The following is a 144,179-nucleotide window of genomic DNA, read 5'->3' on the forward strand; positions in this document are numbered from 1 at the left end:
GAGCAGGCAAAGGGTTGGAAAGCCAGAGAGTCAGTCTAGCTAAGTGCAGTCTAGCTAAGAGTGGGCAATTGTCCCATCTCACAGGGTGGTTGTGAAGAGAAATTGGGGAGAGGGATTCACCGAGGCTTGAACCCTGGTCTCCCAGGTCGTTCGAACCGAGTCTGCACCGCGGTGTAGCCTGCGATTTGGGGCTACATTTTGGCCAAGGGCGGCGGCATCTGAGCCAGCCATTCATTTTATACATCTTTTTTGTGTGTGACACAGTGAGAAAGGAAACTTATGTTGGGGGGGGAAGGGGGCACCTGGCCGGGGAGGACAACCAGCCGGGCGCGCGTGTGAGGCGTTGTTTTGAGGGGCGGCGGGAAAGGCAGGCGGGGAAAGAGGCGGCGACGGCGGCGGCTGTTTCGAGGGGTGGAGGCGGGCAAGCTGAGGCACCTGAGCGGCATCCGCCTCCTCTTCCTCCTCCCTCTCTCCGCCCTCTCAGTGGTTTCGTCTTTCTTTCTTTCCTCCGCCCGGAAACTCACAGGCGAAGCAGCCACGTTGCCTCAGCCCGACCGACCTGGGCCGGGTTCGGCGGCGGCGGCGGCGGCGGGTCCCCTGAGGAGAGCTGGGAGCCCGCGCTTTTCCTTGGCGCCTTTCCCGCCCTCCCGCGAGTCTGAGGAGCCCTCTCCCCCGCGCCTTACCTTCACCAGGTGAGTCCGCCTCTCTCCTTCTCCCTCCTCCTCCTTCTCCCGAGCTGCCGTGGGATTGAGACCGCGTCAAGCGCGGAGGGGGAGACGCACCCAACATCGTTAATTCTCACCACAACACAAACAAAACACCCCGCACTTTAGAGTTTTAAAGTTTCGGGGTTTGGATGGGAAGTGTAAGTTGTGAAGGAAGGCAGGAACTCTTGGCTGCGGCTCCTTTCAGAGAGGATCGCCGAGTTCTCTCACTCCTTTGACCACCTCAGGATGACTTCCGTGCCCTGAGAGGGGCGTGGAACCAATAATAATACTAACAACAGCAGCAGCAGCAGCAGCAGCAAAAAGGCATAAAAAATGACTCATGTCGAAAGGGAGAGAGCTTCAAAATGTTACTTGGGTTATGGTGAAGATGAGTTCAGTTCTGTGTTGTTGTTGTTTTAACTATTCGCTGACTTCTGTTTTGAGAAAAATCAACCAGGCGATTTGCAAAACTCCTCGGATTAAAAATTTGGATTAGTGGGGGACTTTAATTTGAGTAGGGGGTTATGTTTGGGGGGATTATTATTTCCCTACTCTCGCCCCGCAATAATTTCCTTCATAATACTTGTGTTAATAATTGTATAGGTGAATTTCTAGTTCAGAGCTCTGTGACGTGTTTGTCGCCCTCAGGGTCTTTAGGTCTAGCTAAGAGGGCAATTGTCCCATCTCACAGGGTGGTTGTGAAGAGAAATTGGGGAGAGGGGTTCCATCGCTTATGTGGTCCTGATCCCCATGGAGGTAGGGCAAGATAAAAATGCAAGTAGTCACAATTGTGCAACAGGGTTTAGAAACTGTCCATGGTTCATGGACAGACATGAATGGGAAGGGTGGAACTCAGTAGAGCATCAGGTGCTTTTATAATACAAATGCATTATACTATTAATATTAATCTTATTGGAATGGTTGTGATCAAAACAGAAACCAAACCGTGTTTTGAACCACCCAGCAACAGTGCAAGAGCAATTATTATGGATTATTGTCTTCTTAATAAGTTTTAGGTGCTCTTTTTGCCGTGTGACGTAAGAAGTGGGTTTATTCCATCGTTCGATGCAGTAGCAATAGTTTAGATTGTACAGAGCAAGTCTGCCACAGGTGTAACAACTTGTGATCTCTCAAAACTGCAAGCAAACCCACCAGTCACTGGGGAGTTATTCTCTGTTTTTTCTTACCTGCCTATTAAAAACTGGGTGATGGGGATGGGTTTGTCAGGCTAAAATAAATACATACAGGCTGGTATGGTCATATTTGATGTCTCACAGTTTGTGCAGCCTAACCCATGGCTATCACAAATACTTATGCATGTGTTTAGTATATTTCTATCCAGCTTTTTAAGACAAGCACTCACAAACATGGTAAAAAAAATAGATTTAGAGCTAATTAGGCTTAACTAAGTGTTAGTCCCATTGAACTCAGTAGGGCTACTTCTGAGTAGGTATGCTGTTGTTATAGAACTAGGAGACAGCAGTTTTTAGTTGTGCGGTGAGCGTTTCCTGAGAAGCAAATCACATCAAGGTCATTGGGATTTGTTTACCTTCTACTAAGTGTTTAGTCTTGCATCCTATTTAGGAGTCATATGCAAACCTACTCAGTAGTTTTTCCTGTTTAAAGAAATGTGTATAATATTGCAATCTAAATCCTGATTAGTTGTGATGTTATGTATTAAAATCTAACAGTTGCTTCTGAAAATGCAGTGATCACAACACACCCACCCCATGTGCTCTTCTGACTAACTCTACATGGTATAGTTACAAGTGGATACCTGTGTTGGTCTGACGTAGTCGGGGGGGAAAAAACATGGTATATTTACTCCTGCCTAATTTACCATTTTTCCTTTTTTGTAGTGCCAAAAAAAGAAACCTAATTGCAAAAAAAGAAACCTAATTGCAAAGCAAATGTAGAATAAACAGTATTCTGAAATAATGTTGTGATTCACAGTTGCCCTTTTCTATGTGAATCTTAGTTTGGACTTTGCTCTTTTTGATTAGGTAATCTTGTTTGCCTTCAGTTTCGTGAAACAGGTAATAATTGAATTGGCTCTCTTTTGTGGAGTTCTTTGGAGCCTCTGCACAAAACCTATTGCTACGTAAGCATTACTTCACTCCAGGTACAATCCAAAACCTGGCTGCTACCCAATGGGATTTTTGAAGTGGCCTCTCCCTGCACCTCAAAATGCCATGTTTCAGGGCTTTTCACTGCAAGCAGGCAGAAGAGACAATTCTGTGCCAGGAGAGTGATGTTGGTGTCATTCCACAAGTGCAGGAGAACAGGACTGCACCTCCACTCAATCTAGCCCTCTTCTAGCCTGGCAGAAAGGGAATTTGGTGGCTTGTACAGTTTGTCTTGATTTTTAAATGATCAATTACACATTTGTGCAATAAACACAGTGATCCAATTCAGACATCATGGTAAACCATAATTGATGATTTGCTCTGAATGCTCCTCACTAGTGCTGGGGGGAAACAAACAAACATCTCTGGCTCTGCATTGTATCTGAACCAGGGATCATGATTTGCTTACTCTGTGCCCTCTTAGGCATGAGCATGGTAAGTCATTAACCATTATGTGATGTTCAAATGGGGCCAATTTCAATGGCCTTTGTTTTTGAAATACGCAAGTGAGAAAATAAATAGTGGCACAATAACAAAAAAAACCCACCACACAATGTGTTCTGGCACCTTAATGACACACACATTTATTATGGCATTAGCTTTTGTATAATACAGTCATTTAATCAGATGTATGAGGTGTTATCCTGAGTTGCAGGTATATATATACCCATGGGGTGGTATGTTGGAATTATAAACAGTCAGATCAAGAGTTCAGGATAAAACTTCATGCATCTGATGAATTGTATTGTGGACCATGACAGCTTATGCCACAATAAATCTGTTAGTCATTAAAGTGTCACAGGACTCGTTTTGTTGTTTTTGCTGCAACAGACGAACATGGTTATTTCTCTGGACAATGAATAACAAAGTGAAAGATGCATGAAAAATGTAAATACAAGGAAGAAGAAATGTTTTTCTGATGCTCTTTTACTAGGGTGGAACTAATGAGAGACATCCAGTCTCTTAAGTGTCATGTATTGCTTCCTTTCTTATGAACAGTTCATCAGTTTATTTTTCTGTGAGCTGCTTGAAGTTGTGATGAATATGATCTCTCCTGTCCAAAGTCTACTTTTGTAACTCATAGTCAAAAGATGAGAGACATAAATATAAGATTCTCTCATTTCAGCTTCCAGCTAGTGATAAATGAAAGAGAAGGATTGTAGAGCTCTACATATATTGCAGATACGTAAAGATGGCTTTGTGCTTTCAAAAACCTCATCTTCCAAAAGCCCAAGTCTTACAGAGGAAATTGCTGGTTAAACCCCTGACTTTGCCTTTCAAGGAAATATAATAATTATGTTTCTTCACTGAAAAGGATGGTTGAAGAAGAAAATTAAATAGAGCTTTACCTATATATTATGTGGATTAACCACAGAGAAATATAGAATCACGGAAGAATTGTAGAGTTGGAAGGTACCACAGGGGTCATCTAGTCCAGTCCCCAGCACTATAGGAATCTTTTTGCCAAATGTGGGACTTGAACCCATGACCCTGAGATTAAGAGTCTTGTGCTGTACTGACTGAGCTATCCTGTGGGCAGCGCAGGAGCAGAATACTGTACATAATATTTTTAGTCACTTGGAAGGTGTCTTCTTGATGGTAACAAAGACTACTTTATATACTATCCATAGCATTTTTATTGAAATGTTAGCATGAGAGTTCTGTAAAGATAATGTTAAGGGGAGCATGCTTGCTTTTCTAACTGTATAATTCTTGGTGCTCTTTGTGTATCCTAGAACAAATAAGGGAGTGCCTAATAATCCATTGTTTGTAGAGAGAAAAGGTGAATTCTGATGTATGGGATACCAAAGTCTGGTTTGTTTGTTTGAATGTCATGCCAAGCAACAGTTTGCCCAAAGCCTCATTTAAAGTTTGGTTTAACAGCTGCTCTCAGCCCATTGTTTGTCAGATGTTGTCTGTTTGGTCAAGGTTGGCTCGGTGAACAATGTCAGGACCATCTCAGTATATGGAACTATGGTGGAGTATGGAGTGATCCAACATAGAACTTGAAAACTGTTGGGAGTATTACTACCTAGAAGCCTCAATATGTAGTCGCTTACACCTATGACGTAGCCAAGTTTAAAAGATAAAGGTGCCCCTAACCATTCGGTCTAGTCGCGGACGACTCTGGGGTTGCGGTGCTCATCTCGCTCTACAGGCTGAGGGAGCCGGCGTTTGTCCGCAGACAGCTTCCGGATCATGTGGCCAGCACAACTAAGCCATTTCTGGTGAACCAGAGCAGTGCACGGAAACGCTGTTTACCTTCCCGCCGGAGCAGTACCTATTTAACTACTTGCACTTGACATGCTTTCAGACTGCTAGGTGGGCAGGATCTGGGACCGAACAACGGGAGCTCACCCCATCGCGGGGATTCGAACTGCCAACCTTCCAATCAGCAAGCCCTAGGCTCTGTGGTTTAGACCACAGCACCACCCGCGTCCCAAGTTTAGGACTGAAATTGCGGTGATTGCTGATTTTTTTTATTTTTTCTCCTTAGATGATGCCATGGCCTTTGGCTAGTGTAATGAAAGTTTACTGATTACTGAAATTGTATGAATCCAGTAATTTTTAATACCTCGGCTTAAACCTTAGACTGGGCCTTAGGAATTCTCTAGAAATTGCTGTGGCTGTTGCAATCCACATAGTTCACCTATACTATGGACATTAGTTCCATAAGATGTAGTGATGATACCCTGTTTCTCATATTTTAAGACATACCCATAAAATAAGCCATAGCAGGATTTTTAAGCATTCAAGGAATATAAGACATACCCCGAAAATAAGACATAGTGATAGGTGCAGCAGCAATGCCGGCCGCGGCAGGAGGAGAAGGAAAAAAATAAGACATCCCTTGAAAATAAGCCATATTGTGTTTTTTTGAGGAAAAAATAAATATAAGACATGTCTTATAATATGAGAAACACGGTAGTACCAACTTAGATGGTGTCAAAAGAGAGTAAGACAGATTGATGGTTATTAGACATGTTAGCAATATGCTACTTTCTGGAAGAGTACTTTCGCCTCCATGTCTGGCTGTTGACTTCTCATAAGAATCTGATTGGCTGCTGTGAGAAACAATAACTGGACTAGATAGGCCAGTGGACTGATCCAGCAGGGTGGCCCTTATGTAAATGTGTAAGAACAAAATTATGGGTTGAAATACTTTTTAAAATGGTTACCGTCTATAGCAATGTGTAGATTCTGTGCCGAAAACATCTGCATTAAAGAAAATGTGTTTTCTGTCCATAATAAATTATGCTGAATAAATGTGTTTATTTGTTTCAGTTACCAAAAGCTGTTTTACTGTTTTTCAAGGGTTGAAGGTGTTTTTGACAAAGGTCAGAAAAGGAGCATCAGAAGAACATGATGGTTGTGGCTAGATGATAAAGTAGTGGAATGAAGACTGATAACAGTGATTGTGTGAGCAGTGTATGGAATTGTGCATGATACTATAGATGTGTATGGAGTTGTGTGGGGTGTTGAGACCTTGCCCAATTAACATGGAATTTGAGAAACTGTAAGGGGGAAGCAGAAAATTTACAGTATCATTCACAGTGTTATTTCTTCTCATTGTTCTGTTCCTGGCATGCACTATCTATTTCTGCTTTGTTACGTTAATGACTGTCTGGCTAGACATTTTGATTAACATTTCCAAATTATATTAGATAAGGAACATTTCTTACTGTGCTGTCTTGAAGAATGATAGGTGAGGGAAGTGTACAATTATCACTGTTTGGCTAGACATTCTGATTAACATTTTCAAATTGTGTTAGATAAGAAATATCTCTTACTAGGCAGTCTTCATGAATGACTAAATGTGATAGGTGACAAAAAGTGTGTGCCTGTGATCTGTTTCTATGGACAGTTTCCCAGTGTTGTTGGAAGTACTGTACACGTCTGAGGCTGCTGGCGTTATCTAGTGTAGCATGATTGGACAGGAGTGAAAGAACATGCTAGATATGTGGCTGTAGGCATTATAATTTGCTAAAGCTTCATAGGGTAAGGTAATTACTTAGCATTATCTCTCTTAAAATTAAGTAAAGTGGAATTTTCTGATAAACATATAGGATGATATGTGTTTTGAAGTGGGCTTTTCAAAGAAATTAGGTAGTAGACATACGGTCTCCATTTATTAACACTTTACCACATCCTTGGAAGGTAACCATTTTGTTGGCAACTCTTTTAGCTGCAGTTACTTGGATAAATCCTAGGTTTTAACTTTTGCTCTTAGTTTGGATTTTGTATGTTAATTGCAGGAGACATTATTTGTTCAGTCTTGAGCCTTAAGTTTGGGTGATTTCTTTGTGAAGTCACTATTATCAATAAAAAGAATGAAGAGTCTTGGCGACACTTAATGAAGTATGATATATCAAAACAGCTTGTTAGTTCAAAGCGCATTTGGCAATGGAGGACAATATATTTCAAAAGGAAAAGTTGTTTAGTTTGGAAGACAGACAGAAACATTATTTAGCTGCTGATCGTGAAGTTTAATAGGGTCATTTTCTAATATATTCAAGTTTCATTGAACATAGCTGTATACCTCACTCCTTAGTCTGAAGACATTCTGAGTAGTTTACAAAATTCTTAAAAACACCATAAACAACAACATCTTTAACATTACAAAACCCAACAGTACAGTAAACTCAGCATAAAAGCCTAGAAGACTAAAAATCTGAAAGACTTGGGCAAATAAATAGTTCTTACCATGTATGCAAAAAATAAATCAGTGCTGGAAGCCTTCCCACAGTAAGTGTTCAATGTCTTGGGTACCTCTTCAGAAAAGGTCCACTCATTGGCCATTGGCCACCTTACTTTTGGAGGTGTAGGGACCCAGAGAATGGTCCTTGAGGACACTCAGACAGGTTTGTGCAGGAGAAGATTGTCCTTCACATATCTGGGTCCTAGCCTGGTAAGATGATAACTAACAATTTGAATTGCTCCTGGAAATGGACTGGGAATTGGTGCCAATATTTCACTGCTGCTGAGATGTGCTTCATATGCTAATCACAAATCTAGTTTGTTTTGTACCAACTGAGGTTTCCATGTTGTCTTAAAAGGCAGCTCTTGTACAATGCATTATATCTGGAGAAGTGTGCATGCACACGAAAGCTCAGACCAATGACAAACTTAGTTGGTCTTTAAAGTGCTACTGGAAGGATTTTTATTTTTTGTTTCGACTATGTCAGACCAACACAGCTACCTACCTGTAATGCATTATATAGTACTCTTAAGTGAGATTTTATCAGAGCATGTGTAAGCTAGTCACACTATCTCTTTCTGGGCATGTTTAGTACCATCATTAGTTAGTCAAATGTTCTTTATTATACAGCAGGGGTAGCCAACTCCCAAGAGACTGCAGTCTACTCAGAGAGTTAAAAACTGGCAGTGATCTACCCCCTTTTGGGGGGTTCAGGTCAAAGTTGTTGAGCTTTTTTTAGGAAGGAGGAAGGCCATTTTGGGGGCGTCCGGGTCAAAGTTGTTGAGTTTTTTTCAGGGAGGAGGTAAAACGTTGAACTTTTTTTAGGGGAGCCACAGTTGTTAAGCTTCTTTGGGGGGAGCCAATGATCTACCAGTGATCTACTGCAGATGTCCAGTGATCTACCGGTAGATCACAATCTACCTGTTGGACATGCCTGTTATACAGAAACTACTTGGGTTTCTAAATTTAAGGCTGGGTATAAGGGCAGCTCAACGTCTGGTTCTGATTCATTAGGGAGAAAGCAGTATACTGTATCCAGAAAGGGATCAGGGCTGGCTCTAGGTAGAGTCCCGGTGGCGCGGGGCGCCAGGGCACCGGGCCGGTAGGTGGGGCGCTGCGCCGCGCGGAAGCTATGCTGCGCCCTGCAAGGGTGGGGGCGCCGGACTGATCTCCGCCCCTCAGCGCCAGGGCGCCCAACCTGCTCGAGACTGCCCTGAAATGGATCCACCTCTGAAGCCAGATGAACCACTCATCAGAACTTCCTCCATCTTAATCCAACTTCAGTTTATTGGTCCTCATGCAGTCCATTACCAACTCAGGGAGCAGTTCAGCACTTTCACAGTTCGATATAAGAAAAAGCAGAATAGAGTTGTACATCTGCATATTGTTGACATCTCGCCTCAGATATCTAGATGACCTTGTTCACTTCAGTGGTTTCACATACAGGAGTTCAGAGATGGAGAACCTATTGCCCTCCAGATATTACTGGATTACAAATCCCATCAGTCCCAACCAACATGGTCAGAGGTAGGGATCATGGGAATTGTTGCCTAATTACAATTGTAGGGCCACAGGATCGATCCTCACCCCCAGTGCAGATATTAAATAGCCTAGGCAACAGTATCAGAATTTGCATGTTATATAGGAAGAATGGGAATTATAAGAAGCACATGCAAAATAAAGTTCTTAATAAGGGTGAACTCATAAAGAATATGAGAGACAATTTGACCTTCAGGGAACCATTTCTCCATAGACTCATCTTCTGAGGAAACCCTTAAACATTTCAGAGCACTCTAGGTCATGATTCAGGGTAGACAGTGAATTCACAGGTAAGTTTCCGGGGTGTCCTCATTGTCCTGTGTGACGTGTGCATGCTAGAACATGCACACAGCTCGACACAAATATTAGTAATAGTGGGCAAGCTGTCTCTCAAGAGAGCTTGTGCATTATTACTTCACACTGAGGAACTCCTCATAGACTTCCAAGGTTTTCTTGGAACAATTCCCCCCCCCCCATTATTAATTGCATTTTTATTAACAATATTATACAGCAACTATAGTATACATCCTCTTTGACTAAACATGATTATACATCTTATAAACAGAGCAACAATCGTATACAAGTACTGTAATACTCCATTTGTTAACAAACAATAAACTTTTTTTATACTTCGACTACAGTGGTACCGCAGTTTACAATCACAATTGGTTCTGGAAGTCTGTACTTAACCTGAAGCGTACTTAACCTGAAGCGAACTTTCCCATCGAAAGTAATGGAAAGTGGATTAATCTGTTCCAGACGATGAAAAACACCCCCTAAAACAGCAATTTAACATGAATTTTACTATCTAACGAGGCATAAAATGAAGGCAATAATCAATATACTGTACTATAAAATAAATCAAGACAGTATTTTAGGTGAAAAAAAACCCCATTTACAGTATTCCCCCCTATGTCCACTGATGATAGTCAGTTTGGATGGGGAGGGGGGCTTTTATCCATTTCTGCAGCCACACAATCAACCAGTAGCTGAACTGGGTTCCACACAGTCACAAAAACAAGTCACAAAAATGAAGTCACAAGCCACAGTCACAAAAGCAAAAAACAAAACCTCAAAATATAACTTCTGTGTTGCGTGGGTGCTCGGGACTCAACAGCTAGCAGACTCAACAGGAAGCCTCTGATTAGCAGCCAGGGGTCTCAACAAACGAAACACATTCAACAGGAACCATCTTTAGCATATTTTCTTTATGTTACCGGTATACGGTAACATGAAGTGAACTTCATAGTTGTTTTCCAAAGATTTTCCCATTTGCTCAGCAATATAGGGCGACCAATATCTTAGCCCACCTAATCCTCCTTGACTTTCCATTCAAGGAGGATTTGGTACATTTTGGATATTATCTTAATTTTATTATTTATTAATTCCTTTTCGAATTTGGAGGGCTCTTTAGAAAATCCATTATTATTTTTTGTCTTGTTTAAATGTTTCGTGGAGTTGATGATATTCCAGCCAACCTGCTGGCTGATCTTTGATCTAATTCTCATAGAGTCAAAGGTTTTCTTGTAACAAATGTGCAAATCACCAGTATATGAGCAATTGTGTGCCATCTTCAGGGTGATGGCCATAGCTTGGATGTAGAGCAGATGCAAAAAGTCCCAGGCATCTCCAGATGGGTGAATAAAACTTCCTGTCTGAAACCTTAATCAGGGTAGACAACTCTTAACGTAGGACAAATGGTCTGACTTTATAAGGCAGCTTCCATTGTGGATAGCTACTATTCTTCCTAAATTATTCTGCTTATTATCTGTTGGCTTTTTATACGCTTCCACCCACAATATGCTAGATAAGCACATGCTGAACTGCTTTAGTTCTTCCCTTTGACCTCTTTCTAAACTTATGCCATGACTACATTCCTGTGTAACCTGACTCACAAAATTCCTGTTTAGATCTTTAGGGTAGATAAATTTAGGTGGCTAGGCAGAAATTTATTTATAGGCATTAATAACTGGGAAGGGAGAAAAGCCACAATAATCCACAATAACTTTAATTTATCCCTATGTTGGGAAAAGTGGACAGAGAGACTGGGCCTATTGTTTAACTGGTTAGTAGACCATTAAAGGTTACATGATTGTGTTGTTGTGTCCTCCTATATGTGTGGTAACAAAATGTGGGTGTTTAAAACCACCTCATTTCTCAATTTGAAGCTGCACATACCTGAACAGTATTTGTCGGTACTGAGATCTATTTGACCATGATTGTGCAGAACAGCATTACAGTATCTTGTTGAATCTTTCTTACTTCGAGGAAAAGGCTTCTGTAGAAATGGAGAGGCAACAAGGTACAAGAGGAACACTTGCATTACTAGCATTAAAGTGAATTTCCAGTGTTCAGAGTGCCCTGTGAGAGGCTGCTCAGCTCCCTCAGAATGTAGAGCAGGCATCCCCAGACTTCAGCCCTCCAGATGTTTTGGACTACAATTCCCAACTTCCCCAACCACTGGTCCTGTTAGCTAGGGATCATGGGAGTTGTAGGCCAAAACATCTGGAGGGCCGCAGTTTGAGGATGCCTGATGTAGAGACTGAAGCAGCTTGGTTCAAGCTAGGCAAGAGGGGAGCCAGAAGGTTGGTAAGCTGCCACTTGACTACCCCTTTAATAAATCAGGTAGCCAACATGGTGACCTCCAGATGTTGTTGACCATTACCCCTGCCATTAGCTATTATGGCTGGTTGGTTATTCCTTCCATGAGGTGTGCTGGACCCTTGCAGTTTGAGACTTTGAAGATAAATGCCAAGAAAATGATAATATGTGAAGCTGAAAAAATACAACTCTTTTATGCACCCTACAATCAATAACAGACAGGAGGCAAGCATTCATATCTCTAAAAAATTATTTCCAATATCTAATCTTGCTATTATTTCTCCTCTTAGCTTATAATTTTTACCAACAATGATTCACAATTTATAATATTACAACTTCTCTCATAATACCTTTAAACAAACTAAAAACAATCCCCCCCCCTCTCCTGGATCTAGATTTTCCAGGTGGCTCAGCGAATTCCGTAATTCATTCCAGTATCGGACCTTTCCAATCAATCCATCCTAACATTAAGCATTTAAATATTTTTACCCACTCCCACCCTTTCCCGAAATCTGACTTTTTAAAGACAGCTTTGCTGTGTCTTTGCTTTTCCACCTGTTTCCCAACATCCTCCATCTACCTTCCCACTTTCCCAGAGTGTACATTGCCCTCCCTCTCTCACTAGGAGAGCAACAATATCCTCTGGTTCTCCATCGAGGAGCCCTTGGTCCACTTCTAAATCCTGTTCCACATCTCCCACTTGTGGAGCATTCCAATCTTCTTCTTCCTCCTCTTCTTTGCAACACTTAGGTTCTTTATTATTTGTGGCATTGTCTGAAGTTGGTAGTTGCTCTTCTTGTTCCTCTGCATAATCCAATACTGTCTCTTCTCCAAATTCAATATCCAAGCAGTTCCTTTCACTTTCTTCACTTAGTTGTTTATTAACTTCACACAGCTGCTTGTTATTCCTGGCCAGTTCCTGTTTCATGTCCAAAAGTTCCAAAATAATCTTTTGCCACAAATCTTGTGATGATGTTGAGTCTAGAGTCATTTTTGCTTTTTCAAATTCCATGGGAGAACAGCAGATAACAAAGCCGGAAATGACAGGAGTCATATTACCAAACCTCAAGTGCCATTTTAAAGTCCACTCTGGATATCTTTTCCCTTTTTAAATCTTGTGTTTATAACTCAAAATCTTAGTCCATAATCATATACACATCTTCAAATTCACTTTAAATTTAACAGATCCGAGTTCAATAAAATAGGTAAAGGGTAAAGGGACCCCTGACCATTAGGTCCAGTCGTGACCGACTCTGGGGTTGCGCGCTCATCTCGCATTATTGGCCGAGGGAGCCGGCGTATAGCTTCCAGGTCATGTGGCCAGCATGACAAAGCCGCTTCTGGCAAACCAGAACAGCACATGGAAACGCCGTTTACCTTCCCGCTGTAGCGGTTCCTATTTATCTACTTGCATTTTGACGTGCTTTCAAACTGTTAGGTTGGCAGGAGCTGGGACCAAGCAACGGGAGCTCACCTCGTCACAGGGATTGGAACCGGCAACCTTCTGATCAGCAAGCCCTAGGCTCAGTGGTTTAACCACAGCGCCACCTGGGTCCCTCCTCCAATAAAATAATCCACTCTTTATTAAATCAGTATTGTAAGTCCATTCACTGATCCCTCCACGCACCCAGATCCAGCTTCCTGGGGAACTTTCCTTAGATTTTTTTCTTGAAGATTTACAGGCACTTTAAAGCAATTCACACCTCTCCCCCTGACCTGCTCCAGGAGAGAGTTTAAAGAGTCAAATTCTTGGTAAATTGATTGTTTCCTTTCACCCTGTCAGCCAGGGGTCAAATTACTGCATCTCGTTTCACACAATGGAGGAGTCTGACTTCCTTTTAAAGCCTCCTGCCATGACCCAATATTTTACTTGTAAAATGAAGCTTTTTAAATCTCTTTACTCACGGTGCCCAATGTAACCCGATCTTCTAATTGGAAAAATCCACTGCTCTCTGCCGCCGGCATGAAGCTTCACTTTGCGAGGGTGACAGTGACGCTCGAAAATGGCTCCCGAGACTACCACCCCACTCTCTCCGGGGCTCCTAATGGAGCTTGCCGGGGAGTAGAGGAGTCGCCTTTTGGAGCTCTGCCGAGCACTTTGCCCCCAGAATGCTCAATCTGGGGCTCTTTCGGGGGCCGCGTCACTCTCACAGCTCCCTCCCCCCCCCTGCAAAGCCAGGTTCCCTCGGAGCTCGAGGGAAACCTCACCGGACAGGCTCTGGTGATGAACCGGAAGCCCTGCCATTGATTCCCTTTTAAAGCTGGCTAGGTTTATGCTGGCAAATTCAAAACTATCTGCTGTGTGAATAAGTGTTTCATTTTGTCTTTCCTGACTCGTCCAACATTATGCTTCCTTGGATGACCCTGGGTTCTAGTATTATGATAGTGGGCAGCAAAGCCTCTCTTCATCCACACCATGGATATTTTTATGCACTGGTGTTTTATCCAGAGAAAGGTTGAGCAAGACTTATTTTTCTTTTTACTTGATAAATTTATTATTCCCTTGAACAGATGTTAAGATAACTGGCCTGTAATTTCTTGGATCCTCTCTGAATGCCTTTTTAAGAGCTGATGTTACACTGACAACTTTCTCGTTCTTGGGTATAGAGGCTGATCTTATGGATACTTTGCATAGTTTTGTTAGAAGATCTGCACTTTCACATTTGAGTTCTTTAAGAACTCTTGGGTAGAGTTAGGAAAGTGCTGGCCTAAGGGATCTCCTGTCATTATGCTTTGCCCTGGCTTCCAAGACTCTTTAGGACTTCCAGATAAGTTAGATCAGGGGTCTCCAAACTTACCGCACTTCGGGCCGGTGCCTGCAGCGCCGATTGCACAGTGGGCCAGAGGGTGCGGGAGCGCGGACCCATATGTGTGCACAAACGCTATTTCCGGTCACTTCTGGCATGCACACAGGCCTCCTCCGACCTGGAAGTGTGCCAAAAATGACACTTGCACATGCGCGCAAGCTATTTCCGGTGCTCCTGCGACCTGGAAGTGGGCAGCCACGCCGCACAGGTAAGAGCGGGCGGCAGGGGTTACCGTGAGCCAGATAACTTCGTCATATCTGGCCCGTGGACTGTAGTCTGGGGATGCCTGAGTTAATCTGCCCTACATCTTCCACAGTGAAGAGAAAAACAAATATTTCAGCTTCTTGCCAATCTCCTTTTATTATTTTAACATTTTAAGTCCCTTCTATACCAAAGGTTCAACCACCTCCTTAGTTGGTTTCCTACTCCTAGTACAGTGGAACCTCGGTTTATGAACACCTCGGTTTATGAATTTTCGGTTTATGAATGCCGCGGACCCATCTGGAACGGATTAATTCATTTTCCATTACTTTCAATGGGAAAGTTTGCTTCAGTTTATGAACGCTTCAGTTTATGAACAGACTTCCAGAACCAATTACACCCATGCTTCAGTTTATGAACGCTTCAGTTTAAGTACTCCGTGGACCCGTCTGGAACGGATTAATCCACTTTCCATTACTTTCAATGGGAAAGTTCGCTTCAGTTTATGAACGCTTACTCCGCAGACCGTCTGGAACGGATTAATTCACTTTCCATTACTTTCAATGGGAAAGTTCGCTTCAGTTTATGAACGCTTCAGTTTATGAACAGACTTCCGGAACCAATTGTGTTCATAAACCGAGGTACCACTGTATATTTAAAGAATTGGTGGTGGTGGTGTTAATTGTGGGCTTTGTGAAGGCATGCATATGGAAGACTGGCATCCACAGGGAAATCGGCTGCTGTAGGAGGCTATATTGAAGACTGCTTCATATGTTGCTGTAACACCTGAAACAGTGCTTCATGAATGTAGTTAGACCAGGAAACTGCTTTGAAGAGTTCTGGAAAACTCTTGGGAGAAGTTGATTTATCAGCTTGTAACATAATTTAATATTGAAAACAATCCAGCAAGAGAGCAGTTGACAGGAAATGTCCCTTCTTGTACCTTCATAGGACCACTTGTTTATTATGTCCTTTCACAATGTAGCTATTCTGCGATAGCTAAAGATGTGGTCTGTGTCCTATTTTGTTTCCAAAAGAAGAGTCTAAGAACCAGAGTACTATACTGCTTCTGTTGAGGCAGGCTGGATGACAAATTCCTAGTTGTTAGTCTTTTCTTGCCCCACCCCCACCCCACCCCATCGTGTTCCTGGTGAGCACCTACATTTCAGGAGAGAACTGAATAGTTATTACTCTGGTATTGATTCATCTCTTAATCCACCAAAAAAAGAGCAGAGAAATATGATTGAGTTGGGGATGGGAAATAGAGTTTCTGGGAGCTAAACTCTCAGAACTGGTCACACAAGTATTGTGGCTGAGAAACAAATTTGATTGCTGGCGGGCAAGGTTTTGCTACCCAGGAGCAAGGTAGCAGAGATGTTGTATCAAATGGTTTTGACACCACTTAGTGTTTTAAGGCTGTGAAATGGGGCAAATATCTTATGCTTTCTCCAAATTTCATGGGTATTAAAAGACTCTTGGAGAGTGTCTTTTTTAAATGACAGTGATCAAGAAAATAGCATCTTTCCTCCACATTAACACTCCATATAAAATCTCCTTTGTCCTTGACCTAAGGGCCTCAGCCTCAAAAAGTGTTTGGCTGGGGGGAGACTAGAGGTTGGGACGAGTCAGCTGCACACATATGAACCATAGCTGCTGCATTCCCTCGATCATTTTGGTTACCCTTTTCTGAACATTTTCAGTTTGGAGAAGTCCTTTTGGAGCTCTTCACAATTTTGGGCAAAAGATTCCTACATTGCAGGAGGCTTGACTAGATAATCCTTGTGGTCCCTTCCAACTCTACAGTTCTATAATTCCATGATTCTTTTTGTTTTAATGACTCTGAACACCATCAGCAAACCTGAATTTTGACTACAACTAACCAAGCTGACGTAAATAGTGACAGTGACAGTCTTGGCCTTTTGTCTGACTGTCAAAGATATGAGTTGGCAGGTTGGCTGGAAGACATTTTTTATTAGTTAGTAATATCTGTAGGGGCATGATCATGGATAGGAAAAAATGATGGCAGAATAGTGCAGCGGTTTATTCTTTTGGGATGATACTGATTGCATTATATGCATACTTCCACTGGTTTTTCTAGTTCCCGTAGGACACTGGGTTTGTTGCACATAAATTCTGTTGCCATGTCTAATCTGTTTGTCAATATTTTTGCCACCTGGGCTGTGAAAAGGCTCAAGACATATGACCTTCTCATTTTCTTATCAACTAGTTAACCCTTAACACTGGGCTTATCTTTTGATCTAGTGTACTCACAAAAGCACACAAGGACTGCTTCACTTGTTTATTTGCTAGGCAAGGAACTGGAATGTTGCATATCCTGTCTTCTAGGATGAGGTCCATGCTGCTTATGCAATGCACTGTTCTATTATACAGTTGACTTAATTGAGGAATTAACTATGTGCAAATTTTGAAAGTTTTAGCATTTGGTGAAATTTTAGCAGGATTAACTAAAATTCATTTATTGAATGAGTGTTTTAGTTAATTTCAAAAGTGCATGTCAATTAGTCTAATATATGTTCAGAGTTTTTCTTACCCAATTCCTGTATTGGCAACAGCATAAAAAGGAATAAATTCCAGGCTCTAAAAATGAGTCTGTTGAAATTCATCTTGTTAGTATTTGTCCAGTTCTCCAATCTGTTATAAAGTCATTTCGAATCCTGTTTTCTGCAGTATTAGCTACCCCTCCCAGTTTTGTGCCATCTGAAGATTTGTTGAGTATACCCTCTGTTCCTTCATCCACGTCATTCAGAATCTTATGACACTCCACCGGGAGGTTTTTTTCCGGGAGGTGATTCTTAGTGAGCCATCTTGGGTTTGGTCAGTCAACCAGCTACAAATTCACCTAAGTTACATTGTTAGTTCCATGGTTCCCTAAGCATTTACGCAAGTACGTATAAAAAAAATGAGCTGCTGATTATACATGTTCCTACTAAACAGGCTTGGGGATGCGGGTGGCGCTGTGGGTTAAACCACAGAGCCTAGGGTTTGCTGATCAGAAGGTCGGCGGTTCGAATCCCCGCAATGGGGTGAGCTCCCGTTGTTTGGTCCCAGCTCCTGCCAACCTAGCAGTTCAAAAGCATGAAGTGCAAGTAGATAAATAGGTACTGCTCCGACAGGAAGGTAAACAGTGTTTACGTGTGCTGCTCTGGTTTGCCAGAAGCAGCTTAGTCATGCTGGCCACATGACCCGGAAGCTGTACGCCGCTCCCTCAGCCAATAAAGCGAGATGAGTGCTGCAACCCCAGAGTTGTCTGCGACTGGACCTAATGATCAGGGGTCCCTTTACCTTTACCTTTACTAAACCTTTATTCTGCTTTGTAGCAGCCTAGTACTAACACCTCCCATCTTGAAATTTCTAGTGTTTTTTTTTTACTGCCTGAGGCTAGGATTCTATTTTACTTTTCCTTGAGATATATTATTTTGTTTAATAGGAAGAACAGAATATGATGTTGCCTGTAGGATCTTAATAGCTAGGTGTTTTGCAGTTGAGCCAGCAAAAGTTGAAGAACACTGCTTTAGTCAGCATTTCATTCCTTGGATTTCTTCCTAGATTTGAAGATTAAATAAAATGCAAAATGAACTGAAAGACTCATCATTGTCTTTATATTTGGCATAACTAAGTTATTAGTATTCTATAATGCCATGGATGTGTAAATACAAAAAGAATATGTGTGATTCAGCAAATGGTGACAGCACTGTAATTTAACATGATTAGAGGCAAGAGCAGACAACTTGCTACTATTGTAGGGAATAATTTTAAATTAGCAAGACTATAAAGCATAATGGGTGCCTCATTTGGCTTTTTATAGCTAGAAACCAGCAGCATGCAATTGTTCTTTTATTTCAAGCATCAGGGGTTATTAGAACAGTGGTAATGATAATGCAATTGAGTGGGGAGAGAACCCTGCTGCTTGAATGTAACAATGTGGCTAAGGGCTGAGAGGGTAAAAATGCCTGGAGTCAGCACACGACACTCTCCACCACTGATGCATGCTCAGGGACATCCTTTAATTCCCACCACCACCCTTAGGCTCTGACTGTTGTTGGTCAGGGCTCACTGTTTAAATTTATTACAATGCTGTGAAACTCTACTACATCAAGGTTATTGTGGAAAGTGATGGTTCCCAACTGCCCAGCACTCATCATGGCACTTCTGCCTGCCAGACAGCCTTTGCAACCACCACCAGGTAAGCACTTTATGGAAAATCCATATAGGAATAGCCCCAATAGACAGCTGAGGAATCCTGCAAGCCTTTAACTGGTCAGGTTGGCTTCTGTAGCAGCCTTCGTATAGCCACTGTTTCATGCTACTTAAAAATGTAAAAAATTATCTTTGCTTTTGATGTTATAGCACAGCATGGGCAGGTTTTCAAAGGTTCTTCCTTCAGGAATCCATTCCATATTGACTGGGAATCCTCAAGTGTCTGCTATGGAATTCATGATACTGAAACAAATCCGAGGGTGTAGGTAGCTCACATGGAAAATGGCCAGTCCTGTTGGGTCTCATCACTGTATCCTAGGATGCATTCAACACACTCTAGCTGCTGCACATTGCTTGGGAAGAACAAGTAGTGGACAAGCTTTTAGAGGAATTTCCCCCTTGTTACCGATATTGTTACCAAACACTCATAAGCTTGCATAGAATGTCAAGCTCTCTTGGAACACAGCTTGAAAACCAGTGAGCTGAATAAAGCCTCATTTCCTCTTATCAGTAATCAGGGAACTTTTAAAAGCTGAGTTTAAACTTTAGAGTAGGGTTTCCCAAACCAGTTGTTGGGACTACAACTTCCATCATCCCTAGCTAGCAGGACCAGTGGTCAAGTATGATGGGAATTTTAGTCCAAAAACAACTGGAGACCCAAGTTTGGGAAACCCTAGTTTAGAGTAATGAAATACTGCAAATACTTAAATTCTAGCCTGATAACTGTAGGATATATAATTTATATAGTTCTTCACATTTTTAAAAGAAACACTTAAGCAGTTCACAGATATTACAAGCAAAGTACAAAAAAATGCTAGAGATAAAAATCAAAAATTATAAATACATTGCAGAACTTCCATCATTTAAAATACATTAACACAGCCAGTAACAGAACAGTTTAACCTTCCTAAACATCAAAGAAGACCATGTGTGAAACATTAAGTAGATGGGGCTTCAGAATCTTTTTTAAGAGGTTGCTCCAGAGGCTTGTTGCAGCAGCTTTAAAAGCTTGCCATGGAATTTCATGCACACTGGCGAAGGAGGGACAGGGTGCTGCATCTCTCTTCTGTGCCCAGCATCTCACTTCTGTAGAAACCAGAACAAGATGCTTTTTATTGATTATCAGCTTAATGCAACTGCATAGGAAAATGAAAGTAACCACAAGAACACTAACGGGTGGAGTCTTGGCTCCAACCTATAATACCTGGAGACAATGTTTAACTTGTATCATTACCCATTACTACAGAAACCAGTTGGGCTGCCAGAGGAGGCAAAGCCCTTCCTCATTTGTCATAGAAATGCAGGTAACTGCTACAGAACTCTTTTTAGCCTAAGAAGCATTTTTGTGGGGCAGTAACTTTTATGGGTTCATTTACAAGGCTGAAATAATGCCCACTTTTACACATATGGTAGTGAAGAACCAATTCAGAAACTCTTATTGAATAACACCACATGGAACATCTGCTTTCTGATTCAGTCACTGAGGACTCAACAGACTAGTTCCAGCTTGCCATGCTCAGGAGGGTTTTTCACTTTACCATCATGCAGACAGGTGTGGATTGTCTTTCATTGCTAAGGTCAGGTCTGAGTTTTTAACAGTCTGAGCAGCTTCCTTTTATGGACTTAAGAGAAGTAATGAGGTACGTTCAACACTTTCTTGGATGTTAGAAATCTGAGCCTCGGTGATTAAGAGCTACTTTGATTTGATCTCCAAGAATTTTGGTGTAAAACTTGGGCAGTAATGGAGTAAAACATCAGTATTTGAAAGAAAGTTTATTTTACTCTGTTTATGTTTATTCTGTCAAGACTTCAAGGTGTCTGACAACAACGAAGAATTAAAACAGAAGCTGAAATTGTATGTTGGGCAACTTACGGTCCTTCCCCCTTTCCCCCTGTACATTATGATGAACCAGGATAACTTTTACCCCATTGAATGCAGCAGAGGCGTAGCAAGCCCAGGTGCTACCCGGTGCATTTTTTTTGTCACCCCCCCCATTTACAGCTCGGGGTAATAATAATAATAATAATAATAATAATAATAATAATAATTTATTGTTTATACCCTGCCCTTCCCATTTCAGAAACCCGGGCTCAGGGCAGCTAACAACAAATTTAAAACACTTAATTGTAATACAACATAAAAGCAGCATAAAATACAGTATAAAAGCATGAATAACAATAAAATTAAAAGTTCAAAAATCAATTTGGGAGAAATCCATCCAATAAACATTAGATAGTCACCAGGGCTAGCTGGCTAAATTAGTCCTACTTGGGCCAGTGAGGAGGCCAGGGGAGAATTAGGGGTCCCAGAGCAGGTAATCTTCATAAAAAGGGGAGGGGGGGAAGAAGGGAAATAAAAGATCAGGCTGAGTTCAAATTAAAGGCTAGGTGGAATAGCTCTGTCTTACAGGCCCTGTGGAAGGAGGTTATATCCTGTAGGGCCCTAGTCCCATGGGACAGAGCATTCCACCAGGTTGGAGCCATCACTGAAAAGGCCCTGGCCCTGGTGGAGGATAGTTTGATTTCCTTAGGGCCCGGGACCTCTAGAATCATAGAATCATAAGAGTTGGAAGAGACCACAAGGGCCATCCAGTCCAACCCCCTGTCAAGCAGGAAGCACCATCAAAGCATTCCTGACAGATGGCTGTCAAGCCTCCACTTAAAGACCTCCAAAGAAGGAGACTCCACCACACTCCTTGGCAGCAAATCACACTGTCGAACAGCTCTTACTGTCAAGAAGTTCTTCTTAATGTTTAGGTGGAATCTTCTTTCTTGTAGCTTGAATCCATTGCTCCGTGTCCGCTTCTCTGGAGCAGCAGAAAACAACCTTTCACCCTCTTCTGTATGACATCCTTTTATATATTTGAACATGGCTATCATATTACCCCTTAACCTTCTCCTCTCCAGGCTAAACATACCCAGCTCCCTAAGCCGTTCCTCATAAGGCATTGTTTCCAGGCCTTTGACCATTTTGGTTGCCCTCCTCTGGACACGTTCCAGCTTGTCAGTATCCTTCTTGAACTGTGGTGCCCAGAACTGGACACAGTATTCCAGGTGAGATCTGACCAGAGCGGAATACAGTGGTACTATTACTTCCCTTGATCTAGATCAGGCATCCCCAAACTTCGGCCCTCCAGATGTTTTGGACTACAATTCCCATCTTCTCTGACCACTGGTCCTGCTAGCTAGGGATCATTGGAGTTGTAGGTCAAAACATCTGGAGGGCCGGAGTTTAGGGATGCCTGATCTAGATGCTAAACTACTATTGATGCATCACACTGTTGACTCATGTCAAGTTTGTGGTCTACCAAGACTCCTAGATCCTTTTCACATGTACTGCTCTCAAGCCATGTGTCACCCATCCTGTATTTGTGCCTTTCATTTTTTTTATTTTTTTTGCCCAAGTGTAGTACTTTACATTTCTCCCTGTTAAAATTCATCTTGTTTGCTTTGGCCCAGTTGTCTAATCTGTTAAGGTCAATTTGAAGTGTGATCCTGTCCTCTGGGGTATCAGCCACTCCTCCCAATTTGGTGTCATCTGCAAACTTGCTCAGGATGCCCTCAAGCCCATAATCCAAGTCATTGATAAAGATGTTGAATAAGACTGGGCCCAAGACAGAACCCTGTGGCACCCCACTAGTCACTTCTCTCCAGGATGAAGAGGAGCCATTAATGAACACCCTTTGGTTATTCATGGACCTTAAGGTCCTCTGCGGGGCATACCAGGAGAGGTGGTCCCATAAATACAAGGGCCCACAGCCACATAGGGCTTTAAAGAGGTAGGCTTGGGAGTCGCGGGCGGGTGCCAAATGTCACCCCCTCAGTGTTGACACCTGGGGTGGTCTGCCTCTTCCTATGCCTCTGCACCCCCACCCCGCGCCTCCCAAGTACCCCGAGCTGTCAGGGGAGGGGGGGAACTATGCAGCTTTGCCGGGGCACTGGCAAAGCTGTGCAGCTCGTCCTCTCGGGAGCCATGGCTCCCGTCTGTCCCCCTCCCTCCCTGGCTACTTTACAGCTAGTTAGGGAGGGAGGGAGGGGGAGCCATGGCTCCCATCTGCCCCTCCCTGGCTCACTGTAAAGCGGCAAAGCAGGAGCCGCTCACAGTGAGCCGGGGAAGGAGTGGGGCTGGGAGGGGGCGGATCCTGCTGGCGGCAGAGGGATCCCACTGCCGTCCACACGGCGCTCCAGTGGCGCCAGTGGCAAACCGCTATGTACAGTGCATGTGCAGTGTTGCTACTCACAGTGCATGCGTGCAACACCGCACATGCCAGATTACAACTCCCTTTGTGCCTGACCCATTGATTAACACTGATGGGAGCTGGAGTAGTATAACAACATATGGAGAACCTTAGGCTCTACATCCCTGGCACAGAGACTGGCCTTCCATCACTCTGATATTTCATTTTGTTGTGTTGGGGAAATACTGGAGTTCCAGACCGATACCCTGGGCTGCCCGGAACAGCCAATAGAATTCAAACACTAATTATCAGTCAAACAGGAGGTCATTATTTAGCATTGCAAGGGACACTAATTAGGCCGAAAGAAAAGTGCTGCATTGGGTAGAAGATACAGCAGTATTTATACTTTAAGCATTCCTAAACAACAGCTATGTGTCTGGCTAAGTCATGTGGCATATCAACTGCCTTCTGACATAGCAACAGACTTCAGCCTTACCTCCTTCCAGCAGTTTCTCCTGCAAACACAGTATTCACATTCATTTCCTTGTCCCTTCTCTCACACATTTCAATTTTCATTCTATAATGTCAATTTCTCCCACAACATATTTTTAGTCCTTTTTCATTGCATTTCTGCCCTGTTGACCAGTCTCTTTCCTCATAATTTGTTATGAATCTCTATCATAACAAATATTAAGAACAGATGTAAACTATATCTTTATTATGTGATTATGAAATGGGCTAGGTTGGAAATGTAAAATAAAGTTACATAAATACAACTAGTTAGATATTTTACTGAGGGTTTGTACTGTGTTTATAATTACCATCTGCAAGGGTCACAATGAATATTTGCTGAATATGACTTTCGTTACTTAATGAAGGGTGTTAACTGCTTGCAAAACTAATAATCTTCTTGAATGTGTATTATAATATGCTTGGGTGATAACAAAAATATTCTCTTCTAATTTTGTATTAGAAATTGTCTAAGGAAATGACACAGATATCTGTATCTGTTTATAGTTGCAAAACTGCTCAGCTTAAAAGCATCTCTTCTCAGACAGATTTGTCAATGTCAAGCAATAAATCTGTCAGCAGACTGAAAATGAGTTTTGAATTGGATGACATGTTGCAAAAGTAGCATAAATGTACCCAATGACATCAGTCTTAACTGGGTGGGTGGAGAGTGGATCAATTGCAGGTCATTTTAAATGACCTTACAAACAAATGTCTTCAGTTATCTAAAGTACATTACTTATATATAAATATTGTATCTTTTACTACATGAAATTTGTATACATTGGAGAGTAAAGTAGTGATCTCATTTTTTAATTAAAAATTGATTTGATGGTTTGAAATATTACCTAATTTTAAAAATTTTCTTTCTACCTTATCAAGTAGGAAGGGGCATAATTCATTCTGTAAAGAGCCATTGTAACACCTCCCGGTGTTGTATTTGGAAATATTGGGATAATTTGTTGACTTAACACATTTCACAGAACTCCTGCCACTGTTATTGAACAGTGGTTCATAGTTCTTATTCACATCAGTAAAGGTTTACCAACCCAAGCCACAAGGCAGAGAATGTAAAGCCAGAGTAATTAATGACCTCACATGAAGCGCACATTGCAGGGGAAGATCTCTAACCATAGAAAAACACTTTCGTTTGCCCTCAATAATTTTCTTATAGAGGCTGCCCTGGTGAGAATTTCATGGATAAAATCTGAAAGATACTGCCTACCACTTTTTTTGTTAAACATATTGGCCCTTATATTATCAAAGATAAACTTTTTAAAGTGTTCTTAAACAAAATAGGCAAGGAGAAGAGTGACATGTGACAAAACAGCTTTCCCCCAGAAGACCTGACTTGGATCAGTTTGCTGGTGTAACATTCTGATAAGCATTTGTTTTTTCATTTTAGGTATCTTCTCTTCACTACCGCCAAAAGGCCTGCCTTGCCCCTGATTGTAAACACGCTAGATGTTGGGTGCCATGGCTGAGACTGCAGGAGAAGAACCGGTCTTCAAAGTTGGAGAACTGTGCCATGAGTGTGGGCAGCTCCACTTGTTGCTAGACAATCATCTTTATAACTTCCAGGATGAAGTGGATGATGAGCTCACTTGCCATATTTGCCTTCAGCCTTTGCTGCAGCCTATGGACACACCTTGTGGACATACATACTGTTTTAAGTGCCTTGAGAACTTCATGCAGGAGTATGACTTCTGCCCTATGGATCGGAAAAAACTGTCCTTCCAGCAGTGCCGGAAGTCTTCCCTTTTAGTGCGGAATTTGCTTGATAAGCTCATTGTCCTCTGCCCCTTTCAAGAAGATTGTAAGCACACTATGCAACGGTGTGAGTTAGAGGCTCACTTACAAAACAGGTGTGTATATGGTTCAGTAGTGCCATTAACTGTACTTGCATCTTATCCTTTCTGGCTCCTTCACCTTTATTAGTACCTTATAATTTTTGTTTAATTTTGGCCTGCATATTGCATATATTAACAATAGAAGGCAACTGAGCAGCATTCTTGGTTAAGAAATAGATCGCTTAACCGCTAAAATATGTTAATGGGCTATTTCCCATTTTTCAAATGTGTGTATTCATGTGGAAGTTTTCTGTTTCTTTCTTTTTATAATAATATTGATTAATTTTTTTATTTTAACAATCCAATAAAAACCACATTAATAACATTCCAAATTATACAATAATGTATTAATCTTAGGAAGAAACTGAAACCCAACAGAAGCAGCAGGGAAGGGGGTGGGCTATATGGAAACTTTTGAGTTGAGGAATGTGGATGCTGAGTCAAATACAAAGCTACACTGGAGATATAGTAGTTCACGTCTAGCTTATGATTTTTTTTTAAATTTAGAAAATGAGGTGCTTCCTAGTTAATATTTGCCCTAATTGTGAGAACTTAAATACACACTAATGATAATGCTTGGCAGCATCACTGACAAACCAAAGAAAAAAGGGGGGATCCTTATTAACATAAATGCAAACTTAGTGCCAACAAGTCCTCATCTTGACTCATCAATGTGCACCCTGCCCCCCCCCAAATACCCCTAAGCTCTAATGCATCTGGGAGTCTAAATTTGCTGTCTTGCTCATTCCTTGACAGCCCTAGACAGAGCTTAACAGTTGGAAAAATTTATTTGAGCTAAGCAAACTTAAATAAATGAATCACTGTAACCTGTTATATAATTGACTTGACAGAAATCATTAGAAAATATATGGGATGTACAAAGCACCTCTTGAAAACTAAAGTCGTGGACTATCAATATGCTTAACTCACAGCAATTCTTTTGCTCTTATTGAGTCCCAAATATTTGCTTAAGCATTAAAAGTTGCATATATTGTAAATAATATACAGTGCTTGATTAGCAAACAGGGAAGCAAATGAGAGTTACTCCATAGCAAATGAAAGTAATGCCTTTATCTCCTCTCTGATTTCTTAAACTTACTGATTTTTTAAGCTGACAATGGCATATGCATATTGAATAGGAAAACTATGTGAAAACAGCCACCCCACCCATCCTGTTGGTGGAAACTGTGTGGTTGTCAGAACTTGTGTTGCTTTGTGAAGGCCCTATCATAATGGTGTGTAATGAGAGATACATCTCCTTTCATAGATTTTTTCCATCTCGTGCAGGTGTCCTGGGTTCAAGAAGTTCAAAGCTCATCTTGAAAGGAAAAAGAATCCTCGCTTCAGGTTGAAGGGAGATTCTGTTTCCAGACAGGAAGCGAGTACTGTAAAGGAGCCTGAGATATTGAACGTAGTGTCGTCCCTTGTTTCTGGAAGTTCAATAGCTGCAGTGGTTTCCCTGGAGACACCGGAACCTGGATTGATTAATCCAGCCTTTGATGGGAGTGAAGAAGGTATGCATTCATCTCTCAGAATGAATTCTATGGTCAGAGAAAGAAAGTCTGCCTTCGCAAAATTTATTTTGAGTTTTCATTCCATCTGATTAGGTTACAAAAATTCATTAGTTTGTGGTAAAAGAGTTGAAAGCCACAGTTTTATAAGCAAGGCTGCTCAAATTGTGGTACATTCAGACCTCAGTTGTCAAACGTAATCCATTCCGGAAGCCCATTTGGCTTCCGAAATGTTCGACAACCCAGGCGTGGGTTGCGATTGGTTGCAGGAGCTTCCTGCACTCACCCGGAAGCTGTGTTGGACATTCGGCTTCCAAAAAACATTCAAAAACCGAAACATTTACTTCTGGGTTTTCAGCATTCAGGAGCCGAAAGTTCCAAAAAGGAGGCATTCGGGAGCCGAGGTTTTACTGTACTGGGGGCAGAACCCAATTTTCTAAGAATCTTGACTTTATTTTTTTATTTTTTTAAAGGTAAGTTGCAAAGATACATGTTTGAAAGAAATAGTCAGATCTACCCATTTGCATTGTTTATATAGATTGCATAGTTCAGATTTTCTTAGTGCAGAAGTTGAGTTCCATTGGAGCAGAATTTAAGTTCTTAAGAAGTGTAGAATACATAGCCCTGTTTATATAAGTTTCTATTTAAGTTTATTTATTTCTGTCCATAATAAGCACAGGTGCTGATGATTGTACTGTATTTGTACAATACATATCCACAGGTGAACCAAGGAGAGGAGACAAAAGTGTGCTTTTGGAAACATCCTGTATACTTCACTTTTCTTTCTGTTTTGCTAGGAATAAAGGAAAATTAAGTCTTAGGAAATGGAAAGTTATATTTATTTTGCATACTGGGTTGTTCAGAATCAGTGAAATAGGTGGCCAGTATTTAAAATTTCTAGATTTGATCTGCAAGTGTGTCTCCTTTGTCTTCCCACTCCCATCTCTGCTTCTCACTTTCAGATTTACCCCAAAGAGCCAGTCTTTTAGCAGAGACAAGCACAATTGAAATTCACCGAGAAGACCCTGAGGAAGAACTTGGGATCCGGATAGTTGGGGGTAAAGACACCCCACTAGGCAACATTGTTGTCCAAGAAGTTCTTCGGGATTCAGTTGTTGCTGCAGATGGAAAAATAGCACCCGGAGACCATATCCTGGAAGTAGGTTTGATATAATTAAAAGGCGTCAGAATAAAATTACAAATCAGTTCCAGGACATTAAAATGCAAAATCATGTTTGAAAATTAGTTTGCAAGGGGAGGAGATATATGGGAGCATTTTGAAAATATTTAAACTGGTGTAAAGATTTGGAATAAAAGAGTATCCACTATAATGAGAATATATTCCTTTAAATGGATATCAAACTATCCTTAAAATGACAAGTGGCAAAACACTAGGATTGGATTGATTCCCCATTGAATGGTATAAGACATATATAGATATATTGGCACCAAAACTTCATCAATTATATGATGAGATACTTCATGGAGGTATATTGTCAACAATAATTAATCAAGCTTACATTACAGTTATTCCCAAACCAGATAAAGACCATACACAATGCACAAACTGTTGCTCTATATCAGGAGTCAGCATTCAGCAACCTTTTTCAGCCATGGGCCAGTCAACCGTCTCTCAGACCATGTGGTGGGCCGGACTAGATTTTTGAAAAAAATATGAACGAATTCCTATGCCCCACAAATAACCCAGAGATGCATTTTAAATAAAAGCACACATTCTACTCATGTAAAAGCACCAGGCAGGCCCCACAAATAACCCAGAAATGCATTTTAAATAAAAGGACACATTCTACTTATGTAAAAACACACTGATTCCCAAAGCATCCATGGGAAGGCAATTGGGCTGCATCTGGCCCATGGGCCTTAGGTTGCCTACCCCTGCTCTATATGCTTGATCAATGTTGATACAAAGATCCTAACAGGGATTCTAGAAAATAGAATTCAGCAGGTAATAGCAGCGATTATCAAGAGTGACCACACTGGCTTTATGAAAACAAGATAAGCTGCAGATGATATTAGATTAGTGGTGGATTTGGTAGCTCTAAATAAAAATAAAGACCATTCGTAATCACATCGCTAGTTGCTGAAAAGGCTTTCGACAAAATCTATAAACAGTATATGGAAGTAGCTTTACTTAAATTTGGATTTCTATTGGATTTCATAAAATGAATTAAAGTAACATATGAAGTACCTGCATCAAGAGTCAAAGTGAATGGTATTATGTCTGCCACTTTTCCTCAGGCCCAATGTACCAGACAAGGATGTCCACTCTCACCCTTGCTTTTTTACAACAGCAGCAGCACAAATGGTATATGCTCTAAAGTGGAAAGAAGATAAAATACTAACAAAGGAAGAATGGCAGATGAAGTTAATAGAGTATATAGATACGGCAAGATTGACAAACAGAATAAGAGACCAGGATGAAAAAGTATTTAGAGAAGAATGGAAATGTTTTGTAGACTGTCAGGGGACCTTCCTACAGGGAACCTCCCCCCCCCTCCTGCTGACCAGCACTCCACCCAGTGAGAGCAGCAGCAGCGGGTCAGGTGGGGGGAATGAGGAAGTTAGTGGGATGGAGGAGGCAAGGCTCAGTGATGTGGGAGAGCCCTTGCAATGCTTTGACCAACAGGTGGAGGGGAACAGGCAGCCCCTTCCGGCCCCCGAATTAAGGCGCGCCACCAAACGTAAGGTCAGGAGGAGGCGTTTCAGGGTGCCCAAGCTCTTATGCTGGCCACGCAACAGGAAACGTCCACTCCCAGATTCTGCGAGTGACTAGGAGGTCATGTTCTCTGCTATCTCTGCACTGTAAATATTATGCACAATAAAACCTTTAAAGACAAGCACGGACTTGGGTGTCTTTACTCGAGAGTAGCCGCAACAACACCAGCACATAGATTATTTGAAAAATTAATGTAAACATATTAAAAAGTTATCAATAAAAGAGTAAATTCAGCACTAAAAATTATTGAGATATAAAAATTGAGAAAAAGAACATATTGGGAAAATTAGAATATGTAATGGAAATGAACCATGGAAGGGGGGGAAGGGAAGTTGAAAATAATTGTGTGTTTTTATTTGGATTATTCTTATTGCTTCAGTTGTAAAAAGGAAAATGATTTTTAAAAAATTGAATGAAAGAACTTCTTGAGGAAATGAACTGCTCCTGTGAAAGGCCATCTATCTCCCTGCATTGCTTTTATTCTCTTTTTTTTCCTGGAAGAAGGGAGGGACAGAGTATCATAGTATAAGGCTCTGTACCAAGTAGTATAGTGAGCAACTCTTTGTTTTTTTGTTTTTTTCTAAGGTGAATGGCGTCAACATTAGCAGCGTGACCCATACTCAAGCTATCTCCTTACTGCGTCAGCGCTGTGCTATGTTTCACTTCATAGTACTGCAAGAGAAAGGGTTTACCACCAGAACTGGGCAACTGGATTCCAGCCGTTCAGTAAACCAGGAAGTGATCCATGTTACCCTTGTAAAGAGAGACCGATCTGAACCTCTTGGCATCAAATTGATCAGAAAAACAGATGAGCCTGGGATTTTCATTCTGGACCTTCTAGATGGAGGCTTGGCAGCCAAAAATGGGAAACTTAGTCAGAATGATAAAGTTCTCTCTATAAATGGCCAGGATCTAAGACAGGGAACTCCTGAAGCAGCTGCACAGATAATTCAGGTAACGAAGTCACAGGTGGGGAATTTTGGGCCTGTGGTTGAATTTGGCTCTCCAGATTGCTTTACAAAGATAAGTGTTGTATTTGTTGCCATGGACACTTCTTGCCTTTGGCCCCCAGAATGTTAGCCATGAGGGAATTCAGCACTCTGGCTGAAAAAGGTTCCCCACCACTTGCTTTAAGGAGTGCCACAGTCAACACTCTAATAACTTATTTGAATTTTCAAATGTTGCAAGAAGGAAGCCTTGGTAATATGAAGATATCTCTTTCCCAGACCTGCAAGTGGGATCTTTTTATTGATGATAATTGAACCTGGTTTATTTACTACAGGGGTCCCCAGACTTACCGGGCTTTGGGCCGGTGCCCGCCGCACCGACCGCGCGTCGGGCCGGAGGGCAGGGGAGTGCGCGCCCATGCGCACACGCACACGGTTGGAAAAAAATCGCCGAAAATCGCTTGTGCGCATGCGTATGGGCCTCCCCCGACCCGGAAGTGCATCGGAAATGACCTCTTCTGGGTCGGGAGAGGCCCATACGCATGCGCACAAAGGATTTTTGGCGATTTTTTGCCGATTTTGAAGATCGCCGCCGCGCCCGGGGGCCGTAGTTTGGGGACCCCTGATTTACTATGTATTTATTTTTAACTCACATAACAAAGTAGTGAACTGTCTCTTTTGTAAACTTTTGGAAGTTCAGTCTTCAGCTTGTTGTCTTTGCATATACAGTGGTACCTCGCTAGACGAACGCCTCTCGGCACAAAAAAATCACAAGACAAAAACGTTTTGCAATTTTTTGGCAGACTCGCAAGACAAAGTTTTCTATGGCCGTGCCATAGAAAACTTCGCAAGACGAAGCAGGGCGTCGCAAGGAGGTGACTTTAATCCACCGAAACGGCCGCCGGCAGCCAAGCAACAGCCGGATCCCCCTCACTCTCACTTTAAGCCGCCTGCGTGCGAACGGGAGAGCTGTCTGGTTGGGCGCGAGGGTCTGGCTGCTGGGGAAGGAGGGAGGGCCCTCCTCCTGCTTCCCCCTCCCCAGAGCCTTAAAACTTCTGGAGCAGCCGTCTGGTTGGGCGCGCAAACGACTGCTGGGGAAGGAGGGAGGGAGCATGGCTGCGATGTTGGTGCCGAGCAGAAGTCGTGGGGCTTCCGGAGCGGCGTGAACGCGAACAGCTGCTGGGGAAGGAGGGAGGGAGCCTCTCCCTGGCCCTCCTCCTGCTTCCTCCTCCCCTTAAAATATGAAAAATGTCTGGCCGTGGCGGGTGAGTCGGCGCCTTTTTTGTGCTTCCCTCCCCCCATAGGAATGCATTAATTAAATTTCAATGCATTTGTATGGGAAACCGCGCTTCACAAGACGGAATTATCGCAACACAAAACGACTCGTGGAATGAATTAATTTCGTCTTGCGAGATACCACTGTACTATATGTATAGACACAAATAAAAATAAATTGATTTCACAGTTTGGCCCTCTCATTTCTGTTTTAATACAAAATACTTGTAAGCTATACAAATGAAGAGTTTAAATTAGTGTTTTCTGTTGAATATTTAAATCAATCCATTCTGTTTGCCCACTTTGCTGTAGTGCTGTCCTGTGCTTGATATGTCATGTTTTAGGATTAGATAGGCAGATTCAAATATGTGTAAGCAAGGGTTGTCTCCTGGTTTGTAAACCCTAATTTGGAGGGAGGCAGTCTTGTATCTGCACTAGAACTTTAAAAGAACCTGGCAGCCAAGTGCTGAACTAACTTCAGCATTCATATTATAATTATATCATGATATTGTTGGCATCTTTCTCAAGAGACAATGGAAGTGTGTGCCATCGGGGGTAAAGTCAAACTGTTGGAGAGTTACAGCTCCTGTTGTGGCTATAGAGACCAGCATGGAAGAGACATGTTTTATTGCAGCTGGGGCAGATCAAGGTGTCTGGTTTTGCTGGGGCAGATACACCATGATGTTTCTTTTCTCTGCGCTCCTGCCAGCAGTCATTTCTCCTTTGGTTTTTGCTGTCTTGTCTCCAGGCACTGCTGTCATCTGCAAGGGATTCCCATATAGTTGGATTAATGTTTCCATCACATCATGTTTGCAGACATCTTTATAACACAGTTGGTCTGCCAGTAGCCCTGGTACCTGAGGCCAGCTTCCTGTAAAACATAGCCAGTGCTTCCCGCCCCCGGAGGGGCACTCAAGGGTACACAGTACCAGCACTTCTATTTTTGTTGTTAAAAAGTGTGGTGCATGAAATTACTTCATGATGAGTACCAGCACCTCTTTTTTTGGGGGGGGGGAGTGTTAAAAAGTGTGACACTTAGAGTAACAGTTTCATGGTGAGTACCGGCAACTGGTTTTCTAGAGAAAAAGCACTGAGCATACCATTGCAGATCCTGCCATCTTCCATTCTATGTAGATGACCAAGCCAGTGTAGATCTGGGAATGTGGGCTTAGAAAAGCACATATTTGTTTGAGACTCTGTCTCAATATATATAATGTAATATAATATGTACATTATAATATACAAATTACCTATTATAATTTTTCTAGTGACACACTGGAGAGATCTTGCAAATTTGCATGCTTGAACATTATCATTTTAAGCTTCTTTCCTTTTTGGCTTTCTTGACAGACTTGTGAAGCGAGAGTAAACTTTGTTGTTCTCCGTCAGTCTGGTGTGCAACTCCCAGAAACTGTTGAAGATGGCAGCACATCAAACACCAGCAGCAGTAGCAGTGGGGGAAGCCCAGTGCACCATCGCAGAAGACCTGAACAGAATCATTATCGATGGAAATCCAATTATCAGAAGGTATTGGTGATTTTAAGTTTTGGTTTTGGGTGGAGATTGGCTTGATTCCTTTCCTCCTTGAGCACTGGGTATTATGCAAATAGCACCACCAGATATGAGAAAAGGCAAGACAGTGAGTGATAAAATATGGGTTTATATTAAAAACAACATTCATGATCTCCTGAGCAAATGATGTAGATTTTGCTTACAGGTCGAATATTTTTTACGGGAAGAGAAACTGTCTTCTGAACAGGGTCCCCCCCCAAGCTTTCTACACTCAAGAAATCCTTTAAACAACAACAACAACAACAACAACAACAACAACAACAACCCATAGACTCATTTATTGATGAAACCCCTGTGTGTTTGCCATGGCATCTCAGTGTTCCATTGCAGAAAATTCCAGAGCATATTCTAGAGGACATGCTTGGTTCATGAAGGTCACATTGCCTGTTGGGCCATGCTGCTGTCTAGCTTTAACTGAGAGTATGGTCTTCAACAATAGTAAAATGGATCAATAAAATTTTATCAGGGTTCCTGATCAATACAGAAAGGTTATGTGTAAATCACCTTGAGATGGTGGTTTAGAAGGTGATTAATAAATTAATTGTTGTTGTTGTAGTAGGAATGGGATGTTGGGGGTGGGTCTGGCACATGTGCCCCTACCTCTTCCCCAGCTGAATAGGAGTATAATTTGGCTTGAAAGTTGTTTTTTGCTTGAGGAGGATTGAGAGTGTTTAGATTTGGTTTGATACAACAGTCAGGGGGAGTGTGAAGGCATCCCCAAACTTGGCCGTCCAGCTGTTTTGGAACTACAAGTCCCATCATCCCTGACCACTGGTTCTGTTAGCTAGGGATGATGGGAGTTGTAGTCCCAAAACAGCTGGAGGGCCGAGTTTGGGGGTGCCTGTTCTTTACCAAAATGAAGTTTCTGCATCTGGATTTATTTGGAGCAAATGAAGAATCTTCTTCAGTTAGAAGCTAGTGGAAGGTGTCTGGAATTGGTGAAGGTAGGGGAGAGAAGAGATCCTGATGGGAAAATGGCTTCTTCCTCTAAAGTAGCCTATGTAGGTAGTAAGTTTTGTAATAATAAGTGAGAATAGGTTTCAATAGCATAAGTAGGAGTAGTGTTTATTATCACTTGTTTAATATCATATAGCTGTTGGCCTCAATAGCTTCATTAATTTTGGAGTGTGTAAAAAAGATCTATTACATTTACTGTTTTTGTTGTTGGTGGTTAACTGTTGTAAATACCCACAATATAAATTGGTAAACACCTGATTATTCAATCTTTTAAATGTGGAAATCCAAGTTGTAAAAAACCTCTAATGCTATTCCACATTGCTAAAATACATTCTAAGAAGGATTTTCAAGATGTTTTAGTTGTTCCAAAGAGCAAAGTACATTTCTAAAAGGAAATACAGTGGTACCTCTTGTTGCGAACGGGATCTGTTCCGGAGGCCCGTTCGCAACATGAAAAGGACGCATCCTGAAGCGCCACATCTGTGAACGCGCATGACGCAATGTGGTGATTCTGCGCACGCGCAAAGCGCAATTTAGCGCTTTGCGCATGCACGCAGGTTACGGACACACCAAACCTGGAAGTAACCCGTTCTGGGACTTCCAGGTTTGGCGCACCCGTAACCTGAAAAGACGCAACATGAAGCGGACGTATCATGAGGTATGACTGTAATGCTAAATTCCATTGCTCCCTATTAGTTTCAGGCTCCCCACACCACAAGAATTGTGCTTTGTGATTATGCTTTGAGCGTAAAAGATTAATACATTAATCTTGAAACCTGCCACCTTTATAGAAACATAACCAGATGCTCTCCCCTCCTCTTGTAAGGGGAACTTGAACAGAGTATCATTCTGATGCCGGTCCCTTGCAGATTGTTCTTTGTTTAAACTGCCTTATGTGTGAAAAAAATCTCTTGAACTGGTTGAGAACCTTTCATGTGGTGTTTTAATTTTTCAGTCAAGTGCTTTATATTTTGATGCTGTCATAAAGCTGTTTATGCAAGAACTTTATCTCTCCTATATTCATTTTATTTCGTTCCTTCCTCATGGCCTGACAGGATGCCTGGACTTTTTACAACAGACTTTTTACAACTGAGTTTTATAGGGTGATGTTGGTTAATTTGGGGTTAGAGGTAAGATTTTCAATAGTGCTCCATACTGACCTGCCCTCACATTGGTTATAACGATCATTACCATTAGCACCATTGTATGTTGAGAAAAATCCTACCCTAAATGTGAACTGAAAATGTTAATTGGAACTTGGTAGTAATTGGATTTGTTCACACAGCAGTAGTTTAGTGCTATGTGCACAAGCTGGAACAAAACCATGAAAAGCCTTGAGTTCATAGTAGCATTTAGTTTCATTTTCACAGAATCCCAATTAATGAACCAAAGATTTTAAAACAAGCTGGTCAGCTTCTTAACAAGCCAACATCAAAGCATGGCTAAATGCCAGCTAAGTGCTTTCCACTGCATGGGAGAGTAAATGGGAGGGCTTCACTGTTAAGCAGAAAGGCACTAATTGGTTTTGTCCTGTAATTATTAGTAGGACTCTACAGACTTCCCTGTAGAATGTGATCCAAAAGCAGTTGCAGTTTAATCACTATGTGATTGATATAGTGGTCATATTCTATTGCTTTTCCTATCTATATCATCTATCTATCTATCTATCTACCGTATCAATTTCCCAAATTTTGATTATGATTATTGTTCATTCATGTTGGATCCACCCTGCCTGACTGCTAAAACTCTTAACATCCATTAAATAACACCACAAAAATCATATGCACGCTGCAGAAATGCTATAGCCAGTTACTACTCCATGCTGTGCACACAAGGGCAAATATGATCTCGTCATTCAGTGCATTAAAATATTGAGTAGCCATATGTAGTATCATCTGGGTCACATGGGGCCCTTTTGCAATTCAAACAAGCCTGGTTTCTATGAAAGAGTAGTGCTAAAGGTGGAAAAAAAGTGTGCATCCCCAATAGTTTCTTCCCATCCATTTCCCATTCTCTTTAGTCATTTCTAAATAGATGATCATCACACAGCCCTTAAGGGCGGGAGGGGGAGAGCAGAAATAGCTAAAAGTGGTTGATTCCTTATCCTAAAACAGTCCCCAAACTTACCTCGCCAAGGGCCAGTGCCGCCAGCACTGATCGCGCTGCGGGCCGGAGCGCACCCCCATGCATGTGCACACACACGATTTCCGGCACACGTCTGGGTCGCCGGAACACCAGAAATAGCTTGTGCAAATGTGCATGGACCTTCTCCGACCTGGAAGTCCGCCAGAAATGACGCTTGTGCATGTGCACAAGCTATTTCCAACACTCCGGCGACCCAGAAGTGGGCAGCTGTACCATGCTGTGCCGTTAAGAGCAGGCGGTGGTCGCCGTGGGCCACATAAAAGAGCTTCAATAGACGTGTTGAAACTAAACTTAGAATGGTGGGCCATCACCCTTGTCCTGCTTTTCAATTCTATTTATTGCTCAGGGCTTGTACCCAAATCATGGAATAACTCAATAGTGGTTCCGATCTTTAAAAAAGGCGATAGGAATTCCCAAGAGAATACAGCCATGTATAAGTAAAATCTACGCCAAATCCCTCCTTATTAAATTGGATCAATGGATGTTAACTAAAGGTCTGCCTGGCAGGAACAAGTTGGATTTAAGGCAGGCTCTTCAACCCTCAACCATTGCTTAGTCTTAAGCCATCTAGTAGATAAATACATCATGAGAAATAAGCGAAGACTCTTTGTGGCATTTGTAGACTTAAAAAGTGCTTTTGACTCGATCGACCGTAACAAACTGTGGACTAAAATGAAACACCTTGGCATAGACCAGAATCTACTTGCCCTGATTCAAAGTTTACGTTCTAATAACCAAATATATGTTAAAGTCTCAAAAGACGGTAGAACGCACATATCTCTGTGGCAATAGCCAAGGCCAAAGGGACAGCCCACCATATCAAATCTCATTTTTCTCCCCTGAAGGAAATAGATATATTCCAGCGGCACTGCAAGTAATTGACATGAAACTCTGCCCGCAACTTTTATATGGCGCCCCACTATGGATTTCAGGCGACCTCAAGAAGCTGGACAAATTCCATGCATCCCTCCTGAGGTCATTATTTGGACTTACAAACTCTGTAAAATATGAGTCAGTATGCTGCGAGCTAGGAATACTACCTTTATCAATAAGAGCATGGCTGAGGACTTTGAAATACTGGATCTTCCTTCATAATAGAGCCCTATCCCCTAACTCTCTCCTTTACGACCTTCTAAGTGATAATACAAGCAATAACCTATCACTGACTTGTAGGAGAAAATTGAACTCAATAGGACTAAAGATAACTGATTTTGAAAACACTGATCCCAAAGACGTCTGGAAAATTATTAGAAAGACTCTTATAGGGAAAAGCACTCTCTACTTACTTGAGGTGGCGGGGCGCAGCACCTGCTCCCTTTATATCTGAACCTCCCTATGTGTAGAGACTTTAAAGGGGGATATATGGCAAACTTGAAGAGTCAGGAAGGGTGCAGGCTCTTCATGTTGGCTAGATTCAATGTGTTCCCCTCTATGGAGATAAAAGGAAGATACCTAGCTTTCCCCAAAGCCAAATGTTTATGTAAATGCAGGAAGAATGAACCAGATACATTGGATCACATTTTCTTTTCCTGCAATTATGGTATTAATGCAAGAAGGCGATTGCTGGGTGCTTTGCAGGTGGATGCATCAATCGCTGCATTGCCAACTATTCAGGGGTTACTGTCGGATAATAATGATGGAGTTACTTTAGTGGTGGCTGAGTTTTTGTGCTCGGTTTATGCTGAGAGATTGGGCCACTGGAGAGGACCAGGGGATGCTAATTGAAAATTGATATATCATTTTAAAATAATAATTTAAAATATGTATTTTATTTCATGAAGTCTATAACATGAATGTTTTATCCATAATTTTGTTCTGAAGCTCTTGAATTTGTCATGCCTAATAAAGGTTATTGATTTGATTGATAAAAGAGCTTCGTGGGCCGCATCCGACCTGCGGGCCTTAGTTTGGGGAAGCCTGTCCTAAAATATCAGGGTTTTAAAACACTAGCTTCATGGAGTTATTTCCCCCCACATCCAGTTTCTTGCTATCCTGTTAATATGCCTGCAGTTATTTCTCTCTGTTCCCCTCTTTCAGGCACTCCCTCAAGGTTACCTCAGCCAGGAGAAGGTAGTTAACATAAAGAAGGAGCCGAAAGACTCTCTGGGAATAACCATTGGAGGTGGAAGAGACAGTAAAAATAAACTCCCTATTTATGTAACTAGCGTACAGCCTGTTGGATGCCTCTTCAGAGATGGTAGAATTAAGAGAGGTAAGATGCTTTGGAGCACCTGCTTTTTAAATTTAGTACATGGGCTAGCATGAAGAGAACAAAGTACCATGTCATTTTGTACTAAGGAACTAAGTGTTGCACTAAGGTTTAAATAGCTATACAAAGAAATGATGTTTTTATATATATTTATATATATCCCCCGCGGGGTGAGCTCCCGTTGCTCTGTCCCAGCTTCTGCCAATCTAGCAGTTCAAAAGCACACCAGTGCAAGTAGATAAATTGGTGCCACTGCGGTGGGAAGGTAAACGGCATTTCCGTGTCTCTGGTTTCTGTCATGGTGTTCCATTGCACCAGAAGCAGTTTAGTCATCCTGGCCACATGACCCGGAAAGCTGTCTGTGGACAAACGCTGTCTCCCTCGGCCTAAAGCTAGATGAGCACCACAACCCCATAGTCGCCTTTGACTGGACTTAACTGTCCAGGGGTCCTTTACCTTTTTACCCATAAATGTAATGTTATATATTATAACTTGTCCTTTTTTTATTTACTTAACAGGAGATGTACTGTTGAGTATAAACAATGTTGATCTGACTCATCTTAACTACAGTGAAGCAGTCTCTGCACTGAAATCAAATGCAGCACTGCACACAGTGACATTGAAAGCCTTGGAAATTGTGATAACGGAAAATACATCTGAATTTACTGAGGCACCAGATACCAGGGAAAATGGGTTTAGTTGGGCTAGCTGGGCTCCTCTCTGGATCATGTGGCTTGGATTGCCTAGGTAAGTTTTTCTGCTTGATGTCACTGTGGGAAATTTCCCCAATAATGGTATGCCAGTTACATTTTGAGTTGATCTATTTTGGTTAAAATATTGTAAACGAAAGTATCACTTGCTTTGATCAAATGTTGTTGTTTAGTTGTGTCCGACTCTTCGTGATCAATTAGTCTTGCCTAAAGCACATAAGAAAACCAAAGCTTTACTAAGGAAAGTGATGCTTGAAAGTATTTTTTAAAAGAAAGGAATTCTAAAATGTACTCAGAAATCAGTGACTAAGAGATTGAACCAAAAGTAGCTTAACTATGGTTTGGCCTGATGTCTGAATTAACAAACCATGGTAAGGGTCATTGCCCTGCTTTTTCCCCCAGAAACTGCAGGTGAGAGTAAATTTATAAAATTTATAGCACAGAATGCAAAAGAAGACAAACAAGTCAGCCCATCCCCCAGTTAAGGAATTCAACTGATGTAAAGCAAACCACCTCCCTTTGCTCATTTAAATGGGCCTTAAATACCCATTTTCTTACCATGGCTTTGGGAGGTTAATTTGTGTTGCCAAGTTTTTTAATGCGCTAAATGGGCTATTTTGTTGGTACACTGACTTGCCTATTCGTGGGATGGAATTGGATATTACTTTTAACTGGTTTAATAATTGAAGTTTAGGGTTTTATATTTGTATTTTGGGTGGCATCTTTGCTTTAAAAATGGTCTAAAAGCCTTTTAAATATGTCTTTTTAAAAAGTTCTTAACATAAACCATATTTTCCTACCTCTCAAATGTTTTGAAACCATGGTTTGAGTTCTAACCTATATTTACCAGTGATTAGAAACCATAGCTTGATTGAACTGAGCCACTATGTCTTAGAAGGCAGAATCAACATCAAGTTGATGTGGCCTTTGTGGCTTTAGGCTATAAAATATACTCCAGGAAGATGCTGACAGATGCGAAGACAAAAGTGAGTTTCCCATCAAAGACTCCTGCATCAGGTTCTCTTTGCTTTGTCCATAATATGTGATGCCACTCCATTGTAGAGTGGGGCTTCGAAAATACACAGTGTAGTTGCAGCAGAAGAGCTAGTGGAGGCATGATTGACAGAAGGGGAATGGAGTGGAGTGTTGGATGGCATTAGAGCAAGTGACTGTAGAGAGTGTTGATTTGGAAACAATAGCTAGCCTCTCTTTGACTGTTGATTTCAGGACTGTTTATGCCTTTTCTATCTTAGAAGGCATAAACAACAAGCAAGTTGTTCATATGGTGTGGGGGCAAGGCTTTCAGCCCATTTTGAAGGAATCACCAATAATTATGTTTTGGTAGTTCCAAAATGTTTAGAAAAAATGCTCTCTCCTTTTGGGTTGGCCCAAACTTTTTTACAATATTTTTGAAAATCTTACCGGTATATGGAGAAAAGAGTGGACAAGTTCTTTCCAACCAAGGTCACAATTAAGCATTTTACAGGCATACGGTAGCACTGCATAACATAGTTTTCAAAGCTAGAGCAGGCTTCCTGGATGTTTGTTCCTTTCTCGCCTCCTTTTTAGCTATTAACCATAGCCTCATGTAACATGGGCACTGACACAAACTATAGTGCTCTTATAAACCAATGACTGTAGCTGTTGTTTGAGATGTGTTTGCAAACCATTACACTCAGGCATCACTTTCCAAACACAATGTGATGCCAGTCAATTGTTTGTTATGTGAACATTCACACAGCAAGCTGACTATTTCCATTATTCCCTATGGGAACATTTCTAATCCATGATTTGTCTGTTCTGCCTCCCCTCCTCCCTGGTTTCTGCATGAAATGGCTGCACAATTAAGGAAGTGGACAAACTCCAACTTTTTGGATATCTGAATCCGCTGTTTGTATAGTGAGGTTTGGGTATAATTCTTTGTGTTCAGATACCAGATGAGCATTCTGATAGTGGGACCTGCATGTACAGTGGTGCCTCGCTTAATGAATGCCCTGCTTAACGAAATTTCCGCTTAACGAAAGGATTTTTCGAGCGGAGGTTGCCTCGCTAGACGAATTCGTTTTGTGAAAAATTCATCTAGCGAATCGCGGTTTCCCATAGGAATGCATTGAAATCCAATTAATGCGTTCCTATGGGCAAAAAAAAATTCAAAAAAATTCAATGCATTCCTATGGGAGTCGCTAGACGAATTTTTCGTTATAAGAAAAGACCCGTGGAACGAATTAAATTCGTCTAGCGAGGCACCACTGTATTATGATGGAACTAAGGTATGGGGAAATCACTTCAAAAGAGGGGAGGAGGGAGCATTTGTTTAGAAAGCAGAGTTTGTAGGTCAGTGTTACATCTTCACCTGTCACAGTATATTGTGATGGTGAAAGGGATCCAAAATTTATTCTCAAATACTGGGAATTTTGTAACTTTGGAGGGCATTTTAATTCTGAAAATCTACCCCAGCCCGTATTGTTACACATATACTATATATATTTAAAGTCAATACAAAACTCCATTTCAAAGAAAGGTCCTGATTTGGGTGTTTGATCAAGATGGCCTTTTCCAACATCGTATTTGCTTTCGATCAAAGAACCGGCATGCTGAATGCAGTCTTTGTTTCTGGTGCATGATCCACCAGAAACCAGATATTGATTCTCAAACAGCAGTGCTGCTACTGACAATGATCTCATAATTGTATTGATTTCAAGGAATGCTCAAATGTAGCACAGACTTGGCATTTCCTGCTTAGCTTCCTATAACACAAGATGGGGTGAAGCCAGGAATGCCATAAAGTTAATACAGTCTCCACATAAAAACGAAAGTGGGAATTCTATATGGAAGCCAAAGTGTGCTCTGTTTTCTATTTCAGTCACCTCCATTGCTGTCAAGATATTATCTTGCATAAAAGCAACTCTGAGAGCTGGGGATTCAGCATAGTTGGTGGGTTTGAAGAAAACAAAGGGAACCAGCCGTTCTTCATTAAAACCATTGTGCCCGGAACACCTGCTTTCTGGGACAGAAGACTGAAGTATGTACATACACTGTTGTTTCTATTACTTTTGCATTCTTTATGAAATCTCTGATGTTGCAATGTAATTACTCTTTTTGATAAAAACTACTGCCCTGGTTAATCAGATTGAGATGGGTTTTTCATAAGAGTGACTGGTGAGGGCATTTTATCCCATAACACCTGTTGCAGAAACACAGAAATTACCAATTTTTAGCAGAAGTATACAAAGTCAGAGAAATAAATCTCTCTGAGGGATGGTAACTGTGTTGTGTTCCTGTACTGCATTGACTTATCTAATTTCTCCCTAATTACTTGCCTGTAATGAAGGCTGCTTAGAGGTATGGACAGATTTCTGAATTATGCAGTGGGACAGCCACCTCACAATGGGCAAGTTCTTTGGGCTCATGGGCATTTCTATTTATTTAGAAAGGTTAACTAGCAAGTCTGTCATTTTTTGCTTGATGTACTTGATGTTTTAACACAATCAGTGCAGACCAATTGCTGCTGTAGCAATAGGGACATATATTAAAAGCATTACTAACAGTACTTTTGTCTTTTTCTTTGACTAGATGTGGAGATGAAATTGTGGCTGTAAATGGAGTGTCTGCCATGGGAATGAGCAATGCTGAATTGATTCCCATGCTGAAGGAACAACGGAATAAAGTAACTCTTACTGTGGTGTCCTGGCCTGGAAGCCTTGTGTAAGACATAAACTCGGTATAATTTTGGGACTACTTTGGTGCCAGATTTCAAGATTTTGAGTGATGAACCAACCAAAGAAACAGTGAACTGATTTAAGATGGCTTTTCTCAAGGTTGTCACCTGGAATCCTATTCCTATGCCAAAGGCAAACTGCTTATTTTATTTTTTTTACCCAGCTTCCTGGCAGACAGAAGCCATGCTTCAGTGATCAATTAAAAATTTTGTTATGTAACTATTGGACGTTGAACATATGAAATCTAAGCTTCAGCCTGTTTCTCCTCAACTCACATTTTAAACCTCTGATAAACTGCTTTGGAGTTTGTTTTTACAATCAAGGGGTATATAAATTTTATGAAATAAAAATAATATATATATGAGTAAAAGAGAAACCTATAAAAAACTTATGGCTCCTGGTAAATTCAATAAACATTGGCTAATATTTAACTCTGGTAGCTTTAAAGATATTGATAAATAAATCCTGCAAGTCATCATTAAGGTCTGCCTTACCAAAACTATCGTCCCCTTTTCATGCTTGGTGGAAAGGATATGTGAATGCCATCTTTTGGGTAAGAATCACAAGATGTTCTTTCTCCTTTTTTCTGCTCTGCTGTGCCTTGTTGAACTTGAGACCATTTGCAATGTAAAGCTTGTCTCTGAGCATTTGTGTTTTCTGTGTAAGGATGTGATGCACTAGTGTGATGCCTGATGCCTACTGCACCAGCCTTCTTCTGCTTGAAGACGGGATCTTTATTGCTGATGAAAACGAGCTGAAGGACCAATGGAATAATGTTCCTGCTGATGCATTAGCTAGTAGAGATCTCTCAACATTTATTTGTGTTACCGCTGCTTGTTGCAATTCAGGCGCTGGGTGGCAAGTTGCATCTCATTCCCACTGTCTCTCTGAAAGAGTTGGGGATTGGCATCTAAAGCCACTGATGGGAAAATTCTGCAACTTGAAGAAAGTTGAATGGATGGCACCTGTGCCAAGAACAGAGACTGTGTGCAAATATTGAATGTAAGAGAAGTCTGAGAGGACTTTCAGTGAACAAATCTTAGAACCAAAATAAATATAATGGCAGCAGACCCATGTGCAGAATTGTATGTAAAACTGTAAAATATTGTATGTTAACTGTAAAATATTGTATGTGTAAATTTAAACCACAACCACCCCTTCTCACAACATACTTTTTCCAAAAAAAATGGCCATGCTTATACTTACGATCACATAACTAGCAGGGTCAAAATGGCTTTAAAATAATAATACAGCGGTACCTCGGGTTAAGAACTTAATTCGTTCCAGAGGTCCATTCTTAACCTGAAACTGTTCTTAATCTGAGGTACCACTTTAGCTAATGGGGCCTGCTGCTGCCGCTGCACGATTTCTGTTCTCATCCTGAAGCAAAGTTCTTAACCCGAGGTACTATTTCTGGGTTAGTGGAGTCTGTAACTTGAAGCGTCTGTAACCCGAGGTACCACTGTAATATGGTGGGGAATGTATGGTTGCTGGAAAGCATGCAGATCCATCCAGAAATGCTGTGTTTTAAATTGTCTCCTCTGCATTCCCCACTCCCAACTTTGTAAGGGATCCTGTCACTGTACTATCTAGTTGTGCCCTTGTGGAAGGGGAGACAAATAGCTGTTATGGCAATTCTGTGTAGCTTGGGGGGCAAACCCCATCAAAGCCTATCCATTCTGCTATTGTCCTTTTCCCACCCCACAATGTGATGATTTTTTAAATGGCATTACTCCTTTCAGTATCGGGGCTCTCCTGCTTCAATGTTTCTTAGTGTTTAAGTTCTTTAGTGTTTAAGATCCAAGTAGGAAGGGACATTGGAAGCAGCATTCTACCAACTCAGAACATTGGTCCATCTGGCTTATTATTGTCTACACTGACTGGCAGCAGTTCTCCACGGTTTCAGGGAAGAGTCGCTCCCAAACATGAAATGCGGGGATTGAACTTGGAGCCTTCTGTCTGCAAGGCAGATGCTCTAGCACTAAGCCGTGGCCCTTCCCTGCAATTAGGTATAATATTCCTTTTTTGCCAGAGGCCTGCTGTTAATAGTTGGATGGCATGTAGAAATTGCTGGGCCAGACAGTTGATACAGAAGTGTGGCACCTGCAGGTAAAATTCAACTACGCAGTTACCAAGTACACCTTGCGGGGTGGGTGGGAATGGAACCCCTAATGTTGACAGGACTGTGGATTTCAATCTTAGTAAAAAAGATACACTCTTCTTCCCTAGGCAACCACAGTTCCAAGCTGGTCTCCAAGTGTAGGCTCATTTGCAGTATCTATTTCTTGATTCTACTAGCTTGATTGTAGACTAGAGACGGTAAGTTTGAGGAAAATTCTATAAGGATGGCAGTGTGGGATGCTCCTTTGTTGTTCTAAGATTGTGGTTTGCTTAATGTGAGTCTCCGCCCTTGTGAAAACTGCTTGCTTTACCTGCATACTATAGGGCAAGTATAATGCTTAAAATAACTTTTGGTCCAGCATTTCTGTATACTAGTACTCTATGTAACTTGTATAAAATGCAGGTTGAAATCAGACTAACAGCTATGTGTGAAATATGAGTTCAGTGGTCAACTTTCAGGAGCAGTCCATCAAATCTACATGTTTTAAAAATCCAAAAGGATCCGAGGAATGATTCAAATTGCCATCTCTAATTTAAATGTCTTCACTGCCTGATTTGGGTGTTGCAAGCTGTTGCTATTGCCACGTGTGAGAGGACATTGATCTAACGGGGCATGTGGTTTTCATGTGGGTGAGGTGTCCCTGCAAGTCACAGCATCAATACTGAGTGTTAATGCTTTCATGTAAATGTGGTTTTAAAAGGAATCACCATTTACATCTCCTTGCAAGGGGTGATTACAGAATTCACAAGACCCAAGGTGGAAGCCTGGAGTAATATTTGCCTCTTGCGATGACTGTAGAGAGGAAAATGTATGCTTTTTCCAAATGAAGGGTATGGGCTGCCTCAGCAGCACTATTTCACTATGTTGTCTTATTTCAAGGTGCCTTTAACAATCACCAGTAAATCTACAATGTTTTGCACCAAAGAGATTATGGTACATTGTTAACAACTCTGTTATTATTTTGATGCATTTATAAATTATTCTGAAGTTATTGAAGCTGTTTTGATGTGATTATTCTGATCATATTGGCTCTCCTAGCATGCAGCATCCCTACAACTAGCTTCTAGCTTTTAGAAGCCAGACTCTAAGCTAGCTGTCAGCTAGCTTATTATGTTAATTTAGTCATAATACTTTACTTTTTTGGACAAAGCTTCATGTGGCTGTTACTGTTCTAAAAAATAAAAGAAGTCAATGATTTGCCAAGTATTGTCCTATATTCTAAATGCATTAGTTTGCACGGAAGCTATCTCCTATAAGAAGCTATGGGATCTCACATGTAGGTAAATAACTGCTTTTTTTGCTGCCAGTTTTCTCTCTCCAAAAATCCTTTGAATGTTGTCTTCTTTCACAAAGAGGAAGCTTGTGCCCATGTTTGGTTGCTAATCATTTCAGCCATTTAATTTCTCAGAGAGAAAAAGGTTGCTACAGACAATCTGGCTGTAAAAGTGTCACTATTGTTTTTGGACCACAGATTTGCTCCTTCATGGAATCCTGTCCATTTCTCTCCGGTACACCTACCTCATGCCTTCTCTTTCTTGTTGTGCTTGTTCTTTTTGTGCTTGTGACGCCTATGGCTTTCACCTTCTTTGCTCTCATGCTGCTTACTAGGATTGGATAAAAATACAAGAAGAATTAATGCTTTGCTCCTTATCATAGAAATACAACTGAATCCTTGGTGGCTTTTAAACAAAACTATAAACTTATCTGTCAGATTTTCTAATACTGTACTGCCAATCCAACATCTCAATGCAAGAGAGAATATTATAGTGAAAAAGTAGTACAGAGTTAAAAAATGGAGAGGCAGATGATTGGATGCAAAGCAATGTTATACATCAGCTCTGGACTACAGCCATCCTTCTTGTACAGAAAAACTGGTCTTAGAGCTCTAACAGCAAGAGACCTTTTCCACATGCTGGCGAAATGTCCCAATAGGAACCTGAAACACATGGTATTTCAAGAAAATCAATCCAGAAGAGACTGATCAGTGAAATTCTACCTTAAGGGGGAAACTGATGGGAATGCAACACACACATACCCAAGTCACTCTTATCACAGCTGTGGGGCTCTCACAACCATTGATGCAGTTGCAGTCAGGTATGCTCCACATCTTTGTATTCCCAAGGCTAGGCTACAGTTAACAACCTCTATGGGAATGTCCTCTAGTGCTGAAAATTTCAGCTAGTGCAGGAAGGAGACTGAATATATATATATATATATCAGTATGAATCAGACTGGAACACAGTTTAACCCTACATAATTTAATGTTCCTTGGCCTTATCCCAGCTAGAGGCTCCAACCTGCCAATGGGAAACGCCTTACCACCATGATTTGTGTTTGACTGCTTCCTCTTTGTCTCTGTCCCTTTGCTCCCTATGATGGTCTTGCTCTCTACTGTGATGTAAAGGTAAAGGGACCCCTACTGTGATAGTCCCACACAAAATCATAACTACATTCTTGGCTATAGTAATGATTCCTTTCATCATCACTGAAAGGAAAGAATGAGGAATAGTGACTTAGAGAAGAGACTTATTCCAACAAGAAAAAGGTTTCAAACACTATTATCTCTTCAGTTTCATAAATAGGTCACAATATTTACCTACTAGAACCTCATCATAAACTTAGTTTCAAGAAATGTAAACACTTGGAAAGTTGATCACAAATCATGTGGAAACCTCAGAACCCAACTTTTAAAAAACTGCTTATTGTTTTAACAGTTATGGGCAATTACAGTGATAGGGTTTACAAAAGAGCTCCTGCCCCAAACTTCCCCTCCCCTCCCCACAAAATGGATGGACACTGACACAGAAAAAAAACAAGTGGTGAAATGGCTAAACCAAAACAAACCCAAGTCAGAAAGGTGAAGCCAATAAATTCTTCCAGAAATGTTTGTGTGAGCCTGGCAGGCAAAACCCACAGTCCTTCACAGCAGCATGGTCAATAAATCTTGCCTGAGTAGTATAGTTGTAGTAGTTCCTGCCTAGGGTGAAACTGTCGCTGAGGGAGCTGGGGTGGTTTTGCCAGTGCAACCCCTCTAGCTAATCCAGAAGGATACCATGGTCAATGGTACTGAAAGCCTCAGAGATCCAGCAGAACTAGGAAACAGCTTTTACCTTTGTCCCTAGCCCACCGGAGATCATCGACCAGCGCAACCAAGGCAGTTTCAGTCCCATAATGAGCCTTGGACCTCCACAACATCCATAATGGAACTTGCAACAAACTCTCCACATAGATATAGCCAAGAGAAAGTCCTTGCTTGCTTGCTTGCTTTCTATCTCTTGAAAGAGAGAATTAGGCACAACTGTGTAAGCTATCCAAGTCATATCTATTGCAGAAGTGCTTCAGTGGAGTAGCTGATGAAGAATGCTGATTGGAAACTCTCAGGAACTGCTTCCCTAACCCTAAGGAAACTAGTTATAGGTAGAGGTAAGAAACTGGAAGATTTTAAGAATCCACCCTTCAAGCTTACTCAATAAGTGCTAAAAGCAATGGACTGTACAGAAGTACAGTTCCAGAAAAAAGGCACTCATCTGTCACAACCCTTTTAAAAGAGGTACATTTTGTGTTTTGTGGCCCAATGGTGGTAAAAGGCCTGCTCCATGTTCCAGAAGTCTATGCCCCTTATGAAGTGGACACACAGAGCAGAAAATAAAAGCATGGCTGGGCTAATAGATTATATCTAAGGAATAGGGGAGGGACCGACAACGCAAAGCACTTTAAAATCTAGAACCAGTGTGGCCGATGGTTGGGAATGATGGGAATTGTAGCCCAAAACATTGGGTGGACTCCACCTATTTGACTGAAATGAACACAGTCTCCTTTCTCATCAGATCAGCATTGCCCAGCCTCCTACACAACTCTTACCTCCATGTTAGCTCAGAGCAAGTATCAGTATCTTCCATTTGTTAAAATCAAGGCTTGCATTTGAAACAAAGTGAGTGATTCAAGTACAGTAGCATCAAAATGTGGCTAACATGAAACTGTTATATGGGTACAGAGGGAAGAGTAACACAGTGAAATCTGCAACCAAGTGTTTGCACCCTGTTTGGCTTTGCAAATAAGGCCATTGCCTTATTTGGGTGTGTGGTGTGGAAGAGCTCAGAAAATTATTCAGATGTAGATACAGAGCAGTATTAATATGCAGTTCCTCAGCAGCAGATACAGAACTGTGCTTAAGCCATCCACTTCCTACAAGGTAAGGAGAGAAGCAAGCATTATGTCTTCAGGGAGGATGGCAGGTACTTTGGTATGTTCCTGGGAAACATACCTGGAAGCAGCAACTGGTTAATAAAATTAAGCATGGGCAACATGTTAAAAGGGTGGTTACACTGGCTGGTGCTGGTATTTTTCCATGTGGAAACATTTGTGATGGTGTGGGGGAAAGTGCACGTATGTGCAAGTGAATTTGGGAACATGTTAAGGCCAGGAAGATTAGGCAGGGATATGCAGGAGAGAAATCGTAGAAATATTGTAACATTCATATGACATTCCCCCCCCCCCACTCCAGGTGTTAGCAGTTGGTGGGAGAATGAACAAGGCAAATGCTGCAACACAGGAAGGGGAAGCTCAAACATGGCTAGCATAGAAGACGCATCATGGTGCATAGTGGCACTCCAGCTCTTCTACACCTGCCAGTTTGCAGAGGTTAACATTTAGTGGCAGCTTATATCCAAGAATAGACAACCTGTTGGCAGACATAGAAGATGAACCTGCCTGGGCTCAGACCCCGCCACCCTCATAGGCATGCTTGTTTTATATTTTATATTTTAATTCTACTAATGTAAAATTGATTTTTTAAAAACAGGTTTCTTTTTTATATATGTTTTTAGCTACTTCCATTTTAGTTGTAAGCTGCCTTGAGTCCTGCCAGGGACACGTGGGCTATAAATACTGTATTGGCCTGAATACAAGTCACACCCGAATATAAGCTGCACCTTTGAAATTGGAGGGGGGAATAAAAAAAGAAAAAAAATACCCCAAAATAAGCCGCTCCATTCCTCGCTGCTTCTGGCTGCATACCGGGGGGGGGGGGGGAAGCCACACTGCGTTGCTGGCAGCCTTTCCCCTTCCTCACTCTCTCCCTTCCTGGCCTTGGGGGAGACGACGGGGAACTACACACGGGGCGGCCGCTGCTTTGCCGCACTCCTGGTGCTGTTTGCCCCACACTCCTGCCTGTAGAGTCATGAATATAAGCCACACTTTAACTTTTCACGGTCAGAATTTGGGGAAAAGGTGAGGCTTATATTCAGGCCAATGCAGTAAATATAACAATAATTAAATAGAATGGTCTAAGGTTCCCCAACAAGAAGTGAGCTGGGAAATCCACATAACCCAAAATGGGTAGCACAGGACACTAATTGATTTCAGGCAGCATGTCTGAGGGGCTCACCTGTGGAGTTGTAGCCAAATGGAGGTGGTTGACTGTTGTTGTAGCTGGCAGACTGGCTTTGAGAGAGGGAAAGAAGGAGAGAGAGGGAGAGCACAACAACAACTGGTTAGTAATATCTAGCTCCCCTGTCACCCATTCAGAAGGAGAAAAATTAAAATCAGCTGCTATAAAACACAGCATCATTGTCCCAACTCCCTTAAAGAGTTTCTCTCTTGTTGACCATAAGCTTCATCAAAGGTGCTGATTCTTTCCTAGTCCTGCCATGCCATCTCTCCTAGCTACCACAGCTTTCTTGTCTATCCACTAGGAGCACAACCGAGGAGTGTTGAGTATGCAGAGAGCTAGACACAAGTATACTGAAGAGCCCTGCTGGATGAGACCACCTAGCCCAGCATACAGCTTTCCACTTTGAACACCAAGATGCCTCTGGGAACCCTACAAGCCAGGCATGCTATCACCCTCTCCTGCAGTTCCCTCCTCCCCAAGTGACATTCTGCCTCCATAAATATGGACGTCCATTTGATTATCATGGCTGATGCCCACTGAAATCTGTAAAGTTCCCTGTAAATTTGTCTAATCCAGCCTTTCCCAACCTGACACCCCTCCAAATGTTTTGGACTCTCAGCATCTGTGGCCATTACTATGCTGACTGATGCAGATGGGAATTTAGACTAATACATCTGAAGGTTGCACCAGGGTGGGGAAGATATAATCCCATTGTAAAGCCATCTCCACATTTTGCCACAATGAGCTCCATAAATTGACAATGTGGGGAATGTGTAAAAGTTCTTAATCAAAGCTCCCCATCTTTTCTTTGTACAAACATTTTTGCTCATGAAAAACCTTCCCCCCAAAGGCCATTGGCAGTGCATTAAAACCAATGAAACCAGTATACACAAAATAAAATCCAAATATCTAAAACCCAGGAAAACAGAAAAGCTAAATCCTTAAATCTCATAATTAAACACCAGCAAAATTCAGGGGGGGGGAATGCTTGCCTAAAAGCTGTTAGGGGCAGGCCAGTCTAACTTATTGTGGAAGGGGATTCCATATCTTTTGGGAGGGGGGCTGCCACAGAAAAGGCCCAATCTGCCTTCCTACCAAACTAATCTCTTTGGCTGATGGGACACAAATCAGGACATCACAAGATGACAGTAACCTATAGTGAGATGAGGCTGTGTTTCAGATATTCCTGGACAGGTAACAACCAGCATCTAGAACTGGGACCAGGAAAGCAGAGTGGGACAAAGAGAGAACCAGAACCCAACGAAATTGATATAAGACTAGTGTAATGTGGCTGGGAAAGTGCTCACCATGAAACATTGTGGCTGCTGTATTTTTCTGCTGTTTCAAGGGCATCACCACATTCTCTACACACCATTGGAAAGAGCCACAAATCATCCCAAGGGTTCTGCTCTTAGCAACTCACGAACTGGCAGTCTGTATGCCACTGCTCAGCAGTAGCTGGAGGTAGAAACTGCAGGGAGATAAGGCACACTGAATAGGCATGAGCAGCTCAGTTGATAGTTGCTGACCTCTATGAAAGCTTTCAGGTCAGATTGGCTCACATGGTCTGAGCAATCTGGAATCTACCACCAGAGAAGCTACAGATCAGCTGCCTCCCTCCATCTGCTTTTGCCTCCCACCATTGCCCTCAGCTACGGCTTGATCTGGTAATCTACAAAACTGGGACTACAACCTTCCAGGTGGAATGGAGAAGGCAAATAAAAAGGGGGGGGACACACCAAACAGCCCTAGCCCTATCTCCAGGAACCCTCACTAATATGATAATTTACAAGTAGCGCAGTCACAGTGGATCAATAAACTGACAAAAGACAACGGTGACCAGTCTCAGCCTAAGGTTAAAAAATGTGTTGGTGTGCATTTGAATGGTGCTTCTGCTAATGCCTTCAATCAGATTCAAAGAGCTCTTTCCCAACCACAAAGTAATGCAAAACCACAACCACAATTCTGCTAGCCTCTTGCAGCCTACAGATGAGACAATATTAAGAGGGATGTCAGTGTGGCATAGTGGTTAGAGTGTCAGACTAGTACCTGGGAGACCAGTGTTCAACTCCCCACTCAGCTGCGAAGCTCAGTTGGTGACCCTCGGACAGTCACTGGTCTCTCAGCCTAACATACCTCACAGGGTTGTTGTGGGGATTAACTGAGGAAGGGGAGATCCACGTGTGCCACCTTGAGCTAAAAAAAGGTAGGATATAAATGCAACAAATAGAGTGTTAGTGAGTTAAACCCATTTAATTCTCACTTACCCATCACATGTTGGAATTGAAAGGGGTGGCGGTGAAACATGAGGTGGAGGAAACAGACCGGTAGACAAAGTCATACTAGTTTAAATGTGTGGAGAAGAGGAAGGGAAGCTCCCAGCTCCCTTGCAAACGCTGCTACAATGCATGGCAGAACATCATACCAAAGTGGAGGCCACCCTGGCCTCATTTCTCAGATGAAGAAGCAGCAGCACTTTCAATGAGATCACTTGCTGCCTCTAAAGGAAGACCCTTCAACTACCACCAAAGCCTTCTCTTTTCTCACTGGTGTTTTTGCTTCAGAAGCAGATGGTGTTGTTTCTTTGGCCACAGGATGGGGACAGAGCATGTCCCTTGAGCTCCCTCTTGTGCTCAGATCCTGCTTGTGATTTTCTTGTGTTTCCACTGTGAGAACAGGATGCCAGACAAGATGGGCTACTGGTCTGATCCAGCAGGCTCTTCCTAGAACTTCACAATGCCAATTAAAACCCTGGTACCATCTCCAGTCCCCCCACCCTGCATCCTACAGTAATGTGTCACAAAGCACACACCTGTCTCTGAACTTCTTCATGTTTCATCTCCCTGCACCCCAACCAGCTGCTGTCAATAATGCAAGGCAGGGAACACACAATGTGATAATATCAGCATATATTCACTACATATTAGTGAAGGGAGAGAGACTGGACTCAACAACGGACTCGTGTCCTACCCATAATGTGCAATTCTGCACACCTGGGGTGTTGGTTATCCCACCTGGAGTTGCCAGGTAGCTTTCCTTCCAGGTGTCTACCACATCTACTTCTGTCTCAGGAACTTAGAACAGACACTTTCAGACCTCAGCCTTGCCTATTCCATTATTCTTTAATGTGTTTCCCCACCCCATAACCATTACACTTCAGAGAAGTTAAAAATTTCATAGGTTGGTGCCCAATGAAATCTATAACTTCTCTGATGTATAACGGTTACAGGACAGTCCCCTCTAGATGTTTCATGATTCCAGCTCCTATCATCCCGACCTAGAATGGCTAATGGTCAGAGATGACAGAAGACTTAGTCAAGCAACATGTGGACAAGACCATGTTTGATTGGCCTCCAACTGGTGATTAGCTACATGTGTTCATCCAATTAAATGCTACCCAGATTTCTATTCAAAGGCTTTAATTTGAAGTGCTCCATTCTCTAGTAGGCCAGATTGCATTTGCTACCCTTATGCTTAAACAGAAGTACTTGCCTGGAACAGGAGCTGGGGGTGGCATACCTAGTCAATAACAGAATACTTTCAAGCAGGTTTACAAATATGGTTTAGAGCAGGGGTGGAGAACCTGTGGCCCTGTTGTTGGACCCATCAACTCCCATCAACCCCAGCAAATGCCACCAGCAGTCAGGAGTGATGGGAATTGTAACCTATGGAGGGCCACGTATTCCTTAGTCCCACTGTAGCTAATGTGAAGAATAGAACAGAAAGCACTGTAAGTATCTACACCACCAAATAACAATTGGGCATAGCTCTGTACATGCTGCAGAACAAGGCGAGATTGAAGTGGTATAATCCTGAGATGATCAGAAGCTTTATAATCTTTAAAGCTTTATAAATCTTTATAAATCTTTAAAGAAAGGATCCTGGAATTCTGAACCTCTCCTTACTTTGCTTTTGAGCATGTGGACTGAATTTACCATATTATCCCGTCCATAAGACACCCCCATGTATTTGGAGAGACTCAGATATAAGAACATGGGAGGAGATGGCCCATGTATAATATGCCCCCTAATTTTTGACATTATTTTTTAGGGGGGAAACCTAACCTTATACATGGGAAAATACGGTAATAAAAAAGGGTATGCAATCAGCCTTGAAGGAGGCTCCTTTAGACAAAGGGTGTGATATAAATTTGAGAAGTAGTGTGGTGGAGTGGTTGGACTAGGACCTGGGAGAGACCAGGGTTCAAAGCCTCCCACTTGGCCACGAAGCTTTCACTAGATGATCGTGGGGGCCAGTCACTGCCTCTCAGCCCCACCTACCTCACAGAGCCATTGTGGGGATTAAATGAGGAAGAACACACCACCTTGGAGAAAAAGGTGGGATATAAATGCAATAAATATATAAACAAACTAATCCGCTTGTACTCAAAAGTGAGTTAGATAAGAAAGCAAAGTTCATGGAGTCTGGACATATTTCTTACCTGAATTAAGTTTTACTCTGGGCCATTCTTATCACGGCACCTTCCTTCCACTCTCCTAATAGTGCCTGGCTCTCCACCTATCACATCGATGGTCCCACTTAGCTTCCTGATTAGAAAAGGGAAAGAAGCAACATCTTCTCAGATTCAGCAAAAGGAGGTGACAGGCAGATGGTCTAGTTGCACACTTGCACTCTCCCCCTCATTCAGCTATGCAAATGGGGAAGAGATGGAAAGCTTTGAGATTTGCCAACACGTAGGTCATATACTGCACCAAACTCCTCTGTATATAGACCCTTGGCCCCTAGATCTTCCACAGGAAGGAGTTGGGCATTCTTACCCAGTCTGAATGAATAAACAAACAAACAGACGAATGAATGAAAGAATGAATGAATTCAAGTGCATAGTAAGATTCAAGCAGAGAGCATGGCATCCCTAGAAGCCAATTAGGGTGGCCCAAAGACTGCAAAGCATTCACTGGCTCAGACACACGAGTACCTCGTCTAATAACAAGTGTTGAGGTTTTTCCACACCTAAAGCTTTCGCTGGATGTTGTAGGGTTTTTACTGCCTTCTCTTGGGGTCTCCAGGGGAAAGAATAACACTTTAAGACACAGGGTCAGGAACAAGGAGACAGGCATTTCCTGCTTGGCTTGGGAACTTTTGTTATTTTACTACTGTATGTCCCCCACAACTACATCCACTTGGCTCCACCCAGAGGCAAAAGGCATGCTGTGTTTTGGTGCAGTACGTGCCAATTAGGCTACATTCCTTTCCCAGGAATGGGCAAATTCATGGAGGATAAGGCTATCAATAGCTACTTGCCATGATGGCTATGTTCTTATCCTCCCCCATCCTTAACTCAGGGGCTCCACCCCTTCATTTCCAGGCTGGAGATTGTGCAACTCAGATTAACCCTCAGGAACCCTGGTGACTTGAGGGGTTGGGGTTTGCTAAATCCTCCTCTAGATGCTTTCTTTTCCTCCCCCTCATCTGAATATCACTCTTCTCTTCATGCCCTGCCCTGCCCCAAGCATAAAGAGCTCACAGTGATGCCTGGCCTCTGCTCCTTCTCTTCTTCTTCTTTGGCGATCACTCGTCGCCGAGTAAGATTGTCTTCCATAAACACAATTTTAACAATGGGTCCGTAAGTGACTGGAGGCCAATTCTGGATCCACACATCCTTCCACAGTGGGGACATTGAGTATGCAGAGTCTTAATGCTGGAGGTGTAAAGAGGCTGAAGGGACTTTTTATCATATGTGGTGGGATTGTAAAAGTGCTAAGGTATACTGGAAAAATTATCTATAATGAATTATAAAAAAATGTTTAAAATAACGTTTGTTAAACAAGCAGAAGCCTTCCTGTTGGATATTTTAGGGCAAGACCTGCCAAAAGAGAAAAGGACACTATTTATGTATGCAATGGCGGCGGTGAGAATACTACTAGCACAGAACTGGAAGACTGGAGAAATTCCAACCAAGGAACAATGGGAAGAAAAACTGATGAGCTATCTGGAGTTGGCAAAGCTGACACACAGGGATTTTGAAAAAGGGATTTTGAAAAAGAGTGGGAACCTTTTATATTATATTTGCAGAAACAAAGAAAGAACATTGATCTGATGGTGGACTTACATATTCACAACTTTATGGATAGGGAATAAATAATGTAATAAAAGGGAAAATATGATATTTGTAGAAAATAGCAGAATATATATTGAGGTTAATAAAACAGAAATGGAAGCCGAGGGAAGTTCAAAAGGGGGGGGTGGGGTTATGTAAGCTGTATGTTATACATGTATATGTAATGAGAGGAAAGAAATTAATTTTTTAAAAAATTAAAAATCACACAACCTAAATCAACAAAATGATTCAGACTGTGTCACAGAAAGACTGGGGTGGGGGTAGGAATCTGGGCAGTAACTATCCACCTTCATCTGATCTCAGAGGAGTGTTAAATCTTCACTTGGCAAGTATGCCACACTTCTGATTTGCTGGGAACTGCCTGCCAAATGGGGGTCTTGAGCCCCTTATAAATGGACTGTGCTATGTAGCCTTTGTCCTCTCACATCAGGATCCATCCCACACCCATCAGATAATCCTGCAACTGACCATCCTTGTTACTTACCTGATCCTAAGTAGAAAGTTTAGGATGAGATAAATTAGAACCACAGATGTTCGTTTTAGTTTTCCTTATTCTGCTGGGTTCTGTTGACATCTCCCTTTCCCTATCTGACATTTAGAAGACATCTGTGTAATCCCCACGTAAGTGTTTGAGTGAGGCTCCCAAGAGTCCCTCCTGACTTGTGTTATGGATAAAGGGTGGCCGCAAAAACCAGACAGCTGAGCCATAACTGGCCTACTCTACAGGACAGTTGTGCAAGGAAGGGTAGAAACCATCTTTCCTGAGTCTCTTGCTTCCATTACAGCTTTTTCATTCTCTGGTCTAGTAACACCTCCTTTGGAGGTCTTTAAGCAGAGGCTTGACAGGAATGCTTTGATGGTGTTTCCTGCTTGGCAGGGGGTTGGACTGGATGGCCCTTGTGGTCTCTTCCAACTCTATGATTCTATGAACACACCAGAACCAAAACAGTCTCTATAAGGAAATATGAACGTCCTTAAAAGTTCCACTGATTAAAACTGGCTTCCCCCCCATTAGTCAACTAAAGGTTTAGCTGATTTGATGTAATGATTAGAGCTTGGACGCCTAATCAATTATCCAGTTATAACACTGCTGCTGCAATGTTTTCTGCAACACACGTCAGCGAAACATTCTCCTCAGGAGCAAATATTCCCAAGGGTCTTTTGATTTAGTCAAGACTTCCATAAATTAAAGTAACTGGAAGCTTTAAAAATGTGTTCAAGCTACTTCAAGATCATATCTGATACCACTACACTTTGGCAGATGAATTTCACCAGTTACACTGTCTACCAAATTTAACCCTTTCACCAGCCTCCCAAGGTTAATTAATTTGCTCAGATCCCTGGTCTGCACCCTTCACAATTAAATCCAATGAAGAGAGCAGCTTCAGTTTATTTTACAATGCTGCCATTCTAGTTCTGGGATTGTAATGATTCAGCCAGCCAAATTTCCTACCCAGCAATTGTCCAAGAGGCTCATCTTTAACTTTTCACTTAAAAAATCCAATTTCACAACCATCTGATAGAATTCCCCCACTCTCTTTTTCCTTATGCCTGCTATCCTCTGCAAAATGTTTCACTTATTTGAATCTACACCAGGCAAAGGCAGCTTTGAGAGAGATTCACAGGAGAAAAGACCACTTTCTGTTGTCTCTCTCAACGGTCTTGCCAGGGCTAGGAAACTACTTCCTGAAAGTTTGTCCCAAGCACATGAGTATATTTAATTAGTAAATTGGGAGCACTTCAACAACCAATATGCTTGTGACAATTTAATTTATTTATTGCATTTATATCCCACATCCCCCCCCCAAGGAGCTCAAAGTGTGTTGTACATGGTGTTGGGAAATAACTAGGGAATAACAGTTAATCCTGAACTCCCAACAGCTGACTACCTAAATTCAAAAAAAGCGTAGGACTTGACTCACTGTCTAGCCAAAAGAGCCCCCAGTAGAGTTTAAAACTAAAATATATGTGCAGTGTTTGCAAAACATGGGCAATATAGGCTGTTAGACCTTTAAATATACCAGTATTAAGCACTGACAATTGTGCTCCCCCACCTCTAGGAGTGAATAGACCACAACCTTAAGTAAGTTTAAATGTTTTACTTACAGTAATCAGAGGTCTTGGGACACGGGTGGCACTGTGGGTTAAACCACAGAGCCTAGGGCTTGCCGATCAGCAGGTTGGCGGTTCGAATTCCCATAACGGGTGAGCTCCCGTTGCTCAGTCCCTGCTCCTGCCAACCTAGCAGTTCGAAAGCATGTCAAAGTGCAAGTAGATAAATACGTACCGCTCCAAGCGGGAAGGTAAATGGCATTTTTGTGTGCTGCTCTGGTTCACCAGAAGCAGCTTTGTCCTGCTGGCCACATGACCTGGAAGCTGTACGCCGGCTCCCTCAACCAATAACACGAGATGAGCGCTGCAACCCCAGAGTCGGTCACAACTGGACCTAATGGTCAGGGGTCCCTTTACCTTTACGTTTAATCAGAGGTCTCACTCATGCATCGTTCAATGTTACAGCAGAAACAACACAGGTAATGTATTCTTGGTTACAAAATACAGAAGTTGACTTCAAACACACAGTCTGATTCTGGAGCCTCGGTCTCAGATGTCTGCTCAGTTACATGGTTCAAAGAGAAGACACACAGAGAGAAGAACAGGAAATAACCCTTGCATCCTCCCTCCCCGATGGTGAGGGGTCATGAGCAATCTGAGTCTTCTCTAGCAATTAAGAAGTTTGTGATCCTTAACCCCTTTCTTACTGGTAATTTATGGTGCACACCCCGGGTGCCGCTCTGGCATAGCTGCCAAGTTTTCCCTTTTCTCGCGAGGAAGCCTATTCAGCATAAGGCAAAATCCCTTTAAAAAAGGGATAACTTGGCAGCTATGCGCTCTGGGTGCCCAAGGGGCTTCCTCCACCACTGCTTCCCAACCATTCTGGGTCTCCTCTTCTTCTGTTAAGTTTGGCAAAGAGCTAAACCATTCTTCTAAGCCAGCCATCTCCAACCTGGTGCCTTCCAGATGTTTCGGACTCCAAGTCCCATCAGCCCTGACTAGCACACCTGTATGTTGCTGGCTGGGGCTGATGGGAGTTGGGAGATCTAAACATCAGAGGAGCACTAGGGTAGAGATCTCAGATTGATTATACTGTACTGCTTACTTGCTGTAACAATTTTCGTTCTTCATCACTGACAGTCTTTTTCTCCTTGGGAATGCCTTTTAAAGGATGAGGTCCTGTGTCCCTGATAAACACAGAACACACAGAGATTAGAATCCATGTTGGCTCCTTCTCAAAACACATCTGAGTCACAATGATCAGCAAGTCTGTCAAGGTGACAGAGCAGTGATTGGTAACCACAATCAGTAAAAGAGACCAAATAAGTAAATAAATAAATAAATAAATAAATAAATAAATAAATACTGTTTTCCATTTTCCATTCTCTCCCCCCCCCCGCTGTGTGTTAGTTAGCAAAAGACAATAGCAATGTTGAGAGGGGGAGGTTGGAGGTTGCCAGGGTTACAGGGGATGTGATGTCCATACAGGGGTGTGTGGTGTCCTTTTAAACAGAGGTTTTTGAGCAAGGTTTTGGGGAAGAAGTATGGAGGGGCAGAACTCCATGTGGTGTTGACTGGAGGAGGCTGAACCATACCTGGCTTCTGCTCTGGACCAAAGCTTTCTGAAGCTATGAGATGAGCAACAAGATACACTATTGGGGTGTAATTTTCTGCATTCCCTCCACCTAAACTCAGGTGTAAATATGTATAAATAAACCAAATTTCTAAAAGGTACTACAGTCTCCAATGTATCTCATTCCAAAGGGGTGGCTGGTAACAGTATGTAAGCCATCCTGGCAAATGTACTGCAACTGCCCCCCCTCCCCCCCCGCCAATGCATTTGACTCCGCATTACAAAAATAAAATAAAATTTACCGAGGAATAGGTCCATCTTCTTGATTACCGATGCCGCCTGCAAATACATCAAGAGGAAGAAAATTTTATGAAAGCTTCAGAAACTTTGAGAGATAGAACATACCGCTACATTTGCATACATTCCTCCCTAACAAAACATGCAAGATGCTTATATCACTTTTCCCCTTTGAAAAATTCAGTACAAAAAATAATAATTGCCGCTGTAGTATGCTAATGAGACACCCTGCCCAATGGAGGGGAGATGTGTCCGGGAACACAAAGAAGCAGCACTAACTCTGGATCCGCTTCATGTTTGCCTCACTTTCATTTCCCAGGGCTGTCCCTCGCTCTAGGGCACACGCAACCTCCTGTCATCCCTTTTGCTTTCTTTTATCTTCACTTTGGCCAGCACAGCACCTGTTGCATCCCATTTAAGGCTTCCAGTTGGTCCTTGCTGCCTTCTGTTAGTCATATAGAAATCCTGCTGTCTAACTTTTTCCTCCCCCATCAATGATGCCTAAACCTGCAGGCATACAGAGCCAGTGGGAAGCTGGCTGCCCTTACTAAACCTCCAGCCAAAACGTTCACCTATTGCCTTCTCTTAGGAAACATCCCCTGTACATGACGTTTACCTTCTACGAGAAATAGATACCTGTACTCGTATTCAATGCTGTGCAAAGTAAGTGTCCTGCTGATGCAAGGATTCCTGCCTGCACAGCATATCTCACTCTCACATCTATTTAGTGGTGGAATCCTTGCACTGACAGCATGCAGTGCATTGGATACAAGGGAAAGACTGTCCAACTCCTTGGCTATTAATATGAAGCAGGGGCTGTCAGTACTTTGCTTCAGACCCTTCTGCTTATACAGGCCTTTTCTGATGTATAGCTCAATTAATCTGTTATTGTGTATCTTAAAGATGAAATACTGAAGGCACAAATGCAGACAATCCCAACAAGAAGAAAAAAAGTGGGAGGCATTTAAAGAAACCGGCATAGAGATGAGCGGAGATTTAAGAAGGAAAAGTATAAGAAATGAAGAAAAGGGAAAACCACAAGTGAGGAATATACACGAGTAGTCAACAGTTGCAGGGAGACGGTCAGGCAGGCCAAAGCCCAGAAGGAAAGAGGTTAAAAATAACTTTAAAAGATTTATTCTGCTTTGTTCAAAGCAAGAAGCAGAACAAGCAACTAGTATGCCCCCTGGTGGAGATTATGGAGAAATACTATTGAATGACAGAGAAGGTGGAACTGCTCAACACCTGCTTTGCCCGTTTTTACCCAAAAGGAAAGCAATACTCAACATGGGCATAGCTAGGATTTTTGTTGGGGGGCAGGCCTTTTGCTGGGGGGCTATCCCTCCCTGCCCCCCCACCTACGTCCATGATACACAACCTGGTGATAACATAAAAATGATGCAAGGAGGGAGCTGCAGCCCAAAGTAGGAAATGAGGTGGTAAGGGAACACCTAGCTACTTTAAATGAATTCAAATCTTCAGGGCCTGTTGAGCTGCATCCAAGGGTACTAAAGGAGCTTGTGGGTGTAATATCATAACATTTGTCTATACAGTGGTACCTCTAGTTACGAACTTAATTTGTTCCAGAGGTCCGTTCTTAACCTGAAACTGTTCTTAACTAGAGGCGTGCTTTCGCTAATGGGGCCTCTTGCTGCTGTTGTGCCGCCAACACACGATTTCCGTTCTCATCCTGGGGCAAAGTTCTCAACTTGAGGTAACTCTTCCAGGTTAGCTGAGTTTGTAACCTGAAGTGTTTGTAACCTGAGGCATTTGTAACTAGAGGTACCACTGTAATCTTTGAAAATTCTTGGAGGTGAGGTCCCTGCAGACTGGAGGCAGGCAAATGTTGTCCCCATTTTCAAAAAGACCCATGTAACTACCAACCAGTGAGCTTGACATCAATGCCAGGAAAGATCCTAGAATAGATAATTAAACAGTCTGTGAGCACTTGGAAAAGAAACCCAGCATGAGCTACTCGAAAACAAGTCACGTCTGATGAAACTTTTTTTTAATGGAAAAGATCCAGCAAGCTTGTAACTCTATAACTCTACAATTCTAAGATTCTACCAAGATCATAAGCAGTGCCTGCTGGATGAGGCCAATGGCTCATCTAGTCCAGCATCCTGCTCTCACTATGGCTACCCAGATGCCCCAGAGGGAAACCCTCAAGCAGGATTCGAACACAGGTCTCATCTCCTGCAGCTTCTGCCTTCTTAATCTAATTTAACCCACCCTGCTGCTTTCAGGGGTAACTTCCCATGCCCAGTTTAAAGTGCGAGGTCTAACCTTTAAAACCCTGAACAACTTGGGACCAAGTTAATTTTAAAAAAACTGGGCCTTGTAAATCAATGTGGTCTGGATCTATCAGTTTTTAAACCTATGTTTTAACTTTGGGGTGCAGTGAATTTGAGGGTTGTGTGTGTTTATGTTGCTTTTTATTTTAAAGTTTTAGGACATATTTGGTATTTAAACTGGTTACTTACTTGTCAATTGTAATACACCCAGAAAACTCTGCATTGTGGGGAAGAATACAAAAACCATTACAGCTCCTGTTATTTTAAAGCCTTACTAGTTTGCTATTTTGGTTTGCAAGGTGCTGCAAGAGCTTTGGCTGAAAACTGCTAACTTTAAAAGAATGAAGTTGCAACCCCTGTACTCAGCCTTACCTGGGAATCTAAGTCCCACTGAACTCAGCCGGGCTTACTTCCAGGATCGCCCTGTAACAAATGTGCAAGCAGCTCCTCAGAGAACGAGACCTTTATTGTTGTTGTTGTTGTTGTTGTTGTTTGTTGTTGTTGTCACCATTGCTTGAGACGCTCTGGAGTACCCTGAGGATGGAACGCAGGCAATAAATAGCCACAGTGTCACACTACAAGGCAGGAGGCTACCTACCACTCCATGAGCGAACCGCATAGCGAGGGAAAGATGCTCTCCTTCCGAGTTGAAGTCCAAAGCGACCCTAGGCAGACGCCCCCACCTCCTCCTCCTCCTTTTCCTCACCTTCCCCAGAGCAGGCAGGGCAGCGGCGTCGGGAGCCTGCGGTGGGTTTTGCCACGCGCTGCATCCCGGCGGTAGCGCAGCGGCTCTACTCTCCGGACAGCTGCCCCAGATCTCCGGCCAAAAGGGGCGGTGTGGGAGGGGCCGGCGGAGAATTGAACGCGGCGCGGCGGGTTGAAGTTTGCAAAGGCTCCGCTAAGTTGGCATGGCATCCTCCCTCCTTCCACCCCACCGATCTTTCCCACCCTCCAGAGCAGCGAGAAACAGAAAGAAAAAAGGGGTTAGGGATGGGATCGGGGCAGCCGCCGCCTACCAGCCTGCCTGCCTCCGTAGTAGAGCCATTGCTCCTCGTCCTCCGTCTGCATGGCACTGCTTCCCAAATACGTGGCCATGGCGAAGGCACTTTGGCTGCGGAGCCCAGGAAGGGAAGCGGGCCGGGAAGAGGTTGCACAAGAAGGGAAGGAAGGGATCCAGCGAGCGAGGCCTCTCAGCAAGCGCAGCAGAAGGCTCCGGGGAGGATTCAGAGAGATTCAGAGAGGGAGGTGCGCCTCAACCGGCTCTACCCTCCGCGCGGAGCTATTGGAGCAGTACCCCCCCCCAACCGGGGCCGCTGGGCCAAAGTGCCGCCATCGCCCTTTCTTGGGCTTTTAACCCCGGAAGGAGAGGGGGTGGGAAAAAGTGGGGGACGGGACCTTTCAACGTCGGAGCAGTGGAGGCAGAGAGGTGGTTGCGGCTGCTGTTGCCGGAGGAGCGGCCGGGTCCTAGCGCCCAGCCAGGAATATCTCTGCTTGGCTTCGGGCCAGTATTTCAAACGAAATTAAAATTTAAGATAAATAGTGAGTGAGGCTAGTGAGTCTGATCACGAGCGCGTTTCCTCCCAAGAAGGCTGGTTGATGGGTAGGTGGATTTGCATGAGGAAAAATGGTCCCGGTAAAGGAAAAGCAGCGTGACAGGCTCATAGCTGCCAAGTTTTCCCTTTTCTCGCGAGGAAGCCTATTCAGCATAATGGAAAATCCCTTTAAAAAGGGATAACTTGGCAGCTATGGACAGGCTGCTGCTCTCTTAAGTCAGAGCTTTCCAAACTTTTCAAGCTGGTGACACACTTTTTAGACATGAATCGTTTCATGGCACAGCAAATTCAGTTTACTAGCAAAACGCGTTATAACAGCGCGTATATAACCCGTTATAAGAACGCGGGGAGCGTTCGCGCGTCTTGCAGATATGCACCGCCACAAGGGCACGCTGAAGCGAAGTATAGCCTATGCGTGCGCGGACCCATGGATCTTTTAATCTTTAGAATTTATATGGGGCTTTTTGAACCAGTCAATGATCAAGGTGCTTCTCATACAACAGCCCCAGGAAGGTTATGCAGTGTCGGCCCCACTTTTGCAGTTGAGAAGGCAGAGAGTGAAAAAGAAATAACTGACACTCAAACCGCGTTTGCAAGTAAATGCCCAAAACTCAGCCTTGACGATTGATTCCAAACTAGTGCACTGGTTTGGTGCTATAATTTGGTGCTATAATGCCAAAAAAATCCAACCTTGTCTAATTGTCTCCAAACAGGTGCCAGTTTTGTGCCGCAAACCCCACATTTTGTGCTGCCTCCCAAGCTGAGTAATTGACACTCAAACTGGGGGCCGTAGGCACACCCCAAAACCCAACCTGTTATCTGACTGCAAACTAATGCCAAAGTTGTGCAAACGGTTTAGCACTAAACCTTGGCATCGGATTGGAGGGGGAGCTGAAATTTCGGGCTCACACATTACAAAGCTCACTGACTCTGTAACTGACTGGGTGTCAGCTGGGAAACACAGAGCTAATCTGGCTGCCCAGCTGCATGTGCCCATCTAGTTTACTACTTATCTTGTGTGAGTTTTGAATACTTCTATATGTAAAACAAACACGCAAACATTGCAAGAAGAAAATCTGCACAGTTAGGAGACTTCTGTTTTTTACTTGCATTGCTGGTTTGGGGCTAGTGTGTGCGTGCGTTTGTGTGTTTCATTTTGAAACCATAGGGGAACATTCAACATTGGTATGCCTCCTGCTGGCTGAAGTGGCACAGCCTGCCCACCGTCCCCTGCCTCATTCTACTGCATTGGTATGCCTTGTCTTTGTCTCTTCCCGTTTATATACAGTACATGAATAGTTGTATACGTTATTGGAAAGAAGTGGGTACCCTTCTCTTTAAAAGACAAAACAGGCACAGATAAGCAGCACTTGAATGCAAGTTCATTATTGCAGGGGTAAAACTAGGCTCCTATCCATTCTGAAGGAAACCAGCCCCGAGTGCTCACTGGAAGGACAGATCCTGAAGCTGAGCCTCCAATACTTTGGCCACCTCATGAGAAGAGAAGACTCCCTGGAAAAGACCCTGATGTTGGGAAAGATGGAGGGCACAAGGAGCAGGGGATGACAGAGGATGAGATGGTTGGACAGTGTTATCGAAGCTATGAACATGAGTTTGACCAAACTGCGGGAGGCAGTGCAAGACAGGAGTGCCTGGCATGCTCTGGTCCATGGGGTCACAAAGAGTTGGACACGACTAAACGATTAAACAACAAAAAAACCTAGACTCATTTTCGCCTAGGTCAAAGACCCAGTTTGGCACACACACACACCCCATGCACCTTTGCTTACACACACACACACACACACACACACACACACACACACACACAGGCTAGGAGTCTCAGTGGTGCCCTTCTGGAGGCTTCACACTGTGGAAGATCACCAGCATTGCAAACCAAAGGTCCCAGGTTGAGGTTCAATCCTTGGCATCTCCAGCTAGGAAAGCCTCCTACCTGAAATCCAGGAGAGCCAGAATGAGTCAATGTAGGCAGTATTAAACCAGGCCAGAATCAGGCCTTCAGTGGGGGTGGGGGGTATTTTTGGAACCCACTCCCTTTAAATATCAGAAAGAGAAATTATTTGTTCTTTCCACACCTGTTGAAGATGTTCCTTTCTTAACAGTCCCTTCTAAATGAATATTGGAATTGGTATTGGATTTGAATTGTTTTTTTTATGTGTGTGTGTGTATGTAATTGTTGTTGCAGTTGTTTTATGTGCAATTCAATTATGTTTTTATTGCATTGTAAATTACTTTGCGATGTTCCTTAGGAAATGATTCATAAATGAAATAAATGTTATCCAGCCTGCTAGGCTCACAGCCAGAGGGAAGGCAGCTATCTTGGCAAGGGCCACACAAAAGTTTGGAGCCAGCCTTGCATCGGTGACAAGGCAGAAGCCCCCCTGCTCCGGGCAAGGAGATATAGATTAATAATGTACTGTATGTACAGTAAAGTTGAACTTAAGCACACTCAGTATGGCATCAGCCTGTGACTGCAGCCACCAAGCAACCAAATCACGTAACTCCCAACGCTTGTGCACTGTGCAGTATCTCCTTTGATATCCCTGTCTGCCACAAGTAGAGTGAGCAAGCTTTGTAACTTCTGTCCAGCCTTATCTGTCTAGGGCTGTTTTGTGCCCTCATTATATGCTGATCTTTCAGGTGCGGAAATAAAAATACTCAGCATTTTCCTAAAAGGGGAAGAGTTTTCAGTATAACTTATCCTTACCCTGCATAGTAAACCTGCCCTTCTCATTACATGCCAGCCTGATATTGCACACACAAATACAGCATTATCATCCCATCAAGAATTAAACAGGAGCATAATGCCTGAAAAGATCATGAATGGCCAGCTACTGGGAACATGCAGTTCCAAGATTAGTATTGTGCAATCTATGCCAATGGTGCAGATTTGACTGGTCATTATACCAAGGGCTTTTACAGTCTAAAATATTATCATTGGAAAAACAGGCAGGTGGTGTAGAAATGTTTTAAATATCATATTTTCCCATGTATAAGACAACCTCTATTTTTTTTGAACCCCAAATCATTATTTTTGGGTTGCCAAAGTTGTTGATTGCCCATGTACGAGACGACCACCCATTAAGAAAATGTCTTATACACAAAAAAATACAGTAATTGTGGGAAACCCTTTCGATTTAGTATCAGTAGAATCACAAGCACTTGCTTGATACCAGTGTGTTTTATAGAGGTTCTGTCAGGCTAGGATAGGAGAAGATTCAAGGACCCACTTGGCCATGAACCTTCAGCCCATCAGTATCAGCCTAACCTACCTCACAGGGTTGCTGTACATGATAGAACACCATATTTGTTACCTTACGCCAGGACAGAAATGAAGGAAACTACATTGCAGAAACTGTGTTCCAAATTAAAATAGGCTAAAGTAGTTTTATACAGCAACAGTTGTTGTTGGCATCAATCTCAAGACAGTGGAGTGTGCTCCCAGGGGTGAAGTCAAAACACGATGTTAGCACCTAAGTGACCTCTCCAGGGCACAAGCCTGGGCAGTGTGTGGAGGTCCTGGGTTGCCCAGATGACAAGGCCACCCTCTGGGCCTCACTGATGTAGTCCAAAGAAAAGCAGAGCAATATGTTTGGCACCAGCTTTGTTGGAGGAGTTGCTGGAAGGTGGTGTTGTACAAGGCACCATCCAACCACCTTAGGGACAGGTTTGAGTAGGGTTTTACTGCTTAGCCTTTTCTTCTCCCAAAGATGTCCTGTATTATTTGTGCTCCAGGAAAGGTTGACTGTTAGGTTAATTTGGCCTTTGGTCTGACTTGACTAAGCACAGCCATTTTTAGGTCTTCAATGTCAAAGTTAAAGCAAGCATTCAGAAATGATTGAGATGCAAGCAAAGTCACACAGGAGCTGTCCCTGATTATTAGGAGCAGACACCATCTATTTTCAAGGGCCTCTGTATTCTCCAAGCACTAGTCTGGAGGCCAGAACAATCCCAACACCTCACCTTGTGGCTGGTCAGACTTGATAGTGCTGGTTGGCAACCCTGAAAAATAAGGTTATCACTTGTATGGATCAATGAATGATCTCAATATCATTGACTGAAAGACTGAAGCATTTTATTCAAGAGGTAGATTAGGGCATGTCCTGAAGGGACATGAAGCTACCACTCCAGGAGATCCGGGCCTGGTCAACACTTGAATGGGAGACTGCCTAGGAACTACATGTGCACTGAGCTTTCATGATGGAAGATAGGCAGAATAGAAATGTACAAAAATAAACAGTCTGACCACCAGGGGGCAGCTAAAGTTGCTTCAGGGCTACATTAAGACTGCAAGTTGACTGTCCTCTTAGTGCATATTAAGTACTGTGTACATGGATGCAGCACTTGTGAATACAGCCTGTTTACGAAATGTTGTCTGGTTGGAACTTATAAGGAAACCAAAGTAACAGAAAAGCTCTCATTGCAAAAAAAATGGTTCAACAGTAAACTATTTCCAAAAGCAATTCACAGTGGAAATACCTAGCACCCACATGTTGGATAAAGGAGACATAGGGCAATGCAGGAAGTCACAGACACAAAGCTTAATTAGTTTTTTATTTTAAAAACTTCAAGGCATAAGATCCTATTTAAAAAGTGGCTGTTAATTTGTAAACTGAATAGAAGTATTGAGGACTTAATTAAAATGCATACAGTTCAACAAGTTTCATGAGTTACAAATAATTATAAACGAAAAATTCACAAAATTGCAGAATGTGAACATATTTTAATGCAATGCTGTTTACTAAAATGGTTAAATTATTTACACCGTGTATCAACCCACTGATCCCTCTCCCCTTATTGCTCTATGCTAGTGTTTTCAGGTGGAAGTGATCAGTCATTGTCAGGACACTAAAATGCAATATTCACAGTTGAGCATGTAGAGTTTTGAATCTTAATCAGGACGAGAAAATGGATTTTTGAATTTATCAGTTAGTCATATTCAGGAACAGACCCACTGAAATAAATGGGTTTTTCAATGGGTCGGCTTCAAGTGTGACTTAACATTGGATATCTATCACACATTCCATAGTCTGGGGTGCAATACTGATGCAAAATGAACAACCAGTACACATATTATATACAAAAAAGGTGGTACACTTTTGGACTGTACCAGATGTCTGCAGGTGTGCAGTATCCAAAATGCTCTCCCAAATTAAAAGCACCCGTACACATAGTCAAATAGTGCATCAAGGAGAAAGTTTAGTGTGGCCCACCCCTTGTGGTTCTAGTTTAGTACATGCGGAAAGCTTTGTTACTTATAATTTGGAACAGCTTTCATATGTAGGACACTCCTCACCTATGGAATTCTACCACCTCTCCTATACCAAACAAAATGGCTTAAACCTTGTAGGGAACAACAGCATAAAATCAGTGATGGCGTTTGGCTTGGGTTTTCCAGTTTGCCAATGAAATTTCATAGCTTTATGTATATAGCTCTGTACATCTGAAATGTTCAAGGCACTTCCTCTTCCACTACTTGGGCATGTTACTATAGATCAGAGATGGGTAAACCTGCAGCCTTCCATGTTACTGGGACCACAGCTCCTGTCATTGGCCATGCTGGCTGGGACTAATGGTGTTGGGAGTCCAACTTCTGAAGGTCTACAAGTTTCCCGTCTCTGCTGTAGATCTACTTGACCGTTACAGGTTATGAAAAAGAAAAGAGGAACTTCTGTCTTGGGGATGGCCCAACTGCATAAAAAATCAGCTGAAGAGGCAGCATGGAAGGAGCAACCAGTTCAAGATGTAAACCACTCGAAACAGCACTAGGGAATGCTGAAAACACAGTAGGGAATGTGAAAACCAAGGAGATGCTCCACAGAATCATTTGTAAAGCCACTAAGTGTACTGGGATGCACCTCTTGGGTGGTGTATACATTAACTCAGAATAGCAGAACTTGAGCAGAACTTGGGTTTTTACAGAATTAGACTCCAGGGGTGGTATTCTGTCCTCACAATCCTACTCAAAGTAGACCCACTGAAATTAATGAACCCATTAGTCATATCCCTTAATTTCACTGGGTCTACTCTGAGTACGGCTGCAGTTGAATACTACCCCAAATATAATTTACTTTCAGACTGAAGGCTACGTGGTTCTATCTTACAAATATTTGGATATTAAGAAAAAGATGAGCCAAGTAAACTCTTCCACACTCATGGGTATTGAATTCAATGTTCTCAAGTGTTAGAAGGGAGAGGTGGACAGTAATAAGGATGGGGGTGGGGAAATTTATCCACAGACTGCATCTTGGCTCCCTATGTGGAACCCTCAATCCCAGAGCAATCTGAAGGTGAAGAGGAAGTAAGGTTTGGGGAAGTCTTTGTAGCTTTACACATAGCTCCTGCAGCTTACTGAAAACTGAAAGGGCTGACATCCCCATTCCTCATAACATTTCATTGCTATTGAATCAGTATGAGGACAAGAGGAAGGGGGGAGGCTCACACTGTGTAAACATGCCTCAAATACTACCCCAAACAGGATGAATTGGGTAGTATTTTACATCTGTAAAAAAGCAATACTTATTTGAATCAACAAAATTCTGCATGCTACTATTAGTAGCAACACTGCTGGACCATGTTTTTTCATTAGAAATTGAATTAACAAACATTTCGCTCTTGTACACCTAACGGGTAACACGTATGGACCCTTTGTCAGACAAACTTTAGAATTCAACTGAGCTTTTAAACTGTCTGAGACTTGGAAGATTTGTAACCTAATCCTACAAAGGGGGAAAAGAGAGGTTAATTAGAAACAAGTCACATTAGTGTCTATGGAATTAGCTGCTACATAATATGATCAGAATGGGAAGGTGGAGGTGTTTTTGTAAAAGTCTTAATTTAAGACATACTGTACTACCAAAATGAAAAAGCTCCAAGCTTGGCACAGTGTTATGATTAGTTGAAGCAAGAATGGGGTGGGGCGATAATCCCACTGTAACCACTGAGCAAAGAAATGACATACATCTAAAAAGACACATGGATAGTATTCAGAATTCATTACAAAGAGTGTCAAACACAAACTCAAATCTTCTCAGTGCTAAGAAACTATCCAAAGAAAAACTCACAGGGGGAGGGGAATCATAGTAAGATTTGTGGGGTTTGGGCTATTTTGTGATATTCGAATGTGACAGTTGGTGCACTGTAGCATAAGAAGCTTCAGTTACATCAGGCAAGAAACAATATTTAGAGTTACTATTTTTGGCAATACTGTACATAACTCTCAGCACCCTTTATAATGAATGGAAAAACACTATACTGCATTTCACACTGTACCACATTATTTGGCTATTCAAATATTCATTCTGCTTTCCAATACTCCTCTGTTCAATACCATGAACATTTTAACAGAATGTGAAATACCTACACTGAGTAATAAAAAGGTCTAAGTAGCAAGCGGCACCTCAAAAGTTCTATTTAACTGATATTCCATTTTTAATACTCAATGTTCCATTTTAAAATCCAACCGGATAGCTCTTGCCATCAGGAATTTCCTCCTGGAGCCAGAAGCCTGGGCACCACTAAATATTTCAAGGTTCACGTTATACCACATACCTTAGAATACTTTGCTTTTGCAGCTGCGCAGTGTAAAGCATACTAAGGAGCACCCCGTTCAAGTCCATGATATTAAGGATTCCACAGGCACTCTGGTGCATGCATAGAGCTCCAAGTAAGCAATGGCTCCACCATTCTACTAAATGTTATGGGCCACCCTAAACATGCAAGTGGTATATGCATACATAGATGCATGCAAGTTCTTCATGAAACAGGAGCTCTGGTCTGCACAAGAAGCTGCAATGCAAGGCTCATGATGGTGGTAGCTTGCTTTCTTCATCACCGCTGTTAAGCAGTGCCACAAGCAAGCAACATAAAATTGCAGGCACCTTCCCACCCCATTTTAGTCACAATTATAGCAACGTAATGGGGGTAAAACTGGAATATGTATTGTGAAAATACATATAAACCAAACATTCCAGAGTCAAAGCTAACATATTAATCAAAGAAATATTTCTGATGAGTTTTTGGCTTCCCAATTCTTGAATCCTACCCTGCACTCATAAGAGGCTTTTCAGGTATAAGTGGCCTTTGTGCTCAATATTATTCAGTCCACTGGACAGAGAGATATTCATAGAATCATAGATGATCCTCACCTCCAAAATCAATCTGTCAACGAAGACCAAGCAAAACAAGAGCCACCAAGCTGAGTGCATGTCTTGACATATAATTATTCAAAAAGTAAGTTATTGAAATAGATGAACCTGGTGGCTTCCAGATCTCCTATGCTATTTCAGTAGTACAGTTTACCCAGATTCTTTAAACTTTTTAGAGGGATAGTTTTCATAGAAGGAAGAATAATGTTATGTTCAACAAAATAATATTATAAGAGAATACCCAAGTATAACTCTGCTAAAAATTTATTTTCTTTACTGTATTTCAGTTCTGCCACAGTCCTTAAAACATAATGTAGATTACAATCCTAACCATGTCTACTCAGAGATAAGTCCCATGAATCCAATGAGGTTTCAATGGTAAGTGGAGTTAGGATTGCAACTTTAGAGCAGAACATATTAAGGGGGATTTTTGATGTTCTCTCCATGAAAGCAGACACTCACCCCAGTGCCATACCGTATCATAAAATGCATTTGAAAGTTTCCCCAGTTTCAATGGAAGCTAAGAGGCATGCTGTGGAAGAAATTCAAGCCAATAATCCCATTGGGTTTGTGACTCCTTGAAGATATATAGGTGTTGCAATAACACCTTTAGAAATGTGATACGTTTTCACATTCATTTACTAAGTGCACCTAAATGGGACTTTTGGTATGCACAAACCCATTATTGGCTTCATAGTATGGCACACTAATGGGTCATACAATCAGAAGAATGCTTACAGACATAATTCATAATAAATCTATGTAGAACAAATGTAAAACAATAGGAATTATATTACAATTTGTAAACCTTCATGTAGTATCACACTTGACATTATACAATGAGGCAATATTTACAGACCCATTGTCTGTATTGCAAATGAACCCCCAACCCGCTCCCACAGTGTAAAATGAGCAACTTTGCAAGTGCAGGACAAAACCAGTGCTGTTGTTCATTGCAAGTCTTATACAACTGAATTATCAAAACTGTATTAATAGTTTTTGAAAACTAACCTTGGTTGTTTCTGTCAAGAATTTAAGGTAGTGTGAAATTGATGTACCGCATCAGAAGGATGTATGTTTGGAAAACAGATGGATTTCAAAATTCATAAGGCAGCATGCTAAAAAAAAGGCTACAAGCAGCACTGATTCTATATCAATATTAGATCTGTAGTACCCAACTCTGCATCATTAAAGAAGTTTAAAATAATAATTCAGGATACACACAGGAGCCTCATTATTTAACATTAAAAATGTGCAAATTGTTTTCTTCTTAAAACAAAAGAAAGTAACATAGCAACGAAGTTACTCTACTAAAGAACACCTTTGTGTTTAAAAATCACAGAAAAGTAGACCATCTTCTCTCCAACATCCCCTACAAGGCACTACAGGTAGGAAATGACAGATAACATGAAAGGTAATACTGCTCCTCAGTCGGGTCGAAATATGGGATATTTTGGTAAGAATTCTATTAGTATTACCTATAGAGGGGGAAAAAACACAAACATATATTAAACAATACTTTCAGCTCATTGGCATACAGAATATTAAGTAAGCTACAAGTAATTAAACATGTTGGGTAAAATCACAGACGGTACTTTATACCAAATCAATCACTGGCCCATTTAATTCAACTCTTCTATACTGACTGTGTTAAGGCTGTTGGGTGCTAAGGCCCACGGTGAAGTGTACCCAATTGACAATAATTCAGACCTTGCTCCCCCTAGTGGATCCTGAAGGTGCTTTTTCACTGAATCTAACTTGGCAGTTTTCATCTTCTGAGTTATAGCTGCTTTCTGGTTGTTTATTCCACAAGTGGCACCACCAACACAGGGCAGAGTTATCAGCAATTTTGTTGCCTTATACAGCACTTGAATGTGGAAAATGAAGCTTCTGAGACACTGTGGCAAGTCCTTAAAAAGGGAAGATTGAAACTTCCCTGTTCACAAATTTAGCAGCCACTGTGGCACCGTGCACAACCTCCTCTCTTCCCACTGCTCATGCATGTCACCAGTGAGCAAGTACAGGGCTGGTTACAACAGATGACTGCCAATCTGAAACCTTTCCTGAACAAGTTATGCCCCCAAACTAATTACACATGGAGAGGCCATAGCTGCCAAGTTCTCCCCCTTTTTAAGGGAAATTCCCTTATGCTGAATAGGCTTCCTCGCGAGAAAAGGGAAAACTTGGCAGCTATGGGAGAGGCCCTAAGTAATCTAGGAGGAGGTGAATAATTCAGCACTAACGGCTATGAGAATCTGAGCTAAAGGTCTGCACATATATGCATGTAACTGAAAATTCCCCGAGTGCCACAGGACTCTCAGTCTCATATGTTCAGAAATTCCAGTATGGTTCTGTAAAATTCAAAAGGTATAGACCATGTAATGAAAGGTAGATGGCTAACACCTTGTTGCTATAACCAGCTTGCTTAAGAGCCACAGCTGAAATCTGTGATTTTAAAAAGGTCTGATGGGCCAATCTGCATCACCTCGGGGCCTAAGATGACCACATTTACTTAAATATATATATCTGAATCAGAATGGTTAAGGATGGGGGGGGGGGAGAGAGAGACGGGGACGACAAAGGTAAACGTAGATTCATGATATCCACAGGACAAACAGACAACTTCAGAAGAAAAATCAATCTGCAGCATAAGCAACTTGAGGACCCAGTGCCAAATATGCGGAAGTCCAATACAGTATGTAACAAATGAGGCCAACATGTATGGTATGAACAGAAAGGAAAGGGGATGGGGGTAGGGTGGGAGAGGAGAGGAGAGGGACAGCTCTTTCCCACCTATCTAAATTGCACCACATGAGTACCTGGGGGAAAGGAACTGGACCAAAACTACAGCTTGGAAGCACAATATCATATTAACCCAATGCTACCAACTTTCTCTAAATGTTGAAATAAGGCAGACTTTTTAGGAAAGAGAGTTCCCCAGTGAATTACACAGACGGATACATAACCAATCCTATCCAGGTTTACTTAGAAGGATTTCCTACAGATTTCAGTGGGGCTTATTCCCAAATTAGTATGTAAAGAACAGAAGAGCCAAGAGTGTTTTGTTCAAAGTAAGAGCAATTAATTGACAAATCAGTCAGAAAAATAGGGAAACACATTTGTAACCAACAATCTGTTAACAGAGAAGTATTACATACTTACATACTCCATCATATTGCTAGTTTCACATTTCCTTTTACTCAACTTCCAGTGCAAACCAAGCTAGGAAAGTAATATAATGTTTAGCATTACCTTAATGGGAGCATAATATTTAGCATAATGTAACATGACTATATGTATGTGTGGTTATTTTATCTGTCCATTTGGCATATTAGCATTTGTAAGGCTACAACTGGGGCACATAAGCAATACAGAAGCAGCTTTAATCCAGCAATGTGTCTTTCTTAATTACATACTACTTGCTTATATTATATGTATTCACATTAAAACTGAAAAAACCCTGAAACACTCCACCATGATTAAAACAGCCACTTCCCTTCTTACCTTGTGATATAGCCTGTTATTTTCCCATTCTAACAACTTCTGAATTGATCTTCTAGTCTAGGAAAGATGACCAAAATAGCGTTAGAATACGGATTCAATCATTTCCCTTAAATATGGCCCATAAAACTGGCCCATGTGTCTGTGGCAATTGACAGGGACTTCTGCAAAGGATCTCTCTCATTTCTTTGGCTCTACACAAATAAGATAGGACGAAGGAGAACACAACAGAATGAGAGATATACAGTCTTCTCCAGTTTAGATATAATCCACATTGAGCACCGTTTGCTGTGAAGCACAAGTGTGGAGAGTGCTGTTGTGCTCATACCCTTGTTTGTGGGCTTCCTAAAGGCACTGTGAGAAAGACTAGATTGGCCTTTGGTCTCATCCAGCAAGGCAAGGCCATTCTTATATACGTATTTTGTTCTGTGAACCATCCTGAGACCTCTCAGTATAGGGAGGTATATAAATTCAATCAATCAATCAATCAATGAAAAATAATATAAAATAAAATATATGGCCAGACTGCTTGCAGTATTTACAGAAGTTGCACAGGGGTCAGGAATTTTGATGATCATTAGTGTCTAGCCCCAAAGTAAAAAGCAAATCTGGACTGTTCCAGACTGTTTCCCAGCACGGCGGGCGGGCAGAGCTGCATGGCCGGGCCGGTGGGTGGGCGGGCGCAGCTCTGTGGCGGGTGGGCGGGCACAGCTGCGCAGCGCCCCCAGGCAGGCGGGCGGCCTGCGTCACCCAGCCTGGCCGTAGGGCCAGCCCTACAAATTCAGGCATCTATAATTATTGATTGGATTTCCACAGAAATAACTTATAAAGAATAACTTATAAAAAATAAAGAATTTAAGGCCATGAGTCACACAGGACTGTTTAGAAAATAAAATAATTTATGAATCAATCAATTAATTAAAAGAATAAATTCCGCAGATCATTGTGTTGTAACGAATTTTCATCATTTGGATATAAATCAGAAAAACAGAGGTTTTGTTGTTTGAAAAAATAATGAGAAAAATGCTGACAGAAAAGGACTGATGTACTAGGGTCAGTGCAAGAAAGATGTGAATTATTTTGATATAAATTCAAGAACAAGGTTTGTGCAATTAATGATCTAAAAGCAATAAAGAAATTAAGAGGTCAAGCAACTGCAGGTAGCTGCTGGTAAAACTAGTAGCCTAATATGTGTACTTACTCTTTTGTTCAGACAGACGGCAGGCCACAGACTGCAGCCAAGTGTGCAGCAGCAGCACAAACACCCACAGAGAAGCCATTTTACACTGATAGGGAGATTCTTCTTTAAACACACATTTACACGACTGATACTTATCTTGAATTCTTCTGGAGCAACCTGGAAAAAACAAGAGATAAACCTATACTGAGAACCATATATATATATATATATATATATATATATATATATATATGAGAGAAAAAGAAAATATATTTCTGGGATTTATTTATTTCATAAAATGTATATACTGCTTGATTGTAAAAGAATATTGTAAAGGCTGTCAGGAATTAGAACTCTACTGCCGGTTTGTGTGTGCAAAAATGCAGTAATCACTATGGATGAAATTTTTGTTTAATTTGTTTTAGTTACTCTACAGACACTTTTGGTATTCTTAATTGTGTTTCTTGCCTGCATAAATAATTTAAACACTTCAACCTTATACCAAATCAGTTATTCTTATTATCATCATCATAATCAATGTTAAACACAGTAAAATGTGAGGTCTCTCTCTTCCTCTTCCTCTCCCTCTCCCTCTGCAAATATAGTTTTAGCAGGCTACGGTAAGCCCCACAGTCCTTAGGATAATGTTGCATGTGTGAATTATGGAATCCTTTTCAAACACCCTTTCACACAAAGGTCACAAGGTATGGAAACGTGATGGTCCTCAAGGAGCAAGTGACCAGAACAGTGGTCCTCAGTAAAACAGTGTTTTAGGAACTTTAGAAATTTTCTGGAGGAAAAACAACCCAAGCATCCGGAAACCATTCTAAGAGAGATTCCTTTTCAGCCCAGTACACCATAAAAGGGAATAAAGGTGGAGGGAAGGGTCATAATACTTTACAACAGGATACAAGAGAGGAAAGGAGCAATGACCAGCAGGCTCACTCTCCCTTCTCCGGCCATCATAATCACTGCCCAATCAATCACACCTTGTGCCAAATTACAATACGAAGGGTATGTTTTATGACTAACACTTCCTTGCACTGGACACCAATTTCCCCACAGAAGTCCTTGTTGTTTTAAGATCAGGACAGGAAACTGGACTTTCCCCCTAAAGGATTATTGATTGATCCAGGTGACAAGGAAATGGCAGATTTAAGGCCATATCACAAACCAACATTTTCTTCCATCAACTAACTTAACTTTTTAAAAAAGGGACAAGAGTTCGGGGAGAACTCAAAGATTTACCAAGGAAAAAGAATGATTGTAAAGCTGAAGAGGAGGGAAATAAAATTGATTTTGAGACTCACCCCCCTTCTGCATCTTGCCTTTTTAAAGCTCATCATAGGCTTCCTACTTAAAAACTTCATTTTGTACAAATTAAAACAAAATCTCAATCCAGCTATCTCAATTCAAAAAATAATTACACAAAACATGTTCAAATTTTTTATTTATGAAGTTATTTCGTATTATCAACATGTATTATCAATAATATAAGAATTCAAATATTAAAAAACAATCCAGCAATCTGAAATGTGGCATTTAAACATAATTGTTCTGTTGCATCTTAATCCTACAAATATCCTTTTTTAAATATAAAGGTAAAAGTACAGGATTAAATATACTGTATAAGGAACAAAACACACTCAACAGAATATCTTCACAATACTTGCTATAACTCAGCAATATCTTACTATTGCTAAAATTAGTATGTATTGGTATTGTTATGATTCAGAATTCCATGATATTAAAAGTGTTGCATGGTAATTGGTACTGACTTTAACTTAAGTATTTTAAATTATGCCCGTGTTGAAAATGAAATGGATGGTAGTTACAGAACCAAAGATAATATGTGTTCCAGATAGCATCATCATTTATAATTTGTTAGTGCTTAAAATGTACAAGGCACTGTACATTTAAAAGTGTACAGATCTCTACTACACAAGGTATTAGTTCTGTGCCCGGACATTAGAAAGGTGAAGCAAGATTTGGGGAAATTATGAATGCAAGAGAGAAGCAATAAAACAAAATGAGGATTCTGGGAAGAGCTAAATGAACCTTGAATCCAATCAGATGAAGTGACTAAGATGTCAACAAACCCTACACCTGGGTACTCTGCTCCACAGCACATTAACTTGAATGTAAATTCCATGAAAATCAGTGGCTGGATCTCAAAATATAGGAGTACAGGTCAGGATCATCAGATCTTACACTTCTTTCAACATTTAAGAAATTCAACCGACTGAAAGAAAAGCATTTTTGCAATTTTCAGGGGGTACACATGCTGACTTACCTTCCCTGTCAGAACAGAGGGAAATTCGGTGTCAAACTTGTTGGTCAAGCCAAACCTTAAAAAACAAAAGAGAAAAAGTATTTCCACCTAACCTGTTTCTAATGCCATAAGTTATATATCGCTGCTACTTTCCACATCAGCTTTCAAGTGTTCATAGTACATTTTAAAGTGCAACTGAAAATGTGCAAGGAACATAGCTCCTTTTATTAACACTTAATTTAAAAACCACAGCCAAAGGCATGCACTTTCCTCCCTCTTTCGTGGTTAGAGAGTAGACTATTAGGGCAATTGATGTTTCTATTTGTATTAAGTAGTGAATATAAAGTTCATCCATTTCTTGCTTATGCCTACAGCCTGATGAACTGTAAAGAGTACTTTGCTGAGATTATTGCAGAAACTGAAAACTAAAGGAGGCATTCAACATAGCGCTTGACAATTGTTTCAGACAGAATGATCTGCCCTCTTCTCTCCCTATATCCTGTTCCAAAGCTTCTCGTGACCCCCATAGAGGCAATTTGTGGGGGGCATGTGGGGGAAGGGGGTTAAAGCTGTGCAGTCCTTTCTTGGGATTCTGCTAGTGAGACTCATCAGCTGAATATGACTCTAGGAATTAGGGGCATAATCCTTTCAACAAAACTGACACAAAAATTATTGTACTTTGAACACACACACTCCACTTTACTGTTGAGCTCCCTTTGGATGACAAAATGATGCAACATCTTAACAGTAATCCCAGTGGGTCCCTCAAAGGATGGAATCACAGCAGTGTCATTTTGGCTTTGCTACCTGCTTTGCATACACCAGGGCTGGGCGATGCCTGGTTTCCAACATCAGGTTAGATATCACCAGCTAAACTTCACAATAAAACAATGTATCACAATGTCTGAAATAAGGATGAAATTATGTGGCAACGAGATAACCTCCTTAAAAAAAAAAGGCAACAACCTTTATTTTTAATACGGAGGGAAGCTATTTATGGGGCACCAAAAATGTAAACTCCAGAAAATGAAAACACTTATCTCCTTTTTCACCAGTGAGTGTGGGCCAGAGGGAACAAAAAGGAAGATAAGGAAGCATAGGGGGTGTGGGAGGGGAATGTGTGAGAAAGCAAAGGGGCAGGGGAAAATTGGGGAGAGTGTGTTGGACGCGGATGGCGCTATGGGTTAAACCACAGAGCCTAGTGCTTGCCGATCAGAAGGTCAGCGGTTCGAATCCCCACAACAGGGTGAGATCCCGTTGCTCGGTCCCTGCTCCTGCCAACCTAGCAGTTTGAAAGCATGTCAAAGTGCAAGTAGATAGATAGATAGATATCGCTACAGCGGGAAGGTAAACAGCATTACCGTGCGCTGCTCTGGTTCGCCAGAAGCGGCTTAGTCATGCAGGCCACATGATCTGGAAGCTGTACGCCGGCTCCCTCAGCTAGTAAAGTGAGATGATTGCCACAACCCCAGAGTTGTCCTCGAATGGACCTAATGGTCAGGGGTCCCTTTACCTTTATCTCTAATGGTAAGACTGATTACCCCTTCATGGATCAATGCCTTGTCATGGCGAAGGGGCTTGAATAACTCAGAGAAGCTATGAGCTAGGCCATGCAGGGCCACCCAAGATGGACAGGTCATAGTGGAGAGTTTGGACTAAATGTGATCCACCTGGCGAAGGGACTGGCAAGCCACTCCAGTATCTCTGCCAAGAAAACTCCATGGACAAAGACAACAGGCATATAAAAGTTATGACGCTGGAAGATGAGTCCCTCAGGTCAGAAGGCGTCCAACATGCTACTGAGGAAGAGCGAAGGACAAGTACAAGTAGATTCAGAGCTGATGAAGCGGCTGGGCCAAAGCTGAAAGGTCGCTCAGTTGCGGATATGCCTGGAAGCGAAAGGAAAGTCTGATGCTGTAAAGAAAAATATTGCATAGGAACCTGGAATGTAAGAACCATGGATAATGGTACGCTGGATGTGGATATACAGGAGGCAGCAACGAAAACCATCCCAAGGAAAAGGAAATGCAAGAAAGCAAAATGCCTGTCCAATGAGGCCTTACAAATAGCGGAGGAGAGGAGGCAAGCAAAATGCAAGTGAGATAGGAAACTGAAACTGGAAACTGATACAGGAAACTGAATGCAGATTTCCAAAAAATAGCAAGGAGAGACAAAAGGGTCTTCTTAAATGAGCAATGCAAAGAAATAGAGGAAAACAATGAAATGGGGAAAACCAGAGATCTGTTCAAGAAAATTGGAGATATGAAAGGAACATTTTGTACAAAGATTACCATAATAAAGGACAAAAGTGGTAAGGACCTAACAGAAGCAGAAGACATCAAGAAGAGGTGGCAAGAATACACAGAGGAATTATACCAGAAAGATATGGAGGTCTCATACACCCCAAGTAGTGTGGTTGCTGACCTTGAGCCAGACATCTTGGAGAGTGAGACTCTTGAGAGTCCCATGGACTGCAAGAAGATCAAACCTATCCATTCTTAAGGAAATCAGCCCTGAGTGCTCACTGGAAGGACAGATCATGAAGCTGAGGCTCCAATACTTTGGCCACCTCATGAGAAGAGAAGAATCCTTGGAAAAGACCCTGATGTTGGGAAAGATGGAGGGCACTAGGAGAAGGGGACGACAGAGGACGAGATGCCTAGACAGTGTTCTCGAAGCTACAAACATGAGTTTGACCAAACTGCGGGAGGCAGTGCAAGATAGGAGTGCCTGGCGTGCTATGGTCCATGGGGTCACGAAGAGTCGGACACGACTAAATGACTAAACGACTAAACGTCAACAACAAATAATGGTAAGGAGGAGAAAAGAGGGGGAGACACATACATGTGTGCACACACACAGAAGCGGAGAAGAGAGGAAGGGGACAAAAACATGGATACACAGGCACACATTATTGCAAATATTTTGGTTCTTCTCAAGCCACCATGGCTTGGCCCCCATTGCAGGAAAACTTTGCAGGGAAATAACAGCAACCTTTCATAAAGTTGGACTGTGCACAAGGCGCCTCCAAGTGGATCTTCTCAATTTTGCACCACCTCAGATTTTTGGATGCATGAAATTAACTATGTAAAAACGAGAACAGAAATAGTGGACTACAAACAGTGTTAAGTACCCCAAGGAAGAAAAAAATCTGTTAGAAAAGCAGGTCCTACATTTATCATATGATAAATGATGCTCCGCTCCTTGAAAACGCATAGAGACTGATAAACTAAAATGAGCACCCTACATCAATATAGGTCAGGCTGTAACTAGGGCTGGACGATATCTGGTTTTAAAAATAGTCATATATCACCAGCTAAACATCACAGTATACCAATGTGGGTGAAATAAGGATGGAACTATGAAGAGTTGAATGGGGTAATGTCCTGGCAACTGCTACTACTTAGGGATCTGAAACTTAAGCCCCCCCCCATGCTTTTAACATATTGTTACCACTATTATTTTAAAATACAAATAATTTTTAAATTAGGACACTTTCTCTGAAATTAAAGCTGTAGAAGTAACTACGTAGTAGTGTATGGATATGAAAGGAAAGGTGAGAGGAGGTTCCCTTACAGACACAAGGGAGACACACACAGAAGCGCAGAGAGAGAAAGAGAGAGAGAGAGAGAGAGAGAAGCGGAGAAGGTGCGAGAAGCTTCAACAGAGCAAGGTTTAATAATAATAATAATAATAAACTCAGAAGTAAATAGCCCCCATTTATTTTTCTATGGAACAAGTGATGGCTTCCAAGCCATTCCCGGCTGAGGCTAGCGGCAGTTCAAAGGCAGCACTGGACAGCTCAGCTCTTTAGAAACAAGGCAAAAAAGACTTTCAAGTTTCAGGAGCTGCAGAGCATTGGAGAGTGAAGGAAACCCTCTCTCTTTATTTACTCCAACACAGAGAAACATCAGAACAAAGGCATAAGGTTTTCCCGGCTTTCCGAGATTGGTAACAGGGCCCTCCCAGAGCCCTCACGCCACTCTCCAAAAGTAAAACAAAATGGATTTTCTCAAGTTTGTGCCACCTGCACAGTTCTCTCCCCTGGAGAACTGCCTTTGTTCTGTTGTTCTGCCGGCACTGCTCTGGCTCTGGGAAGGAAGGGTTCTGGTACAGCCCTGAAGCCCTTCCCTCCTTACCAAAGATGGGCAAGCACTTACTATCCTTCCGATGGGGAGGGGCAGTGCCAGGGGTCTGGAAGCATCTCAGATCCCTCCCAAAGCCAGACAAAATGGAGGCAGTTTGTAATCTTTCACAAAATGGAGCCTTTGCGATGCTAATGTTTGGTGCCCCCAAGTGGATCTTCTCAATTCTGAACCATCTAGGACGTTTGGATTAATTAAATAGTATAGCACTGTGTAAAAATAAGAATGACAATAATAGACTGGAAACGTTAAGAACTCCCCCCAAAGCAGATCCTACATGGAGTATATTATATGATAAATGAGGGTCTGCTCCTCGAAAAGGCATGGAGTTTGACAGATGGGCTGGACGATGTCTGGTTTTCAACATCGTGATATGTCATCAGCTAAACATCGTGATATTACTACTATAACACAATGTCTGAAATGAGGATGGAACTATGGGGTTATGTCCTGTCAACTGCTATTCCTTAAGGCTCTAAAACGTAAGTATCTGCTTACATATTGTTACAACTATTCTGTAGAACAAATAATTTTAAAATTATTACACTTTCTCTAAAATTAAAGCTGTAGAAGTAATACGTGGCATAGATATGAAATAAAAGGTGAGAGCAGGTTCCCTAACAGACACAGAAATAGGAACGCAAGAGAGAGGAAGAAAGATTAAACAACAGGACAATGTTTATTGTTCTTATTTTTTATTCAGATGTAAAATAACCCTAGTCTATCAGGAGCTGCAGAACAGAGTAAATTGATAAATGGAGAACAAATGAAACCCTCATTTGCTTTCATTCCCACCCACAGAGACATCTGAGCAAAACTGTGATCCCTAAGGTTTTCTGGGTTTAGGGAGGGTATCCCAGAGCCCTTGTCCCACCCTCCCAAAGATGGATAAGATAGATTGACTATGGACTATCTACTGAAAGATACAACTGGAAAGATATAACTGTGGAGAAAAACCTTGGGCACAGCTCTGGCTCGGGGAAGGAAGATCCAGGGTTCTTGCAGGGTCCTAGAGCCCTTCGCTTCTTCCAGAAAATGGGCAAGCACTTATTATGCTTCCGTCATTGGGGAGGTTGTGACAGGGCTCTGGCAGCATCCCAGAGCCCTTGCGCCACCCTCCAAAAGCCACACAAAATGGAGGCACTCTATGATCTTTTATAAAATGGTGGCTTGTGAGTCCACTATTTGGCACCCCAAGTGGATCATCATAATATTGCACCACTTAGGATTTTTGGATGAATAAAATACCGGTAGTTGTGTAAAAATGAGAACAGCAATAATGGACTGCAAACAGCATTAAGCACTTGAGGGATTAAAAATCCCTACAAGAAAAGCAGGTCCTATATGCAATGTATCATCTAATATATGAGGTTCTGCTCCTTGAAAAGGCATGGAGTTTGACAGACTGAAATAGCGTCCTACAGAAAGGAAAATGGCTGCAGCTAGGGCTGGACGATGTCTGGTTTTCAACATTGTGATATGTCACCAGCTAAACATCGTGATATACCAGCATAACACAATGTCTGAAATAAGGATGTAATCAACTGCTACTACTTAGGCATCTGAAACTTATAAATACAGTGGTACCTCAGCTTAAGAACTTAATTCATTCTGGAGGTCCGTTCTTAACCTGAAACTGTTCTTAACCCGAGGTACTACTTTAGTTAATGGGGCCTCCTGCTGCTGCCACACCGTCGGAGCAAAATTTCTGTTCTCATCCTGAAGCAAAGTGAAGCTGTAGATGTAATTGGTAGCATAGATATCAAAGGAAAAGTGGGAGGATGTTCCCTGATAGACATGAGGGAGACAAAGACACACAAGCATGCTGACAGATACAGAAGGGGAGAAGGGAGAAACAAGGCTTAAGCAACTGACGGCAGCAGTTATTCAAAGCAGCACTGGACAGCAACATTCACATCTCTTGCCATGTGAGACAGAAAGGGTTTACAAGTCTCTGGAACTAGAGAGAGAAATAAATAGATAAATGGAGAGCCAATGAAACTGTCTATCCATTTATTTATTCCCTGTGCACAGAGACATATGCACAAAGGCATAAGGTTTCCGGACTTTGCGAGGGCAGTACCCCAGAGCCCTCCAGCCACCATCCCAAAGTCAGATAAAATGGACCTGCTGTGGTCCTAGAGCCCTTCTCTCCTTCCCAAAGATGGGCAAGCACTTCCTGAGCTTCCGGCTTAGGGGAGGCTGTGCCAGGGTGTTGCCAGAGTCCTTGCGCCTCCCTCTCTGATGGCCAGACAAAATGGAGGCACCTCTGTAATTGTTTACAAAATGGCATCCTGTGTGAAGCTAATATTTGGCGCCACCAAGTGGATCTTCTCAATTTAGCTCCACCTAGGACTTTTGGACGAATGAAACAGCATAGCACTGTTTAAAAATGGGAACAGCAATAATGGACCAGAAACAGTGTTAAGTACCTCAGGGAGGAACCCCTGCCCCCAACCAAAAATGTAGGTCCTACCTGCAATGTATATTTTGATAAATGAAAATGCATGGAAATTGACACACTGAAATGGCATCCTACAGAAAAGAAAATGGCTGCAGCTAAGTCTGGACGATGTCTGGTTTTCAACATCGTGATATGTCACCAGTTAAACATCGCGATATACCAATACAAGACAATGTCTGAAATAAGGATAAAATTATGAAGAGACAAACAGAGTAATGTCCTGGAAACTGCTGCTACTTAGAGACCTGTATATTACCTTTAACAAATTGTTCCAACTGTTGTTTTATGGTATAGATAATTTTTAAATTCGGATACTGCCACTGTCCTGTGCAGGAAATCTTTGGCACTGCTCTGACTCTGGGAAGGAAGATTCAGGGCTCTGGCATGGTCCTAGAGCCCTTCCCTCCTTCCCAAAGATGGGCAAGCACTTCATAGGCTTCCGTCACTGGGAAGGCAGTGCCAGGACTATGGCAGCATCCCAGAGCCCTTGTGCCACCCTCCAAAAGCCAGACAAAATGGAGGCATCTTGTAATCTTTCACAAAATGGCGCCCTGTGTGAAGCTAATATTTGGCACCCCCAAGTGGATCTTCATAATATTGCACCATGTAGGACTTTTGGATGAGTGAAATAACACTGCACTGTTTAAAAATGAGAACAGCAATAATGGGGTTAAAAACAGTGTTAAGCACCTCAGGGGAGAGGAAAAAAAACCCTACAAGAAAAGCAGGTCCTGTATTCAATGTATCATATCATAAATGAGGTTCTGCTCCTTGAAAACGCATAGAGATTGAGAGATTAAGATGCCATCCTATAGCTGCAGTTAGGTCTGGACGATGTCTGGTTTTCAACATCGTGATATGTCACCAGCTAAACATCGCGGTATACCAATATAACACGATGTCTGAAATAAGGATGGAACTATGTAGAGATGAATGGGGCAATGTCCTGGCAACTGCTGCTACTCAAAGTTCTGGAACTTATATTTACTTAGCTTTAACTTATTGTTACCACTGTTATTTTATTGTACAGATAAATTTTAAATCAGCACACTTTTTCTAATATTAAATCTGTATAAGTAATTAGTAGCACAGGTATGAAAGGCAAGGTGACAGAAGGTTCCATTATAGACACAAAGGAGACACACACACTGGAGCATGCACAGAGAGAAAAGGGGAGAAGGGAGGAAGGAGGCTTAAACAATAGAGCAAGCTTTATTATTATTATTATTATTATTATTATTATTATTATTATTATTATTAACTCAGATGTAAATAACCAGAAGCGATCCCTAGTTGAAGGCAGTAGCAATTCAAAAGGCAGTGCTGGACAGCTTTTGGGAGGCAAGGCAGAAAGGGCACAGGCACCTGTACAAAGCTGTGATTGCATAAGATCTTTCCAAGGGTGTGCCATCTCCCTCTAGCTCTGGGAAAGAAGATTCGGGGCTCTGGCATGGTCCTAGAGCCCTTCTCTTCTTCCAGAAAATGGGCAAGCACTTACTATGCTTCCGTCATTGGGAAGCCGGTGCCAGGGCTCTGACAGAGCCCTTGCACCACCCTCCAAAAGCCACACAAAATGGAGGCACTCTATGATCTTTTATTAAATGGTGGCTAGTGATTCCGCTATTTGGCACCCCCAAGTGGATCTTCATAATATTGCACGACTTAGGACTTTTGTATGAATAAAATAGCATAGTGCTGTGTAAAAATGAGAACAGCAATAATGGACTGCAAACAGCATTAAGCACTTGAGGAATGAAAAATCCCCACAAGAAAAGCAGGTCCTATATGCAATGTATCATATGAAAGATGAGGTTCTGCTCCTTGAAAAGGCACGGAGACTGATAGATTGAAATGAGTACCGTGTTTCCCCTTTTTTAATACGTAGTCAGAAAGTAAGCCATGGCAGGGTTTTTAACCATTTGAGAGCTATAAGACATACCCCGAAAATAAGCCATACTTCCGCACCAGCTAGCAGGACCCAGCATGCCGGCCGCGACAGGAGGAGGAAGCCTGCCGGGTCGGGTCAGTGCCCGGAAGCGGCGGTGGCTGCTTTAGTGCCAATAAAGCGTGCAGCAGTGCCGCACGGAGCACCAGCCAGCAGGACCCAGCTCCTGCAATGCCGGCCGCGGCAGGAGGAGGAAGCCTGCGGGGTCGGGTGGGTGCCCAGAAGCGGTGGCGGCTGCAGCGCTGACAAAGCGTGAAGCAGCGCCGCACGAAGCACCAAGGGCACGAGCGGCAGGAGGAAAGAGAGAGAGGCTCGTTACTTGCGGCACTTTAAGAGAAGCAGCCAGAACCGATCTCCATATTCCGAGCCTCCCTTTTGCGCGTGCGGGCATGTTAAAGCCCCGATCACTTCACTCCCCACTTCTTCCTCGCCATCCCTCCCTTTCACGCATTGCCTTGACCCCGCAGCCCCCCTCCCTGGCCATCTTCCCCTAAGTGCAGCGCTGCTTCGTGAGCGCTGCAGCCGCACGCTCTCTGTGTGTGCTGCAGCCGCACGCTCTCTGTGTGTGCGCGTGTCTCTTTCTTTCTCTCCCTGTGCGTCCGTCTCTGTGTGTGTGTGTGTGTGTGTGTGTGTGTGCGCGCGTCTCTCTCTCTCCCCCCCGTGCGTCTCTCTGTGTGTGTGTTTGTGCGCGTCTCTTTCTTTCTCTCCCCGTGCATCCGTCTCTCTCTGTGTGTGTGTTTGTGCGCGTCTCTTTCTTTCTCTCCCCGTGCATCCGTCTCTCTCTGTGTGTGTGTTTGTGCGCGTCTCTTTCTTTCTCTCCCCGTGCATCCGTCTCTCTCTGTGTGTGTGTTTGTGCGCGTCTCTTTCTTTCTCTCCCCCGTGCGTCCGTCTCTCTCTGTGTGTGTGTTTGTGCGCGTCTCTTTCTTTCTCTCCCCGTGCATCCGTCTCTCTCTGTGTGTGTGTTTGTGCGCGTCTCTTTCTTTCTCTCCCCGTGCATCCGTCTCTCTCTGTGTGTGTGTTTGTGCGCGTCTCTTTCTTTCTCTCCCCCGTGCGTCCGTCTCTCTGTGTGTGTGTGTGTGCGCGCGTCTCTTTCTCTCTCTCCCCCGTGCGTCTCTGTGTGTGTGTGTGTGTGTGTGTGCGCGCGTCTCTTTCTTTCTCTCCCTGTGCGTGTCTCTCTCTCAGTGTGTGTGTGTGTGTGTGTGTGTGTGTGTGTGTGTGTGTTTGCGCGCGCGCGCGTCTCCCCCCCCCACAGAGAAAAGGTTCCGCTTCGGCTCGTCATTCAGCCGCGCGCGCGCGCCAGGGGCATGGGCCCAAGCCTCGTCCCCCTCGCGCTTCCCTCACAAGCATCTCAGAGCGGGACGGGTCACGGCCTCCCTCCTCATTCCTCGGCCGGCGTGAGAGAGCCCGGGGAGCAGAAGGATCCCAGGTTTAACCCCCAGGTACCCCCAAGTTTGAAATTCTGGAGAGCTGCTGCCAGCCTGGTTGACAGCAAAACCTGGATAGCACAGTAGGCTAGAGTGTGGTGTTTATAATGTGCGCGGAAGAGAGCACCGAGTGTCCTGAGCCAGTGGGACCCAGTTGTACCAGCACTTAAAAAAAAAGACACCCCCTGAAAATAAGCCACCGTGTGTTTTTTTGAGGAAAAAAAGTTATAAGACGGTGTCTTAAAAAAGGGGAAACACGGTATCCAACATCTAGTCTGGTTTTAAACATTGTGGTATACCAGTAGGTGAACATCATGATATACTATTGTATACCATCGTATACAGCCAGGCCCTACGTTACAACCGCATCTGTTCCAACTCTACAGACAGAGAATCTCACCTAAGAGATCTACAGCAAACCTTTTTAGAACTAAAATATCCACCTGATGAAGTTAAACAACAGAGCCAGACTGATACCTAGAGAGAACCTGCTGCAAGACAGACCCCAAAAAGAAAATAACAGAACACCACTAGTTATCACATACAGCTCCCAAGTTAAAACAGTACAACACATCATCAGAGATCTACAACCTCTCCTGGACAATGACAGCTCTCTTTCTCAAGCTCTGGGAGGAAGACCTTTCATTGCCTACAGACAGCCACCCATGTTAAACAACTCCTCACCCACAATAATACAACCACCAGACTTAACATGGACACTGGTACTGAAGGGAGAGATTTGCCAATTGTGTTATTGAGCTAAGTCTGATCGTATAGTCTGCATTGTATAATTCTGAGTGCATGACCGCTAGACCAATTGCAGTCATTAACAGTCGTTAACAGTCATCAACAGGTTTACCACTCCTATCAGCCCATCACCCATTCCCATCACCCCCCACCCCCACCCTCTGAATATACATAAGGGTCTGACTGCTTCTGTTTCAGTGTATCTGAAGAAGTGTGCATGCACACGAAAGCTCATACCAAAATAAAAACTTAGTTGGTCTTTAGGGTGCTACTGAAGGATTTTTTTTATTTTGTTTCGACTCAGACCAACACGGCTACCTACCTGTATCATGATATACTGATATAGCACGGTGTCTGAAATAAGGATGGAACTATGTAGAGGCAAACAGACTCATGTCCTGGCTACTGCTACTATTTAGAGGTCTGAAACATAACTATTTACTTACCTTTAACATATTGTTATAACTGTTATTTTATGGTACAGATAACTTTTAAATGAACACACTTTCTCGAAAATTAAAGCTGTAGAAGTAATTACGGTAGTAGTACAGATATGAAAGGAATGGTGAGAGAAGGTTCCCTTACAGGTACAAAGGAGACACACACACAGAGAGAAGGGAAGAAGGTACAAACTAGGCTTCAACAACAGAACAAGGTTTATTATTATTATAATTAACTCAGTAGTAAATAACCTGTCTATTTTTTCATGTGACAAGTGGCAGCTTGTAATCCAGCCTAGTTGAGGGCAGCAACCGTTCAAAGGCAGCGTTTGACTGCAACATATGTGCCTTTCAGAAGGTGTAACACAAAAGATCAGGAGCTGCAGAGGGAATCAAATACTAAATGGAGAGTGAAGGACACCCACTCTCCATTTATTAATTCCCACGCATAGGGACACCTGCACAAATTGGGATCACATAAGGTTTCTGCTGGCTTTAGGAGGGTGGTGCCAAACTCTGGCAGCATTGCAGAGCCCTCGTGTTCTTTTACCAAAGAGGATAAAACTGATAGACTTCAATGCCCATATTTGTCACCCACAAATAGTTCTTCCCAATTATGGATCTTGTCAACATTGTGCCATCTCCACGTCAAACTGTGCACGAAAACTGCCAGCAGTACTCTGGCTGGGGCAGCAGCCCATTTTTACACAGTTCTATGCTATTTCATTCATCCAAAATTCCTGGATGGTGCAAAATTGAGAAGATCCAATTGGGGTACCAAATATTAGCTTCGCATAGGGCGCAAGAGGGCCTCCATTTTGTCTGGCTTTGGGAAGGTGGTGCCAGGGCTCTGGCAGCCTCTGCCCTCCTAAAGCCAGAAGATATGGAGGCACTTTGTAATCTTTCATAAAATGGACCCCTGCAAGAAGCTAATATCGGGCGCCCCCACCCCCCAATGTATCTTCTCAAATGTGCATCACCCCAGCTTTTGGATGACTGAAATAACATAACACTATGTAAAAATGAGAACAGCAATAATGGCCTGGAAACAGTGTTAAGTACCACAGGGAGGAAAAATCCATACAAGAAAAGCATGTCCTGCATGCAGGGTATGATATCACATATGAGGTTCTGCTCCTTACAAAGGTTTGGAGATACACAGACTGAAATGAGCATCCTGCATACGGTAAACCCAGAAAGGAAAAGGACTGCAACTAGGCCTGGACACTGTCTGGTTTTCAACATTGTGTTATCTCACCAGCTAAACATCTGATGTAACACAATGTCTAAATACATACAAGTGTGCACACATTCATACACAGCAGGGAGGAAGGGAGGAAGGGGGCTAAAGGAACAGGGCAAGGAACAGCTCAGTCTCCGCTTGCTGGGGGGCGGCGGGCGGGAACACAGCTGTAACAAAAACACATCAAATAAATAAAGCAAAGTGGCTACTGGTACTTAAGCAGTTAAGACAATGGAGCAGAATACCCCTTCAGACAAGACTTGATATCTTACCACTTCACCCTATTGTTTTTCAGTGGGAGTTGTTAATGAGCATTCAGGGATCGCATTAAGAGTTCTATTGGCGATTTAATGAGGGTGCAGAGGATACAATTTGACTAAAGTGGCTCTGCAAGGCTAAAAGGAAGTGAATAAGAAAGGGGGGGTTGGCTTTGATAGTGATGTTTATAAAAAGCAGTGGTGTTCCAGTCTGCCCCTCCTCCTGCATCTGTATACTGTAAATCAGGGGTGGCCACCTCCCAAGAGACTCTGATCTACTCACAGAGTTAAAAACTGGGAGTGATCTACCCCATTTTGGGGGGGGGGGTTCAGGTCAAAGCTGTTGAGTTTTTTTAAGGAAGGGAAGCCCTGTTTTTATACGCAGGAATATACTGTAGATGAAAAGTTAGCAAACCCACCAGCCTTGAGAGGTTGATTCTATTTTGCAGTCATTCAGAAAAAAAACACAGGATAGTAAGTTATGATAGTAAGTAAGTTATGATAGTAAGTTATTGATCCCTTCATGGATCAATGCCTTGTCGTGGCGAAGGGGCTTGAATAACTCAGAGAAGCTATGAGCTATGCCATGCAGGGCCACCCAAGATGGACAGGTCATAGTGGAGAGTTTTGACTAAACGTGATCCACCTGGAGAAGGAACTGGCAAGCCACTCCAGTATCCCTGCCAAGAAAACTCCATGGACAAAGACAACAGGCATATAAAAGTTATGACGCTGGAAGATGAGCCCCTCAGGTCGGAAGGCGTCCAACATGCTACTGAGTAAGAGCGGAGGACAAGTACAAGTAGATTCAGAGCTGATGAAACGGCTGGGCCAAAGCCGAAAGGTCGCTCAGTTTCGGATATGTCTGGAAGCGAAAGGAAAGTCCGATGCTGTAAAGAAAAATATTGCATAGGAACCTGGAATGTAAGAACCATGGATGGAGGTAAGCTGGATGTGGTCAAAAATGAGATGGCAAGAATAAATATTGACATCCTGGGCATCAGTGAACTCAAATGGAAGGGAATGGGCGAATTCAGTTCGGATGACTATCATATCTACTACTGCGGGCAAGAATCCCGTAGAAGAAATGGAGTGGCCCTCATAGTCAACAAAAGAGTGGCAAAAGCTGTAATGGGATGCAATCTCAAAAATGACAGAATGATCTCGATACGAATCCAAGGCAGACCTTTTAACATCACAGTAATCCAAGTTTATGCACCAACTACCGGTGTTGAAGAAAGTGAAATTGACCAATTCTATGAAGACTTACAACACCTTCTAGAAATGACACCAAAGAAGGATGTTCTTCTCATTACAGGGGATTGGAATGCTAAAGTAGGGAATCAAGAGATAAAAGGAACAATTGGCAAGTTTGGCCTTGGAGTTCAAAATGAAGCAGGGCAAAGGCTAATAAGAGTTCTGTCAAGAGAACAAGCTGGTCATCACAAACACTCTTTTCCAACAACACAAGAGACGACTCTGCACATGGATATCACCAAATGGGCAGCATCGAAATCAGATTGATTATATTCTCTGCAGCCAAAGATGGAGAAGCTCTATACAGTCAGCAAAAACAAGACCTGGAGCTGACTGTAACTCAGAACATCAGCTTCTTATAACAAAATTCCAGCTTAAACTGAAGAAAGTAGGAAAAACCACTGGTCCAGTAAGATACAATCTAAATCAAATCCCTTATGAATACACAGTGGAAGTGAGGAACAGGTTTAAGGATTTAGATTTGGTGGACAGAGTGCCTGAAGAACTACCGTATGGATGGAGGCTCGTAACATTATACAGGAGGCAGCAACGAAAACCATCCCAAGGAAAAGGAAATGCAAGAAAGCAAAATGCCTGTCCAATGAGGCCTTACAAATAGCGGAGGAGAGGAGGCAAGCAAAATGCAAGGGAGATAGGGAAAGATACAGGAAGCTGAATGCAGATTTCCAAAAAAAAAAAAAGCAAGGAGAGACAAGAGGGCCTTCTTAAATGAGCAATGCAAAGAAATAGAGGAAAACAATGGAATGGGGAAAACCAGAGATCTGTTCAAGAAAATTGGAGATATGAAAGGAACATTTTGTACAAAGATTACCATAATAAAGGACAAAAGTGGTAAGGACCTAACAGAAGCAGAAGACATCAAGAAGAGGTGGCAAGAATACACAGAGGAATTATACCAGAAAGATATGGAGGTCTCGTACATCCCAGGTAGTGTGGTTGCTGACCTTGAGCCAGACATCTTGGAGAGTGAAGTCAAATGGGCCTTAAAAAGCACTGCTAATAACAAGGCCAGTGGAAGTGATGATATTCCAGCTGAACTATTTAAAATTTTAAAAGATGATGCTGTTAAGGTGCTACACCCAATATGCCAGCAAGTTTGGAAAACTCAGCAATGGCCAGAGGATTGGAGAAGATCAGATTACATCCCAATCCCAAAGAAGGGCAGTGCCAAAGAATGCTCCAACTACCGCACAATTGCGCTCATTTCACACGCTAGCAAGGTTATGCTTAAAATTCTACAAGGCAGGCTTAGGCAGTATGTGGACCGAGAACTTCCAGAAGTGCAACCTGGATTCGAAGGGGCAGAGGAACCAGAGACCAAATAGCAAACATGCGCTGGATTATGGAGAAAGCTTCATTGACTATGCAAAAGCCTTTGACTGTGTCGACCACAGCAAACTATGGCAAGTTCTTAAAGAAATGGGAGTGCCTGATCACCTCATCTGTCTCCTGAGAAATCTCTATGTGGGACAAGAAGCTACAGTTAGAACTGGATATGGAACAACTGATTGGTTCAAAATTGGGAAAGGAGTACGACAAGGTTGTATATTGTCTCCCTGCTTCTTTAACTTATATGCAGAATTCATCATGCGAAAGGCTGGACTAGATGAATCCCAAGCCGGAATTAAGATTGCCGGAAGAAATATCAACAACCTCAGATATGCAGATGACACAACCTTGATGGCAGAACATGAGGCGGAATTAAAGAACCTTTTAATGAGGGTGAAAGAGGAGAGCGCAAAATATGGTCTGAAGCTCAACATCAAAAAAACCAAGATCATGGCCACTGGTCCCATCACCTCCTGGCAAATAGAAGGGGAAGAAATGGAGTGAGAGATTTTACTTTCTTGGGCTCCTTGATCACTGCAGATGGTGACAGCAGTCACGAAATTAAAAGACGCCTGCTTTTACAGGAACATCATTTGGCATTTCACTTTGGAGCTTTGAATTTATGTTAATCTATCTTTGCAAGCTACCAGTACTGCAAGCTACCAGTACTGAGGAAGCCTGACCAGGGCGAAACAAGGGACATACCCGGGAACCTTGTCTTGTTTATGGACATTTTTTTTGCGGCACCTGGTACCTATCGAATATACTGCTGCCACCTTATGAACTTTGGCTTGCCACGCCCATTTGCCAATTGGACCCATTAGTGTTTTCTCTACAGCTGCCGCACACCTCCTCTTGTGGTACTCTTTGACTATCTCATTCATTTTGGACTGAGTCCTTATCCACATTTTAAGTTTGGGGATGTGCCTTCGCTTGTTGATGTATGTTGTTCTCATTTGAATGAAAAAAATTATTGAACCTAGTTTTGTATAAGTTTTTGAATATTCCATTATAGCCAGTTACGTATGTGTATAGCTTAACTGTGTTCGTAACGAAGGTTTGTGTTGTAGTCTTGTATGTGGAATTAAGATTGCCGGAAGAAATATCAACAACCTCAGATATGCAGATGATACAACCTTGATGGCAGAATGTGAGGCGGAATTAAAGAACCTTTTAATGAGGGTGAGAGAGCGCAAAATATGGTCTGAAGCTCAACATCAAAAAAACCAAGATCATGGCCACTGGTCCCATCACCTCCTGGCAAATAGAAGGGGAAGAAATGGAGGCAGTGAGAGATTTTACTTTCTTGGGCTCCTTGATCACTGCAGATGGTGACAGCAGCCACGAAATTAAAAGACGCCTGCTTCTTGGGAGAAAAGCAATGACAAACCTAGACAGCATCTTAAAAAGCAGAGACATTACCTTGCTGACAATGGTCCGTATAGTTAAAGCTATGGTTTTCCCATAGTGATGTATGGAAGTGAGAGCTGGACCATAAAGAAGGCTGATCACCGAAGAATTGATGCTTTTGAATTATGGTGCTGGAGGAGACTCTTGAGAGTCCCATGGACTGCAAGAAGATCAAACCTATCCATTCTGAAGGAAATCAGCCCTGAGCGCTCACTGGAAGGACAGATCGTGAAGCTGAGGCTCCAATACTTTGGCCACCTCATGAGAAGAGAAGAATCCTTGGAAAATATCCTGATGTTGGGAAAGATGGAGGGCATAAGGAGAAGGGGGTGACAGAGGATGAGATGGTTGGACAGTGTTCTCAAAGCTACCGACATGAGTTTGACCAAACTGCGGGAGGCAGTGCAAGATAGGAGTGCCTGGCGTGCTCTGGTCCATGGGGTCACGAAGAGTCGGACACGACTAAATGACTAAACAACAAGTTATGATAGCATGACCAGATTGTTTGGAGCTGTCAGTTTACTAGTCCTCCAGGCCAAATCAATCTACTTTTACTTGCCTCAATAGTGTTTTATATTCCTCTTTTCCCTGGAGGTAATATAATTATAGGCCCTCTCCCCATCCCAACTTAGCAATTAAAAAAAATTAACAGGGTTTTTGTTCTTTTTTAATGCAACAATAAGATAGACAGCCATAACTGAATCCCAAGGCATCGAAGGGGATGTGGCAGGTGTCTGTGCTGTGGGGTGAGGAGTTGTGCTTATACAGTATTTATTGTAGGTTGACCACAACCTTTTCAATGAAGCCTCAGTGTGGTATCTCCAGATTTGCTCCATTCCGCAGCAAACCTCAACTACGACGTCTTTTCCCCCTTCCAAGCGGTAAAATTGGGCACTTGTCATGTATCCATTATCCACACGTGCGCGTATACATTTGTACTCCAAACACCTTCTTATCTGAAAGCCCTTCTCCCATTCCCAGCCCGCCTCCTCTGCTGCACGAGGATTTGTCGGAAAAAGGGCGACAAATGAAAACACAGTACAAAGCTGCTCATGTGGATCGCAGGGCCCTAGTGCCGAGTCAGATCTTCCAGGAGGGACCCTCCGCATAACGATATTCCAGGAGAGACCCTCCGCATAACCCTCCCGAGCCGCAAGCACTTCCAACGAGAATGAAATGAAATGTGCTGCTGGAAGGGACCTCAGCACCTCCTCCTTCGCAAGGTCTCATCCCCAAGAAAGGAAGAAAACGAAAAGGGGCTGCACGAGTGGCTCTCTACATACACTCAGGGGCTCCCTCCATAGCTGTCAAGTTCTCCCTTTTTTAAGGGAAATTCCCTTATGCTGAATAGGCTTCCTTCCTCGCGAGAAAAGGGAAAACTTGACAGCTATGGCTCCCTTTGCTTCACGGAGTTTCGAAGCCCCTGGTGAGCTGAATGAGAAAACTGCGCTCTCTGCACTCCCTCAGAGGCACCATTGGCGCCAGGCAGGCCTTCAGCCAACGAGCCCAAACCCCTCCTCCCCCACAACCCTCACCCGCGTCACCGCCGCCCTCCCCTTCTTCCCGCGTCACCGCCCCCTTTCGCCCCGCCCCCTGCCCAGTCCCGTCAGCCAGCAGCCGCCCTCTCCCTCTCCCCGTCACCCCCTCCCCAGGTTCCTTACACAGTGATATGCCCGGCGCCCCTCACAGCCACGGGTTCAGGCGTGTCCCGGGGCCGCGGCAGCTCCTGACTTCTCACCACAGTCTCGGACTCCTCCTCCTCCTCTTCTTCGTCTTCCTCCTCCTCCAGTTCATAGATAGTGTCAAAGTCCGCCATGTTGGGGAGCAGGACGCTCATGGCCCCCCCTCCCTCTCCGGCTCCCGATCTGGAAATGCGCGTGCGCCCCGCGCGCGGGAAGGGGGGGCTGGTTGGCCCAGGTTGGCGGCAGTTAGTCGCTGGCTCGCGGGAGGCCTGTGGGCATGCGCCGAGTGGGGCTGCCGCCGCCGCCGAAGTTTTTGGAGGCGAAACCGAAGCTGAAGGCAGTTTGGAGGCGGGGAAGCACCTGAAGAAGTAAGAGGTGGTGCGATTTCGGCTGCCACGACCCACATAGCCTGGTCCATAGCTGCCAAGTTTCCCCTTTTCTCGCGAGGAAGCCTATTCAGCATAAGGGAATTTCCCTTAAAAAAAGGGAGAACTTGGCAGCTATGGCCTGGTCCTGTGAATGGTTTCCCGGCTTTCTGGGTTGAGAAGTTGTCCTCATCACCCAGCAGTGGAAACACGCAGGAGGTTTGACAAGGGATAAGGAGTGCGGAAAAAATCGTAGGCTGCCCTCTCAGAAAGAAGTGTGGCAAGTCAGATGAAAGTAAAAAGCAGCCAAGTGAGAGACTGAGCTCCTTGCCACGTGGAAGAATGAAGTTTATTCGTAAAATCCACAAAATACCCTCTAAAGGCAATGGTCTTTAAATTATTAAACAGAGACTATACCTATCTGTATAAAAAGCAAGTAAATACAGAACCCCAACTGCTAAAGAAAGGGCTTGTGGGAAAATGGATAAATAACCTCTTCAAGGTCTCCACCTCACAAAGCGATGAACAATAAAACTATTAAACAAAAACAAAAACCCAGTAGAAACCACTAATGTTAACTGAATTGCTGTATCTTTATTATTATTTGGTTCACTTAACACTGTTAAATGCAAGAGAGGGAGAGTTGGCAGCAACTGAGGTGGAAATGTGGACTGCTGTGGCAAAACTTGCATCACTGTTCATGAGGAGAGGGAAGAATAGAGTGCAGTCCTTTGTACAGGATCCACTGGTTGTGGACCTATAGGATTTGACAAAAGTCCTGCTATGACAGCAAAACATAATAGTCTGCCACCAGTGGAATATTATATATATATATATATATATATATATATATATATATATATATATATATATATATCAGTGAAGGTATGTTGACAGAAAAGAGGGAAGTCAGCAGCAGCATAGAAAAACACCCTGCATCCAAGAGATTGCCAGTGTGATTTCCAGCAGGCAATAGTGTGCTTGCCAGTATCTCCTACTATGGCACTTGCTAAATGGTTCAATAAATATTGCCTCAAAAATCTACAGAGCACAAGACACTGTTTGCTCTTCCTGCTTGGTTCATGTTTGCACTGGCTTAGCATCCTTCCTTAATGCAGCGTTTCTCAACCGCTGTTCCGCGGCACACTAGTGTGCCGCGAGACGCTGGCTGGTGTGCCGCGACGTGCGGCGGCGAGAAGGGCGATTTGCATTGTCACATGCCTGGTGGCCGCCAATAACAAGCACTGACCCGCCGGAAAGCAATATTTCTCCTCCTCTTTCCCAAAGCTCAGTGCAAACGAGCCTGGCGGCTGCCAATACACAGCGCTGACCCGCCAGAAAGCAATATTTCTCCTCCTTTTTCCCAAAGCTCAGTGCAAACGAGCCTGGCGACCGCCAATACACAACGCTGACCCGCCGGAAAGCAATATTTGGCAAGTGTTTCTTACAGTCATAATTATAATATAGGGCGGCACAGAGTTAAATTTTTTAACTTTTTAAATGGTGGTGTGCCTCGTGATTTTTTTCACGGAACAAGTGTGCCGTGGCCCAAAAAAGGTTGAGAAACACTGCCTTAATGTGCCCACATTTCATTAGGTGTCAGGATTAGGCACCTACCATCCCTTCTGTATTGCAGAAGACGCGTATAAAAAGCTTTCATCTTTGAGTGCAGCTCACAGTGGCTGACAATGGTGCCTTTTCTTCATTAATGGTGGAGGGTCATGGCTGCACCATTTTGTGGGCCCCGTTCCTGCTCTTTTAGATGTGGCAGCTATTTTGTGTGATGTCACACATCCCACAATAGCCAGTTAGTTGTGCCACACACCCACAGCAGCTGTTATGTGACCAGGGTCTACTGCACTAATATACCCATTGGCCTCCAAACATTGGTGACTCCTATTTGATGTACTGTATGTTACACTCCTTACTAAGGTCAGCAGTTCAAATCCCCGCGACGGGGTGAGCTCCCGTTGCTTGGTCCCAGCTCCTGCCAACCTAGCAGTTCAAAAGCACGTCAAAGTACAAGTAGATAAATACGTACCACTCCTGCGGGAATAGAATAGAATAGTAATTTATTTGCCAAGTACTTACATACTTGGAATTTGCTTTGGCTAATTTTACAATGTAAACATACTTTATACAAAATATCTGTTAAATATCTGTGAGGATCGGAGTGTGCAGAACACTATTTCAAGCAAAGAGGAGCCACTCCGACTGCGCCTGGAGCTTTCCCCTTCTGTCCCTGTAGTGACTTCAGAACAGGTTGAGGTGGTTGTTGGTGCTTCTGGCGCCAAGTGAATTGCTCTAGTTGATAATGCTTGACTTTGCTATAAAACTGATTCAGGTCGTTTGCCAACTTTTGACTCTCCGGAGCAGAAGAAGTTGTTCTCTTATATTCAGAAATGTTCTGTAAATTCTTCTGAAGAGTAGCTGGGACATGTTTGAGAACTGAGTCCGAATCATAGGTTCATTTTGCCACTATAATCTCCTGCGTCAGTGTGCTCCTAGCTTGGTTGTACAAATTTCTCTCTCCTTTCCGCGAACCCTCCTCTTTAGCATATCAGCGTTTCCTTGAGTTTTCTTGATTAATAAGGTGCAGATCATCCATTTTATTGTCAAGTGTGTGAAGATTTGAGAGGTATATAGATGGTAAAGCCGATCTCATTCCTCGCCTTTGTAGCTTAAAGCGCTAGCACGCATTGGTAAACGGCATTTCTGTGCGCTGCTCTGGTTCGCCAGAAGCGGCTTTGTCATGCAGGCCACATGACCCAAAAGCTGTACGTCAGCTCCCTTGCCCAGTAAAGCGAGATGAGCACTGCAACTCCAGAGTCGTCCACGACTGGACCTAATGGTCAGGGGTTCCTTTACCTTTACACTCCTTACTGCTCGATAATACTTTTATAGATGGCATAACTTTATACAGGGAAGCTCTTTCCCATTGACTTAAAAACGTTGCATAACAGTGCATAGGATACGCTGTAATTCAGCACAGCACAACGCCACCAATATATAAAACCCCACACAAGGAGACTAAAACTCAGGTGACAGGACATCTGCCATATTGCTACATCTCTGACCTCACTAGGGATAATTGGTACAGTGAAACCTTGGTTTATGAACACCTCGGTTTACGAATTTTCGGTTTACGAACGCCGCAGACCCATCTGGAACGGATTAATTCACTTTCCATTACTTTCAATGGGAAAGTTTGCTTCAGTTTATGAACACTTCAGTTTATGAACAGACTTCTGGAACCAATTGTGTTCATAAACCGAGGTACCACTGTAATGGGAGAAAGGTCTTCACAACACATGGGAGACGGATGAGTTTCCTCTGTAAAGAGGCCTTTGCCTGTATTGCAGCTGCAAGGGAAAAGCAGTCAAAGTGGATAATAAGGGTGATCCTTCTAAATTAGTGCTAGATTGGTAGGTTCAGGCCCCAGGCTACTAGTTGGTTAGCCCTTGTTCCAGACAGAAGTAGAGAATTCAATACAAAATGACTGCATTTATTTAGGAACATGTTATTTACCACTACAGCTGTAAATCTATAATAATGTGGTAGCCTTCATCTTTGGCGATCACTCATAGCTGAGTAAGATTGTCTTCCATGAACACTGTTTTAACAGTGAGTCCGAAAGTGACCGTAGAGGCCAATTCTGGATCCACACGTCCTTCCACAGTGGGGGAAATAGGTTTCCGACTGGGAGTTGATCACGGTGAGGGTTTGCCAAGCATACCTTCCTCTTAGGACGTTTCTCCCTTTTGTCCTGTGGTAGTGCAAGATACATAGCATGTATTTTATAAGTGTGTTGAATTTATATTTTACAATCATAATTATTTTGACAAAAATAAAACATTTCCTTGCCATTACGTATGTAATCCTCCAAGACATTGTCGAAGAACCACAAAGAACCACAAGTGAAATAACATAATTGCATATTTAAAAAAACTATTATTAACTCAAGAAACTTTACTTGTCATAGGCACAATCTACATGGAAGCTCTTTTGAGAAAAGCCCCCTTCAACAAAAAAATTCCTGTGGATTGGGCTCCATGTATTTAGAAGTCACTGTTCAGATATTTGCCTGAACACACCAATGCTCAACATGTCAAAAGGGCAGGATCCATACAAATGTCCTGCCTGTAATATTTGTTTGGGCCCTCTTTGGTCCCCAACGTTCCCTGCATTGTGTGAGGAAGGGATTAGGGGGCTTATTTATTTACTTTAATAATATGTATATATTATATAATTGTTTTTTAAAAAAAATCTTAAGAGGTTTACAACAGTATAAAATAAAACATTAAAATTATTGATAAAAAGTTAAAAGCAGGTATTAAACATATTAAAAAGATTATTGAAATCAACACTAACTAAAAATAAATAAAACACATGTAACTTATATAGTGTTGATTTGGGTTCTTAACAAACCTTTCTGATCTTCCCAGGTTGTTTTTGATGTGAAAGTTTTGGAACAAACTGTAATGCAAAGTACTGTATCCTTTAAAGTAGTTCCCTAAACTCCATTGAGGTGTTAAGATGAAGCACATGCCACACAAAAGAGCAGCAAGAAGTTCTTATTGAGACCTCATTTCACATTCAGACACACAAACCAATTGGTTTGGAATTTACAAGCCCTAAACAAATGTCAACTTCTCTTTCATCTCCAGAAAAACAAGCAGAGAGAAATAGATGGATGCCTAATTTCTTTTACTGATTTTTGTAAAATCTCTGAATGTAACCCTGTTCAACTGAATCTGGAAGGTTTCTTTAAATAGTGCACTGAGACATATTTCGCTAAAATAGCTATATCCTTTTGAGTGAAATCCCTAAAGGTGATTGTATAATTTCCGGCTACCTACCTGAATCTGTATAATTTGTTGTTATTGCTCATTTAATTATCATAACTTGCAGCCCAGTCATATTAATATTTACTTTTAAATCACTGGAACTTAATTCATTAAGACTCCTTAACAAGCCTGCACAAGTGTTCACTTAGACGCACAGTTACTTAAGAGTAGATTCTTCAGATCTCACAAGGAGTTACTTAAGGGTAAGCAAACCTAGGATCAGTCTGAAAGGCTGCTATGCACATTTTATTGGGGTTTAGCCCCTTTAATTGAATGTGGCTTCTTCATAAGGATGCATAGAATTGGAATACTTGGGTCATATTTCATCCAATGCTAATCATACTGAAGAGCAAACTAGTTGAAATTAAGGATACAAATAAACATAGGTTTCAGCTGGTTTACTCTGAGTATGATTCAGCTGGATACAACCCATAGTATGTTCACAGGACATTTCAAATGCTCAAAGCAGTTCCTATGCATTGGATAAGATTTGTTAAAATATCTATAATTTCTGAGTTAGAAAAACCTTTCTGTGACAGATAATTGCATTTCCAGTTACAAAGTGTAAAGTCTTAAAATTGCAAATGCAAGAGATAAAATTCAAGTGCTCTTATTCTAACACCTCTTTAGTAAATAAGAATAACAGAGATGAGGGAGGGGGAGTTTAACCTATTCCCCCCTCATAAAATTCACAGAACATTTCTTCGGAAGACAATAAAGCTGAAAGAAACTTTTTTTTTATTTGCTGTGAAGATTAGCACCCTTTCAGGCAATTTAGCTGCTGAAGAAAAGAGAAGGAAGACACAGTTCTGCATATCAAAGCTGTTTAAAAGAAGTGTTAAAAAGGTCTGTGGCTCACTATGAGAGGGCTTAAAACCAATGGCACACTTGGCTAAGAGAAAGATAGTTGGCACAGCTCACTTGCATTGTGAAATCAATATTCAGATTGTACACATTTTAGAAACATAGGAAGCTGTGTTATATCAGTTCAAACCATTTGCCCATCTTTGCTGATTTAGCAGTGAATCTGTAGGGTTTCAGTCAGGAATATTTCCCAGATCTTAATGGAAGGGCTGGGGGTTGAACCTGGGACCTTTGCCTGCAAAACATGTGCTCTACCATTGAGCTATAGTCCTTCATTTAAGATACAGAAACATAGGAAGCTGTCTTATACCGATTCAGACCATTGCTCAATCTAACTCAGTATTGGCACTGACGCAGTGGCATTCTAGGGTTTCAGACGCATTTCTCAGTCTAAGCCCTACCTGTAAATGCCGGGGACTTGGCCCTTTTGCATGTAAAGCAGTTGTTATGCCAGTGAGCTATAGCACTCCCCCTATTTCTTGTGCGTTTGCATTTTTATAAAATATAGGGGGGGGGCTTCCTATTTCATCTTTTCAGCAACCCATTGTATATGCCCTTGTTTTTTAGAGACACCATTTAGGTAAGGAGTTTTGTTTCTCACCAAGCTTCCCATCACCTGTGTTTATTCCTCAGGAAGACCTATATTTCTGGTGATTCCTGGTTCGAAAACACTATTGTTGCAGACCATGCAACACATCCTTGCTTAACAAAGTCTATGCAAAACATCCTTGCTTAACAAATTCCTGGCAGCTTCTTCTATTGGGCAAATATTTCCCCCTCCTGATACTAATTTCTTTTTTAAAAAAAATGCTATCCTGCCTTTCTTTTAAAACAGAGATTTCCAAACTGGAGGTTAAATTAACCCCTTTCCAGCCCCTAGAGAAATGCAGGGAGTGTTTGTGCGAAACACCTACACACTGCAAGCAACACACTAACGTGTCACACACACACAGTTTGAAAAACTCTGTTTAAAAAAGTAAACCAAACCAAACCCTTCAGGTTTCACATGCATGGTTACCCTTGGAAACAGATGTCTGGCACTCAGACCCTCAGGTGTGGGGGGGGGACTTAGACACCTCCTCCCCTTGCATAGCTGCCAAGTTATCCCTTTTTTACAGGGATTTTCCCTTATGCTGAATAGGCTTCCTCGCGAGAAAAGGGAAAACTTGACAGCTATGTCCCCTTGCCCTCCTTTCTCCCCTACCCCCAGCTTGCTTTGTCTTAAGTGAAGCAGTTATTTGGTTTACTGTACTTACACAGTAGTTATGTGAAACATATAAATCTGCCCTGTGCAAATGCCCCTGTGTTAAAAAAGAAAAGAAAGATTACATTGTACCCAATGTAGAGGACTTTTTGTATATAAAATGTATGTTGCTGATTGTCTGTATTTAGTACTGCATCTTAATTGCAATATGCAAAGTTCTATTACAGTGGTACCTCTGGTTACGAACTTAATTTGTTCCAGAGGTCCGTTCTTAAGCTGAAACCATTCTTATCCTAAGGCGCGCTTTCACTAATGGGGCCTGCTGCTGTGCGCACGCCTCTGGTGCGCGATTTCCATTCACATCCTGTGGCAAAGTTCGCAACCAGGAGCAGCTACTTCTGGGTTAGCGGAGCTCGTAACCAGAAGCTTTCGTAACCAGAGGTACCACTGTATTGTAATGCACTGCAGAGGTAGCCAACATTATACCCTCCAACCTTTGTTAGACTCCAACTCCCATCAGCGTCAGTTAGCATTACCAATGGACAAGGATGATGGGAAGCTGTAGTCCAAATCAGCTGAAGGGCACTATGTTGGCTACCTCTGCACTAGGAGATAATCTAATAATGGTGGCAAAATGTCTGGTAGTGATTGGTTGAACTGCTCTAATGCCGTAGAATCTCTTTAGATCATAAGCAGAACTCACTGTCATGGAAAATCTCTCATCTCACTAAACGTCCCCCCTCCAAATACTCAGAAAAATAAATGAATACCAGATAAATAAAGCAAAGGCATGCAGCTGGAGGTGTGAATTTTTTTGCTGCAGCAAAGGGCCCCTTGCTTGAGCCATACCATGTTTATAACACGTATGGCATCTTACATAAAGTGAACGAAAATAGAGTAGTCAGATTTGCCTAGAGGAGACATGGATTCAAATCTCTGCTTATATAAAAGTTAAAAACTGTAGTATTATTTTATAATGAAGATACATTCCTCTGTTTCTCAATAGAAGGCCTTTAAGAGTGTCTTCCAACTTGTTTTCTGTATGGGAATTCTGTTGGTGATTCTTTTGAAAGAACACACACCGGAAATATTTCATAGGAAAGTCTTTCCCAACCTGGTGCCCTCTAGTTCTCTTGGCCTGCAACTCGCATCAGCCCCAGCCAGCACAGCTGATTAAAACTATAGTTTCCAGCTTGAGGAAAACTGATGTATGATGATAATCCATACTTCTCAGACTTTCTTAGTGAAGCCATAACAGAGATGAATTTTATGTATTTCATGAGTTTCTGCACTGTTTTCCAATAAACATTTCCAGGGCACTTTACAGCAATAAATAATGAACAATGAAAACAATTAAAGCAGCAAAAATAACTTTATTTTTACCCCAGTAAAGCAGCAGGTAAAAATAGCATTCTTCAAATCTGTAACTATACTTGATGATCTGATAAAGTTAATAGTCTTTACTTAGACTTTGTTATTTTAACTCATGCTTACAGTATTCTACATGCCTGCTTTATAGTTTTGTTTTTCATCTTTTAATTTTTGTCTGTTATAATTGCTCTCTCTTTTATATACATTGTAAAATGAAATAATAATAAAAAGCTTACACAAAAATATCAGTATTTAAAATTCCATAGATATTAAAATCTCAATAGATGTTTGGAAATATAAGTGTTTGCCTGGGACTAAAAATACATCAAATTAAATGTCAAACAAGCCTCCTTGGGGTGCCACAACTGATGTGAACCAGTTCTACCAGATCCAAGCTGAGTATCCTGTCTTAAACCATGCCAACGCAATAGTATTTTGCTTATATTGTATACTGTTTATTTTTATCTTTTATTTACAGGCATTTTTAAGAACCTGGATTTAGACTCAATTGAATCTGTATTGCCTCCTAATTTTTTTAAGCAAAAGTAGTAACAAGAGAAGCAGGAATGTTTTGGCACAAGAACAATCAACAAATGAATCTCAGCGTTGAATGATAGTAGCCATTAGTAGCAGAGTTGTTTTACAAGCTAATTGGTGGCTTTAGCATCTTGTAGGATTAGTCTACTGTAATTACCCTTCTTCTCCTTGGTACTCAGTGGCACACTTCAGGCACAATTTTGCCAAACTCAAGCACCTTTAAGTCTCAAAAGTTTTAATGGGAGACATTTAAGCATGTGCGGAACTCTGCCACAGAAATTAATCAGCATGAAAAAGTGCTTAACTTCAGCTTAATTCTATCCTTCCTGTTAACCTTGCTATAATTGCCAATGGCCCATTATTCTTAAATTGAGCATACACAAAGAAGAGGTTACTTCTGGCATACAGGCTTCCATTAAAACAACCACAACAACCCTTTCTGCTTTAATTTGGGCCTTGAGGAATATATTTTTAAAACAGATGGCAAAAAGTCTTCTGTAAAACAATAAGTCATTTATTAAATAAACAAGACACTATAATGGGGAAAATTACAAATTATGGCAGATGATCTTAAGGCACTTCTTACAGAAGGCAGACATGCTTTTTCATGTGCATCTAAATCAGTAATTTAATGTACTTACTGAGTGATACCTACCGGTAGATAAGTCATAGACCAGATCCATTGGGTATGACTAACGCTGGATATCACCTAATGTATGCTTTTTAGTTTAAGCATGTTAATATGAGGTGAGACTCCTTAAACATCAGAGCATCATGAAACTAAGCTCAGCTGTATCAGTCAATTAAATATTTTGGGGCAGCAAAAAAAGAGCTCTCTTATACTGAATATTTTTTCATACATTAAAAATATCATAGGATAGCTTTATTGGAAATACTGTATTCTAATGTAAAAAAGAGAACCTATTAAGAAAAATAGCATTTGTTCATAATACTCTGGCTCAAGCTGCAAAGTGCTGTAGATTCAACATCTTTCAAACCTAAACAAATGTATAAATCTTTGAAAATTTCAACTTTGAGGTGAAGTTATTTCAAGCTACCAAGATTTCAACCTTTAGAAGCTGAAATTATGTAGATTTAATCTACATAAGCACAAAAGTTTCATTTCTAAATAAAGGTTCCAGCAAAGAGTTAAGTTTTAAGCTCCATTGATTTCAGTAGGAAAGTTAAGCACTTGCTTAGTGCACTTTCACTCTGTGAGAGGAATGAGGAATAGATATGTGTGGGATTTGAAACTTCAAGTGGATCATGCCAAGAGTTCTACTAGAGAAGAAAAGGGTTTTTTTGGGGGGGGGGGGGCAGATTACGAGGTTGGAAATATAATAGTGTCCACTTATCTTTATTAGTAGAGTACATGCATTTCCTCATCCATTCATAAGATGAGTTTTGTCTTTGACTGTGGGGAGAGACTTGATCCATATTAATTGTTTCTACAGAAGGTGAAGCCACAGAACTAGTAAGATTTGGGGAGCTGTGTTTAGCAGCACTGTATGAAACCCTTTTAGGAGATAAGGAATTCATTTGTAAACAAGTATCTGACCTGGAGGTTCCTTGGTTGTAAGAATACCAATCTTCCCTTTCTAGGTCATAATGAGAACCCCAGCTCCCCAAAGACTGGTTTACCAGCCCCACCCTCCACCGATGACGGCTGCTGCGGCGCGACCGCCATTGTGGAGATGCCCCGATGTTGCGCCGGCAACCCACTCCATAGCATGCTCTGCTTTTTCCTGCTTGGGCAGAAGCGAGGGGCGGGCCAGAGAAGGGCGTCAGCGGAGGCCAATGCAAGTCCGTAACCCCCTCGGTTGGGGGCCAGGGCCACCCGAGAGCCCCTGGGAGCCTGAGGGGGGAGGGGAGGGCTTATGCACCCAGCTTCCTGTCTCTCCCTGTAGGGTTTCCCCTGTTGACAAGGCTAGTTTAGTTCTGTCCTTAGGGGACAGCTGGAGAATCAATGCCTGAGTTAGGGGAGATTCCCGTCAGGGAGATTCCCATAATCCCGGTCGGGGGCCAGCAACACACATGCACACCTGGGAGCCTGAGGGGAGAGCCTATTGCATCTGACTCCCTGTCTCTCCCTCTAGGGTTTCTCCTTGTTGACAAGGCGAGTTTATTTCTGTCCTTAGGTGACAGTTGGAGAACCAATGCCTACGCAACCACTCACTTATTTTATATTTGTATTTCAATAAAAGTTGTGGCCAAATTCATGCCAAAAACCATTAAACAAAAATTCTGTCTATGGTATGAGTTATTTGAGGGGTTGGTTTGGGGGACCTCCACATGCAAACTCCCAACCATCATGAACTCCCTTCCCTTTTAGTATTTCTGTCCATGGGATCTCACCCAGCGTTTCCCTAAGTTTTCTGAAGTCGGCTTTCTTAAAGTCTAGAATTTGAGTCTTAGTATGCTTGGTTGCTCCTTTCCACTGTATAATAAACTCCAGAAGAGCATGGTCACTCCCACCTATTATGAGACCTTTCGCTTTTCAGTTTGGTGGATTTTCTTTCAGAGCTCTTTACACCTTGACACCATTCAGACTAGCACATCCATACTAATTCTAGGAAAGAGGGAAGCTGTGACCATCAGAAAGATGGGTAAAAGGCAAGCAAGAGAGTTTCTATAACAAGTGAAGGTGAAGGAAACTTCAGTATCTAGAAGTGGAAAGTTTAACCCTCATTTTCAGAAGTGGGGAAATTCAGGGACAATGACAAAATGTGACTCTCCAGGACTCTTATCTAGCCCTCAGAAGTCTCCACAGGCCACACACCCTCACTGGCACTGCTTTTCACCCTCTTTGAGTGTTTTTTGCCTGTCTGGAATGTGCCCTTGAACTCTGACCATGCCTCTTGTTTCCTGGATGAAAGATGGAGAGGGGTGTGGGAGTTTGTGTAGATGATACTGTAGTACAAGGGTAAAAATCACAACTGTTGTTCTTCCCACTTTGCCTCTGGCCCTGTCCACAAATGACATGTCATCCTCAGAAGAATGTCCAGCAGGCAATGTAGTCTTGGTATAGAAAAGGTTCCCCACTCCTTCACTTTTTTCATTTCCTTTGTAATATGTTCAGATTTTGATGGCATTAAGCAACAAATGAACATTTCAGTCAGTATCTGGGGATTAGTTGGGAACAGAGAGGGCTCCAAACTGTAAGGCAATCTTCCCCAACCTGATTTCCCTTGAGATGTATTATTATTATTATTATTATTATTATTATTATTATTATTATTATTATTTAATAATAATAATAATTTAGGGAAGCTTTTAATGTTTAACAGATCATTGTATTTTTTAATATTTTGTTGGAAGCTGCCCAAAGTGGCTGGGGAAACCCAGCCAGATGGGCATGGTATAAATTATTTATTACTACTAATACTACTACTACTATTTATTAAAGATTTTCTTGTGTTTCTTGTGTAACAAAACAAACACGGAAAAGTATATACGTGAACTCACTCTGAAACTTACTTATAGATGGTACCTAACAGTAGGAAGCTGGCACTGGTACACCCAGGAACCTCACTTAAATGCTGGGAAAGCTGCCACTCCGCTATTTTGAACTACGACTCATATCAACCCTAGCCTGCATGGCTGTTCCCCAAAACATCAGAAGAATACCAGGTTTGGAAAGGCAAGGCAAAATGAAGTGGCCAGTGACTTGTCGCTCACAATCCACCATCAGTTTCTGCACAATCCTTATTGAAATGAAATAAACTGCATAAGAGCACAGTAGTTTCTGATTATTGCAATGGAGCATGTGCAGGAATCTTTCATGATGTATTGTGCCCTATATTAACAGATGGGATAATTGTTGTTTAGATATTTCACCCACCTAAATGTCTTGGTCTAGCCTTCTGTTCCATGGAAGAAAGAAGGCTCGGCACTCAAGAAAGAAATGTTAAGGGCATGAGGAATAATTGGCTTCTTTCCCAAATTCAGGGACCAAAGATGTCTGGAAGGCAGGCAGGCGGACATACATTCTTTCACCACATGCCAACAGTTTCTCTGATCCCTGGTCCATCTCTTTCTCCAAAGGAAATGCAAGAATTTCAGTCAACAAAATGACCACTCTTGTACAAACACTCTGGCCGCTCTGGCTGCTCCTCCAGTTCTTCTCTTTGTGTTTATGAAAGGATGTGTGCAAATGGAGAAAAAGAAACAAAGTGCTGCGAAGTAAAAACACACCTGCAAAATGTTCTGGCTTTCCACTTGTACAAATGTATTCCACAAACATTTATTGCATAAAATAGATTTTTCTTTGTTACAGTTACAAAATACTTATTGACTCAAACTTACTGCATGGTTTTCAATGAGTCAAACTGATGTTAAATAGTCACTATTGTTGTATGCCACTCCTGTCTTTGAGCTATGTAAGATTCCAGGGTTTCAGGCTCCCACTCAGGGTCTGTATTTCCTTTTGGAAATGCACATCAGAGACTGGTATTAGTAGGATATATGGTGTATTTACACATATATACAACCTGAGCCTCCAGGGGAGGTGTTCACAGCATTAACACTCCAAGCAGGCCTTGCTTTTCTCACAGCCCAAGCCTTGAATGCAAATAAGCTCTCAAACCTCGCTCTCAGAACATTGCTCTGACTCTACTGTTCCCGCTTTACTTCTAGGTTACATTACTGCCTCTGCTCTACCCTAAGCTTCTAACTCACATTGTTTCTAACTCTTTACTGTATTTTAAACTCTGGCTTTATCGGTTGCAGGAGGGGCCCCACCTGTTTGGCTGTCTCACTAAGTCTCTTGCAGCCCATGTTTTCTGAATGGCCCATAACCTGCCTATTACCTCAAAGGGAAACTAGCTGATCTTAATTATCTTTTAACACTTTCTGATCCAAGGATTAGCTCTTAGCACCCCAAACCTTGATTAGATTCTAATACTTTGCTGGATCCAGGGATTGTAGTTGTCTGGTAGTTTTCCAAAATTAGCAGTACTGTATTTGATTAAATTCTAACACTTACTGGTTCCAGGGATTTAGAGGAACCTGGCACCCACAAACTCATATCACTATATAACTACTAGGCTAGTGATAGCTAAGGCATTGTTCAACTTTTATAGCAATATATTTTATTTAGGGCTGTCAATAGATTAGACATATTTTTGTTATTAATCTACCTTTTAACCAATTGATATATTGAGTTCAAATATAGTTGCATTTCCCCCCACGAGATACTGCTTTTTGTGCTACTGAGTGACATAACTTGCAACTTGATTAATAAAGGATCATTGTTAGAAGGACCATCTTTATCATTTCCTTACACATTCTGCTTGCAGTAATAAACTAGGGCTACAAGTGGCTTGAAATCTATATAAACTGTGCTCTTAAGGTATAACAGCTCCAAAAAAGTTGTCTTTTTGTTCTTAAATCTATTGATTAAAACTTTTCAGTTCTGATTTTAACCTTTGGGTACTGCCTTATTAAAAACTCTGCTGTGTGTTACATACTAACTACATCTAATGAAAACATATTGCAATCAAAAGTAAGCAGCATTTTAGCAAATTAGAATTAAAATATGTCTTCAAAGCCTTTCCTTATCTTCCTTCATAATTATCTCCTGAATGTAAACAAGGTAAAACAGACTGGTTTACCAGATAAAATGATCCTGCAATGATCCTGCGGCAAGTGACTACAGTGAAGTGCAGTTTTTGTTTTGACATACCAAATTTTCACACCAGGAAGTGCAAGTTTCTCCTTTAATTGTCACCATGGAATTTCTAAGAACTTTTCAAATATGTTTAGGAGGATTGTTGTTGTTGTTTAGTCGTTTAGTCGTGTCCGACTCTTCGTGACCCCATGGACCATAGCACGCCAGGCACTCCTGTCTTGCACTGCCTCCCGTAGTTTGGTCAAACTCATGTTCGTAGCTTCGAGAACACTGTCCAACCATCTCGTCCTCTGTCGTCCCCTTCTCCTAGTGCCCTCAATCTTTCCCAACATCAGAGTCTTTTCCAAGGATTCTTCTCTTCTCATGAGGTGGCCAAAGTATTGGAGGATAAAAGCAACATAATTCTTGCTTTGTTCATTGATACCAATGTAAGTTGATGCCAATTTGATATTGCATGGGCTGCTCAATATCCCTTCTTTGAATTTTTGAACTGAGATATAAAAGAATAATTTTCTTGCCTACATTTTAAGTTAGTGTATTTATTGTAGGGTGGTTTTTTTTGTATTTTTACTTATGATCACAAGGAATAACAGCAAAAGCATTTCCTGTAGTAGCTTACACCATACTGGAATGAAAACATCTGTATCATTTATTGCAACCTTTGCCATTCCATGCTGGCTGGAGCTGATGGGAGTCCAAAACATCTGGAGGGCACCACATCAACAAAGGATGGTTTGTTAAAAAATTGTGTATATAAAGCAACTTTAAGGTCTGTTATAATGTTTAGTTTTTTTTAGAAGGTGGAACCCATTGTTATAGCCTAAGATAATCAAGAATCTTTGAGCTACAAAACAACTTTCAAAACTGGATAACAGAATAAGTATTATAAAAATGAATATATTTAGCAGTTTCCAAGGACCCACTCAGGAGGTGAATTATTTGCTTTGTCTGTTCATTTCACCCACCAGTAGTTAATATTTCTGAAAACTATACACAGGGCCAGACTTGGAACCCTTCCATATGTCCTTTTTTAATTGTGCATTCATGCTTATTTGTGCTCGTGATGGTAATGGGATACCCTGTTTCTCATATTTTAAGACATACCCATAAAATAAGACATAGCAGGATTTTTAAGCATTCAAGGAATATAAGCCATACCCCGAAAATAAGACATAGTGATAGGCGCAGCAGCAATGCTGGCCGCGGCAGGAGGAGGAGGAAAAAAATAAGACATCCCTTGAAAATAAGCCATAGTGTGTTTTTTTGAGGAAAAAATAAATATAAGACATGTCTTATAATATGAGAAACACGGTAGTTATATTCAAACTAGCTTTCAATACTGTTGGTGTCTGCAAAAGTTTTGGGGCCAACATATTGCTTCATTTCCAATCAGTGTGTGTCCTGTAACTTCCTACTGAAATCTGGTAACTTTTTATACCACAAATCTTACATTTTATCTTTTTTGTCAAACTCAGTGCTTTCCCCCTAGAAAAATAGGTGCCAGTACTCACCATGAAGTTGTTACAGTGTCACCCTCGAGTACCCCTAAAAGTGCACTGGTCAAACCTAAGTTGCATTACATTTTAAGAGTGCACTCCAGATACCAGTACTGTAATGGGAAACATCAACTACTAAAGCAGAATGGGATGTGGACAGTCCAATACAGTATAAATCTACCCATAATGCACTTTTGCTGTGTCAATGACATATTGTAGACTACACCTGCAGAAAAACCACCAATCTAGGTGGCCCGACATGATAGTTTTTGGTAGTTTGCCCCCTTTATTGTAAATAATAATAAAAAATTATGTATATAAAAAGAATAATTTGTTGTTGGAGTGGACTGGGCTATTGGGTTGGACCCCAGCTGTTTAATTCTTTCCTCTTTGCTAACTTTTCTCCTCATAATTGCTCTCAAGCTGCCTTTGTCTCAGAGCAGAGTGCTTCTAACAATGAAAATAGCTAGAGGAGAAAAAGGTTAAGCAGCCCATTCCTGCATTGCTCCTTCATTTAAACTTGAAACTTCTCGTTTTGTTTTTTTGTTTTGTTTTGTTAAGCATAGCAGAAAGATACAGGTAAGTATGTGGCATTCTAGTTTGGACCTCAACCTATGACTTTTTGAAGATGGCTTTGGATGCAAACAGGCCAGGGTAAGCTTCTTCCATCAACAACCTGCATAGAAATCTGTGCAAATATTAAGTCAAAAGATTTGGCAGACTTTGGTAAATTTGAAACTGATTTCATCTGCTCTTGTATATCAAATTTAAGAATTTTTCTCTGTAACATCTTAACAAATCAAATATATGCAGTTAACTTAGGTTCAATTCAGATAACATGTCAAACCATGGTGAAGGAAGCTTGAGGCTGCAATCCTATACCTATTTAGTAAATCCCATTGAATGTAATGGGGCTTATAGGGTCCTCATGTTTCATACTTTATAGAGGACAGTCTCAAAGGGTTATCCAATCCATGTTTGGTCAGTGGTGCCACCTGGGCCAGATTTTGGGACAATGGTACAATACCCCACTGAGCAGAATGAGCAGGAAGGTCCTCAAATGCAGCAAGAGAGCCTTATCACATTTTGAGGTAAAGGAGTGTATATAAAGAGAGATAACATCATAAAACTATTAACTTGGGGATAAAATAATGTATCTGTTTAAAAATACCACTAGAAAGGAATGCAAGGCTTGGACTACAGGCTGAGCAGGAACACAGATCACCTGGTCACACTCTTTCCCACTATGGAGATATGCACCAAAGTTGTATTTTAAATTATAATTCTTTATTAATTTGCATCTATACATGTAAATCAGAACATGCAAATCTGTGCCCTCTTATTTGATTATGTGTTTCATGTCACCTTCATGGTGACATGAAAGTGGCCAGGACAGTGATTTCCTTCTGAGTACAGTTATACCTCTGGATACGAATGCTGCGGGTTACATACAACACAGATTACGAACACGCCGAACCCAGAAGTAACAGAATGGGTTACTTCCGGGTTCGGAGGTTCGCGCATGCACAGAAGCGCCGAATTGCGACCCGCACATACGCAGAAGCGCTGACGTGGGTTGCGTACTGCTCTAGATGTGAACAAGGCTCTGGAATGGATCCTGTTTGCATCCAGAGGTACTACTGCATTGTTTCTGTGTGGTGTCTGAAATGGCAAGACACCGTTTTGTCCAGAAGCTGCTGCACTACAAGTGGGGAGTAAATTTATGAAGCTGAGCAGACAGAATGTGAAAGCACACCTACAGCCCTGAGCCATGATTTTTCTTTGGTAGACAGATTGATACTATTTAAATAGGATTACACTAACAGGTTATAACATTGTATGGTCTACATTTACAGTAGCACACAAATCCTGGTTAAGTTTCCAAATGATAGTGCAAACCATAGTTTGGCATGATGTCTCAAATGAATTGTGATATGAGGGATGTATGTTTCTTGAATATTGGGATATGTCAGGGCTTGAAGTGGGAACTCATGGTCTGAGGCAGGTACCATGGTGCACTCAAGTCACAGAACCCTTTTCAGGTACAGAAAGAAATAGTAGCATTGAGCATCAGCCCCTGGGATTAAGTGGCAGTAGGCCTTTGGTACTGCCAGGCCTTCTACAGCTACTAGGAGCCTGGCACTATGTCCTTGTCCTGGTTACTGACAGAGTACCCCACAATTGGGTCAGTGGATCACAGGTGGGGAAAGGGGAGTTGCAGTTTCCCCATGGCATCTCATTGGCCACTTGTGAGAACACAGTGCTGGGCTAGATTCAGCTGTCAAGCTCTTATATTTTTAATATTAAACTGAGAACAACATGCAGCTTCCAACACACTGGCCTGTTTCAAATAGTAATTTAAAACATGGTTAACATTATTTAGCTCAAGCCACAGCTCACACAGGCATCTCCTCTTCCACAGAGTGAAAGCTTCTGCTCTTGGTTTTGGCAAAACCATAGTTTCTCATTATGGATGAAATCCAGGGAACTGTGGTTTGATCATTGTTATTAACTATAGAATTAGAATAAACGACAGGTCCCTAAGTTTGTATGTAATAAAAAACTGGTGTAGTCAAAACTGAACATAAAACTTTTAATTTTTGTTCTCTCGCATTCAAAAAGATACTGGAATCTCACTGCAGCTATTTTCCCTCCAAACCAGGATGGAGAACGTGTGACCCTCTAGGTGTTGCTGGAATCCAGCTTCCATGAATCCCAGCCAGCATGGTCAATGGTCAGGGATGATGAATGTTGAAACCTTGCAACATCTGAAAACCACAGGTTCCTCATCACTGATAATACTCAGCTTTTGTGGGCGCAAATTAGGTGCAGATGAGTATCACATTTAGTACTGCAAAATATGGATGGAAATGTGGCTTCTCATTTGTCTTAAGGTGTCATTGGAAATACACATCATTACCTTCTTTTGGCAGCTGCTGCATCTAGGTGCATATCTAGGTGTTCTCCGAAAACAAGACACCTTATATTTATTTTTCCTCAAAAAACAAAACACTATGGCTTATTTTCAGGGGATGCCTTTTTTTTTCTCTCCTCCTGCTGCGGCCAGCATTGCTGCTGCGCCCATCACTATGTCTTATTTTCGGGGTATGGTTTATATTCCTTGAATGCTTAAAAATTCTGCTACAGCTTATTTTATGGCTATGTCTTATTTTTGGAGAAACAGAGTAGGTATGTGCAACCCCTTTTTGCACAAGAGTCTCTCCTGTTCAGTTGAATTTTAGAAGTAGATTTTAGTTAATCAATAATTTAAAAATCAGAACTTCAAGAGTACCTCCCCTTCTCTATTAATTCTGGTGTCCAGAGCAACCCTGATGTCATTTAGTTGAGAATATCAAGACATGAAATCATAAGCTCCCCTGCTTCAGTACAAAATTTAAACCACAGGAATCTTGAATTAAACAATGGAATGGAACATAAGCTGGTGATGTGCCATCAAACTTATTTCATGGCTTCAGGTTAGAGATGTGAAGACCCAGGAAAAAATAAAACAAAACCGTTTTATTTCTTCTAATCCCCCCAGCCTTTCCCTTCCCCATGACATGTGAAAGGATAGATAAGTTTGTTTCAACCTGGGCAAACCTTCAGCTTTTAGAAGTCCATGATAAATACAATGACAAATACGAAGAAACGAACTGATTGTGGTGGCTCAGAAAAAGAGGTTGATTAAAATTCATGTAATACCCCCCCTTGCTTTGTCACACCTCTGTTTATGGATACGAGTGCTTTATGTCTGCTTCACATTGTGGAGGACTGGGAGACACAGGGTGGTAATCAGTGCTAACCCTGCTCATGGTTGACCCAATACTAACTTAGCTACATTACTCTCAGTGGGTCTACTCTGAATAGGACTTACTTGAATAATTTTCAGATCACACAATCATTTTCCTTTACTATAATGTTGGTGGTTTCTCCTGTTCCTGGAAGGGGGAAGGTTCCACCTTTTCCTCATAAATTGGAAAAAAAAGAAAAAAAATGCTAGGTTGATTGCAGTTCAGCAGTTATAGCTCCATTTGTAATATTTGTAATTATTAACCCAAAATTATTTACTTTTAATATACCAAACACAATAATTTAATGGCAAACCGACCCCCCCAAAAAAATTCCCCATGGATTCAAACATCCGAAAATTTTACATTTGAAACATCCAATCAGCAAAAAGTTGGCTGGTGTGTAACCTCCACACTAAAAAGCAACATCTGCATTTGGACAAGCAAACTCAGCAAATTTGCAGAGTGTCCTTATTTTGCAAAATTTATTGCTAGTCATGAAAAGGAACAAGGAGTTTGCTCTCAAGCACTGGAAATATTACTTAGCTATGTGTCAAGGTTCCAAATTTTTATCAGGCATTGCCCATGCACCTTCAGGCATAACTTTTTAGCCATAAGTACTAGAAACTTCTGTTTAAAATGAAAGTTGTTCTTAGGAAGCTGGATTTTGTGCCTAATACTGCACTGTGTACTTTTCCTGTACTTCTGCAGAAACACAGCATATGCCCAGTCCTGACAACAAGCTACACCGACTCAGTGTAACCCTTAGTTTCCTTGTAATTGTAATTAGCTCCACCCTATTAAGAGAACACAATAAAAACATTTTAGAAAGAACATTGCTCCATGTAAAAATTCTTCAGTCTCAAATCAAGCAAAGTATGGGGCATACAAATCAAGCAAAGACTTGGGGCATTTATTCCAAAAAAGTTTTTCCAGCCATAACCCCCTTTCTTTCTGTCCCTATTTGCAGTCTTTGCAGTCAAGAACACAAGGTTCCCAGCTTGAGCTTTTGCCACATCACAAGTGACCTTGCCAAATGATGTATTGCTGTTTTCTCCCAGGCCTTGATTTGATGTGAAGTTCTCAGTATTTTACAAATGGCTGTTGTGATGCTGGGGCTGGGGAGTTGGGTCTCTTGCAAACAGCTTTGGCATTCCCATTGTGAACTGTAGTGCTCCATGTACCCATGCTTTATCATGTTCTTCCTTTAACACAATGATCTTACTGAGATGCCACAACTTGCTGGAGATTTCCATTGTGCTGTAAGCCATTCATTGGAAGAGGAGCAGGTGGTGGAGGTGGTGGGAATAAACTACCAGCCATTTCTGAATGAGTCTGTGGGTCAGGCATTGGGATGGGACTCATTGAACCTGAGTCACTCTGGATGGAACTAAGGCTGCTGCCATCAAAACTTGTCATTTTCTTCTTCATTAATTTTCTTTCTTTGGCTCTTCGGTTCTGGAACCAGATTTTTACCTACAAGGGCAAATAATATAATGGTTTCAGTTGCTTACCACAAAATTATAAATACTTATGTCCCTCTTTATATGCCTTTCTCTAATTAAATCACTGGGAAGGTGTCTGTTGCACATTTGGGTCCAATGTGAGGGGCAGCAAAACAACAAAATGGATGTATTTGCCACCCTTTACATTTGTTGATAGACTCTGTGACATCAGACAGAAAGGCACAGACATTGTGCTTCTAAGAAGTTGTGTGCAAGCAAGCAGTGCCATCTTTAGTACCCTCACCTAACGTTACAGACACACCACCATCATTAACGTTTGAGTGAACTTACTCAACTTCTGGTGGCAGCTTGTGCCACCAAGATGGCACCACTTCTAGATATGATTTCCGTTCATGTGTCTTAACAATTGGATACTCTTGCCCAGTGCTTTTTTTTCTTTTAAAAAATGTTTTTTCCTACTCATATTGAAATACTGCCCCTCAATGAGGCCCAACATAGATTCACAAAATGTTTAGGGGTATGCATACCCCCATGTAGCCCCAGAAAAAAGCACTGCTCTTGCCTCCCAGGCTCTGTTAGAGATATTATATGGGCAAGAGAAACAAGTGAATCAGAAGTTGAGAGAATTACAGTATTGCCTGATATTGAAATGAGGGGGCAGGTATGCAATGTGCCACTATTTCTTACTGTGAGAATAGTAGTGTTATGAAGCACACAATAGTGTTCCCATTTTTGAAATATTGATAGATATCTTAGATGCCTGCCATGAAAAGCTTCATCTAATGACTCCTGCATATCAAACCACTGTTAAAGCGACAGAAGCAGGCTGTGCTGGTTTTTCTCTGATAAGTTGGCAACAACTTGGGGGGAGGGGGACTCATAGTTCAGCACAGAGCATGTACTTTGCATACATAAAGGCTCAGATTCAATCCCTGGCACAGGTGGCAAATGATGGGAAAGTTCCCTACTGCTGCCTCTCAGGGTAAAGAGTGAGATAAACAGTGTGACCTGATCTAAGGTACATTCCTTTCTTTCCAACCTTAATGCAGCCTTTGCAAACCTGATGCCATCCAGGTATGTTGGACGACAACTTCGATCAACCACAGCCAACATGCTAGTTAGCTTTTCTTAAAGCATACTTCATGCATTCCACAAGTTTTCACTCCCATTTCAAGCTTAAAACCTTAAAAATAACTATACAGAGTCACCTTTAGTACCACCTTTTCAAAAATCTGAGCAAAGACTCAATAAGGTGTGCTTAATACCTTGTTCATGGCAATTTTTGTCTATTTATAAATAATAAAAACATTTAGACCATTTATTGATAAAACATTATTAAAGTGAACAGCCATGGTGAGTTGAACTGAGCCATTTTATACATACCTCCCTTGAAAGCTTTGCAATTTTTGTTTTAACACCACCAAAATTTGGTCCAGTAATTTACCTCTTTTGTATTGGAAACCATACTCTACCTGTCTCTCTGAAAGTCTCAGGTTTGCAGCAAGTTCAGACTTTCTCCTGATTGTAATATATCTATTGTAATGAAATTCCTTCTCTAGTTCTAATCGCTGATGATCTGTGTAAACAACACGGTACTTCTCTCTTGTCCTTGTTTTACCTGTTCAGAAAAACAAAAACAAAAACAAAATACGCATAGGTATTTCTAAACCAGAAAATTTGGCATGTCTTATGTTTGTGTCTTGATTGACTGAAATAAAGATGTATACATATATTATGGAGAGTGCCAGGATACACACTCCTGCATACTCTCGCTTTCTTGACAGTAGTAGTTTGTATGTGTATACATTCCTGCATTGCAGGGGGTTGGACTAGATAACTCTTTGGGTCCCTTCCAGCTCTACAATTCTATGTATGTTGTCTCCTGATAATGAACTATACAGAGAGAGAAATAAAGGAAGTGTGACTGTGCTCCTTGATTTCTTTGTGACTTTCAGTACCATTGATCATGGTATCCTTCTGGACTGGCTCAGTGGAATGGGAATTGAGGGCCCTGTGTCCCAGTGGTTTGAATCCTACCTAAGGGGACAAATAGTAGTGGTAGAGTGCTTCCTGGCTTCCTGGCAGTTATGCTAGGTGCTGCAGGGCACTGTTCTATCCCCAATACTACTGTTCCTTCCTTCCTTCCTTCCTTCCTTCCTTCCTTCCTTCCTTCCTTCCTTCCTTCCTTCCTTCCTTCCTTCCTTCCTTCCTTCTTTCTTATACTGCCCTTTACCTGAGGATCATAAGGCGGTTAACAATATAAAAACACAACAAATACATAAGATAGTAACAAAAACAATGATCCCACCACAACCAACACACAGTTGGAAAGGCCATAGATTGTTTAACTAGCCAAAGGTTTGGGAGAAGAGGAATGTTTTCCCTGGCGCCTAAAGATTTGTAACAAATGTGGCAGGCTATCCTTCTTGGCGAGAGCATTCTGCAATATTCTACATAAAGAATAGCATTCTATCCCCAATGTGATTTAATATCTATATGAAGCTACTGGAGCCAGCCATTTGGAGTTTTGTGTCACGGTGCCATCAGTACGTTGATGACACCCAGCTCTATTTCTCCATAACATCTGAAGTAGGAGATGTCATGTAGGCTTTGGACTGGTGTTGGGATGAGGTGAGATAAGATAAGATAAGCTTGAATCCTGGCAAGATGGATGCACTGGGTAAGTGGATCCTGTGGCTGAGAATATGGGCTATTGTTGCGTTCCTTGACATGGTTACTCTCCCCTTGAAGAAGCAGGTATACAGTGTAGCACAGGCATCCCCAAACTTCGGCCCTCCAGATGTTTTGGACTACAATTCCCATCATCCCTGACCACTGGTCCTGTTAGCTAGGGATCATGGGAGTTGTAGGCCAAAACATCTGGAGGGCCACAGTTTGGGGATGCCTGGTGTAGCAAGTGCTTCTGGATCCAGTGCAAGTCACTGGAGGCTCCAATAGCCTTAGTGGCTAGAAGCACCTTTTACCAACTGTGAATGGGGTGACAGCTACAGCCATTCCTCAACCTGTAGAGCTTGACCACAATAGTTCCAGCACTGGTGACTTCAACACGTGCCCTCTTTGAGGGAGGACACAATCTAACACAGTGTGGAAAAATTAGCAGTTAAACCTGGTAATTATAGATGTACTCAATGCTCCAATGAGAATAGCAATGTCTGTATTACATTTTTATAGGTGTTTATAAAGGCTTGAGTGGGGTGCACTATTTGAACCAGTCCTAAATTGATTAATCATTCTGCAAACCCTTTTAATACTGGCCCTCAGGACTCTCCTAAGCCTAAGCCACAACCCTCAGCAGCCCTGCTCCATACCCTCCCTGAGTTTTTTGCCTGTCTGGAAGGTGTCCTTGATCTCTGATTGGCAAAAAACTCTTGATTGCCAAACTGAAAAATAGAGAGGGGTGTGTGAGTGTATGTAGAAACAAGCCTATGGTTCAAAGGCACAATTTACATTTGTTGCTCTGTCTACTTTTACCTCAGGCCCCACTCACCACTGGCACAACACCAGCCCTGCAAGAAGAAAATGTGACTCTGTAAAAGGTTCACCATCCTTGCTTTCCCTAGTTCTTTACAATTAGTACCACTGCTTTACTTACTCAATATCATAAGGCAAATAGGGTACCATCTAGCCAAAATGAAGCACATTTGATCTGTTTGCTATGGGAGAGTTAAACATGTCCTCAAGCAATGTGTGGATTTTGCCTGTGGATCTTGGTATTGTCTCAGATCAGGTGTGAAGTTATTCTTCTTGAGGGAAACATCCAACCTTTACCTTCTTTTAAATAAGCAAGGAATTGTATGTTGCAATTTGCCACAGTTACCTAATTTTCAGACTTTGATTTGATTGTACAGTTTGTACAATCAGCCCCAGAAAAGTCAACAAATATTCCATTGAAATAAACAGGACGTAAAAGTGCTTTATTTGGGCTGAATTGTATTTTGCGTTTTTAAAGACAACAATTGGAACACTGTCCCATTCATGTGTGTGTGTGTGTGTGTGTGTGTGTGTGTGTGTGTGTTTGGGGCACGTGGGGGAATATAGTGATTCCCAGTGGTTTCTTGGGCTCTAGCCCCTTTAAAAAAACACACGTGAGGAAAGTTTTTGTTGTCTCTTGTTTCAAAATTAATTATTATGATGTGCAAATGTGAGGGCAGAGCCATTTAAGTGTTCATTTGTAATCTTTTGTGGAAATCAGGCTGTTCTAAATGCCATGAAACTACTCACCTGATGTTTGACCTGTATTAGGATACTCCTGTTATTTTACCAGTCTGTGACTCAGCCTGAGTATTGTGTGGGATGGGAAGGGGGTGGGGGAAGTTTTCCTATTGGCCATAAAATTCACAAAGTGTTTCTTTTGAACACAATAAAAGCAAAGATCGGGCCTCTTTATTTGCTGTGAAAATTGTCACTCTTTCCGGCAGTATAACTGCTAAATAAAAGGAAGAGAAGGAAGAGACAGGGATGCACATCAAAGCTGGAAGAGGTGTCAAAAGAGGGTCTGTTGCTTGACATGGCAGATAGGCCTCTGAACTGAAGACAATGGTTGGAACGGCAAGACATGGCGGGGTGGGGGATGCTCAGACCTCACAGCTAGTTTACAAAGCAAAATAAATTAGCATGAAAACTGCCTCTGGCTCACCCTGTCCTCCTTGCTTGAGAGTTGCTCCTGTTTTACATCATTAACATCCTCTTTGTCACATGAATTAGTCTATGTCTGTGACTTCTGCAGGGTGATAAAAAAAGAGGCCATGTTGATATTCTCGTTTGTGTGATGGGGACACAGTTCTAATTATACACATTAAATCTACTTCAAAGCAACAAAGAAATGGTCCTGGGCAAAAATGTGAACGAGATCTGAAGCTCAACTGTTAGCATAGTGACTGATGTAATTGTCAAACTTATTATAGAAGTGGGGGATACTCGAATCTAGCCTTATTTTGGGTTGTATTCAAGTAAGTCCTACTTAGAGCAGACCTACTGAAATTAATGGGCCTAAATTAGGCACAACCATTAATTTTAATGGTTCTACTTTGAATAAAACATATTTGAATACAATCCATTGGTTTTACCACTTAATTCAAGGATCACCATTGGCCATGCTGGCTGGGGTTGATGGGGGTTGGGATTCCAGCACTGTCTGGAGGGCCAAAGGCCTATCTTAGTCCTCATTTCCTTGAAACAAAGCTTTATAATGTTTGACTCTCATTCACTGCTTGGTATATGAGTCTCTCTTATCCGTCCCTTATTTATCCCTCCCAGCGACGAAGGAACCATCTCTGGCACCTGGGGCACTCCGTATGGCTGCTGCTCGCGCGTGGCGGCTGTATGGGCAGCTGCACGAGTGGCATCCCATACGGAGTGCGCATGTGCCTTAGCCCGTACGGACGCCATGCAAGCGGCAGCCCGTATGGACTGCGCATGTGCGGCATCCCATATGGACTGTGCATGTGTGGCAGCCCGTACGGTCACTGCACATGTGCAGTCCATGCGGGCTGCTGCTTGCACGGTGTCCGTACAGGCTGCTGCATATGCACACTCCGTATGGGATGCCCTTGAGTGGCAGCCTGTATGGAGTGCACATGGGGGGAGGCAGGGGCCATCTTGTCACCTCTCCCAGAGTAGCACCCCCTCCTATGCTCCTGATCCTTCCACAAAGTTTTAAAGGGGTTTACTGTCATTTTGCTTATGCTATTCTGTGAGGTGCCATGTACTTTCATGGTATTAAATAACTGATATAGGACACAATCCTATGGCAGGTTCTTCTGAGCAAGCTGCCTTAAAATGAACAGCAGCTGTGGAAGAGGAGCTAACATAATATGAGGTCTTCCTGGAGAATTGCACTCTTAGCTTGTTGATAAATTGAAGTGTAATCCTCATACTTTCTTCTTTCATGCCCTTTTCTCCAAATTAGACTACTGCAATGGGCTGTGCATGAGGCTGGCACTGAAGACTACTTGGGATATGTAGCTGTTCCAAAAACTAAAATAAAAAGTACTATATTGCTGGGCAGGAATATAAACAGTGGTACCCCTGGTTATGAACTTAATTCATTCCGGAGGTCCGTTCTTAACCTGAAACTGTTCTTAACCCGAGGTACCACTTTAGCTAATGGGGCCTCCCACGCGATTTCTGTTCTCATCCTGAGGTAAAGTTCTTAACCCGAGGTACTACTTCCAGATTAGTGGAGTCTGTAACCTGAAGTGTTTGTAACCCAAGGTTACACTGCATTGCCAATTTTTGAACTTAACTTGTTGTCCGTTTATGAGCACAATTCATAGTGTTGTTGGTTTCAATCTTTAAAGCACTATTGTTTTAACAATTTTTATATGTTGTTTTTGCTTAAATCTGTTTTCATTGTATTGTGAAATTGCTTTTATGTATTTCATAAGAAGCTATTAATAAATTAAATTAGTAATAAAACAACAATAAAGTATATCTGAGGCTGCTGACAGGTTAAGATGAATCTTAAGAGATGAGGCCAGTGCTGGATTTATGTATAAGCTAAACAAACTATAGCTTAGAGCCCTACTCTCTTGGGGACCCAAAAAAAAATTAAAGGAAAAAAACACCTGGATGTACATTTCCAAAATTTAAGATAAAAACAAATAAAATAAACCTACATACAGCAAGTGTTTTGTGTTGTGTAGGCGCTTATCATGTAAGTAATGGGGCCTGCCTGCTAGACTGCTCCCTAAAATATCACTGGTTAGATACCTATTAGGTCCACAAATTACCATATAGCATATATTCAACACAAAAAACAGTGACAATTTGTTGTTGACAAAGGACAGCTGGACATATAAAGGGCCCCATTACCTTCAGTAGCTTAGGGCCTCATCAAACCTAAATCTGGCCCTGGATGAGGCAGATAGAGACCAGGTAGAGACATTTTGGTGTTAGCACACTCTCTCTGCAGTTTTCTCACCAAAACACTGACTTTTCCCTACCAGGCAAAGACTTTTATTTACCCAGACATTTTCAATGGTCTCAGGTTTACAATTCTGTAGCTCCTGGGAGGGTGCCCCAAAGGCTATAGGAAGCACCAATTCTCTCTCCCAACGGAGAGAAAGCTTCTGCCCCAGACAGGGTGAGCTGGTGCAAGGGAATACCACCACAGGAACCCAGACTTGCCCTCCCAATACCGGTATTAGAGGACCAAGCAAAAGCTCAGATCCAACAGCTTTCTACTCCGGTTAATGCCTCTAGGTAACTACCGGTACGTTAGCCCTAGATTTTATTTCCTTCCCAGAGTTTCCAGCAGGACAAAAGGTGTATTTATTCAACATTTATTCTTATATTTATATGCTACTTTTCCTCCAATGATCTCAAGCTACTGTATATGGTTCTGCCCCCCTCCCCATTTTAGTCTCACAACACTCCTGTGGGGTAGTGGGGTAGAGACTGATTGCCCCAAGGTCACCCAGTGAATTTCATGACTGAGTTGGGGTTTAAACCCAGGTCTTTGAGCTCCTAGTCTTTAACTACACTGGCTCTATATTGGTTATTTTTTTTAACCAATAAACCAAAAAAATTAAACCAAAAATATATATATTGTTTTAAAGGACAAGAGCACAGCTGTGGCCCACCCTACCTGGTGTGTCCAGGAGGACATTGGATGAGGTGGATGAATAATTTTCAGTAGTTCTCTCCTCCACCCCTTCTGTACTATAAGGGTTGTATTCAACTTACTTTTACAGTGTAGCTCCATCAATGGTTTTATTAATTTCAATGGGTCTACTCTGAGCAAAAGGTGTTTTTTTTAAAAAAAAATTGAGTTTCGCATATTATGACCGACAGTTTCCTTTTATTTTTCTTACAGCTAATAATACACAACCACCAAAATCAAATCAGCAACCAGAGAGTTGTGGGAAGGATGCACACCAAAGCAGAGTAAGTATCATATTCCTTAAATTACCGTACATGTTCTCAGGCCCGCTTTAGGATTACATTCTTAATCTACCTTTTAATCTGTCTGTAGATCTGGTTGCAGAGAGTGATTCTTAAGTTGTTCTGCTGCTTGATTTATTTTTTATTTAATAATTGTGGTTCTTAAAAATTGTTCTACACTTGGTAGGCATGCACTGGAAATTTTATCTTAAAACATATTGTAAAAACGTAAATTCATTTTCCAGATTCCTCCCCCAAATTTTCTCAGTCTGTGTCTTAAATTAATATGATTATTTTTTATCACTCGGTCTCATGTAGGTCTTTAAGGCAAAAATAAAATATTGATGGGGGCTGGGGGGCTGGCTGGCTGATATTTGCCTTTATGTATCTTGCCTTGACTCTCCTGTTTCCATCTTGCAGAATTGTTCTGAAAAAGAATGGTAGGATAATATATACAATAGGCATCTATTGTAGCTATACTTAGCATTTATATAGCATTTTAGAGTGTCCAAGTTGCTTCACATATTTGTACATTGTCTCTTTCCTATGTACAACAACCACATAAGGTAGGCCATTATTAAAAGCATCCCCATTTTCAAGAAGAGAGATGGTGGTTTCCCTAGTGAATTCATGGCTGGGGCAAGATTTGAAACAAGGACCTATCAGTTCACAATATTAATAGTGACTGCACGACAAAAATAAACAAAGGCTTACAGCCAAGTGGCAGAGCATCTCTTTGCATGCCAAGTGTTCCAGGTTCAATTCCAGGTAGGGCTTGGAAATACACCTCTCTGATACCCTTGAGAGTTGCTATCAGTCACTGTAGAGGGAATATTAAGCTAGATGGGCCAATAGTCTGGCATGGTGCAAGACAGCTTCCTAAATTCCTGTCAGTACTGACATCACAGTACAGGCAACCCCCCCCCCCCCATTTATGTGCATTCAATATGTGTGTGACCATGTATAGATGCAATGTGGTGAACCCAAAAGTGACCTGGAAACGTCATAAATACATCACTGAAACATCACTAAAAGGGCAGAGCTGGTGTTTACAGTCTTTCTTAATGGAGTTCAGGTTACAGGTAGGTAGCCGTGTTGGTCTGGATCGAAGTAAAATAAAAAAATTCCTTCAGTAGCACCTTAAAGACCAACTAAGTTTTTATTTTGGTATGAGCTTTCGTGTGCATGCACACGAAGAAGTGTGGTCTTTAAGGTGCTACTGAAGGAATTTTTTTATTTTAATGGAGTTCAGATATACATGATTTCACTGATGTGCACCATGCCTCAGAACATAACCCCCACATAAATGTACAGTGGTACCTCAGTTTACAAACACAATTGGTTCCGGAAGTCTGTACTTAACCTAAAAGTACCCATTGAAAGTAATGGAAAGTGGATTAATCCGTTCCAGACGGGTCTGCAGAGTACTCAACCTGAAGCATACTTAACCCGAGGTATGAGTGTAATTGGTTCCGGAAGTCTGTACTTAACCTGAAGTGTACTTAACCCGAAGTGAACTTTCCCATTGAAAGTAATGGAAAGTGGATTAATCCGTTCCAGACGGGTCCGCGGAGTACTCAACCTGAAGCGTACTTAACCCGAGGTATGAGTGTAATTGGTTCCGGAAGTCCGTACTTAACCTGAAGCGTACTTAACCTGAAGTGAACTTTCCCATTGAAAGTAATGGAAAGTGGATTAATCCGTTCCAGACAGGTCCGCGGAGTACTTAAACTGAAAATACTCAAACCGAGGCGTACTTAAACCGAGGTATGACTGTATATTTTTATCTAAATAATTGGTGAAAGGGAGCAAAAGTAAACCCTGGGCCAGAGAAAATGTCGAATTTAAAAACATCAGAAAAACCTGGCTGCAGGATCATGCCAAAGGCCCATCTAGTCCAGCATCCTATTCTCACAGTGACCAACCAGATGCCTCAAAAGGAAGCACACTAGGAGAACCAGAGTGCAGCAGCACTCTTCCCACTTGTGATTCCCACTAACAGGTGTACATGGGCTTTCTGCCTATGATGGTGGAAGAAGTCTTAAAATTCCAAGTATGTGGAGATTCCACATATGGTTTCAAGGGCAATCAGAGCAACTGTACAGAGTTACAGTTAAAAGACAAAACTCTTTTGTATGTATTTTGGCTATGGGGAGCTAAAGTTTGCTATTTTTCCCTCCTGAATCTCATCTCTGCATGTGATTAGGATCAGGAAAGCAACAGGGAAAAGCGACAGTCCATTGTACAGGATTCCTAAGTTAAGAGGCCTTTGAGGGTGGCAGGCCTGATTGGAGAAGGAAAGAAAGCAGATGTCTGGAAAACGTTTGGGGGGTAGATTGTTATGAGAGTCCCCACTTTATCTAAATTGTATAATTCAGTATTTGAATGATTGGTATTAATAATTGTATTATAAATTGTTATTGTCATAATGAGGATATTATTGGACAGTCCTGTAATTGAAAACTAATTAAAAAATATAAAAATAAATAAATAAATATTATTATTATTATTATTATTTAAAATATTATAAAAAGTCAATATTCATCTATTTACACCAATCACATCACCCCCAATAATTTGCTAAGAGTGTTTTGGGAATTATAGCTCTATGAGTGGTAAACCACAGCTCCCAGGATTCTTTGGGGAAAGCAATGAGTGCTAAAGTGGTATAAAAGTGCTTTTAAACTTTCCACTTTCAGGAAACTCATTCTACATTTACCTTTCTGCCTAATGCAGAAAATTCTTGAGTGGGGTTGTATTTGTATGCAGAGAGCATATTTGGTATCTATTGACAGACCTTTCAGTGATTTACAGTATTTTTTAAGTTTAACACAATTTTTATACTGCCTGATTGTAAACAAACAAACAAACAAAATCCCTCTAACTTGCTTACAAAACTTGTAGCAGGACAAGAGTTTCTGGCTCTGACAGGAGTTTATTGTTTAGTGGTAGTAACAAGAGAAGTTTCCTGGATTTCCTGAAACCGATAATGGATTAACAATCCCTGGAAATATTGCACTAAGCCCTGCAAGAAAACAAAGGAGGGAGGGAAGGGCAATAGGAATCATACAAATATATATACACAATGGTAGCTCTTGACCTAATAACCATGGAACCCTGGTTTTTTAGACTGTGATTGTTACACCTGAACTGGGCCTCATTATGCACTATTTTGCATTTGATTCTGTTTAGTGAACTTTAAGAAAACAAAGTAGATCCCAAAAGCCAGTCAATCTCTGTTTCATGGAAAAGACACAGACACAGCACATGGCATGGACCAAGTTTCTCCTCACCATGAGGTTGTACCTTGAAAAAACCCATAACCCTCATGCAGCAGCAGAGGAAGATCTGGAGTGGAGTGAGCATGAGAGTGTAAGAAGTGACCTGCTGGATCAGGCCAATGGCCCATCTAGTCCAGCATCCTGTTCTTACAGTGGCCAACTAGATACCCATGGGAAGCCTGCAAGCGGGACCTGAACTCCACAGTGCCTTCTCCATTGTGGCATGAGAAGGTGGCACCAATAATGAAATGTGATGACAAAAGGGTGGAGGTCCAACTGGTACAAACCAAAGCAATAGGCTCTCTGCATTTGAAGGGGATATTTATTATTTAAAGGCAGGTCTGTTCTCTCTGGGCAAACATAGTACTCCAAAAGGAGTGCTCAGCTTCTGGTCAAACGGTCTTGCAGAGAAAGCTAGCCAGTGTTAGCAAACTCATCAAGGAACCCCTGTTAAACTTCTTGAAAGCCCACAATACCCTTGAAAGCAGTTCTCTTCTCACAAGGGAGCAGCTGCAACTGTTGGTGATAAATACACTATATAAAGCAGTTGAACCAAACAGGAGAAGTTTGGCCATCTGCTATGTTAACTACCAAGTCTTTGTAGCAGTATATGCTTGACAGCAAGTCTACAAATTTATAAGGCATGCATCATATTGGTTTTGTCGTATTTAAAAGCTTTAAATCTGAAAGCTCTGGCTGTTAACAGGCTAACAGATGACTTGATGTTGACCTCAAACACAAAGTCTGTCTGCATGTGTCTACGTTGTTGTAGCGGCTATCTAAGACTGCAGTGGGCAGCACTTAGAAACATAGCTCAGTAAAGACATTTCATAAGGAAACTGGTGTGAATTGGGTCAGGTAACTAGCTCTAAAAGGTTCTGTTCTCAAGAGTATATACCAAGGGGGGGGGGGAATTGTGTTTCTAATTGGTTGTAGGTTCTGTTTGGATTCTATCCAGAAGATCCAATCTCTTAGTCAAGGTCAAAGCAGAGCTCAGTTCTGGAAAACAATAATCTAAAAAAAATATTGACAAGCTGCTTTCCAGAGTTGGTTATCACTTAATTGTGTATAGCACAGTGGAGGAAAAATGCTCAATAGCAAACCATTTTTAAAATATGCTTTAACTGAGTGTTCTTGCCTTAATTGTTGGCCACTTGGATTGTGTACAAAGAAGAGCTGCTGATATTCCTGATGGTAGAGAGCATAGCATCCGAAAAGAGCATTTGAATAAGCACTTTTCTGCCAAATATCCTTAGGGCAGGTTCTATCAGCTGCCCTGATTTCTGGAAGCAAACAAGCACTGCTTTGTTGTGCACTGTTCATGAAATGTTCATGACACCTTGTTGGCTACTGCAGAGGACAGAATGTTGGACTGGGCAGCTCAATCTGTTCCTGTTTACAGGACAGTTCTTATATTATTAATTTGTTAGGTTCTAAAGGGCTCTAGCATGGTGTGTTTAATTTTAGTTAGAATTGTCTACCAATCTGGTTTTGCATTGTGAGGCAGGAAGTGTTTGTTTATCTTCAAGGCGCCACGAGACTCCTTGTTATTTTTGTTGCCACAGACTAAAACGGCTACCCCTCTGGAATTTGTTATTTTTGTTAACATAAAAATATAAGAAGAAAACTGTATTAGGCCAAAGGCCTGCCTCATTCAGCATCCTGTTCTCACAACGGCCAATCAGATGCCTGTGGGAAGCCAGCAAGCAACAGCATCTCTCTCCACATGTGAATCCCAGCACCTGGTATTGGGACATACTGTCTCTGACACTGGAAGTAAAACAGTTATTGAGCTGGTGGCCATCACATTATTGGAGCAAATTCCACAGTTTAGCAGTGTGATGTGTGAAGATGTAATTTCCTTTTTGTGTCTGGTTAGATATATCAGATAGATCTAATTGTTCTATTGTATGTGTAGGCTGGGCACTGACGACAAGGAGCCACGCTGCAATATTCTGTGCATGTTTGCTTGTAAGTAAAACCCCACCCTGTTTCAAATGTGGCTAACAGTGCAATCCTAATCATGTCTACTCATAAGCAAATCATATTAATTCAGAGGTCTTCCTAGGTAAATGGAGTTAAGATTGCAACCTTCAGCATGTGTAAGATTTGAGCCTCAGAGATTTAAACCTAAGAAGGGCAACTCTAGGTACTTACATAGCAGCATTTTTAAAAGTCGGTGTGGTGGTTAGAGTGTTCCAGGAAATAAGGGTTCAAATCCTCACTCAGCTGGTTATTGTCTCAGCCTAGCCTACTTCACAAGGTTTATGTGAGGATAGAACGAGAAGGTAACCCATGAGTTCCTTTGATGGAAGGTGGGATATGATAATAAGAGGCCTCAAAAGCAATGTAGAAAGTTATTTGAAAATTATTTCAGTGGAGACCTTTCCAGTAGCCTGTTTTTAGAGAGATACTTTACCACAATCCTTCACTTGGAAGAAATAATTTAAACCATTGATTAACCCCTTGAGATTTACATGCCCCAGCATTCTATGAGGCTTGATTAACAGTAAGCCATAATATCACAGTTGAGCTCTTAGATGTTCAAATCACTGATCAGAGTTTCCTGTACTTTACATAATCAGTAAGGAGTAATATGTTTACACTACTCTTTTCACAACCAAAGGATTCAATTGAAAGCTAAATACATTTAAGTTTTGCAGTACAGTACTTAACACACACACACACACACACACACACACACCGCCCTCAATAGCACTTTTGCACCTGCAAAAGTGTGCCTGGCTCATTTTGGGATCCTGGCATTATGCATTATGTTATGGAGCACCAGGTATTAACTTCCACTGTCAAACCACACAGTAGCTGTGGTTGTTCAGGATTCTTTTTTTAATGCAGCACTTTAAAACCATAATTTTGTTATTCATTGTCCATAGTAGTATAATTACTGTGTTTAGTAATCTGACAGTTGCCCCCTCATACACACACACCACACCAACACCTTTGTTCTAGTCCATTATCTAACAAATATTTTCCTGGGGTTCTAAGATATATTTTATATAATTTTTATTTCACCAGCTTGCTATTGAAACTCCTATGAAAAGATCAAGCTGGTTGTGTGTTAGATCCCTGCACCCTCTGAGCTTGCATAGCATTTTAAAGTGAAGGATGACCTTTCATCTACTGTTTCCATTTGAAGTGTTAATGCATGAAACCCTATAAATTGAACATATAACCATGGTGTGATACTGCAGACCTCCCTCTCATGTAGACCTCAGAAGATGTGAAGCTCTATGTGAATATAACTTTTCTCCTTCAATACCATTTTAGTTTTTCAGTCATACAAGTGGGAAGAAAATGTGAGAAGCTTACTCTTTAAAGAGCCATATATTCAATTACAGGGCTACCAAAACAGCGCGTTCTGCTGTTGTATATGGGAGTAAGCACCATATAACTTTGTGGAACTTAATTCCTATAAACAGGCATAAGGTTATGTTGAATATTTTTTTAAAAAAAATATTTGCAGGATTATCTTATTTAAAACACTTTGGGTGATAACAAACTAAACTATACTCAAAGTAGACCCATTGAAATCAATTCACGTAAGTCATACTCAGAGTGAACCCATTGAAATCATTCAACTTAAGTCCATTTATTTCAGTGAATCTCTTTAAGTATGACTTAGATTGATATTACCCCAGTTCACTTTCAATTAAAAATTCTCTTATCCCGCTCCCCAAAACCCTTGTTTCTGCACATTGCATGCGGTGAATATTTCATTATATTTGATCTTACATTGATACCAGGACAATAAATCAAATTTGTTCAAAAGCATAGACAACGTCTAGGGAAGCAATCTTTTTCATCTTGAGCAAGAGTTTTGTATTCACTTGCAGAGGTGTGTGGGTGGTGAGATGGGACAGAATAATGCTAGAGATTTCTGTGTATAGATTAGACCTCGCCAACATACCTGTTGAAGTGGATTGGACTGTTTTCCTCATCCATTCGTAAGAGCTGTGTCTTTGACTGTGGGGAGAGATTTGCTCTGCATTGATTGTATTTACAGAAGGTAAAGCCCCTGATCCAGCGGGATTCAAGGAGTTGTAATCAGCAGAACTATAGGAAATCTGCCCAGGAGATGATCCATTCATTTGCGTAGTGGTCACAGTGTTGGAAGGTGCTGGGCCATAAGCATTCCAGTCTTCCCTTTGCAGGCCATAATGTGCTCCCCAAGCCCCTGAAGGTTGTCCACGGTGGTCCATATTTTGCATTGGATGGTATCCCATGTAATCTGCGTAGGGTGTTGTGGAGGCAAAGTTTTGTGTCGGCAGGTTGTTGTTGTTGCTGTTGCTGTTGTTGTTGCTGCTGCTGCTGCTGTTGCACCTTACGGATCCTGGATACATGCTGCCTTCTTTTTCCAAAAGATAACTCACATACATGATGCTCATACCCTAGCTTTGTCCTGCCAAGGCATCCTGCTTCTACTCCTTTGAAGTAACAGCCCCTCCTCTTTCTCTCACTCTCTTTTTCTAGCCCCAACTGGCTCTATGAATGACATGCTAGCCCCGAGGTCTCTTAACTACACATGATTAACAATAGTATTACCAGGTGCTGGGCCAACAGTTTACTAAGGTTCTATCTGATGTCACAGATAACTGGCTGCTCTCAAGCAACATTTGCATTCAAATGAAGGGTTAGCCATCCCAACAACCCCACCTTGCTGCCAATTTGGGTGCTTCCTTTCTCACAGATGCTCCATGTCCTGACCTACTGGTTTCCCAAATCCCCAGACAGACAGGGCACAGATTCCACACATTTATTTATTTATGCAAAAATAAAATAAATAAGAACAACAAGTATCTTATTCCATCATAAATGAGTTATGCACTTGCTGTGTCAGACTAACACAGCTGACCCTCTAGAATTTGTTTTGTCAGTTGCAGCAAAAAGAGTCAAGAAGAGTCTTGTAGCATCTTAAAATCAATTGTTTTGTTTTGGCACAACCTGTTGTCGACTGTACAACCTCTGGCATCAGACAAAGTGGATTCTTTTCTGTGAAAGGTTATGCCACAATGCAATGCTTAGACTACAAGGTAGGAAAGCTTCCACTGAAATATACTGGAGATTTGAATAAGGCCATCTGATAGGCAAGTTCATTTTTTTGACAACTCTTGGGCTGGGATATTGCTTAGGGGCTTTTGTTGAGCCGAGGGTTGTTGCTGTTATTGATATTTAATTTTTGTATCTTTATTTTGCATCTTTATTATGATGCATGTGTAAAATTGTTCCATTTGGTTGTGTACTTTTTGATGTTTTATTTATTGTTTCTGCCTACTTTTGCTGTGTTTTGATTGTATAACATTTTTCACTTTGTAAGCCACCTTGAACATTGTTTATACTGTGGAAAGACGGCATACAAATAAAATGATGTATGTAGATATTTATGCATGCAGTGCTTTTTTGCTAGGGGTATGCAGCAGTACGCATTTTGTGAATCTTTGTACTTTTGTCTATTTACTGTATTTATTTTTCCTGATTTGAACTATAAAATGGGGATTTTCTCGAGTCAAAATGAGAGTACCCCTAAAAATTTTTAAAGAAAAAAAATCACTGCCCCTAAACATTTTGTGAATCTATGTTTGGCCTCATAGAAGGGCAGTATATCAATATGAGTAGGAAAATGAGAGAACCCCTAAACCAGCGTTTCTCAACCGCTGTTCCGCGGCACACTAGTGTGCCGCGAGACGCTGGCTGGTGTGCCGTGACGTGCGGCGATGAGAAGGGCGATTTGCATTGTCATGTGCCTGGCGGCCGCCAATAAGCATCACTGACCGGCCGGAAAGGAAGCCGGCCGGGTCACGACGAGGGGCGAGCGCAGCTCTCAACAGCCACCACCACGGGAGGGTGGTTTTAGACAAACTTAAAGAAGCTGGATGGATGAGCTCAACCTGAAACTTGCTGAGCAAAGGATTGTGCTGGCAGAGAAATCAGCGGCTTGTGAAGCCTTATTACAGGAGATTGCAACCAACACAGCAATTGGCAAGTGTTTCTTACAGTCATAATTATATAGTCAATATAGGGCGGCACAGAGTTAATTTTTTTAACTTTTTTAATGGTGGTGTGCCTCATGATTTTTTTCATGGAACAAGTGTGCCTTGGCCCAAAAAAGGTTGAGAAACACTGCCCTAAACATTTCTTTTACAGAAAAAAGCACTGTATGTATATATCGTTTTTTACTGAAGATGGTAATCTTCTTTGCTATGTCAGAGGAGTGTGTCATTCCCTCTAACCACTAGGTGGTACATTACCTAATCAATGACTCAAAATTATTATTATCACCCGGTACTTCACCCAAGGGACGCTGGTGGCGCTGTGAGTTAAACCACAGAGCCTAGGGCTTGTTGATCAGAAGGTCGGCGGTTAGAATCCCCGCGTTGGGGTGAGCTCCCGTTGCTCGGTCCCAGCTCCTGCCAACCTAGCAGTTCAAAAGTACGTCAAAGTGCAAGTAGATAAATAGGTACCGCTACAGCGGGAAGGTAAACGGTGTTTCTATGTGCTGCTCTGGTTCGCCAGAAGCGGTTTTGTCATCCTGGCCACATGAAGCTGTACACCGGCTCCCTTGGCCAATAGTGCGAGATGAGCGCTGCAACCCCAGAGTCGGTCACGACTGGACCTAATGGTCAGCGGTCCCTTTACCTTTACTCCACCCAAATCACTGGAATGGTGCTGGTTTGTGGGGTGGTGGTACTTACTTGACCCCCTCTCAATGGCATCACTGTCGCCTACTGGGAGGCAGAGGGGTGAGGTAGTGGTGAGGTCAGCTTGGTGCAAACATGAGTTGAAACATGGTAGAAATGTCAAATTGTCAGTGGCAATTTAATTTTCCCAGGTCCAATTAAAGTTAAACACTTAAACATCACATGACGTAGTTAACTGGGCTTCAGTGTATTTACAATTGGCTGGTTCCCTCCAGATGTTTTGGAGTGGAGACTGGGGCTGATGGGAGTTGTAGTCCAAAGTGTCTGGAAGGCTGAACTAAGCTTAGAAACATTCTAGCTGAAATAAACAACAAGGAGTCTTGAGGCATCTCTTTCAAACTCTCTTTTAACAGATTGAAGCAACTGAGAATGAGTTGCTTTCTATGAAGTGCTTTTCTTAGATATTATGAGAATATCTCATAAAAATGCCATTTAAAAAAACAATGCAAGAAAGTTCCATGTTTAAACATTTAAAAGTTATAGCTGAAAATAATCAGGAGGATGATTCCTACCAACCAAGAAAGAAATATGTTGATTTTTAAGTGTGAATTGTCTTGACGCTGTTTTTTTTATGAGTGAGCAAAATATAATCAGGATAATTAGGGGGGAAATACAGTCCCTTAATGATGTGATATTTAATTGCACCTTTATGAATGAACTGACACATTAGAGCAAATCTCTGTTGAACACATTCAACGTGTAGTGAATTGGTCCATTGTCTCAATGTGTGTGTGCGCCCTTAGACACCTCCAATTTAACACCTATTCCCACAATTAGAAAATGTGAAGTAAGCAGGATCTTTTGGGAATGTAACTATGTTTAGAGAAGGATGTTCTTTTTCAAACAGGATTCCAGCATAGGATGAATGACTTGTGATTGTTTCCTCAAGATGCATTCTAGAATGACTTTCAAACAGATTTACACGACTGCTTCTGTAGTGTTTAATTCATTGATTCTGGAGTCTTGTAGGCAGAATCTTCATGATACATCTGCAGAGGTTGTAAAAACATCCTGTGCTCTTTCATACTGGTGTCCTTAAAATATTATGCTGAACGCTTTCCTGTCCCTACCAGTGGAAGACATTGGCATGGTGTGAGGAAATTGTTATGTATATATTCTTCACACAGTGCATATAATCATAGAATCATAGAGTTGGAAGAGACCACAAGGGCCATCCAGTCCAAGCAGGAAACACCATCAAAGCATTCTTGACATATGGCTGTCAAGCCTCTGCTTAAAGACCTCCAAAGAAGGAGACTCCACCACACTCCTTGGCAGCAAATTCCACTGCCGAACAGCTCTTACTGTCAGGAAGTTCTTCCTAATGTTTAGGTGGAATCTTCTTTCTTGTAGCTTGAATCCATTGCTCCATGTCCGCTTCTCTGGAGCAGCAGAAAACAACCTTTCTCCCTCCTCCATATGACATCCTTTCATATATTTGAACATGGCTATCATATCACCCCTTAACCTTCTCTTCTCCAGGCTAAACATACCCAGCTCCCTAAGCCGTTCCTCATGAGGCATCGTTTCCAGGCCTTTGACCATTTTGGTTGCCCTCTTCTGGACACGTTTCAGCTTGTCAGTATCCTTCTTGAACTGTGGTGCCCAGCACTGGACACAGTACTCCAGGTGAGGTCTGACCAGAGCAGAATACGGTGGTACTACATAGTTAAACTATGAAATTTGCTACGACAAAATGTAATGATGACCACTAATTTTAACAAGTCAAAAAGATAATCTGGCAAGTTCATGGAGAGAGGCTGTTAATGACTACTAGCCATTATGGTTATGTTCTACTTCCACTGTCCGAGGCAATCTGTTGCTAGGAGTCATAAGTGGGGAGTATACTATTGCACTGAAGTCCTGGGATTTCTGACTGGCTACTTTGAGAACAGGATGTTGGACTAGATGCTCCTTTGACTTGGCCTAGTTGAGCTCTTCTTACATTTTGTTTACCTGGACAAATAGCCAAGTCTTCATTCAGATGCTGCTGAAAACCCATAGGAGTTCGCAGGGCCAGCACTACCATGAGCCTTTCTGAAATAGTCGCCTTAAGCAAGACTCTGGGAGGGATGGCAGATCTAAGGGTCTTAGTTTATCACAAGCTTAACATGAGTGAACAGTGTGATGCAGCAGCAAAACAAGCATCAACAGAAGTGTAGCCTCTATTTTCAATTATCTATAGGGCTGTCACATGGAAGATGGGGCATGCTTGTTTTCTCCTGCTCTGGATGGTAGTACCCAAACCAATGGCTTCAATTTACAAGAAAGGAGATTCCGACTAAACTTCAGGAAGGACATTCTGACTGTAAGAGTTGTTTAACAGTGGAACGGATCCCACAAGAGGTGGTGGACTCTCCTACCATGGAGGTTTTTAAGCAGAGGTTGGGTGGCTATCTGTCATGTATAATCTGGTTGAGATTCCTGCATTACAAGGGGTTGGACTAGATGATCCTCAGGGTAAAAATAATAATGCGTTATTCTTATTTCCCTTGCTTTCATATGTATACACCATAAGAACAGATATATAATTGAAAATAAAATATCATAAAACAAAATAAAATAGCATGGGTGTGTTGAATCTTATTGATTGTATTTTCATGTAACCCATATTACAGCAATCGATGGTGGGATAATCCGTCCACATGCCTCCTTATTTGTAAATGACATAAATTAAACCATAATGCAAGGGGGGGGGGCTGTCTCTCTCCTTTTTTACTAGACCTCTTAGAGACTTTCAGTTTATGAGAATTTTTTTCTAAGAAGGCTATCTGCCAGACCCTTGAGTATCAAGAGTCCAAACTAACTAACTCACTCAAACATTTTCCAAAATCTGGCTGCATTTATATGGTGAGAGATGAGAACTATTTTAAATAATTAAATGCTTTGCATGGGGCACAGGATTAATTTTATTACATTTATATCCTTCTTTTCCTTTTGGAAGCTTAGAGCAGAGCAGCCCTACAGATGGCTCCATAGAGGCGGAATCTTTAAGCAATTACTATACATCAAATAGAGAAGCCATCTCCAATTTGGTGTCTTCCAACTGCTTTTGGACCACAATGCTGGATGGGGCTGATGGGAGCTGTAGTCCAAAAACAGCTGGGGTGCCCCAGTAGGAAAAGACTGAATACAGTGATCGAAATGCAGTTCAGAAAAACAGAAATCATCTCTTCAAAGAGATACCGGATTGGAACAGCTTTAAATTTTGTGGTGTGTAAAATCAATTAAGACATCTAGACTTTTCTCACCCCCCATCCCCAATTTCCTCTCTGGTTAAAGCAATTGCCCCCTCATAGTGCATTTCCCCACTGAGCGGCTCTAAATAGTTTTAATTGCCTGCGGATGAGAAGAAGGCTCAACCCCTGGAGATGTTTACTGAGCCTATACAGTTTTTACTCTCCCCTTGTACTAGCTGGTGGAAGCCACTGCTGGAGAGAGACTAGCAGACAAGACCATTACATTGTTCTGAGCCCATCTGGCAACACCCCAGTTCAAGTGGTCATATCCAGGGCCGGATTTAGGTTTGATGAGGCCCTAAGCTACTGAAGGTAATGGGGCCCTTTATATGTGCAGCTGCCCTTTGTCAACAACAAATTGTCACTGTTTTTTGTGTTGAATATATGCTATATGGTCATTTATGGACTTAATAGGTACCTAAAGCCATTTGCACATAGCAAAATATGTATTTTATCAAAGTAGTTGTTGAACTGAAATACAATTAAGAAGTATATTAATAGTGAAATACAATTAAGAAGTATAGTAATAGTATATTAATAGTGAAATAATTATTAAGCTCTAACTGTATGTAGGTTTTATTTTTTATCTTATATTTTGGAAATGTACATCCGTTCCCCCCCCCTTTAATTTTTTTGGGGCCCTAAGCTATAGCTTGTTTAGCTTATACTTAAATCTGGCACTGGTCATATCAATTAGTTTTGTTCTCCTTTTTTCTTTTGCTTGTCCTTTGTCCCCAGTAGGTCTGCACAGATACTGCTGTGGCACCTGCAATTTCAAATCTGTTTTATGTTGGAGCATTTACATTCAAATAGAGGTCTTTGGCTTCTTCGGAATTTGGAGCCACCTTTAACCCCCATCTTCTATCCCTTTCTGATATTCTGCTGTTTCCATTCCTCTTGTAACACCTAGCTGCAGTCCTTTTAGATGGCTTAAATCAGCCTTCAGTTTTGTGCCACTACCGTACAACCTTTGGACCACAACTCCTGTCAACCACATGGGAATTAATATAAGAGCATAAGAAGAGCCTATTGGATCCAGCTGAAACCTCACCTACTTCAACATCCTGTTCTCACAGTGGCCAACTAGATACTTATGGGAAGCCTCCAAGCAGGTCCTGAGTGTTACAGCACTCTTGCCATTTGTGATTCCCAGCAACTGGTATTCAGGGGCACATGGCATCCAACATAGCCATTGTGACTAGTAGTAATTGATATGCTTCATGGATTTGTCTAACCTTCTTTTAAAGCCATCTAAGTTATGGAGGTGAATCCCATGCTTTAACTATACTGTATTTTTGTTTAAGTCCAAAACATCTGCTGGGGCTGATGGGAATTGCATTCCAAAACATCTGGAGAGCACCGTGCTGGGAAAGGGTGCTATAAATATGCACACTAGTCTGCATGACACCTCCCCTCTCCACTTTTGCACACTAGTTTCTTCCCTAATAATCAGGGTAAACTTAATGGGCAGAAATGTTGGGAGCACCATTTGAGGCCGACTTACATATGCCAGCTGCTTGTGGGTCAAAACCCACCAGCCTAGTGGTGCATCTTAATATGGCACCTCATTTCATCAAAATCTAGCCCAGTATCATCTACTCCAGGGGTCAGCAAATTTTTAAAGCCACGGGCCGGTTCACTGTCCCTCAGACCTTGTGGTGGGCTGGAGAAACGGCACGGGGGGGAACTGGAAGAAGAGGCAAGGGGGGCAAGTAGTCCTCCCCCCCTCCAGCCCCAGCCGCTGTGCTTCCCTTCCCTGGGGCTGCCGCCGCCACCACCACCACAACTGCCACCACTGCCACTGCTGCTTCTCATGGGTAGGCAGAGCAAGCTCATCTGCTCCGCTCTCTGGCCCACAGGAGCACCAGGGCAGCAGCGGCAGCGGAGGGAAGATGAGCGGCGTGAAAGGGCTGGCTCTGGAGAGGGGCTGCTTAAAATGGCGCTCAGCCAGCTCAGCCCAGCCCAGCCCCCTTCCTCCTTTAGACAGGGCAGAGAGAAGCCAGGAGGAGGGAGGGAGGAGGCACCACCGTGGTGTGGGGGGGGGAGAGAGGGGGAAATGGCGCAGGGGGGGGGATGGTGCATCCCAAACGAACAGAATCCCCATGCTGATCCATGGACAGTCTGTGGGCCGGATCTTGAAGGCAATTGGGCTTGATCCGGCCAGCTGATCTACTCTGACTGACATCAACTCTCCGGCAGAGAAAGGTATTTTGCATCACCTCCTACTTTTTATTATTATTGTCCATTCCACCACACACACAACCCCTACACTATACTGACAAAAGGCAGAAGGTTCCTGGGTAAAACATACAGGTTTGCTTAAATGCTTTTTTTTATTATTAAAAACAACAACACCAAACACAGCAAGGGAGACACCTAGTGGTTTCAACTACTGTATTTACTTGTGCTTTTATCTTGTGAGATCATGATGCTGGACTCCACAGGCCTCTGGTCAGATCCAGAGGGGCTCTTCTTTCATACTTAGTGACAAGCTGGTGACTGTGTTTGAGGTCTGCCCTGCTCACTCTGCCTCACAGGGCCCTGGGCTTTTGCTTCTGAGACTGTCCTGACAATACAAGGTCAACTTTTCATTGGCCCTGCAATATGTGATCCTGCCCCCACTCCCTATAACTAACTTTTGTTACCTTCGGGACTTATTAAAAGATTTCATTGAAGTAAATCAAATAAAATAATGTGATAAAAGTAACAGAAGTACAAAAAAAGCAGCCCAGTATATCTTAGAGAGACTTAATATTAGGTTGTTAAGATGCTTAAGACCATAAGGAAAATCAAATTTCACATTGTACTACAGAGAGGGAGCACTGTGGTTTTGCATATAAGATAATATCCTACCATACAGCATTTATGGGTTATTTTCTCAGCTAGTGCCAAACTCCACACGTTTTTATTCCAAAGCAAAAGTAGCAAATCCTGCAAGGTTTTCCATTTTGGGAGCAGTTGAGGTTCTGACAGCTGGCAGCATCCATATCAAGAGTTCCAAGGAGCCGAAAGAGATTTATTTATTGATTTATTAACTTATTTTCTTACTTTTATTTATCTGCCTTCCTTCTGCCATGGAACCCAAAGCGGTGGTGTTTGGTGGGTGGTTCCCAAGCAGTCACCATTTAGAAACTGACCAGACCCAGACCTACTTAGTTTCACCAAGGTGGTAACCTCATGTGCCTTCAGACCACATTCCATGAGGTCTTCCTCACAGCCTCAATGGGCTCATGGCCTGGCCACATATGGACAGCTGGTCACTGCACCTGGATCATGATTTTGAGAACCTGGCTTCCCAGAGATGGTCCTGGGCCCCCTTGCCTATGTGCCAGCTGTTTGTGAAAATCCCAGAAAGAGATGGTATCCAGTCCTTCAACACTTTTCTCTCAGCAAAGGGGAGGGTCAC

General features: G+C 42.0%; 3 protein-coding genes and 1 long non-coding RNA gene across 11 annotated transcripts; 1 reads left to right on the forward strand and 3 right to left on the reverse strand.

Annotated features, from left to right (window-relative positions):
• Positions 1-487: 487 nt before the first annotated feature.
• On the forward strand, positions 488-46,331 carry LOC118084158 (ligand of Numb protein X 2). Of its 2 annotated transcripts, XM_035113515.2 has the most exons (10): positions 488-692; positions 24,992-25,451; positions 26,724-26,950; positions 27,910-28,106; positions 30,270-30,638; positions 33,257-33,433; positions 38,618-38,792; positions 39,308-39,536; positions 42,363-42,521; positions 43,073-46,331. In XM_035113515.2, exons 2-10 carry the CDS (start codon positions 25,051-25,053, stop codon positions 43,206-43,208), a joined length of 2,070 nt encoding a protein of 689 aa, XP_034969406.1. In that variant the 5' UTR covers positions 488-692; positions 24,992-25,050; the 3' UTR covers positions 43,209-46,331. The 2 variants fall into 2 exon arrangements, with proteins under 2 accessions (XP_034969406.1, XP_034969409.1); XM_035113518.2 differs by lacking the exon at positions 30,270-30,638.
• On the reverse strand, positions 45,256-64,450 carry LOC118084159 (uncharacterized). 7 transcript variants are annotated; one of them, XR_009557018.1, is made up of 8 exons: positions 64,044-64,450; positions 63,400-63,561; positions 60,739-60,775; positions 59,969-60,050; positions 58,918-59,052; positions 52,782-55,279; positions 50,727-52,203; positions 45,256-46,944 (listed from the first exon to the last, which is right to left on the reverse strand). It is a non-coding gene; the product is annotated as an uncharacterized LOC118084159 (long non-coding RNA). The 7 variants fall into 7 exon arrangements; XR_009557017.1 differs by having other exon boundaries at positions 52,782-52,928; positions 55,174-55,279; positions 58,918-60,050; XR_009557022.1 differs by adding an exon at positions 50,313-50,509 and having other exon boundaries at positions 50,727-50,782; positions 58,918-60,050.
• Positions 64,451-69,620: 5,170 nt separating this feature from the next.
• CHIC1 (cysteine rich hydrophobic domain 1) lies at positions 69,621-98,312 on the reverse strand. The gene is made up of 6 exons (XM_035113513.2): positions 98,045-98,312; positions 79,723-79,777; positions 77,451-77,606; positions 76,253-76,309; positions 75,911-75,970; positions 69,621-74,226 (listed from the first exon to the last, which is right to left on the reverse strand). Exons 1-6 carry the CDS (start codon positions 98,218-98,220, stop codon positions 74,176-74,178), a joined length of 555 nt encoding a protein of 184 aa, XP_034969404.1. The 5' UTR covers positions 98,221-98,312; the 3' UTR covers positions 69,621-74,175.
• A 21,075-nt stretch (positions 98,313-119,387) lies between these two features.
• CDX4 (caudal type homeobox 4) lies at positions 119,388-135,215 on the reverse strand. The gene is made up of 3 exons (XM_035113159.1): positions 134,747-135,215; positions 121,105-121,250; positions 119,388-119,642 (listed from the first exon to the last, which is right to left on the reverse strand). Exons 1-3 carry the CDS (start codon positions 135,213-135,215, stop codon positions 119,388-119,390), a joined length of 870 nt encoding a protein of 289 aa, XP_034969050.1.
• Between the last annotated feature and the right edge of the window lie 8,964 nt (positions 135,216-144,179).

This window comes from Zootoca vivipara, chromosome Z (genome assembly GCF_963506605.1).
Source record: "Zootoca vivipara chromosome Z, rZooViv1.1, whole genome shotgun sequence".
NCBI classification, from domain to species: domain Eukaryota; kingdom Metazoa; phylum Chordata; class Lepidosauria; order Squamata; family Lacertidae; genus Zootoca; species Zootoca vivipara.

Excerpts from the sequence above, each read along its gene's own strand:
- LOC118084158 (XM_035113515.2), top strand. The coding sequence starts at position 25,051 with ATGTTGGGTGCCATGGCTGAGACTGCAGGAGAAGAACCGGTCTTCAAA. Across the intron at positions 25,452-26,723 it reads GAGGCTCACTTACAAAACAG|GTGTCCTGGGTTCAAGAAGT; the intron begins GTGTGTATATGG and ends CATCTCGTGCAG. Across the intron at positions 26,951-27,909 it reads CTTTGATGGGAGTGAAGAAG|ATTTACCCCAAAGAGCCAGT; the intron begins GTATGCATTCAT and ends TCTCACTTTCAG.
- CHIC1 (XM_035113513.2), bottom strand. The coding sequence starts at position 98,220 with ATGAGCGTCCTGCTCCCCAACATGGCGGACTTTGACACTATCTATGAA. Across the intron at positions 79,778-98,044 it reads GGCGCCGGGCATATCACTGT|GTTTGGCTTGACCAACAAGT; the intron begins GTAAGGAACCTG and ends TTGTTTTTTAAG. Across the intron at positions 75,971-76,252 it reads ATAACAGGCTATATCACAAG|CTTGGTTTGCACTGGAAGTT; the intron begins GTAAGAAGGGAA and ends TTACTTTCCTAG.
- CDX4 (XM_035113159.1), bottom strand. The coding sequence starts at position 135,215 with ATGTATGTGAGTTATCTTTTGGAAAAAGAAGGCAGCATGTATCCAGGA. Across the intron at positions 121,251-134,746 it reads AGTCCAATCCACTTCAACAG|GTAAAACAAGGACAAGAGAG; the intron begins GTATGTTGGCGA and ends TTTTCTGAACAG. Across the intron at positions 119,643-121,104 it reads TGAGACTTTCAGAGAGACAG|GTAAAAATCTGGTTCCAGAA; the intron begins GTAGAGTATGGT and ends TTGCCCTTGTAG.